Consider the following 144,179-nt stretch of genomic DNA (forward strand, 5'->3'; position numbering starts at 1 on the left):
ATCCATCCATCCATCCATCCATCCATCCATCCATCCATCCATCCATCCATCCATCCATCCATAGCTCAGAATGAGATATTCCATCCATCCATCCATCCATCCATCCATCCATCCACCATCCATCATCCATCCATCCATAGCTCAGAATGAGATATTCCATCCATCCATCCATCCATCCATCCATCCATCCATCCATCCATCCATCCATCCATCCATCCATAGCTCAGAATGAGATATTCCATCCATCCATCCATCCATCCATCCATCCATCCATCCATCCATCCATCCATCCATCCATCCATCCATCCATCCATCCATCCATCCATCCAACCATCCATCCATCCATCCATCCATCCATCCATCCATCCATAGCTCATTCTGACCTTTTTACATCTTTAAGCAGAATGATTTAATGATTTGAGGGAAACTGATAACTCTGGGATTAATTGGTCCCACCTCAGGACAGAATCGCTCAAAATCAGCGGCTATGTTTATAAAATACACCAACAGATGAACTTATGGTTGCTTTTCCATCCTGGAAGGTCTGGAGCAGAAGATGGACAGTTTGTCCCAGCTGAAGGTGAAAGGTTTGGTGGTTGGACCGATTCATGTCGCTCCTCCAGACGAAGCCATGAGTCTGAGGTTTGAGGAGATTTCAGATGATGCTGGAAACCTGGATCAGTTTAGAGGTGTCCTACAGGCTGCCCACAGCAAAGGTGAGAAAACGCTGCCAAATCTTAATTAGCCTTTCTACTGAACCCCCTTTAAATGATAAAAACATTCAAGTTTCAGTTTGTTTTTGTTTGTTTTTTTGGTTTGGTCTGTTTATCATTGATTCATAGATTATATATATGGGGCTAAATTGGTATCAAATAAAATTTATTAATTAAAGCTACAGTGTGTAATAATTACAGGGCTACACAGTCAGAAATGTAATATATTATACATAACTATGTTATTTATCATCATCTACGAGCTCAGCCTCTTAACCTTAATATTTGCGTTGCCTTAGAATTCGTTATTTATAATTACATAGGAGCGGGTCTCGCAGCCATGGAGGCAGACATCTTTGCGCTACGGCAGCGCAGAGCCAACAAACTAGCGATTGCGAGATCGCCAAAACGTCACAACGATGTAGAAAAAATAACGGGTATATTTATTATCTTAAGTCTACATGAAATCTATACCCTACACAGACTAATGAAATACTATCTGTAAAATTATCTATGTAAACAAACCTCATCACTTGAGAAGGTAGGTGATGCGGACGTCGTGGAAGACATTTTGTCCCGTAACGCTCGCCGTACTGTTGGGGGGAGAAGCGGTGGCGGGGAGATGTTCATGTTGCTGCAGTCTGACCGCTAGATGTCGCTAAAGGTTACACACTGTAGCTTTAAGAAATAAGGATTTATTAAAAAAACTTTACTTTTTCACAATGTCTTAATTTCATGTAATGATTTCAGTGAGATTCACTGATTTAAAAATTAAGACAATTTCAAAATACTTTACATTTATGCAGTTTCTGAATTTTTGTAGTAATTTCATTGAGATTTATTGATGCAGAAATAAATATATATATATATAAATATATTCAGGGAGTGGTGACCTAGTTCTTAGAGCAGTGCTCTGTGCTCTGAGAAGATTGCAAGTACCTGATTCGCTCCCCACAGCCTCCACTTTGGATCGCTGAGCAAGACCCTTAACCCCACACTGCTTCCTGGACCGCACGATGGCAGCCCACTGCTCCCCAAGGGGATCGTTTGAATGCAGAATGAATTTCTACATTGTGCGACAAAAAAGGGATTTGCATTACATTTACATTTATATTCAAAATACCTGACTTTTTCAAAATGTAAGATTCTTAAAAAAATTTGCACACAAATGCTTATTTTCAAATCTAGTCTTTATAAATTATTTACAGAATAAAATCAGATTTTGTGCTCAAATAATTAGTTTTTTTTAATCAGAATTGAATTCTGCATTTGTGCGTCACTCAGGGAGCGAGAATATTTTTGAGACTTTAGCTCTACATTTTGATACTCGCACACTCACAGACAGATCCTTGCTGATTAAAGTGCGTTTCCAATGTTCGCCACAATGGCAGACACTGCCCAGACAAAGTCCCAAAGACCGGAGAACAGGCCGGAGATCAGAACCCGAACAAATGAAGGAAGGCAGGATAATCCAGAAGGCAAAGCCAAAGCCAGTGTCAAGGAAGTTCTTAGGTCTCTGAGCCAGAAGATCAGAAGTCTGAAGAGGTACCGAAGGGGAATCCAAGACAATGATAGGAATTAGTTCCAGGTTCGGTAAACAGCAGAATCCAGTGAGAGTCCAAAGACAGGGCAGACAGACAGATCAGAACAGGGACAGTGAGGCTCAGAGGTCCAAAGGCAGAACTGGTAAAGATCAGGCAATCAGAAAACACTTTGATAAACTAGAAGACCCTCACCAAGGGCTCAAATAATCCGGCACCAATGACTGGTAGAAGGCAGGTTAATTAGGGGCTGGAGCAGGTGGAACAGATGAAGGATAACAAGAAACTGGGCACAGCTACTGTAGGCTGGTGAATGAGACAAGTAATCAGGCCAGTCATCAGTGCCAAGATCATGGCAGAAACTACTTAAACAACTTTTCAGTTTAAGAAATATGTTGAATGAGTTTTAAAATTTCTAGTTGAGCAACGTCTGTTAAACCAATCATCAATTTAAAAAAAAATAAAAATAACTAATGTTAATTACAATTATCTTGCTTATTTCATGGCGTCTATTTTTTGGTGTGTAAAGTTAAGGACTCTGCAGATGCTGGCAAAGCTCTCTATCCAAGGTGACACTAGTCCTTTAACGTCATGGGAAAGAGGCCCGTCTAAGAGGAAGAAAATATTCCTCCTAAAGGAGAATAAAAAGCTAGATTAGTGTTTTCTGTAACTACTTTCGTGGAAAGACATCTTTAAAGACATGTCCTGTGGTCTGATGGTTGTTTTTCCATTGAAGGTCAGGGTTTTGGAGCGGCCTCACAAAGCCCTGGGGTCCATTTGCCAAACCCGGTTTAACAAACTCAGATTCAAATCTGCAAACTTTAGATTGATTGAATTTTCAGTTTTACAATGGCTGCTATGAATTATTTCAATCAACTCCAAGTAGAACCACTCAGAGTTTAAAATGTACGAAACAAGTATGAAAAGCCATTATCAGTGGAGCACAACAGGTAACAAAAAGTGCCTATTTCACCGCACTGGAACTAGAGATTTTAATTTAGAAATAAAAAAATAAAAAAGGAGAATGTGTTTAAAAGACAGAGAAACAGCGCTAAAGCTGCAAAGGAGAGGAAGATGGTAAAGGAGAAGATTGTTGCTCAAGTTAATTAGAGAATGGATGCTGAACTTCTCACTACTGTTCTGGTTGCTAATAACATTTCTGAGGAGCTTCAGCAGCAGTACTGTCTCAGATATCTGATTTATAGTCCCCACCCTGCAGAGATGTTGGAATCTGAGCTTAAATATCAGTCATACCCATTTGCACAGGGACAGATAAAACCTTTCAATAAACCAAACAAAACCAATCACATAGCTGACTCAATAACCATTAAAAAAATGTTTTCATTCATTTCAGATGGAACTCGTCACAGACTGGATTATATTAAACTGCACTTCCAATATTCACCAGTGTTAGGCACCATTTCACTTTTTCCTCTGAGCATGGAGCAGCCAGCTTGCTTGGACTCGCAATGAATCATGGGATACCCAAGGCTACGGCAGATAAACCGGAACTGTCCTCCAAAAAAAAAAGCTGCATATGTCCGCTGCATAATGAGGAGTCCTCCAATCCGAACAGGCCTTGACGTAATCAAGGATTATGACGTAATCTGGAGACAAATCTGGCCTTCAGAGGAGATAGCTGCTGGATTAGAACTCTGCAACTGTTTGCAAAGCTGAGAAGGTTTCTGAAGAAAGAAAACACCAAATGTTTGACCCAAGACATAAGATGGATAGAAACAAAGATCTCTATATCTATCCATCTCTCATTATTTTGTATTGAGCCAATTGAAAAAGTTTTAATAATCTTATCTGTTACATAACAGTAAGATTTTAGCCTGATATAATGTCAGACTGTGGGAAAGAAGTAATTAATGCACCTTTTCAAACCTGACATGTATGTCTGGTTTCTCTCTTCTGCAGGCATTTCTGTGGTTTTGGATCTGACTCCAAACTACCGGGGATCATCTGGACCCTGGTTCTCCAGTAACAGCGTGACTAATGTAGCAGAGAGGCTGAAGGTAATCACTGACTCTAGGACGAGTTGGAAACCGGTATGAGCTCCATCTAAATAAAACAATGAGATAAAAATTAGCTCAGATGTACCGGGTAATCTAAAATCTAACATGAGTGTGGCAGCATTTGAATTAAACTCTGATACCTCTCAGATAAAGTCCTGTGCAGATAATTGCCTTCGCAATCTGTTTGGATCAGGACTTTAAAAGTATTTCATGGAGGTGTGACTAGAAGAAGCTGTTTGATGTAAGAGAGGAGCATAAGAACCTTGCATGCTGAAAACCACCTGATGAGAGTGAAATGCTCATAGTGGGATAAAGTGTTCAGAACATCCACCTGAAAACACTGCCTTCACACTGAAGCATGGTGGTGGCAGTGTCATGCTCTGCAGGAAGAACGGAGCTAAAAATAACAATCCTAGAAGAAACAGCCTGAAATCAGTCCAGACCTGAAAACAAAAAGGTAAAGGAAAAAAATGAAATCTAAGGAGGTTAATTTTTATTAAAATAGTGGAATTTTGTTTTCTTGAACTGAGCAGGTAGTTAAACACTTTGTATGTGGAATAACACAATTTACATTTAAAATAAAAAGCATAACATCTAATGATGTTATTTTAAAAGGTAAACATGCTGCATCCATTAGCAGATCATCTTATTTACCTGCTCAAATGAAGGAAAAATACACTTATTTTAAAATGTATTACTCATTTTAGATCCTTTATACTTACTAGATTCCATTATAGTTACCAGTTACTTCTGCAAAAAAGTAACTGAGAGTAACTTGGTAACTTCACAATCAGAGTGAGTGGTTACTAGACACAGTTACAATGTAGTTCCATTTTATGATGATATTATGAAAATGTTGATGAATACAGCACAGTTTTAAAATCCTTATTCTGGCTACATGTAGCTCTGAGAATAGACTTGAAAAAACTTGTAGTTTATAAATTGCTCGACAGTTTAGCATCACAATTCATTAGAGATCCTCCTTCCAGAACATTCAGGTCTTCTGGATCCTGTTTACTTTGTATCCCCAGAACCCAACATGAAAAAGCAGCTTTCAGTTTTTTTATGTACATTTAATGTGGAACAAAGTCCCAGAAAAGAACAGAAACACTGATTTCCTTTACCTCAAGGATGGAGACTGTTAAGAGCCTCCTTTGATTGGTTGTCTGGAAACGGTGGCTAAGGCACCCTTTGCTGCAGTAATATATTATATATTATTCCTGATGGCTGCTTTTTTAGTTAAACAATGTGTGTTATTGAGAGCCTGGAATAGGGATGAAGTTGGAAACTAAGCTCTGATGGACATATTTTTTGGAGTTAGGGGCATAGTTGATGACTAAATACCTACCAACATAACTGTTAGTGTCTCTGCTCTGCCTGCATAGTGTGTTTTAGTACCCGTCATTGTTGCAGATGACCCCCTGTCATGGCCGGTCAGTAGAGCCCAGCTTATAGGCGGTGAAATTAAAAACACTCGGAGCAGCTTCAGGCTGTAGCTGACTGTCCGATGGACCGCTAGAGGATTCAAAAGTCTTTTACTTTACCTAATCTCCACAGTGGTGTTCTGTGGGGTAGCAGGGATAGTCAGAACCCTGGTGTTCTGTCAGATGAGCATACCTCGTCAGACCAGCATACCCATAGTCAAACCTGTCATGATGTTACAAAGTTCAGACCCAAATGCGGAAAGCCGAACGGAGAGACCAGGGAAAAAGTTTTAAGGGGTTTTATTGAAAAAATTAATCAGTGGGAGAAGCTCAACCGGAACTGTAAAGTGAGGGGAAGACACAGCGTTTAGTTCAGGCTCAGTGGGGAATTTGACTCGTGAACTTGGAGAAGAGGATTTGGTTGCCGACTCACGTTTCCAGAGAAGTTGTTGAATCCTTAACTCCCGTTTGTCTGATTCGGTGGAGGGCGGAACAGAGTTTACCCAGAATAAGGTTGATAGTTGGTGAACTGAGAAACTGACTGCCACTCAGATTTCCTGCGGTACTTGAACGGGCTGTAGTGGAGAATTATCCCTTTCTCAGTGAGAAGCTCAAACGATCTCTTGGGGAAAGTGGATCCAAACCTCCTGTTTAAACCTCAGCTTGGTTTGAAGCTCAGTTGATCCTTCCAGGGAGAGAAGGTCCGAGAAATCCAGTTTGCAGGATGACTTCCTGCCGAGAGGCAAAGACAAAAAACAAAGTTAAACTCAGGTTGACAAAAAGCTCAGCTTGACTCGGCAAAACTCAGCTTGGCTAGAGTACCCTAAACTGGCAAACACTCTGGCATCGACGTAGTGGCAGTCAGCAGCTTAAGAACGCTCCGTTAACGAGGAAACCATCAGCAGGTGTGTGAGGAGGCGGATCAGAACCAGACGCCTCCTGGTGGATGAAGGGAGACAAACACAGAAACACAAACACAAAAAACAGGAGTCCTGACAAAACCTGTTTAAGCCTTTAATTCATCCCTTTAGTTTTGTATGAAAACTAAACTTTAAACTACCTCAACAGGCGTGTATCCCTCTAGTCATATACAAAAAACTTTTTCATTACTTACTTTTTGGTGTTTTTTGAAGCGTATAGCGATCTCACCTTAAATTGTTGTTGTTTTTTTTGTATATGACTGAAGTGATATACGCCTGTTGAGGTACTTTAAAGTCTCTCTTTCGCTAATCTGATGTCTTGCGCATGCGTATTTACTATGGGTATGCTGGACTGGCAGAACCCCGGCTACCAAACTGCCTCTTCTCTCCTTCTTACAGCTCGATGGGCTTCAGAAGCAATGTGATTTAGACGCTTTAGTGCCCTTCGTCTTTCATCAAACCAAATATTTTAAATGTTTTATGGTTGTGATCTATCTCCGGTCTATCCAGTGTATTCCATTCTTTTGCATTAATCAACCCCGTGACATCATCATTTGAGGTACTGCAACATGGCAGCACCCTTACCAAAAACAGTATAAAGCAAAGCTTTTTTTTTGTATTTTCCGTTTATGTTTTTCACATTTGATATATAATTAATGATAATAGTAAGACACGATCTGGTGAATTAAGTTAATTTGGTTGAAAACATATTCAAACTACTTTTTACCCTCTCTGGCATTGAACACAGGAGCAGCAGAAGCATCAGTAATGAAGCAGCAGGGTTTTTTTTATGCTGAAATTGCGTTCGGTGTGAACATAGCATCAGAATCGAGTCACTTCTAACCAGCATGGATAAAGTCCAGGAGAGAATCATTTTAGCTTGAAGCCTTTGGTGACTTCAATGGGCGTTTTTTCTTTAGGAACGCTGTCTCTGAATCATCGACTCTCATCTCAGACTGTGTTGAAGGCATGATGAGCACCCATCCATCATAGCTCCACATATGCCTCTGTCCCAGCTGCAGTAAAATCTCCCTTCATTGCAGACAGTGTGCAAATATATGAAAAGTAATTTGATTACTTTATTTATTGAAAAAGTCACATTTTTGTTATTTTAAAATAAGTGTTACTCCCATCACTGGTAGCAAGAAATAGAAGCTGATGTTCAGAGAGGAGCTTCATTGCTGACTGGGCCACAGTATGTGTCTGTGGAACAAAAACTGCTGGAGATTCAACCCAAAGACCTGCAGCCAAAAGTCATTCTGAAAAGTATAGAGTCAGGGGAGCTAAATATAAATGCAAGCCACACTCTTCAGATTTGTTTTTGGAGAAGGGACTTAAAAAACCACCTCACAACGATGCATCATTTCGACTTTCATGTTGAAGTCACCTGATGTCACTTCCTGATTTTATCTCATTACAGCATCCTGAAAATGAAAACTCAAAGTATTGAAATGTGAGGAAATGTGTCCATGTGCTTTCAGTCGGCCCTGGTGTTCTGGCTGAATGAAGGCGTGGATGGAGTCCAGCTCTCCGGAGTGGAGCAGCTGGCCAACGTGGTTCCGTCTCTCTGGGCCGACATCCGGGCCATCGTCCAAAACAGCACAGATATGGATCCCAAACGTGGGTCAAAAAGGTGCAAGATTCTTCTTTAAGCTGTGATCTCTGATTCTGAGACTTTTTCCCCCCAGAAACCTTTATAATCATAATGTTTCCTGCTCTCACTTTACATCTGTGGTTCAGACTGTTTTCATTGGCTTTCCAGATCATATAATGTCATTTTTTTTTTATATTTGCTCTGGTTTTACTGTCATAAAACGGGACAGATGGACCCAGTATTCAAGGCGACACTGTCAGTAGGAAAAGTAAAAAATGTTTACTAAGCACAAAACATAAACGAAACAGAAGCGAGGAGCTGTGGATCACAGCGGCTGCAGGGGGGCGGGACGAAACTTATCACTGGCACTCTGGATGTGGGAGAAACACAGGGAAGTGACCCTGATCATCTTATGGAAGATGATTATCTTTGTGAGTCACTTACTTGGTTTAACAGTTCAGTCCATCCTCTCCGAGGAAGGCAACAGGAACAAAGCTTTGTTTTTGTTTAGAAAACATGCAAATTGAACCTGAACACGTCCACCCCGTTAGAATGGGGGTCGTTTGGTATCTTTCTCAGCCTGTAATACCTGATATTGGCATTGTCTCTGAAATGGGGGTTGTTAAAGGGAAATGTTGGCCTGGCTTTCCTTCCTAAATTCCCTCTAATGACCCCCTTTCAGAGACATAGACAGGTATGGGGCATTGCAGGCTAACAAAGAAGCCAAACAACCCCCATTCCAAAGGGGTTTGACCCGTTTGTCAGTTTCTAGTTGCATGTTTTCCAAACAAAAACAAGGCTTTGTTGGGCTACTGAATAAAGCCTGGAACTCAACGCTATTTCTGACATTTTGAATTGAAAAAGCTTCCTGGATGGGAAAAGAAACGTCTTCAAACTTGGAAATAAATTCCAGTGGATTGTTTGTTTGTTTTTTTAGCTTTTTTTTGGCATGACTATGACCTGGATGACTGAGAATCTTCACCAGCTTATGCATGCGGGACACTTTAGTTGTGTGAATGCAGTTCAAACAGGAGATCCCATACAAGTCGCATTTATTTGGAAATGTGAACGACAACACAAAAGAATCGGATAAAGAAAAAAACAGAACTGAGCATCAGGGCCTGCAGTGAGGACGTAGCCTGAGTGAGCTTTTGATGGTGTTTTTCAGACTCCTGCTCGGCGTCACAGAAAGCTCCTCGGCTGAATACGTGTCCGCCCTTCTTTCCTCCACTGGAGTGGACCTTCTGATATCCAACGTGCTGACATCAGGTGACCCTGAGCCTTCCCGTTACGCTGACACGATCCAAACCCTGTACTCTAACGTCAGTCAGGAAAGGCTGACCTGGAACCTGGGGGGTCGAGTTGAGGGTCACCTGGCCTCCTTAGTGACCCAGGCTCATGTCAGACTCTACCAGCTGCTGCTGATGACCCTGCCAGGGACACCGGTCTTCAACTATGGAGATGAGGTTGGCCTGATGGACGGGGTGAGACAAGCTCTACCTGATTCAGTTTTTTTGACAGCAATAAATGCATGAAAGAAGAGTCTCTGGCTGATAAGTTTTCAGAAAAAAATAAATAAAAATGTTACTTGTTTTGGTTCTTATTTGCATTAGGACTCCAAGTTTCCCAAGATGCTTTGGGACTTTGAAGAGGAGCTGAATGGGACTCTGCAGGTAAACATCTGGAGGACAGCTGTGCTGCTCACACATCAAACCTCTGCTGAATTAAAAGTTTAATATAGGAATTTATTAACAATAATAATTCAACTACATTTCAGTTAAACACTCTTGACTACACCAGTAAAACTAAACTAAATCTAGTTAGCTTCTATGCACATATAGGGCACTTAATGAGAATGGCTAGAAATCATAAATAATAAAATGATACAAAGATATCACAGTTCACATGGTTTTTATGTGTGAGAACCAAAGTTTACCCTGAAGAGTTTGAAATGAGGTCAAAATTAGCTTTTATAATTTAAATCAATTGGAATGTGTTGAAACCAGTTCACGGTGCAAATCCAGGGAGGTACGGTAATAATAATATTATTGGATGAAATAACATTTTATTAAATGATTTGTCTAATCAGAAATCGATAACTGTTTAGAGAATTGATTCTTAAACATATGTCTTCATATGGGAGAAACGAAGGTCAGGAATCCTTATAGCAGAGGGTTTAGCTTTGTTTAGCTTCTGAACGTTTTGTTTATTAAGAAAGCGCTAACAGCTAGCAGACACAAGGGGCTAATTTAAAAAAAAATTCTGTCATAGTTTAGCAATCTAATGTATTAAGTTGATCAAAAAAAAAACATAACATTAATGTTTAAACTCTTATTGAAATTACATTGTCATAACCTTATAAAAACAACTCCAATGGTTAGCCTCTGCTACCGCTAAGCTGCACGCATTGTTAGCTTCTCTTGGTTTGCTTTCAGTACAATTAAATTCAATTTGGTTTATTTCTATAGCGCCAATTCATTCACTTTACAGAAACACTTCAACCTCATCATCGTCAGATTGATTCAAAGTGTTCTAAGTAAAAACCAGCTGATTGCATCCAGTCATTGACTCTTCAGCAATCCCTCACACTAAGCATGCTGCAATCAGCTGGTTTTCCTTAGATAAAAAACTTTGAATCAATCTGACTGGATGATCTGGTGAACTGGAAAGTGCCTTGAGATGACATGATGGGAATTGGTGCTATAGAAATAAACTTAATTGAAAATTTAAAATGTATGTGATGAATGGTTTGTACCAAAACTGAAATGTTGATTACAATGCAAATTGTAGTTGACAATAAAGACTGATTGATTGATTAATTGATTGATTGTTTGATTGATTGATTGAAATTAAGCTGCAGGCCAACTTAACTTCAAACAGAGTTTAAGAACATGGCCCATTTGCCTGCAGGGACAGACAAGGAAATACGTTCATCACTGGAACTAAGAGAAAAAGAGGACAGGCAGACAAATGTGTGCTTTGAAGCTCCTACTTTAAAATACTTTTGCAGATAGGTCTTGGTTTGTAGAGCAAGGTAAACCTGCATCCTGTTCCACCAATGTTCATAACTGATGGCATGGCTTTGGCTCTACAACTGCAGAGGAAGGGTGCTCCATTATTTCAAAGCATTCAAGTATAAAAACAAGTGTGCATGTATATTTAACCCATGAATATTCTCTGTCTTTTTCCAGGAGGATCAGAAAGAGAGGCTGTCGCTTCGCAACTTTTTCTGCTCTGTGAGCGAGCTTCGGGTTAAAGCGCGCTCCCTCCTTTATGGAGATTTTTCCCTCCTCTCTAATTCCTCCTCCTCTTTGGTATACCTGCGAGTCTGGGATCAGAACGATCGTTACCTGGCTGCCTTTAACTGGGGGACGGAGGAGGAGGCAGCATTGAGGATGAAGCATGCAGCCCTGCCTCTCCACGCTACTGTTGCCCTCAGCACCAACGTTAGCACCCTTCCTGTAGGCAGCTCTGTGGACCTGATGAGTCTGCGGCTCGGTCCAGGACAGGCTGCACTCCTCAAGCTCCCTTACTCTGGATAGAAGAAATGTTCACAAAGTTTACATGTTCTTAATGTTCATTGATTTTAGCGTTAAGTGTTTCTGAGCCCTAATGAGAAAAATAACCCATTTTCACATTTTCAAGATAATTTTGATCACTGCAGATCTCATTCAGTTTTCAAAGTTCAGGTGGAAAACCATGAGGTTTGAAAAAAATGGATTAGGCTCGAGTTATTGTGCTGCAAACATTGTGACTTCTGTTACCTGCTAGATCACCAGTTCTCCAGGGAAGAATATACTTTGGGTTTGATAATTCAGCTTGTTTAAAATGATCTGTGAAAGCAATGTTATCTGTAAACAGGAGCTACTGCCTCATGTTGTCAATGCCTGCAGAAGGTTGCAGAGGTTTAATGTAGAAAAAGGCCATTCGGAAGCAAGGGTCATGGCAAAACAAAGAGATAATTTACACATTTACCTATGTTTTGTTGAATTAGATACCAAACACAGGACAGATCAACTGGAACCAGCAATGTAAAGATAAACTAAGATGACAAGAAGAGGTCAGACTGATGGAAGATGAGGAGGGGGATGAAGGAAAAGTACAAGAAGAAGCATCCAAATGAGGATAAACTGTAGGAGAGGAGTGCAGAGAGGAAGGGATGAGGAAGAGATTAAAGGAAAATCTGGACAAGAGAAAGAGACAAACTGCTAAAGGAAAGCTGAGCAGAAAGGTGGAGATCCCTTCAGCTCTGAGATGCTGTTGATCCAACAGTAATAAGCCTTTTTTTCGTGCTCTTTGGTCGTATTGTCACAGCTGCTTTGTGTTATATATGAATCTTGTATCTGAAACACATATGTGTTGCATTCTGTGCAAATAAAAATAAGAATATACTGATATTAAGCAAACTAGACACAAATGTTGTTAATGGACTCTTTATTTACAGCATTAATTCGGATCAGTAATGGTTTTGATTTATGCACTGTGTCTTTATCAGATTGCAGATGCGTATTTTCTGTGAAAATAGTTTAAATCAATTATTACAGGTTTATTATTACTGGAGGTGCTTTGGTGGTTCAGGTCCAACTTTGCAAACATTTCTCTCAGGGTTAAATGTTTCTTACAGATTAACAAGGAAATGCATCTCACAGTAAAAAACATCTCAGGAAGAGTTTCTGCTCTTATCAGTTTGTCGTCATTTTATTTCTATCTTTAAGGTTTTATGTTAAAAGAAACCCTAAAAAATAATGTTTTATCTATTGGAAGTGGTTGATCTATTGGAATGGTTGACCAGTAACAGAAAGACCCACAATTCAACCAGAGGCAACAGCTGAAGTTTGAACAGTTAATTGAAAATGAAACTGTCCCAGGACCGGAGGGATTCACCAGTCAGCAACCAGAAGGAGGATTCCTGAATCCGTCCAGGGTGGTTTGCAGGTTTCCTTCTTTGACAGTTACTCGTTGGACCAAGGAAATGCAAAAAGTGAGATCTGCGAAAACAGAAGACAAGCAGAATGATTAAGCGGACAAACAAGAGTTTGGAACACGAGAGTCCGAGCCAGTTGATCCAAGATCCAGAGCCAATCCAGGGGAGAAACTGAGACCGAGGTCAGGGCACAGAAAACAGGTGGGAGATCCAAAAACACACATTGACAGGTCCAATAGGATTCAGGCAGGCTCAGAGAATCAGGAGGCAGAATCGGGCCAGAAACAGGCAGACAGGTAAGAGGAACGCTGGACTAAACTCACAGATGGCCTTTAATAATCTGACAAACTGCAAAAACAATCTAGAAATAATAAAATATTAGGTATATTTACCCTTATTTTGAGTAGATAGATACATAAGATGATTTACTAATAGAATTAGTATTTTTACTTTTAAAATAAGATGAGATGATAATCACCTGAAATAAGACAATGCAATTGTTAGCTTCAAAAAATTGTGAGTTAAAAAAAAAAATGAACCTGGATTTTCAAACACAGCTTCCTGCAGGAGGAGAAAGGCTGCCTGCTCACATTTCAGCACCGTTCTGCCCCCCACCAGAACAGCAGATTCTTTTATTAACAGATCACAAGCAAATGGGTGGGTCTTAGGACAGAAGACCCTGTAATGATTATCTAGCTGGATGCAGGTCATAAAACAGCGTGACCCTGCTTTATGACCAACTGGCTGGAGGCAGGTCATAAAGTGAAATGACCCTGAAATAAAAAAATTACCCCTCCTGACTGAATCACAGGACAGAATGTAGCATCTTATTTCTTCAATGTTTTATATGCACACATTAACTTTATAATCATCATTGAATAAACCTAACAGCAATCATTATTTTTTTTCCTGATCACTGATTTTTAGAAAAAAAGACTTTAGATCAGTGTATAATAAGGTGAGCAGGTGGATCTGATGGTGGCTGATTGGAAACGATGCGAAGCTGACAGGTGTGTTGAATTCTGAATCAAACCAGCACTGTTCTACCAAGAATCATGACAAAAATTAAACCGGAGGAGTAGGTGTGAGTAAGAATACTATCATTTTAATCTCCCCCTTTCCAGAACTGGTACTGGCTTTTTTCACCCATATTCACCTCTGATTGTTCTACTCCTGAGCAGGGCTGAAAACCCCCCCACCAGTACTGAAAAAGCAGTGATGGAAATGTTTAAAAATTGGTGGTGTGGTCAATTCAATCAAAATGAACATTCTTCCACGTTTCTCTTACCTATTTCAGTGCATCTCATTTTTTCTTTCATGGACCTTTTTTAGCAAACTCAATAGTACTCGTACTCATACTCGTCGTCTCCCGCTTTATCCGGGACCGGGTCGCGGGGGCAGCAGACTAAGTAGATTCCCAGACTTCCCTCTCCGCAGACACCTCTTCCAGCTCTGTTGGGTCCCCTGGGTCCCCTGGGCCTCCTCCCGGTGGGACGTGCCTGGAACACCTCCCGAGTGAGGCGTCCAGGGGGCACCCGAAGAAGATGTCCGACTCAATAGTAAACTCAATAGTATATTTACCAAATTTCTCTGGAATGTGAAAGCTCTCTGTATACGCACTCAACTCTTACAAAAGCCTAAAAATCTTGGAGGGGATGGCCTTACCAAACTTTAGATATTACTATTGGGCTTCAAATATTAGACTTTTTAGATTCTGGCTCCAGTCAGATAGCTATTCCTCTACAGTACCCAACTAAACCGTATACTTCTAATAAAATAGTCCATGCATCCTTAAAGCTGCAGTCTGTAACATTGAGGAGAGAGCAGACTTCAACTGAAAATTTGAAGAAAAACAGGTTTCACGCCACTCCCCCACCCTGTGAGCTGTGATTGACACTCCATCAGACGCTCCTCTGGCTGTGATTGGTTGTTTTGACTCGTCCCGAATTATTCTTTCCAGATTGAAATACAGGCAGTAGGCGATACCAATTGAAGCAGTTTTTTTCACAGGTTACATATCACATGTACTGCTCTCTGGGCATAGGGACAGTTTTAGCCAATATGACAAAAAAGTGATTTTTAAAAACTTACAGACTTCAGCTTTAAGGCTGTGGATGCAATTTAGGCGGCAGGTCTGCAATCTCTTTCTGTCTATGCCCCTATAGCTCTGAACCATACCTTCCCGCCGTCTCTCACAGATAATATTTTCCTGTCATGGTGGAGAAAAGGAATTTCAACCTTTTACGATATGTATATTGATAATACTTTTGCCTCATTCCAACAAATCTCTAAAAAGTTTTATATCCAGCAATGTCAATTTTTTTTAGATATTTGCAAGTGCGCAGTTTTGTCCGCTGTGCTTATACAAATTTTCCCAGCCTTCCCACGGATTCACCTTTAGACATTTTTCTAAAACCTACTGTCAAACTGAAGGGGGCCATTTTTTTATATATATACAATCAAATTATGCTTTTACGCCCACAAACCCTGAATTCCCTTAGATCACTTTGGGAGGAAGATCTCGGACAGGCCACCTCAGAGGATCTTTGGACGCTAATCTTGTCACTGGTGTACAAGTCTTCTATTTGTGCCAGAAATTATCTGATTCAAAGAAAACTTGTGTATCACACTTATTATACTAAAGCAGCGTTTCTCCTGCCTGTGATAGGTGCCAACATTCTCCAGTCAATTTGATCCACACTATCTAGCTCTGTCCTCAGCTCTCCAACTATTGGTCCACAGTTTTTGCTAATTTGTCGGACATTTTTGGCATGAAACTGGTACCCCCTCCTATACCAGCACATGTCAAGGCCCGTCTTCGGTTTGCCAATGACCATCTGGATGATCCAGAGGAGTCATGGGAGAAAGTCGTGTGATCAGATGAGACCAAAATAAAATGTTTTGTTCATAATTCCACTAACTGTGTTTGGAGGAAGAAGAATGATGAGAACCATCCCAAGAACACCATCCCTACTGTGAAGCATGGGGGTGGTAGCATCATGCTTTGGGGCTGTTTTTCTGCACATTGAACAGGGCGACTGCACTGCATAAAGAAGAGGATGACCGGGGCCATGTATTGCCATCTTCTGGGGAACAATCTCCTTCCCTCAGTTAGAGCAATGAAGATGGGTGGAGGCTGGGTCTTCCAGCATCACAATGAGCCGAAACACAGAGCCGAGATAACCAAGGAGCGGCTCTGGAAGAAGCAGATCAAGGTTCTGGTGTGGCCTAGCCAGTCTCCAGACCTAAACCCAATGGAAATCTTTGGAGGGAGCTCAAACTCTGTGTTTCTCAGCCCAGAAACCTGACTGATCTAGAGAAGATCTGTGTGGAGGAGTGGGCCAAAATCCCTCCTGCAGTGTAGGAAAATGTGGACATGCACCTGTAAGGAAAATTTCCCCTCCATGATTTCTAATTGGGAGAAATTGCAAAATAGCAGGATGTTAAAAACTTAATTCTCCTCACTGTGTGTGTGTGTGTGTACCAAGGCCAATACCAAAAAGCTACAATACAGAGATGGGAAATGTGGAGTCAACAAGTCATCTCCATGTCGTGTATTTAATCTACCCAGCCAATTAACCATGTGAGTCCAATCTGCACTGGTTGATTTACGGTGAAGATTGGACTCACCTGCTTCAGTGGGTGGCTAGAACAAATACATGACGTGGAGATGACTTGTTGACTCCACATTTCCCATCTCTGCTACAATAACATGATCCAACACTTTCTTTGGAATGGTGGTAAACCCAGTATTAACATTAGTCGGCTGTGCCAACTGAGAAAAGGGTGGTTGGCCCGGCCCAATATAGGACAGTATAGTATTTCTTTTGAATTGTCCAACCATTGGGTTGGGGAATCAACCTGGATTGGATTTTAATAGAACTTGCCTCATTATTCACACCAATAGATATTTTATAACAAGTGAAATAAAGGGAATAAAACACAAAATCCTATCTTGAAATTTTCTTAAATGGCTTGGCTGGAGGTACATAAAAAAATACAAGCTTGTAACATATGTGCACAAATGCGCCCCCATTGTGGCATAACCCAAAATATTAAATAGACCAGGGGTCACCAACCAAGGCACCAAGGGGCCCTCAAGGACCATATGGGGGGCCCTCTTCTTCTTCTGAAAACAGAAGAACTCACTCAGTGCGTTAAGTTATTTTTTTTTATTCTGTTGCTCTTCTTTTTAATCATTTATGTATTATATCATGTTTCAGTGGTTTCAAAATGACATTAAAAAGAAAATTAGAAATGAATAAAAGAATAAAATAAGAATAAAAATTAGTTTTTATGGATGAGATTTACTGTAGGTGAACACTGATCCCTCCAGTTCATAGGTCAGTATTGGTAGCCCTTCCTATGACTCGGTAGCCATGAAGTAGCCCTCAGCCTTTAAAAGGTTGGTGACCCCTGAAATAGACTATTTACTGGGCACAGCGGTTAAGAAAAGGTATTAGAACCATAGGTGATCGACATATTTATGTCATATGATATCAAAAGGAAATTTCAATTTGAAGGTCATGACCACTTTTAGAAGTATTTACAAATCAGAGACCGAAAGATAATGTTACTTTAATAAATGAAAAAACGCTAGACCTTTCTGCTATTACCCCCATAACTGCTCAAAGCCCCAAAATGGTATATCTGCCCCTGGGTTAAAAACAATACAAGAAAAAGTCTATGGGAAAGAGATTTAGGATGTAGAATAATATATGGGATTCAATTCCAACTGTTGGTTTCCCATTAGAGAAATCCATGACTGATATATCCCTTCTAGGCTGTATAAAATTAGTGTTGGCAGAAACGATTGGCTGGAAATGCCTGATTGCTAAAGGGACTTCATGCATTCCCTTTGGGCATGTCCAGTGGTTTCTCCTTTGTGGAACAGTGTTTTCATATACATGCAGGGTTGGTTATGCTTTAATCTGCCCAAATCACCTAAGCTTTGTTTACTTGGAGACAAAAGAGGTTCCAATGTTAATCATTATAGAGCGCTAAATACTTAACCTGACAACAGCCAGATTGCACGTCTCGCTCCGCCTAGCTCCACTCACATACATACACTATATTGCCAAAAGTATTTGCTCACCCATCCAAATTATTGGAATCAGGTGTTCCAATCACTTCCATGGCCACAGGTGTATAAATTCAAGCACCTAGGCATGCAGACTGTTTTTACAAACATTTGTGAAAGAATGGGTCGCTCTCAGGAGCTCAGTGAATTCCAGCGTGGAACTGTGATAGGATGCCACCTGTGCAACAAATCCAGTCGTGAAATTTCCTCGCTCCTAAATATTCCACAGTCAACTGTCAGCTGTATTATAAGAAAATGGAAGTGTTTGGGAACGACAGCAACTCAGCCACGAAGTGGTAGGCCACGTAAACTGACGGAGCGGGGTCAGCGGATGCTGACGCGCATAGTGCGAAGAGGTCGGCAACTTTCTGCAGAGTCAATCACTACAGACCTCCAAACTTCATGTGGCCTTCAGATTAGCTCAAGAACAGTGCGCAGAGAGCTTCATGGAATGGGTTTCCATGGTCGAGCAGCTGCATCCAAGCCATACATCACCAAGTGCAATGCAAAGCGTCGGATGCGGTGGTGTAAAGCACGCCGCCACTGGACTCTAGAGCAGTGGAGACGCGTTCTCTGGAGTGACGAATCGCGCTTCTCCATCTGGCAATCTGATGGACGGGTCTGGGTTTGGCGGTTGCCAGGAGAACGGTACTTGTCTGACTGCATTGTGCCAAGTGTAAAGTTTGGTGAAGGGGGGATTATGGTGTGAGGTTGTTTTTCAGGAGCTGGGCTTGGCCCCTTAGTTCCAGTGAAAGGAACTCTGAATGCTTCAGCATACCAAGACATTTTGGACAATTCCATGCTCCCAACTTTGTGGGAACAGTTTGGAGCTGGCCCCTTCCTCTTCCAACATGACTGTGCACCAGTGCACAAAGCAAGGTCCATAAAGACATGGATGACAGAGTCTGGTGTGGATGAACTTGACTGGCCTGCACAGAGTCCTGACCTCAACCCGATAGAACACCTTTGGGATGAATTAGAGCGGAGACTGAGAGCCAGGCCTTCTCGTCCAACATCAGTGTGCGACCTCACAAATGCGCTTCTGGAAGAATGGTCAAAAATTCCCATAAACACACTCCTAAACCTTGTGGACAGCCTTCCCAGAAGAGTTGAAGCTGTTCTAGCTGCAAAGGGTGGACCGACGTCATATTGAACCCTATGGATTAGGAACGGGATGTCACTTAAGCTCATATGTGAGTCAAGGCAGGTGAGCAAATACTTTTGGCAATATAGTGTATGTGAGTGGAGCTAGGTGGAGCTAGACATGCATCTGGCTGTTGTCAGGTTACTAAATACTGCATTGGTTACATGTTCCTGACTCATCTTAAAATTTTGGAAGAACTCTCAGGGCCCAAGATTTAGAATCTGGAAAAGAATGAATAACTCAAAATGTGGCGTGCGAAAAGATGCTGGGAAGACGACACTGCGTGAATGAAACCATGAAGGAAAAAATGGGAAAATTTCTGCACCTACATGTCTACAATGTAATGTTGACAGTCATTTACAGATTCACACTGAACCTCACCGTTTTAGGTTTATTTCTCTATTTTTGTTTCTTTGCTATGAAATACTAAAAATCAAATATTTGAATAAAAAAAAAATATATAAATGAATTGAATGTCCTGTCGTCTCTCACAGAGGCAACATCATTCCTCGTCTCCCTCTTTCGAACTTCTGATAGCTTGATAGCTTCCTTTTATACGGCTCCATCTTTAGCACCATGTAAAAACTCGCTCAAACAGTTGCGCGCTCGAGGGAGTGTACGCTGGAGCACCTGCAGGGGGGGCAGTGAGAGAATGTAGAAAGATGTGTGTGCGGTGGGAGCGTAAACTAATGTGCCTCTGCCATTTATATTTACTTACGCACAAAAGCAGTTATACAGAAAAAAAAAACTTTTGTGTGGATAATTGGTTGTTTTTCCCACTCATTGTGCTCCTAGTGCGCAGGAGCGGTGCGTGTGGGCATAAGCACGGAGGGGGATCTCATGCCGATGCCGCCCTATATGGCAGAGCCACCCTGGGCGTCTGCCCATGTCTGCTGAAAACGCCTTTAAATTCACCGACTTCTAAATGAAAACAGTGACCAACCTTCTACAAACCACAGGAGCTCAACTTTAATTCATACTTTGCAAACAATTTATTGATTATCTTTTTTGGAGCATACACATTTGAAAATATTTGTTTACCTGAAACTGCAACTTCAGTTAAATAAATGTTTACAATATACAAAGAAAATACAGGGAGCAGAGTTGTTTTTTTTAATAGATGTGCATCACACACAATCAGTGTTTTTTTTTCTCTTTAGCTTAATCAGAGAGGAAACACCAAAAAACTGAATTCTGACCTTTTTAGCAGGTCTGAAACAAACCAAAGTGCTGCACACATACACACCCACACTCACTCACCAGCTGAATGGAAAGGAGGGAAAAAAAACAAAAAGATGAGAACGAAAAACAAGCAGGAACTTCTAATGGAGGAACTGAAAACAAACCGGGTCAAAACCAGGCACTGAACTGAACGGACCGGTGCGTGAAGGCAAACAAACACACACACCAGCCTGCAGCATTCGACTGGAAACCTAAGCCCTGGATGCTCACATGGACGTCAGTAGGGAAGCGTGAGAGGTGTGAGGGCTGCAGATGTTCTCCAAGAGGCGTCCTCCTGCGGCAGGCAGGCCGTCGCTCCGCTGGATGTTCTGGCAACACGGACAGATGATTTCGGGGCATGCTCGGTGTGACGGTGGCCATCTTCAAAGGTCAGTTTAGGTGAAAGCCCTTTTCCATGGTGGCAGCTAACAAACGCTCCCTCATTATGTCCTCGGATGAATATTCAGGGAGCTTCAGGTAGTGAACGCAGGTATTTACTGATGGGTAACTGGAGTCTGTTGCATCCACCTGAGGAGGAGAACATCAGCCACTCAGCTTACAAAGTCAAGCTGGGAGATTTTAACAACTCAAAGAGCAAACAGACCTTCCGGACTACAGTGAGGCGTGGGTGTAGGTTGGCCAGGCCACCAGGGGGCAGGGTGGAGCAGCCGGTGGTGAACTGCAGGAAGGCCTTCCTCTCATCAGACGACATTCCACATAAAACTCGGACAAAACGCTGGAATCCCGGGCTGAGGGGAGCAAAGCAAACTCAGTCCTCCTGTCGGGTTCGTTTGGATTCTAGAATCAGAACTGTGTGTAACTCGGGCGGTACCTGTCTCTGGTGTAACCCAGCTTTGGTTCTGTGTAGTTGATGATGTCATCAGCGTTCCAGGAAGGCGACTGGTTGCCGCAGAGGACCATCTGCACCTCTTTATGGCTGAAGGAGCTCAGCTTCTCCATCGGGAACACTCGATTAAAACCCTCTGAAGGAGAGAGCAGAGTTCATGAGCATCAAAACAGAAACAGGCCATTTGCAGAACTCCAGACAATCTTCGATGGATTTGATTGGTGGAATATGCTGGAATACTTTGGATCAGGCCGAGATTCTTCATCCTGTGTCCTGAGTGGGGTAGAACGCAGTGCAACTGGCGGCCATTAGCCTCTCATGATCACCTGACCGGGAATCAAACGTTCACAAAAAAATGCTTGAAACACTAGTGCCTTGTTTTTTTTTGTACAGTGGGCTGACAGGAAAGGGGTATGAGACAGAAGGGGAGAGACATGTGGAAAATGACCAGAAGTGGGATTGGAACCCGGGTCAGCCACGTCGAGGACTAACCCCCGGCTCACACTGACTCCGGTCTTACCGTTGCGGTGCGGTGGGTGCGGCGCCGCAGTGATTCCAAGTCATTAAAAAGACATAAACCTCTTTCACCGGCTGCTGAGCTGTCCGGCTGCGGTTACCGAGACACTCCGGCGCTGCAGAAAATTCCGCAAAAAAGCTATCCTTGCGGCGTGCCGGAGCCCTCCGCAACAAGCTCTCGCAAATATCCTTATTTGGGCCGTGTTATCGCGTGAAGTTACGTGAACTCAAGTGAACTTCTGTTAAACTCCGGACCTGTTGCCGGAGCCGCAGAGCCGCACCGCACCGTAGTCAAAAGGGCGGTGTGAGAGGGGGTGTGCGGGAGTTGCGGTCTCCGTCGGCTCGGTAACCGCACCGGAGCCAGTGTGAGCAAGGGGTAAGGCCTCCGTACACAGGTTGTTCGTGCTAACCACTGCACCACTGAAGCATGCCTCTCTGATTTTTCCCGTGAGATTAACAGATTTTATTTTGTATTTTCCCCCAAAGCAGATGTGTTTTACTTTGTAACTGCATCTCTCTTCCTGTCAGAGCCATGAAATTGCAGCTGAATTGCTGCGTAGTCTGATTAAAATAGACCTGGGCTCTATCTCAGTCAGATCTATGCAGCCATCCTGCATAAGATTGTGTCGGATGTGATCATCATCACTGACTTAATGAGCGCTTAATGCCATGACCTCGTCCTGAACGATTTTCTGTCTGATCGGTCGCAAAATTGGATTTGTTGTCTTCAGGCCTTTAGATTTTAATCACTGGGCATCTGAAGTAACAATCATTGTAAAGTTTACTCTGAAAGGTATTGCTCCGCCTCCTTTTGTTCTGTTTTCTGGAGCCCTTAGATCAACCCAATGTTTTTAATTTAGTCTGTGAAGCAGACACCCCGTCTACCTTTAAGACTAGGCTTAAAACTTTCCTTATAGAGGCTCAGGTTATCCTGAGCTATCTCTATAGTTATGCTGCTATAGGCTTAGACTGCTGGAGGACATAGGGACCCCATTCTATCTCTATTCTCTCACTCTGCAGAATCTGTTAGTTCAATCTCTAACGTTCTGCTCTCTCTGCTTTTTCTCATAGTAGCTTCATCTGGTCTGTTCCTTTTTGGCTGTGACTCCATCCTGGAGAGAAATATCAGCTGTGCTGCTGCCATCAACACCTTTGTTTCTAGATGTTGGAGATCAGCCTGTTTTTCAGTGTAGTCCTGTTTCTCTGAATGTGACTAACTGGATGTGCTCTCTTCATCCTCTGACATGGGAGCTGGCTCGGAGCTCGTCTGCCTGGCTGTGTGTTTCCTGGACGGGGCCGCCTGTGGAGCTGGTTGACAGTTGCTTTTTGTATCTATGCTTCTTTTTCTATGTTTGCTTCTGTCTCCTTGAACCCCAGTGGGATTCAGCAGATGGCCGCTCACACTGAGTCTGGTTCTGCTGGAGGTTTCTTCCTGTTAAAAGGGAGTTTTTCCTCTCCACTGTCGCTACAAGCATGCTTAGAGTGAGGGATTGCTGAAGAGTCAATGAGTCGATGCAACCAGCTGGTTTTCCTTAGATAGAAAACTTTGAATTGATCGGACTGGATGATCTGGTGAACTGTAAAGTGCCTTAAGGTAACATGTGAATTGGTGCTATAGAAATAAACTGAATAGAATCACTGAAGAGTAGCTGCTGGGCTGCTTTGCCGTCACTCATTTAGACATTAGTTCAGGTAGAGGAGAGTTTATTCTGGCTGACTGAACTTCCCTCTGTGGGAAGTTAAAAGTGTGGAAACAGCAGAGAGAGGAGCAGACCTGCTGCATAAAGAAGGTACTGATCAGGTTCTGCGTTTACCTTTAAAGGCCTCCATTTGCTGTTGGATCCCTGTGTGCATGCAGAAGTCAAACATCAGCTCCACGTACTCCTCCGCGTTCTCCACCGTCACCATCTGCGCTCACACAATCACATCAGAGTCAGATTTAGCAGCCTGAGACAGGAAATCCGGATCATTCGGAGCCGTTACCTCGTCGTCTCCATTTGGTTTCAGGTCTACAGCGGAAAAGCCATGAACCTTGGATGATGGACAGAACTGAAAGTTTAACCTGAAAAAGGAGGAGAAACATGTTGTTCAGTTCCCACGGCAGCCTGGACCTGAGCTGCTGCGGTGTTGCACGCGTTTTACCCGAGGTCCTCGATGCTAAGAGGGGGTCCGGAGCCCATGGGGTTCCTCAGCATCAAGTCCTGCAGTCTAGTGTTCTTCTCGTCCTCCGACAAACTCTTACTGGCCAAAATCTGTCTCCTCTTCACAGCCAGATCTTTGACCTCCTTCAGGAAAGTTGCTCTAAAAAAAAAAAAGAAAAAAAAAAAAGAAAAACCATTTTAAATTTAAGGTTAGGAAGGGATTTCCATTTCAACTTAAACACAAAAGTTTCGACAGGAAGAATTTAGATTCAAATTATTTGAATCTAAAAGTTTCACGTTTTGTCTTCGTCTCCATAAATCCGACCTGAGAACAGTGGAAGAATTCAGCTAATCCAGCCACCCAATCTGAAATCAGATGGATTATAAAGGATATTTTGGGCCTAAAGGTTTTATAGAACAAAATTTTCCAGATCTTAATGAATGGAAAAGGTGGCTTATGGCTCATTGAGGTGATATTTTGGAGTCAGAAAGCTCAGCATTAAGAAAACGATGCTGGTAGATGACAGAATAGTGATGAGGTTTAACTCCACAGCAGTTAACATTCACAAACAAACATGTTCACAAACACTGATATGTTCGTCTCTAGATTTAGTGGTTTTTCATTAACTGTTACCATAACAACTGTTTATTTGACGCTTGGACGCGTTGATCTGTTTTACTCTCCCAGCAGCGAACCCATTTTAACCCATTTAGGCCGGGAAAGCATTACCGCATTTCTACCATTCAAGCCGGGGGCGCTGTTGCGTAATTCTACCATTGACGCCGGGAGAGCATATAAGTCAAGCAAGAAGAAAGAAGTTTTTTTCAAGCAAACATGGAGGAGTTTGACAGAGAAGAGATGTCGGAAGGCAGTGATTTTGAGGAGTGTGTCGGCTTTGATGACGGTATAGATGAAAATGATGACTTTGAACGCGCTGAACCAATCGAACTACCACCGCAATGCACGGAGTGTTTTCAACCGCACACCTGGAGTGAAAGTTGATTTGCCTGCAGACGCCACACCGCTGCAGGCATTTGAGCATATTTTTAATGAAGAACTTTGGATGCATCTTGTTACCGAGACGAATAGGTACAGTGACCAAACAAACCAAACTCCAACAAGAGCAAAGATGGCAAAGTGGTCACCCGTGACTGTGACGGAGATGAAGACATTTATTGGGCTGTGTATGGGCATGGGACTTCTTGTGTTGCCAGTACGAAGAGATTATTGGCGACAGAGTAAACCTCTCTTCAGGACGCAGTTCCCCCAAAATATGTCCCGGGACAGATTTGTGGCCATCTGGAGGTAAGTTGTATGCAATTTATAACACAGACATATGCATTATTATGCATAATAATACTGTTAATAAGTAATCATCAGATAGTTATTTATGTAATGTTTGTTCTTTATTTTAAAAACGTTTTATATTGCACATTCTCAATGAAGACATGATCACATATGGAAAAAATAAAGGTTGAATTTTTTATTTTTTTATTACTGCTTTTCACTTTTTTTTTTGGAAGAATTTCAAAGATAAAATATATTTTGAGTTCTATCTGCTACAGAAGCTGAGATATCAATAATTTACTAGGCGTTGACACAGTTGCTGAATTTACAGAAAAACTTCAGGTTTTAGGGGTATTTTTTAAAATCGGCCATAGGTTTTTAAGGTGTTTTTTCCAGGCGTTTTAGGCCTAAATGGGTTAAGGGCATTGCAGCCACCTAAGAGGCTGCAGGAAGAAACCGAGTGAGTCTTAAGCTACGTTCCTGCAAGTCTTAACGCTCAATGCTGTGAAATCCGATTCTTTTGCGTTGAAGTTCATTTGTAAATATATGCGACTTGCATGTGATCTTAAGTGTCCTGCATGTGCAGTAGAGAACGCAATGACATCACAAGTAGCGAGAGTGTTCTGTGTTTAGGGAAGAAAACATGGACGTTTGAGCTAGAGCGCATCCTTCAATTTTTCATTCCATTCCCAACCTCAGCCAGTGTATTAAAGCTGCAATATTTTCAAAAAAGTTGAAAATGAATACTGCTCTCCGCATTATAGTCTGCCATGGCGGTTGTTTTTCTTCCTGCTTCTGCGTAGCAAGACCCAGAGCAGTATTAATGGCCGGGAAGAAAAGCCGTGTTATTCACCATTATAGAGTTTGAATAATTCGGAGGTTCAAAAATATCAGTCAAAACATAAATGGGGGGGTCAGACATCTATTAGGTCCTTGTTTCTCTGACCTGTGAGGGTTGACCAGCTGGAAGTCGTCCCAGGTTAGGATGCCATGGTACCAGGCGGGGGGTTTTGGTTTGGGGGGGTCCATGATGAACTCTGACTTGGAGTCTTCATCAAAGCTGCCCACTGAGTAGGTCTCCTGGCTCTCCTCAGTGGACGCCTCCGACTGCACCTCTGACAGCAGGTGGGCTCGCTCAGAGACGTGACCCGGAGGAGAGCTGCGCGACTGGTACAGCAGCTTGCTCATGTTTGCCTTGATGTCTCCCATGCAGAGCAGCTTGAAGAAGGGCTGAGACACTGGAAGGTCCACCAGTCGGTTGTCCTGGATGCACTTGGCCAGAAAGATCCCCAGGAAGTGGAAGAGTTTGGTGATTCGCTCCAGCTCCTCGCTGTCCTGTGGGAAGGGGGCCGGGAACAGCCCGCAGGATCGCTGCACATAGAAACCAGGAGGCTTCAGACCCCCACCCAGGTCCACCTAAAGCCACCGAGACAGAAAGGTCAGAACTGAATCACATCAGAGATGCGTCTGCTGGGTTCAAACTGGTGCAAATCAAAGAACTGGACCTTTAACTGGCAGAAAGTAAAACTCCTACCTTTCTAGATCTAGTTGGCTCAAACCCAGGAACCAAATTCACTTTCATTTACAAATTTCACCAATTCAAACTAAATGTTCAATCTTTGTAGAACATTCTGGATCCCTGAACCGTTTGAAGTAATTTAGAGTAGTTTAGGGTGGTCTGACTTTCATGAATCAATCACAATCAATTTTTTTTTTAATCACACATTAAACTCAAAATCTCGTAGAGGATTTTCCCTCTGAGCCACTTTATGTTCTCACATGGGCTCCAAATAATGAGGATAAAGTAGAGCCAACAGAGATCATCTTAACCATCATTACATATTAACAGTTCAGAAGGTCAACAGCTCTATAATCAACTCATTTAAAGTGTCTGACCTGTCGTGACTCGTCGTCAGGGAAGTCGTCATCACACAGCCAGATACCCAGAGACGTCCTCTGGAACTCTGCCGCCACCAGAGCATAAAACTCCAACGTTGGACCAAGACCAGTTCCCTCCTCGCCCTGAAACTCCACCTGAATGCAATAAACATGAGTGTCACCTTCTAGAAACAGAGGAGTCAGACTCCAGAAACGTTAAAACGGAGTCAGGGTTCCCATCATGTGTTCTGAGCGTCTTCATCTCCTACCTCGAGCACAGACTTCCTGTCGGCGTGAATCTGCATGACTGATTCAGCCCATTCCATCATGGCGTCCCCTCGGGGGACCTTGACTCGCTCGTGTTTGAGCCGGCCCACCCTGAACTCTCCAGGGTCGTCCCTCCGCACTGTGGTGGACGGCCGTGAACGCTCCATGGTTGCCTCCCGTCGGTTCTGGAGCCAGACGATGGCCCTGTGGAGGCACAGAGGTCAGAGGTCAGGACACCAGCACCATAACAAGTATAGCCGCTTAAAGTTCACCAGATTGTGTCTTACTATCATTAATGATTATGTTACAAATGTAAAGAAAAAACAAAGCAATGTTTTATCATTTTTTTGGCAAGGGCACCGCCATGTTGCAGTACTCCAAGTGGTGACGTCACAGGATTGGTTGATATTTCAGCTGGCAGTTGAATCCATCGATAAAAGTCAAAAGCCTTCTGCTGTAAATAATCTCTGCAACCGGTGTTCTTTGAGGTAGCGCGGATAGTCGGCCCCCGGCGCCAAAACGGCCTCTTCCCTCCTTCCTACGGCTCGATTCAGACGCCGAATGGACTCAAAAGCATGAGCAAAAGGATTTAGACGATCCTGTACTTTCACCTTCATACCAAATTTTGTTCAAAGTGTTCTACGGTTGTGATGTATCACTGGTATATCCAATGTGTTCAACTGCTAGCTGAAGCATCAACGAATGCTGTGACATCACCGTTTAAAGTACTGCAACATGCTGGCGCCATGTCAAGAAATTATAAAACAAAGCTTTGTTTTTTTTATTTAACATTTATATTTTTCACATACTTAATATTGTTGAGAATAGTAAATTAAAGAATGAATTAAGTTTGATTAACTGTTTCATTTACACTTAAAAAAAAAACCCTGTTCAGACGGGATCCAGTGACATAAAAAACAAACAGAACAGAAAACAACTTAAACGTCTCCATAGGATCTGGGTCTTCTAGCATTAATTAAGGACAAAGTACCCTCCTATACTAAAGCATTTCACTTCAATGGAAAGGTTGTTACCATAGGAACAACCAAAGCAGAGCTGGGATTCTTTTAAGCAGGCCTGGTATGGCTGATACCCTTCCCCTCCGATAGCAGAGCTTCTACTTGTTATCGTGCTGCGTTGAGACTCACCTGGAAGCTCCGAAAGCTGTACAGGTGAAGTACAGCTGTCTGGTCTCAAAGGGGATCAGGAACGGACATTTAGACGTGAGCTGTTCACACCAGTCAGGCAGCGCTCCGCTGGCCACCGCCAGAGGCTCCTGGAGGAGATCAACCACAAAGCAAAGCATTCACACAGCTAGCTTAGCTGACGGTTTCTGTCTCTACAACAGAAAATGACCCTCACTAGCTCAAGAAATCGGAACCTTAAGCTCAGAGAAACTTACCGAATAAATATTTAACTTAAAACAGAATGAGAAAAATCAGAACAAAGGGTACAAAAAGAATTTTAAGAAGTCTAGTTTAAACTTCAGGTTCCTGACCAACCAATGCCTGATTGGCAGTAAACATAATATCGCAGATTCCAACAAAAAAAGAAGAGCCTGACCTCTATCTGCTGCAGGATCTTGGTAGTGATCTTCTTGCTGGTGAACTCCTCTGGTGATGCATTGAACTGCAGCTCCTCAACATCTGAACAGTTAAAGGAGAAAACAAATCAGGAAATGCAGAAAGGGATTTTACTACATCTTCCTCTTTATTCTGAGATCTGTTCCTGGTTCTTTTTTTTTTATATATATATAAAAACCTCCATGTTTAACCTTAAAAGGCTCTGAACTGAGTGTTTATAGAAGCAGTTCAATCACTTCAGGGATGTACAATAATGTGAAAAAAAGATTAATGGAAAGGATGTTTTCATAGATAATAATTTCCTACTTTCATAGATTTGGCCCCCCCAAAAAAACAACTCTATTCCTAAATCCAGTTTTTTCCGATATCTTCAGATATCGCTAAACCTTTAATTTATATAACTCAATTATGTCATTTAGAAGTAGCCTCGTGAGACCATCTTGATCTCGCGAGCTTTCAAGGTTTCACTCGCAAATCAGTCTGGAGACTCTCCGTTGAAGAAAATTTGGAGCAGTTCACCAAACGAACGTCCAATCAGCGTTGGCTTTGAGGCGGGTTGAGGTGTGACGCAACGAGAAGCGCGACAGTTCAGTCTAAAGAACATGGCGGCTTCAGCCGATGAAACTAGCGTTAGCGTGGCTATCGGGCAAGTTTTATCGGAATTACAGAGTATTTCTTCACTGAAAGAAGAGCAAAACACTGCTCTGGAGGCTTTTCTCAGAGGAAAAGATGTTTCTGCTCTTCTCCCGACTGGTTTCGGCAGTTTGATCTATCAATTGGCTCCTCTTTGTCGTCGCTCTGTTAGTACGTCATATGCTTCGTTTATCTGATTGGTTTATTTGGCCCGTCTATCACCAACATAGGCCAATCAGCTCACCAGTATTTTCGCCCCTTCCCAAAATTACTTCAACGGAAGGTTTCCAGATGGATATGCGGAGCAAATCCATCTGGCGGAGTCAGGTTAATTTAGAAGTGTATCAACAGACAAAAAGGGAAGAAGAATTAGGGACAGTCATTACAAACCGCTGTGGATTAGAGCACTCAACTGGGTGAATGGAACTTCTTGTCTACGTCTCAATCCGGCTCAATTTAAAGTTCACCATCGTACTCACTATAGGAAGGTCCGACTTGCTAAAATCTACCCTGAAATAGATCAGACATGTGATCCATGTGGAACCACCAACGCAGACTTGGCTCATATGTTCTGGTCCTGCTCTAAGCTGGGAGAGTTTTGGAAAACAATATTTGGGATTTTGAATGTGGCTTTTGGCCTAGATCTACAACCTAGCCCGATAATGGCTATATTTGGGGCAGACGCTGCAATGGTCAATAGCGAGAAAAATGTTATCGCTCTTGCAATACTTTTAGAATAGAAATACCGATTACCACCGAAGGCATCAATGCGGCTTCCTGTTATGATGATGTTGCTAAAACGTTAAACACTTTCTTAGAGAATCAACCAAAACATTCTTCAAAGTATAGGACCCTTTACTGGTTTATTTCAACTAACTTGCAACTCTTCCCACTCATTAGTAAACAAGCTTCAACATAAAGTCTTTTCTTATTAGAAATGTTTTTTTTATTATTATTATCATTCATTATTATTAATTTTATTTAATTATTTTTCTTTGCCGGCACAGGAAGGGTAGGATGGGGTTTCTGAAAATATACATTTTTAAAATGCTGCGTAGATGTTGTTACATTGTTCACCGTCACCAAAGGAATTGGAACAACTATAAAGCATGTACTGTACATGCCACTGTACATGTTTTAAAAAAAATTGTATATAAAAAAAAAAGAAAAAAAGAATTCCTTCAGTCTCAAATCTAAATGTATATATTTAGTGCCTCAGTATCAAAAAATTGTTTAGAGATTTATGTGAAAAAAGTCTGAGATCCTCCATATAATTCTTACTGTTTCTGACCCCCTTCCAAACCAGTCTTATTCCAGTCTCTAATCCCTACTAGGGCTGCAACTAACAATTATTTTAAAAATCAATGAATCAGCCGATTATGTTTTCGATTAATCGATGAATCGGACAAAAAGTATTTTTTATATTAACCTCTTTATTCTAAAACAAAAATTTTAGACAGAACAAACAAGCACACAAATACAGGTTGCTCATTAACTGTCCTGGTGCAATATGAAAAATAAATGTTTGTGTAAAAACTACGCAAACTTACATGAGAAATGTAGCTGTACATCCACAAAATATAGGGTACTTTGTTTCATAAAGTGCAAAAAAGACAGGCATTTTTGTTTTTAAAAGCCCCTACGGGGTTCAAACAATAGGCCCCCCATTTCAACAAATGAGTTTTTTTTAGACTAGAAGAGTTCTGCCTTTTAAGACAGGAAAGTATAGCAGTTAAAGTTGCTACTTGAGAAAATACTGAACCATAGAGATAAAAATAGCCCTGTGATTCAAATTATATTTGGAACAAAAATGAGAGAACTAGGGGTGTTAAAAAAACACATCCTCCAAAGACAGATATTTACATTGGAATGTGGCATATAATTAATTGACATATTACTGATCTTGCTGGATTTTATTCTGCTTTACTTCCATAAATTGCAGGATCTTCTTTACTTTATCTTTGCCAGAAGATTTAAACTTTAAAAGCCTTGCCCTCATAATTTGCAAGTTAATTTATTTATAAAGAAAATATAAACGCTGCTTAAGCTAATTCAAATGAAATTAAAAGTAAAATAAGTAGCCAACCTTATCACTGTCTGTAACCTACTAACACGGTAAGGAAAGCATCAGATGAGCTACCTGAGAAACTAACGTTACGTTTCCCCACTTTAAAACGAAACAAACATGGTGGTTCCGTGCCATGTTAATTTGTTTTGACAAAAGTTGCATGATACGACTTTTTTCACTTTACAAAGCGCAGGCTATTTTAATTATTGTGATCAATTTGCGCCATCAACCCCGGCGCATGCGCGCTTCATTTGCAGTCTGGACGATGAGGGTAAACATCCTGCGGCTCTGACTGCAGCGCTGAGAGGGACTCCTGCGGGAGAACGGGGTTGGGATGGGGGAGGCGCCCCACGGCAATGACGACGGCGGCGGATGACGCATTAATCGCGCGACACAACTAATCGATGATGAAATTCGTTGCCAACGCTTTTAAAAGTCGATTTTTATCGATTCGTTGTTGCAGCCCTAATCCCTACCAAACTGGGAGCTGCCGTTCTTCCGTATTATGCTGAGGTAGCCCTGCTTATGAAGTTTTTACAGTAAAGCTGAAGTGATAAACTGAGAGGACCAGCTGCATAAGAGCTTTGATGAAGTCTAACAAAGAGAAGATGTCTGCCGTACCCTCCTGCAACGTGCGTGCGTTAGATGCCGTGTCGCTTCCGATGATGTAGAGGATACGCAGCAGCTGCAGGACATCCTCCATCCCACAGGCGGTCTGGCTGCATCCAGCTTTAGCCTGGGCAGCCTCTCTGACCCAACCCAGGATCTCACTGCTCTGGCTGCCAATCAGAGAGCTCGGACTCAGACCGCCGGAGCGGCCCCCGACCCCTGAGCTGTGTTCAAAGGACTCCTGAGGACAGAAATGATCAGAGCTCAGCATTAAGGTGCCTCCAGAACCAAAATAGCTGCGATAAGGATGAACCTACCATCTTCCCGCTGTCCTTCTCTTTATCAGAGTCTTTCAGCTCTCTGTACATTATCCTGCAGGACAAAGCGGCCTCAGTAAACACGTGAACCCCAGCGCTGAGTCAGGTTGTGGTTGGCTGCTCTTACGTGTACGTGGGCTCCCAGATGCGCCGCAGCTTATCAGTCTTCACTGAGCCGCTGCAGGAGAGCTGCAGCAGCCGCTGAACGTAGTAGAAAATGGTCAGCTTGTAACTGGAGAGAGGAAGCTCCACCTCTCTAGTGGTACCCAAGCCAGGAACCTGGAGACACACATGGAGGTCAGAACATAAACAGCAGAAGCATTCTCTAACAGAACCTCTGATATCTGGGCCAACTTCCTGCAGCGTCGCTCCTTCTTAAGCAGTACAACTCATGATGGATTCTAAAATCCTGAACCGGGTCAGATCCCTGAACCATGGTGCAGTTGGCATCTAAGCTATTATTTCCTGGGATGTTAGATTTAGTTTAGAACAACTATGTCCTCTGCTCTGGAGGAAGAACAAAAAAAAGATCAATTGTCTTTTCTTTTGGAATGATATTTGAACCTTTCGGGGCTCTACCTTCTGTCCAGAACCCAGCTGTTACCCGTTTAATAAAAGATCCAGTAACCTAAAAAGGCAGTCTGAATTTCAGCATAGAAGGGACAGATGTTCCCTCCCTAGGATAGAACACCGTAAAAACGTGTCCAAAAACAGAGGATCTAGAATCGTCCTTTCTTACCTTGAGCGTCAGTGCAAGGTGAGGGGAAGGAGCGCACTCCACTTCCTCCCGGGCCTCGGATCGAGGAGTTCCTGAACCAGAGGAGACAGAATCTGCTTTATTACTCTACAATTTAAAAGAAGTAATCAAGACAACCCAAACCTTCCTGACTTTGCCCTTCAGTGTCATTTGGTATCAGTTTCATGGTCCCCAAATACAACAAAGACAGATCAAATCTAAAAGGATTTATAGGATCCAAACCTACAGATCAGTGGTAACCAATTAAAAATCACCGGGGTCCGAATGAAGAAAAAGAACAACCAGTACAGGTCTGGAGACATTTTTAAACATAATCCGTTACTTTAGGCAGAATTAACACTGAAATAAAACAAGGTTTTTATGCATCCATGTTATAAATTAACTTTTGAAATAAAAAAATAGAAGAAAAAAAAAAAAGATAGAAAATTTTTCCATTTTAAAATGTTGTGTTTTTGAAGTAGAGAACAACAATCTTTCAGTTTGGTATATAGACAATTTCCTGATTCCCATATTTTCTCAAACACCTGAACTGAGCATTAGTTATTTTTCTTTTTTCTGACTTAAAGGAAAATTCCGGTTTTTAACACTTTTAGCCCATTTTCTGTAGTGTCCAGGATGAAATCGAATGATCGACACCAAAATGTTGACAATTGGTCCTGTCTCTGCTATTTGGCTCATGCAGAATCCCCCCCTGGCTGCTTCAGAATGGCTTCCATTGTGCATGTCCGATAATGTCCTTAAAACAACCTTAAACATTCTTTTTTTTAAATATGCTACTCACCGGGTTGTCAGCGCTGTTCAATGACGTTCCAAAAAAAGTTTCGTGAAGAAAAACCGTTCCTGTCTTGTTTTATTTAGCATTTTGTAAATCCCAGAACTATTTTTTCCGATACATCACAACCGCTTATAAACTTCCGCTTCCCGTTCGAATCTGAAGCGTTGCACACTCCAGACCACTAGTTGGCGACGGTATCCTCTACCGTCAAACTCAAAGTCCAATATGTCCTCCTCAAGAATCCACCTTTCGTATTCCATTTTCAGAGTTTTTTTAAAGTGTTTAACAGAGACGTTAGCACCTCGACGTCGGAGTACACAGAGTGAAGCATAAACACTTGGGCCTTGCGAAAAGACTACAACTATGTGTAAACAGGCCCCATTTCCGTTTCCGGTGGCGGAGGGATATTGACTATTCCAACAGAACTCAATGGGATTTACAAAATGCTAAATAAAACAAGACAGGAACGGTTTTTCTTCACGAAACTTTTTTTGGAACGTCATCGAACAGCGCTGACGACCCGGTGAGTAGCATATTTAAAAAAAAAGAACGTTTAAGGTTGTTTTAAGGACATTATCTGACATGCACTATGGAAGCCATTCTGAAGCAGCCAGGGGGGGATTCTGCATGAGCCAAATAGCAGAAACAGGACCAATTGTCAACATTTTGGTGTCGATCATTCGATTTCATCCTGGACACTACAGAAAATGGGCTAAAAGTGTTAAAAACCGGAATTTTCCTTTAATGTTGGCAGTGGGCTTTAGGCTGCCCTGCAAGGCTTTAAACCTGGTTTGAATTGAGACTAAGCCATTCTAAAGCACATATCAAGGTGCTCATTTTGAGCCTTGATCCATATTTATTGTTGATTCTGTTCATGGTGGAGAATCCTGCTTCACAGCAGCAGGTTGAGCCAAACATCCTCTAAATGTGCAGGGTCATCTTTGAGCACCATTTCACTTTTCTTTCACCAGTTCACCATAGTTCTTCCACACTTTCTCTGCTGTTTTTCTCATCATCTTCTCCTTCTTTCCCATCGCCCATCTTGCCACAGGTTTGCCTGCTGTGTCTTAAAGTAGCAGCAGCAGCAACCCAGACTGATTGGCTAATTTGGATAATTTGGATCACATGCAGCCTGGTCCTGAAGGGCTTTACCGTATTAACAGGAGAAGCAGCACAAGTGAAATTAGACACTGTCGTCAGACAACGCGCAGTAATTTATAAATGTTTTAAATCAGGTTGGGTCCAGATTAACCAGCAGGTGGGTCCGGATCCAGACTGCGGTCTGGTAATCCATGACCTGAGCTTTAATCCACTGACTCCTTAGATCTGACTGTTCTATTTCTATATGCCAACAAAGTCTAATTTTTTTTTAACTAGAAGTGCCTGAAACATCGAAAAATGTGGTAGCCACATTTGCTCAGTCATGTCTTTGTCCAAAATAGTCTTTTCTTCTTAGGGCTTTCAGCACAAAATTGCACAATTTGCCAAGGCAGCGCGTTTCACTCTAGTGAGCTTCATATTCCTCTTCTTCTCGTTTGGCTTCTGGATAGACCAGTCCGAGTAGCGCCATCTCACTGCGGAGCTGAGTCCCACCTGGTTTTTAGACGTGCAGTGTGAGCAGGTAGATCGCATCAGAGCGTCGGGTCGCATAGTGTGAGAACAAACATTGTGAGCTGTGAACTCACACTGTAGGACGAAACCCTGTGGGTTCGTCCTACAGTGCGAGCTGTAGCTATGTGCAATGATTGAAAAGAAATCGTACAGTGTATGGCCGGCTTCAAGTGTCAGAATGTCAGAATTTTGCTGAAGAAAAAAAAAAAGTATATAAATAATTTTTCTAAATAAAATTTGATGGGTCTTAAATAAGACGCCACTTGGTGGTTCCAGCTTTTTTTCTGACCTTAAATGTTTGGCTAGCGTAAAGCTTGGTTTATGCTTGATGCTGGAAGTCACGGGGGTGCTAGCGGCCAGCTGGGTGTTAGCTACTGATTCCATGCAGTTAGACTTTCTGCACAGAGCACTTTGTAGCTACTGCGAGCGAAAAGCAGCTCCTGCTGGCAAGGGTTTGCAAATATAAACATCTAGAGGCATCCCGTAATATAGCCCAGAAATATCACCACTATCAACACATTGTGGGAAAATTCTAGGAAAGAAATGACTCTCAGACGTCATGAAGAGGCGACTGAGAGTGACAAGCGGCTGTGGTGGTGTGAGCTTGCCCTTTGTGCTGGAGGTCAAATGTCAAACCCATCATTTCCCTATAATGGTTCCCAACTTTGGACTGGTGGTTGTCCAGTTGGGGGTCGGCGGCCTACCAGGGGAGGGGATCTCCAGGTCGGTGGTCTGTTGGACATTAGTTCTTCCTGGACGGGGGTCGAAGGCTGGGACCAAGGCAGAAAACTGCCTCTTGAGGACAAAGTCATCGTCCCACGTCCTCCTGCGTCCTCCTTTGGTCTCGTACTCTTCCTCCTCCTAAAAACACAGAAAAGATGAAGATCAGAACCAAACTGACCAAAGCTAAACACGTCTGCACTGCAAACATACCAGGACCTCCTCGTACTCCTGATCCTCCTGATTGTCGTCTTCATTTTCGTCGTCATCGTCGTCGGGCTCAGGCAGGTCTTCTTCGTCGTCCAGCTCAGCCAGCAGCGTGTTAGCTCGGCAGCTGTCCAGGAAATCTGCAGAAACACATGAGGTGACTGCAGATGGCAGACAAAGGAAAGAGGACAGCCCGAACCGGTTTACCTTCCGTTTGTTCTGGTCGTAACGACTAGAGACACAGGCCTGAAATAGCCGAGAGCATCCATCTTGCCTTTATTCCATGTGGCCGATACAGACAGAAACCAAGTGTTTGGGACATTAAAGTCCATAAAAGCAGCGGTTCTCACTGCAACTCTGACAAATAAAATGAAAGATCAAGATGCAGTGAAGTTTATATTTAAATAAACTCAGCCGTTCATCCTAGCTGTGAATAGAGGAGATCACAGAGTGAAGACTGCTTTGATCGTTTCACCAATTTGAACCATAAAACCTAAAATGAATCTCAGCTGCTGATCCCAGAGATCCTTGGATCATCTAGTGTAGAAAAAGAAAACTTTCCAGAGCAGGAAGTCATTTGTGTCTTTGCTTAAAAGCTCAATAAACTAATTTCAGTATTTCGCTGCATCAATAAGCTGCCTCTGCTAGGTGTTACTCTAACCAGTTCCCTCTGTGCGGAGAGCCGCGGAGCAATCCCAGCCACCAATCAGGATTGGCGTAATGAGATAAATGCTTCTATGGAATAAGGCAAGGGATGTATCCCATTGTGAGACATCAAAACGAATGCTATGAATGAGGACCTAATTTTGGGGGCATGACCCGTATACGGGCTGCTGCAGGTTTGAGTCCCGGTCCTACTGACCTTTGCTGAATGTCTTTACCATCTCTCTAACCCACTTTCCTGTCTCCATACTTTCAAAAATGAAAAAATAAAGGCCACTGGAGCCTAAAAATTATCTTAAAAATAAAACCTAATATCCAAGAAATAATCGGCCATTTAATCCAGACTTTCTACTCTAAACATCCGGTCAAACCAACGTGATTCCTGGTGATAAATCCTCTGATGGACATCAACACTTTGCTCCTTCTTGTAAAGCTGTGCTTCATTTATTTGCAGTGGAAGTGAATCATTTCCATTCATAATCCCACTTTAAATCAAAGTGTAGCATAAAGAAGTTTTGCTTCCTGCTGAGTAAATTTGCAAAATAGAGGAAAATATCGATTTAGAACTCTACTCCAACGGCAATAAAATATAGGTAAACAGCTGAATTAACACAATCATTCTTATAACAAGAGTTTGATTCAAACTAGAATCAAAGGATGGATGCAGGTTACTGAGTGAAGTTAGACGGCCGAGCAGCTGAAGCAGGTCACATGTGCCTCTAGTGTGTGCGTGTATTTTCTTTTTTTGTTGGGTTGTACTAACCATAGAGTGAGAACTCTGCTTCCTGTCCCGTGTCACTTTCGCTGGATGTGGACGTCAGGCTCGTGGTCAGAGTGTTACTGAGCAACTGTCCCACTGACAGACCCGTTGTTGCTGTGGCTACGTTATTGCCGCTGGTTACTATGGAAGTTGACATGGTAACTGTGGAGGTGGTGCCAGTGGTGGTGAGATTAGGAAAGCTCTGAGCGCCCATGAGAGGAGAAGCTGCAAACAAACAAAAAAACAAGTTGCAGTTAGTCTGAAACCAACGAAAAAAAGCAGTAAAACAGTTTGTTATGATGGAGGCAGCTGACGGGACACAGGGTTTAATATGATGAGATTTCTGCACTGTGGGACCAGAGTTACAAACCTACAAAATAATTAAAAAAAAAGAGTAAGTTTTCTTGACAAGTTGATCTTAGAAACATTTCCAAGTGAACTCCTCAGACTGGAGCAGAGGTGAAGAAGAGCCAGTCCGGAAGACTAACTCAACTGAACTGAGACTGATCAAAAATGACAAATCCACACATCCTCACTGCCATGGATCCATCAGCTTTACTGTCTACAGCAGGGAGTCTGCTCTCAATGTTTGTGAACACAGCACTGTTTTTGGTAATATCAACACTACCCACAACGACATTTTAATATTTGTGATCTAATGTGGAGCACTAATCCTGATATCATATCCCACGGAGTAAGGATAAAGCAAAAATTGCTAAATTTTCCTTAAAGGTATAGAGGACAAATTTAGCAAAATTGTTACTTTAAGAATAACTGCTGTTCTTCTTGCCAAATGCGCGCCCGTTTGATTCGCCACTAAAACCTAACTGGATAAATAAAGACTAGAAGTAACAGGGAACGAGTGCGAGAACAGCATAAGGCGAGCGCAGTCCGAGAGAAAGGATGAGTGCTGTGGAACTGGGAGAAGGTCGTCCTCCATACCTTAATTTCTCCCCTACAAGCAGGAAACATTGCATCTTTTTCTGAACGGTGAAATACGGGTCATAAAGATTCACAGCTGGGATTAATATGAGAATAAAGTCGCAACATTAGGAGAGCAGAGTCGCAACAATAGGAGAGCGGAGTCAGTCGCAGCAGAGTCAGTCGCAACAATAGAAGAGGGGAGTCAGTCGCAACAATAGGAGAGCGGAGTCAGTCGCAACATTAGAAGAGCGGAGTCAGTCGCAACAATAGAAGAGCGGAGTCAGTCGCAACAATAGGAGAGCGGAGTCAGTCGCAACAATAGAAGAGCGGAGTCAGTCGCAACAATAGGAGAGCGGAGTCAGTCGCAACAATAGGAGAGCGGAGTCAGTCGCAACAATAGGAGAGCGGAGTCAATCGCAACAATAGGAGAGCGGAGTCAGTCGCAACAATAGGAGAACGGAGTCAGTCGCAACAATAGAATAGGGGAGTCAGTCGCAACATTAGAAGAGGGGAGTCGGTCGCAACAATAGGAGAGCGGAGTCGGTCGCAACATTAGGAGAACAGAGTCGGTCGCAACATTAGGAGAACAGAGTCAGTCGCAACATTAGGAGAACAGAGTGAGTCGCAACCATAGGAGAACAGAGTGAGTCGCAACCATAGGAGAACAGAGTGAGTCGCAACCATAGGAGAACAGAGTGAGTCGCAACCATAGGAGAACAGAGTGAGTCGCAACCATAGGAGAACAGAGTGAGTCGCAACCATAGGAGAACAGAGTGAGTCGCAACCATAGGAGAACAGAGTGAGTCGCAAACCATAGGAGAGCAGAGTCGCAAACCATAGGAGAGCAGAGTCGCAAACCAGAGTCAGTCGCAACATTAGGAGAACAGAGTGAGTCGCAACCATAGGAGAACAGAGTGAGTCGCAACCATAGGAGAACAGAGTGAGTCGCAACCATAGGAGAACAGAGTGAGTCGCAACCATAGGAGAACAGAGTGAGTCGCAACCATAGGAGAACAGAGTGAGTCGCAAACCATAGGAGAGCAGAGTCGCAAACCATAGGAGAGCAGAGTCGCAAACCATAGGAGAGCAGAGTCGCAAACCATAGGAGAGCAGAGTCGCAAACCATAGGAGAGCAGAGTCGCAAACCATAGGAGAGCAGAGTCGCAAACCATAGGAGAGCAGAGTCGCAAACCATAGGAGAGCAGAGTCGCAAACCATAGGAGAGCAGAGTCGCAAACCATAGGAGAGCAGAGTCGCAGACAATAGGAGAACAGAGTCGCGACAATAGGAGAGCAGAGTCGCGACAATAGGAGAGCAGAGTCAGTCGCAACATTAGGAGAACAGAGTCAGTCGCAACATTAGGAGAACAGAGTCAGTCGCAACATTAGGAGAACAGAGTCAGTCGCAACATTAGGAGAACAGAGTCAGTCGCAACAATAGGAGAACAGAGTCAGTCGCAACATTAGGAGAACAGAGTCAGTCGCAACATTAGGAGAACAGAGTCAGTCGCAACAATAGGAGAACAGAGTCAGTCGCAACAATAGGAGAACAGAGTCAGTCGCAACAATAGGAGAACAGAGTCAGTCGCAACAATAGGAGAACAGAGACAGTCGCAACAATAGGAGAACAGAGTCAGTCGCAACATTAGGAGAACAGAGTCAGTCGCAACAATAGGAGAACAGAGTGAGTCGCAACCATAGGAGAACAGAGTGAGTCGCAAACCATAGGAGAACAGAGTGAGTCGCAAACCATAGGAGAGCAGAGTCGCAAACCATAGGAGAGCAGAGTCGCAAACCATAGGAGAGCAGAGTCGCAAACCATAGGAGAGCAGAGTCGCATACCATAGGAGAGCAGAGTCGCAAACCATAGGAGAGCAGAGTCGCAAACCATAGGAGAGCAGAGTCGCAAACCATAGGAGAGCAGAGTCGCAAACCATAGGAGAGCAGAGTCGCAAACCATAGGAGAGCAGAGTCGCGAACCATAGGAGAGCAGAGTCGCGACAATAGGAGAACAGAGTCGCGACAATAGGAGAGCAGAGTCGCGACAATAGGGGAGCAGAGTCGCTACATTAGGAGAGCAGAGTCGCTACATTAGGAGAGCAGAGTCGCTACATTAGGAGAGCAGAGTCGCTACATTAGGAGAGCAGAGTCGCTACATTAGGAGAGCAGAGTCGCTACATTAGAAGAGCAGAGTCGCTACATTAGGAGAGCAGAGTCGCTACATTAGAAGAGCAGAGTCGCTACATTAGGAGAGCAGAGTCGCTACATTAGGAGAGCAGAGTCGCTACATTAGGAGAGCAGAGTTGCGACAATAGGAGAGCAGAGTCGCTACATTAGGAGAGCAGAGTCGTTACATTAGGAGAGCAGAGTCGTTACTTTAGAAAAAACAAAGTCCTCATACTACATACCGTTTCAGAAAGAAAGCTTTGAGCATCTGATGGCCAACCAGGAACACCAAACAGCAACCTGAATCCACTTTGTCTCAATATTTCCTTATTTGTCAAACCGATGCCAACGTATAACTTCACATATGGTAATATGCTCAACATTCCTCATTTTAGGGAAGACATTGCTTCTTGTAAGAGTTGTCATAAAATACAACATTATTCTCATAATGTTGGGACTTTATTCTCATATTAAAGAAAAAATCTCTAGGGTGGCCCTAATACTCTGTTGTACAATCAATATCCGTGAGCTAAAGACGTTATTGGACCTGCTGCTAGTCCCATTGTTCCGTCACCTTGGGCCCACAGCTGATGGGCTCCAGAGTTCAGCTGCTCCTTCTCTGCTATGAAATTTCACTTTCATGTGTGACCGTTAGCACCTGTGTCCATCCAAAAGTTTATTCGGTTTCCTCGTGGATAACTGAACCTAGTGGTTTGGCAACATGCAGCAACAAGTGATGAGATCTGACATCAACAACAAGACGAAACACTGATCTTCTCTGCCAAACCCCCCTAAGCCCCCCGACTGCCTCTAAGTGATGCTCTATTATTAGCGGAGCAGGAAGCTGTGCACACTGCAGCAGAGTTAGCATCCTAACGTGTCAGTACTCACTGGCAGCGCTCATGACGTTCCGGCCCAAGGTGTTGGTGTTGTTGTCGCTGCTGCTGCGGCTCAGGTTCATGTTGTTGGTGGCGTTGGTTCGGGACATGTTGGGCGCACGGCGAACAAAGGATTCCATGAGGCTGGCCTCGCGGGACGACAGGTTGGGTACACTGGCGCTGGAACTCATGGGGGCGCCGGCGGCCAGCAGGGAGCTGACGGACAGCCGGGTGTTTGCAGCCGAGCACAGAGGCCTCTGGGAGTGCGTGTCCTTGCTGGACGCCTCGGACACTGAGCTCACGTCCGGCGAGCTCACACTCACCAGTCCCATGGAGATGGCAGTCGCTGGGTCAGTGCTAGCCGTTGTCGTGGGGGACTGGTGCTCATCTCCAGCCACAGACATGTCCGCTGTGAGCGTCCCAGAGCTGGACCCCGATCCACATCCCGCCTCAGCCGAGGACAGAACCACAATAGGCTCCTGCTGATGTCCATCACAGCCTGGTCCTCCAGAAACTCCTCCTGAGCCCACCCCCTGGTCAAGGAGCAGCCCCTCCGCCTTTAGACTCCCTCCACTAAGCATCCCAGCAGAGGAGCTCAAACTGATGTCAGAGGATGAGGCCACGCTGCAGACAGAGCTGCTGCTTCCTTTCCTGCTAGAAGAGCTGGCCCCGCTTTTGTCAGGACAGTTATTTTTCACCAGGCTGCTCCAAGAAGGTTGTTGGGAGGAAGATGAGGTGGAAGACAACGATGCTGATGTGGTGCTGGTTCTGCCCATGGCCGCTGCTGTCACAGAGGGTCCCACCGTGGATGAGGCGGGACCTGAAACAGTGGATGAGACAGGTTTGGGTGTTGGCGCTGTGGCAGCCGACTCAGGGTCATACCCTGGAGCAAGCTTGAGGTCAAACTTCCCTTCAGCGCCCATACGGTAAGAGTTAGAGCATCCGCTAGCATCCCAGGTTACATCAATCCAGCCTGGATGGACAGAGAGATAGGAGGGAGACGGACAGATGGATGTCAGAGAGGCGGCAGAGGGAAACGGAACGACAGCGACAGAGGAAGGCAGACAGCAGACAAGCAGCTTACAGTCCCAACAGCTCCACACAAAGACTGACAGAAAACCATTAAATCAAACTTATCTGCAGAAATCTGTTCTATCCTCAAGGATCAATAAGGATTTTAGCTAGGAATAGTTCCTAAAGTGTACAGCTTGGTGTATCACATTTTTAGGCTTTGCGTGGCATAGGGGGGTTCCGAGGTATCCTCCCCTGGAAAATGTTGAAATGTAGACTCTTTGAAACACTATTTCCTGCATTTTGAGGTAGAATACAGCTAAAATCTCGTCTTTGGTCCAACACTAATCTTGTCCTGATTATGTATGTTTGCTTGGCTAGGAGTGGAAATTTCATAAGGAAGACATGGGATCATTTTCAGGTACAATTTTATGTTTCATAGTTTTTTTTTAAATGACCAGAAAGTGTAACTTTAACTTACTGCTAAAGATGAAACTTGATTGTTACATAAACAACAAGTTGAAGAACAATGACAAACTGAAGCAAATTCAACACCATCTGCAAACCAACAGAGGAGGAAGAAAAGCAGCCAGGACTGCTTGGATTTCTGTCCATCTGTTAAGAATACAGCCGACATTGAAACAGATGCTGAAACTTTTTCATGTATCTAAAGCCCCCATCACACCTTGACGATTTAGACCAGCCTGATGTAAAGAAAATTTGGCTAATAAACGCTGGCATACGTCAGATAAGTTATGGGTACGTTTTGGATAAGTTATGAGCACGCTGAAACACGCTGGCAAACGTCGACCTATGGCAGGTATGTCAAGGTTTTGAGCATGCTCAAAATTTCCCGATGTATTCCAGCGTATTCTCATACGTGGGGCATAAGTTACAGCTCTGATCGTTCTCATAGGTGTAAGTTACTCATAATTCATGGCATATAGCTTATCCTAAATTCCTCAGTAACTTCCCCAGACTTCATCCCCATCATAGGGTGAGTCAGAAGGTGAGTGTAATGGATCCTCCCAGCATTCACGCCTATGACCAACAAACTTCCTGGCAGAAATTACGCTGAATCTGCTGCAATCTGCTCTTTTCTTTTTATCCTTTTTTTTTCGGGTGGGCGGTATCATCGCTGCTGCCCTCAGGGCAGCGACGCGCCTGAGTGAAGCAGCTTTAACTGATGCACCGTAATGCCAATGAAATTATGCTTGTGGATCAGATATGCTTGTGTATAAGTTAGGCTGTCTATCACTACGCATTATCAATACGCTATGTAGAACACCAAAATTGAAATAAATCCATAGAAAGTTCAGCGTATTCCAGCTTTTTAGGAGATTCTGGGAAGTCGCGTATACGCTGGCTAAACCATCAAGGTGTGATGAGGCCCTTAGTACATTTTGTAAATGTAAGCTGATGTGTATTATGGGCAGTTATACCAGATCGGGAAATATTGAACATTTGAGCCAAGTTTCCGGGGGGAAAATTAGGGTGTCGCAAAGCCGTACATCCCAAAAAACACAGCGTACAATTCCTAATATGTTTACCAAAGGGCGTACAATGTACACCCGTACGCATTGCTAGCTAAAAGCCTGGGATTAATAGTGGCTGAGGTCATTATTTAGGAAGTGATACAGTAAACAGCATGATGGTAGGGGTCTCCATGGGAGCCTTTGTTCAAATTGAACATGTTGGTTCATAAAGGCAGTCTTGGGTACCTTTTAAAACGAGGAGGAAACATCCGTAAAACAGCAGGTTTTCTTTAAGATGTTCTCTTTAAATGTGACCCTGTTGTTAGATTCAGTCCATTAAACACCAGGCTGCTGTTTTTTGGTCACAGGAACAGATTTGCTGGCATAACTTCATTCTAGTGTCCGTTTTCTTTTTAAAAACGACAAGCACGAAAAGTGCACTGAGCTGCTTTACTTTAAAGCAGGATCTGAATTTATATAAACACGGCCTGAATAACTGACTGTTTGATTTAGGAGAGACGGTTCAGCCTCAATGCTCTAAAATACTTCTATTATTTTGAGACAGACCAAGTATTGGTAAGATTTAGTCTAATTTCTGTTCCAGTCATTCTGGCCTCTCATTAAAAGGGATTATGAGGAATGTAGTGAGTGTAGGAAGGACAGTAAACCGCTGGTGCACCGTGTCTGAAGCTCAATCAGTTAATATGTTTGAATTCATTCTTTTGTGTAGAGCCCAGTATGTAAAGCAGAGCAAATAAAATTTGTATCGATTCGAGTCGATTTCCCTTTGAATAATCCAACGATTCATAAAACCGTTAAATGAATCCTTTAAGGGAATCAAATGTCTTGAATGTCTGAAGCTGTTCTATTAACAAAGGCTGTGGTTTGAATTTATTTACATGATGGCATTTTGTTTGGGTCAGATCATGGTAAATAAAAGTACATTCATATAACTTAACTGGGTTCAGTTATTTTTTCAAAGAGTCTTTTTGCATCAGTGGCCTTAATTTTTGATGGTGGGCAGAAATCAAATGGGAGGAGAGAGAGGGAAGGCATTTAGTAACGATCAGCAGGCCGCTGTTCTGTCAGATGAGCATCAGAAACAGAATCAGACATACCCGGTCAGACCAGCATACCCATAATCAAAACCCTTTTATCCCTTTAGTTTATCCCTTCACTTTTGTACGAAAAATAAACTTTGAACTACCTCAATGGGCGTATATCCCTTTAGTCGTGTACCAAAAAAGTTTTAAATTTTAGTTTGAACCCAACCTCAGAATAATAAACCAGAGCACATTTGAAAACTATTCTTTATATAATTATGTGGATTATTCAGAAAGGGCTTTTAGTTCCAGAGGAGTGACTAGAAAATAATGTGACAGAAGAGAAAATAAAAGCAAAAGGAGAAAAAAAATTTCTGAGATAGAAAGAATCCAAACAGAGAAAATACGATCAGACTTTGATGATTGGATTTATGGGGCTAAAAACATGAAATGAGGACGAAGTGAAGGAGGAAGGAAAGTTTGTTGACTGCAGGTTCTGCCGTAGGAATCAGTTCTATTGTGTCGGGTTCCTGTCTGCTTTAGGCTGAAACAATCCCAACTATACGGTCAGCTTCTAGGGTTCACAGATCCAAGTTTTCACTGTTGTTTAAATTGTTCCTAGAAGGGCACGGTGGCTGTATTGTTCTCCTGATAATAGAATATGCTGGTGAAGATTCTCAGTCATCCAGGTCATAGTCATTCCCAAAACTCCACTGGACTTTGTTTCCAAGTTTGAAGATGTTGCTCTTCCCATTCAGGAAGATTTTTCAATTCAAAATTTTTTTTTTTTTTTTTTTTTGGAAAACATGCAAACTGAAACGGACGAATGGGGGTCGTTTGGCTTCTTAGCCTGCAATGCCCCATACCCATCCATGTCTCTGAAAGGGGGGTTGTTAAAGGGAATAGTTGGCCTGGATGAACAGGCGAGGTCTTCTGTTCCCCCTGTAGGGTGGAAAAAACTTCAAAGATGGGAAGCAAATCATCTTCAAACTTGGAAACAAAGTCCAGTGGATTTCTTTTTACTTTTTTGGAATGACTATGACCTGGATGACTGAGAATGTTCACCAGAATATTCTATTAAAGGGCAGCCCTAATGTGGATGTTTGAAACCCAACAAGTTACACTGAAGTTAACACTGTGGCCCTCTGAGACTAAAGCGCTGTGTTAGAAGTCTGACTCTAGAGGTCCCATTGAGACAAGGAACGGCTTCTCCTGCTAAGACCACAGAAATAATGGATTCTGCTCCAACCAGACCTCTAATAACTGTTGAAAAATTTAGATTTCCCTCATTTTATATATTAATTTATCCTATTTACTCAGTATAAAATTTTCACACAGTCTGTTTCACCTGCAAGGTCACCCAGTTCCCCTGTGTGAGGGTGTTTGTAGACCAGACAAACCAAAGTGTCTAATTTGTTTTGACAACTTTCCAATATTGTATGTAAGGCTAACACATTGCCCAGGCAGAACAGGGCTGATTACCAAGCAGTACGGGTTGTATGATGAACTGTTCTCTTTGCAAAGATATGAAAATAAAGTGCTAACTGAGTGAAATCCATCGATCTCTGTTTCTTTAACTGGGGTGAATAGCTGAATACTTTTTCCCCCACTACATAACAGAGGAGAAAATATCTACATCAGGGAATATCAGGAGATAAAATAAGCCAAACTCTGACATCAGATGTGTTAAAGGTTGTGCTGGTAAGGAACGAGGGGAAAACAACATGAAGGAATGTTTTTATGAAGATCACGGATTAAACTGGACTTTGGTTTGGGGGGATGTTGACAGAGAAAGCTGGAAGGGAACTGATGCAGGGAGGAAGAGAGTTTAAATGTTTGCTGCAGTGAATCTCTGCCCTCATTCGCTCCTGGAGGCAGGATTTAAATGCTGTCGCTAACAAAACTGCTCTCCAATAAAAATCTAATTTTTAGCAGTTTTATCAGAGGCTTAAGAAATGACAGGTTCCTCTAACTCTCAGGGGTTTGCATGAAATTGACTCCAACTTACCGTTGTGAGCCTCTCCAGTGACTGTTCCCTCTCCAGGGGGGTTTCCATCTTGCTCGCGCCACTTCCAGTCAATACCACGAACGACCCGCGCCCCTGGGACGATGTACTTCATGACCTGAGAACGGAAAAGTCTGCGCTGGCGGCGAAGGTTTGCCTCGGCCTCCTTCACAGCTTTACCTGCAGCAGGAAAGACAGACGATGAGACCCTCTGCTTAACATCCACATTCTTTCTGCACCTAGCAGTCAGGACATTAGGGGGGACTTTAAGCCCATTTTCCCTTCATGTTTTAGTTCCTTTGGAGCAGTGGAGAACTGAGACACAGACAATCTTGCAAGGAAGAACCCAGGTTTATTACCGTATTTTCACGACTATAAGGCGCACATAAGCGCCGCATCAACCAATCAGAGAAGCTGACAGCGAGACAGACACATCGCTCTGATGACATATGATATTAAGGCAAATGAAAGGGCTGGATGGATGAGGAGATGATGAAAGCGTGGCTGAGGCAGGTGTATGTGAGGAGACCAGGTGGTTTTTTCCACGCATCACCATTGCTTTTAATATGTGACTCCATGCGTGCCCATCTCACAGCTGATGTGGAAAAAAAAGGTGAATCAAATGGACGCTGTGCTCGCCGTTATCTCGGGGGTCTGACAAAGGAACTTCCACCGCTCGACATCGGTGTGAAGCGGCCGTTCAAAGTAAGGCTGCGAGCGGCGTGGGAGCGATGGATGACAGACGGAGACCACAGTTTCACGATAAGTGGAAGGCAGCGCCGGGCAAGTTACGCCACCGTTTGCGGATGGATTGTAGATGCTTGGACTAACGTGTCTGCTGGCTCTGTTGTTCGAGCTTTCGCAAAAGCCGGCATTATTTCCGAGGAGCCGCGCGGCACGGAAAGTGACTCTGACAGCGAAGAAGGGGAAATTGACATGTCTGATTTAGCGCAGCTGTTTAATTCAGAAACAGAGGATGATGACTTTGATGGGTTTGATTAATATTTTGTAATAAATACTTGAATAAAGCACAATCATATTCAGTTTTGCTCCCGCTGTATTTTTCTACCTGAAAACTTAATTCAACAGCAGCCTCTGGGCGGGTCTCCTCCCGCGGTGGCTGGCAGGTGTTTTTTCATCTAAATAATCTAAATCTTGCAGCTATATTTGCTGTGATCAGTGGGAATAAAGTAGTTTTAATATGTTTTAAGTGAGAAAGTCCACCTGAAAACTTAATAATTGCAGTCAGTTCATCCAGATTATCTATTTCTGTCGGAGGCGCTCAGACCCCCACATACCAGCGGTGCACCAACAGTAGAAATCCCTTCATCAGCAGCCTCTGGGCCGGGTAGCCTGCGGGTTCACCGCGGCGGCTGGCAGGTGTTTTTCATCTAAATAATTTAAACTGCAGGCACCAGGATACCGGCAATAAAAGTGAACATATTCCGTCGGCAGGTTTCAGGATTTTAAGTTAATTTAGGAGTGATCACAGCGCTGTGTCATCTGCGATGTGTCTGTCTCACGGCCAGCTGCCAGGTTTGATTAATACTTTGTGATAAATACATGAATAAAGCACAGTCTTACTCAGTTTTGCTCCCGCTCTATTTTTAAATACGCAGTAGAGCTATTTAAATGTAGTAGAGGACATGTACCTGTATATAAAGAATGCGCCCTATAGTCCGGTGCGCCTTATGTGTGTGTTAAATACAGAAATGGGACACATAACTGAGACTGCGCCTTTTAGTACGGTGCGCCTTATGGTCGTGAAAATACAGTAATACATCTGCAGATGGAGAGACAGCATCTTCAGTGTACAACTGTCAGTGAGCTCTGACTGGGGCAGCCCTGGCCCCTACAATTATAGAGCCTCTTGCTCACAAAGACGCGAGAAAAACAACTTCACCTCGCCAACAACATTTCCTGTTATTTTAATACATCTTTCACTAGACAGATGAAATGTTTCACAACAGCTGCCTTCCTTTCACTCTATGGCAGAGGCTGATTGAGCTCTAACCACTTATTTTTCTCTCTCAACCTCCCCTTGAACCCTGTGAGACTGAGAAAAGACACACTTCAATATTCTACTTCCCAATCCCCATCCAACCTGTGAGCGGACTGAGGTAGAGTTCTCACCTAGCTGGTCTTCACAGACGGCTGTGACCGTGCCGTACAGCTCCAGCCCAGACAGAGACAGGTAGTGAGTCTGACTGCTCGCATTCTTCCCCATCTGTTTGATTCTTATATGCCTCCAGCCCTGCTTCTCGTCTTTGGACAGGTCCAGAGGCCACGTGGCTGTTGACCTGTGGGAAAGCAGACCTTTAGTGTTCAGCAGGAAATGTTTTTACTTCCTAAAACATCGGAGTTGGAGCGAAAGCTGTACCCCGGCTCATTGAGGCTGCCGTCGTCTATGTGTGTGTACAGAGTGGACCAGTTCTGACCATCTTTTGAGACCTGAAAAACCCAGTTCCTCAGCGCTGAGCGACCATAACCTCTGCAGAGGGAGGAGGAAAGCACAGACAGAAACTGGTTTTGTTGATGCCTTTTTAAAGATAACTTCTTAGAAAACACTTCAGGCCTCTGGGGTTTCTGACCTGGCGTGTCTCAGAGTGTACGCTGATGGGATGACCCACAGGCCAAGGTCAATAGCAAACCAGGCGTTCTTGTCATCGTTGGTGTGGCAGTTGAGAGCAGAGCTATCCCGACTGAGGATGTCCTCCAGACGCCCATAAGGGAGGTTCCGCCCCTCTGAGGACGTCACCACCACCAGGCCGTAGGCGGCAGGATTGACCCATTCATACGCCGTCCTGAGGGCGACAAAGATTGGAAACATTGCTGAGGGTTAAAGCTCCTGCTAAGAGCGAAGCAAAGCATGACGCACCGACAGAGCTGCATTCAACTTCCTTGGGAGAAGAGTTAGTCAGCTAGAGATCTTCAACAATCAGTCTTTCTGTAACAAACATCTGCTTGGTGCTCCAGCTGTACGCCTCCGAGTGGTGGCTTTTCAATATTTTTATCCTTTGACAGATTTAAGGAAAAGCAGCAGCCTAGCACTGGAGCTGCGAGTAACGATTATTTTGCAAATCGATTAATGCGTTGATAATTTTTTCAATTAATGGATTAATAATAATTTTTTCAATTAATGGATTAAAAATCAGATTATCAGAGGTTCCTCACTGAAGATTTTTTACGAAATTAAACCAGTTGAAACTAAAACTTTTCCACTTGAGGTGTTCTGGATAGAGCAGATTGACAGATAAAAAATTCTTTTTTTTCATCTTAAATGCAAAATGTTTATATATTTTTCTACAATTTTGATATAATTACTGGTCTAAGTAGGTCGCTCTGTCAGCTACAGGCGTATTTTATAGTCTCTATACTCCAGTTTACGATTACAGATCTGTCTTGAGCTGCAAAAACTTAAAAGTGTTATATAAGCCTCCTAAGGGCTCTAAGTATAAATCAGATAAATAGGCTTAAATACACAATAATCATTCATGATTGAATGTTTATTTTCCCTGCAGCGCATCCTGGAGAAAATGACACCATGTGATCATTCTACAGTACGATGTTTGGTGCTTTCATACTCTAATGGAAGTTACACTTAAAGAGGATGGTCTTTTATTTCCAGGTGGATCATCTAGATAAGTGGTCCTCCTAACTGTAATTCATTCTGGTGATAAGTACATCTATGGTGAGCTACGGTTTCAGACAGTCATTGAAGCTCACCTTTCTCACCACTGTTCTTTGAAAATGGCAGAGGGTCGGAAGAGAAAAAGGGTCTACGAAGTGTATGAGAAGAAAAGAAAGGCCTCAGAAGAGGCAGATATATCCCAGAATGCTTTGCACCGAGAGCACTCCTCGCAAAGCATTATGGGATTTGCTTTTAGAGTGGCCCGCACAGATGGCACACTATGGAGGAGGAGCTACGTGACCAACGGAGCAACGATCAGTTTATCTATGAGAACTATGAGAACAGCACAAGAGAGGGAAGGTCTTTAAAAAAATCCTCCACAATACCTTTAATGTATTACAATTTTTTTCATCAATGGAATTATTAGAAATACAATAAAGAAATCAGAATTTTGTTTTATTTCTATTTTGAGGATTTGAAATAAATAGAAAATAAAAACATTGGAAAATGCGTAATAGGACTCCTGTAATTTCAAACCATGTGGAAATAAAATGCAATCCTCTTCAAACCACAGTAACAATAAATTCCTCTTTTCCCCCCTGAAAAGTGTCTCACAGGCAATGATACAACTCTTAGTTGTTTCCAATGCTGTACAAAATTTGTATAATAAAACATTTTAAACAATAAATGTTAACATTGCTATAAACAAATGTTTGTTAGTCCTTCTACACACTATATTAAAAACAAACAAAAATCCATCTTTTTCCTTTTTCATACGTTTTGAAAAAGCTCCATTGAGCTACGGGTTGCTGACTAGCAACCAAACAGAAAAGGGTTGAGGGAGAATTGCTGTTTTTCCCCCACAATTCTCTCTTTAAAGAGCAAATCATCTAACAGGCTTGTTTCCTGTGTAAATAAAGGCATTCAGGGCATCAGCTGATCTATCTAGCCATCCAAATATTTGAACTTCTTTGCGGTAGTGATTAAGGCCCAGCCTGACTCATCAGACAGCGCTTAACTCTTCAGATGAATCAGTCACACTGTGTGAATGATACTGATGGGAAGAAAGAGGACGACCACACTGAAAACTTTTCTAACTTATTCAGAGCTGAAAACTGTTGGTAAGACGTTTGCGGAGAGCAGAGCTAACTGCTGCTAGTGGACTTACTTTGCATTTGTTCCGACCCAGTAGATGATGCCGTTCTCATCAAAGTCATGCTGATGTCTGAAGGTAAAGGTCTGCCCTTCCCTCAGCTTCCTCACAAAAACAAACGACGAGCGCTCAAAGTCGTACCACTGCTTCGCCACCTGGACAACGAGGGAGGGTTAGGAGTCGATAACAAAGCCTTCCCACTGCTCAGAAAACGTGTGGAAAGAGTGACGTCACCATTTTTAGAAGGTACTGCTCCAGAGACTCCACGGTGGCCAGCGGCTCCATCTTCAGCATGCGACCCGTGCGGTCGATCAGAGCCGTCTCCCCTGGCGCTCGTTCCAGACGGAAGCGCAGCCTCCTTGTCAGGATCTGACAGAAATCACACCATGAGGAGCTGCGGATGGACCCGACTGACTACAAACAGAACAGACGGCAGAACGACTCACCTGCAGGTTATAGGAGGAGCCTGGAGAGTCGTAAAGGTAAAGAGGTAGACGCTCAATGGACTCCAGGACAGCTATCAGCTTTCTGATTAAGGCAACTGCTGGTCGGCTGCAAACACATTCAGAGGCACAGGATTAATGATCAAGTAGTCAGAGGTAAATCGCTCCTTAAACTACAGCAATACAAACCATATAAAAATATGTTAAATCATTTTTTTCAAACTTGGGTCGACCAGCTAACATTCCGCATTATGTTCCCTTCCCACTGGCAATAAAAGACATCAACATGCTGTGTTAGGGTTGCCGAAATCACCAGTGTGACAGAAATCAGGAAAGTAAACAACGGAGAGCAACATATCAGGAAGCCAGGGTGTAGTCAGTGTGCTTTGTTTCTCTCTATTATCTGTCTGAATCTCTCTCACCAGAGCTGCTCCATGTTTATTCAATGGAAACAGAGTCGTTTCTGCTCGTTAGATCAGAAGCGACTGGCGTGGCATGTTGACGTCTCTATGCTAGGTTCAATGGTATCACGTAAATCAGCATGCCGATCAGAGCCGAGCCAATTTTTAACGCAGGTCATTTGCCACGTACCCACATTTAAACCATTTTTCCCCCCAGTGGGAAAAGGGAACAAGTCATTCATTAGTTAATTAAAAAATTCCTTTCCTTTGTTCCCATCCTGATAGCACTGCTTTTCTATAGCTGGTAAAATAATGTCCCCATTTGTACCCAAACAGTTTGTCACATTTAATATGATGAATATATAATCCAGAAAATATGACTGGGGGAGTCATCGCTAACAGCTAACAGACAGACCTCAGCCCTCAGATGCAGCTAATCTCTAAAGCTACTCATCATTTCACTCCATATTAAGGCTGAACGAATTTACCAAAAATCTAAATTGCGATTATTTAAAAAAACATTGTGACTGCAATTTTATTTAGCACTAAACAGAAGCTTATAGATGTTTCACCCAAGCTTTCAGTTTCTGTTACGGGACTTTACTGTAGCAATTGTTTGAAAAAACTGTTTAGCTCTATATGTATTCATGGATCTGCCGCCAGCTGAAACTCGCTCTACCTTTCTGCGTGGCAACAAGCCCACTTAAAGTGTTTAATCACCACCTAAAGGGCTGGAGGGAGAAATTTAGTGTCTAAGCCTAGTTAATTATAGTGTGATTAAAAATCGGTGCCTCTGCAATTTGAAAATTGCGCTTTGTTAAATTGCAATTATATTGCAAGCACAATTAATTGCCCAGTCCTATTCCATATTAACTGAATCAAATGTTTTTTTCCTTTTGCAGATTTAAAGTTTAACAATTTTAACTTTTATATCATCAGTATCTTCAACATTCTAAAACACAAACCAGCAAACTATTCTAGTACCAAGTGAAAAGGTATATAAAGTTCATCCAAAGTGGCTCTATTCACCTTTCGTTATCTTCATTCTCACTGAAAGCCGCCTTAAAGACGTTGATCCTCTCCAATAAAGGCTTACAATCATGTTTCACGTCCAGCTCTGCACTCTGCATAAAACACAAAACAGCTTCAAGTTATCATGTCAACATCTGGAAAATTCTCCTCTAGAAATAAGCTTTTGGTTAAAACAGAAATAGGGAGGCAAATAGAAAAGAAACCAGGATTAAACTTTAAATAAAAGAAATAGAACCTTCAAAGCAAAGATGCAAGCTTAACAAGTTAGTCTAAAGTTGACTGATCTTATTAATCTATTAATGATTCATTGATAAGCGGAAATTTTCCTAAAAACATATTTCAGCAATATATTGTTCCAGCTGTATTAGATACTGATAGAAATAACAAAAACCTTTTCTTACACATTTTTATAGGAAAAGTCCAGTCACATTGAGAATTCAAACTTCTGAAAGTACTTTAAATATGAAATTATTTCATACTGTTCAATAAATTCTCTGGTTCGATGGCAAATCCTCCCTCTTCAACTTGGCAATCCAACGACTAACCCGTCCGTAGAGGATCAGGAATCAGGAAGGTGAAATAATTCTTTTCACTTTTACCCGATGTATTCCAACATCCAACTGCCATGCACGTGGGCATTGTCAGCTTCACTATAGCTCTGGTGAATTTCAAAGGTGAAGTCCTCTGGAAATCTTCAATAATTGTTGATTGCAGATGTGTCTAGTAGTTCCCATTGATTTTGCTTGTAAAGGAGAATGGCGCTAGGCTTACCGCACCGTGACGTCACTGCCGGAAGATGGCAGGAGGGAGGGGTTAATATATTTGGGCAAAAATGGCTGCTCCCAGACTCAGTGATCACAATGAAATTGTTTTTATTTTTTATTATGCCCAATTCATTAAATCGGCACTAATATATTAGTTTTAGGTAGGGTTGTCACGATACTAAACTTTTCAACTCGATACCAATACTAAGTAAAATATTCGATACTCGATACCCTTTTCGATACCACAAGAATAAAAACAAAGACTCTAAAATTCAACAGAAATATTTTCCTTACTAAAACAAATACAATAAATAAATGAAAAACAATAAGAATAATATTTTGAGGTTGTATGCTGTGCACAATATTAAGCAAGCTTGATAAAAAACGTAAAAAAATTAAAATTAAGTGTTTCTTCCTTGGCTATGTTTTGCAGACATAACAATGACACTAGCCAAACCAGTTAAACAAAAATAAAATAAAAAGTTTGAAAGTGAAAAATGCACAGAATTATTCAATCACACAGTGTTAAGAAAGTGCATTTTCTACTATTCTGCACTTTAGATGGCTGTATCGATACTTTTGAAAATGAGTATTGTATCCGGATACAACGTTTCAGTATCGATACTTTTTTGAGTATTGATACTTTTGACAACCCTAGTTTAAGGTATAAATAATAATCTATTGGTTATTCCTGGCTGAACGGACTTTTCCTTTAAAATGTGACTGAATGAAAGAAAACGGTCTAAAAAATGTAACAGATGTGATTTCCAATGAACAGATGTGAAACTGATTAAAAGCAGGAGATGTCACTCTGACACCTTTCCTTCATACTCACATTACTGAGAACAGTGAACAGAGCCTGGACCAGGCCACTGCTGCACATTTCATATGGAGAAATCGTGTTTTCATCCTTCAGCACCACAATCAGGTTCTCCAGAGCAGTTTTCATCAGGTCCCTCCATGTGTTCTCACTTTCCAGGCACTGCCAGAGCAAAAATACCAACGCAGGTCAGTCCCTATGATCTGGAATCCGCTTTATAGGTTAGAGCCCCCGGCACTCGGCGGTGTACCTGTCTGTTGACGTGCAGCTCCCAGGCAGACTCCAGCTGCGTGGCAATGTTCCTCAGAGTGACCACCACCCCTCGAGGCATGCTCTCTACAGCTTTGAAGTGGTCGTCATACAGCTCCCTCGCCATGCTCTTCACCTTCTGCTTCGTCTTCTCCAGTTTGGACTTCAGCTTCCTTCCCCGCTTCCCAGTCCAGCCAGTAACAAACTCAGAGCCTGCACACAAACCGAAGGGTTAAAGGCGGCTCTGGCTCAGGCCAATGCTACATTCAAACCGGGTGCGTCTGCGCGTCAAAACGTCTTATTTACAAGCAAAGTTTATGGGGGGTAGCGTCAGGAACATCTAAGTGTTTGACACTGAAGTGATGGACGCCAGAGCGTCAACCAATCAGAATCAGAAACAGAGAGCGAGCTCTGATCATTATTGCTGCACTAGAATATTTTTTATGAACTCTGGAGAAACAGTTTATAAAAACCCAAACTAACTAGAAATGTTAAAACATGACTAAAGGGATACACACACATTGAGGTAGTTTAAAGTCTATTTTTTGTACAAAACTAAAGGGATAAACAGGTATTGAATATGGGTTATGCTGGTCTGACGGGATCTGCTCATCTGACAGAACAACAGCGGTATGCTGGGGGTCTGGCACTCCGAACAAGAACTGCATATTTTAGTGGGATTATAATCCCGCACTGATGAACAGAGGATATTTTGAGGTGGACTTTCTAAATTAAAAATGTGTTAAAACATAAGACAGAAATCGGGTGGGATGCCTCTGTGGAAGTGAAATTTTTCTTCAGTGGAACAAAAATGTAAATAATTTCTACTCTATATCAAAAACTGATTATGAATAAAGATCCAACCAAGTATATAAAAGAAAAGTGGTAATCAGAGTTTAACACGACAATGTCAGATGAAGACTGGTTAGATATGTGGAAAACATCAGAAATCCACCAATTCACAGATATGGAGGGAGTTCACTAGCCTCGTGAGACCATCCTGATCTCGCGAGCTTTCAAGCTTTCACTCGCAGATCAGTCTGGAGACTCTCCGTTAAAGAAAATTTGGAGCCGTTCACCAAACGAACGTCCAATCAGCGTTGGCTTTGAGGCGGGTTGAGGTGTGACGCAACGAGAAGCGTGACAGATCAGTCTAAAAAACATGGCGGCTTCAGCCGGTGAAACTAGCATTAGCGTGGCTATCGAGCAATTTTTATCGGAATTACAGAGTATTTCTACACTGAAAGAAGAGCAAAACACTGCTCTGGAGGCGTTGCTGAGCTAACGAGCCTTTACCTGCAGCAGCAAGAGTAGCCTGGCTTTTGGTTGTGTTTTCGTCATCGCTCTGTTAGTACGTCATATGCTTCGTTGATCTGATTGGTTTATTTGGCCCGTCTATCACCAACATAGGCCAATCAGCTAACCAGTATTTTCGCCCCTTCCCAAAATTACTTCAACGGAAGGTTTCCAGATGGATATGCGAAGCAAATCCATCTGGCGGAGTCAGGTCAGGAGTTCACATGGAAAAAAATCTAATACGATTTTTCATCACGCCTAAAGTCAAGAATAAATATAAGGACACAAACACGGGGTGTTGGCAAAATTGTGGATCAATGAATGCCGACCACTCACATGTTTTGGAACTGTCCTAAAATTGTTCAATTTTGGAAAAATGTAGATGAAACTGAAGAAGATTCTGGGATGTGATATTCCTATGAGTAGTGTGATACCATATCTTTACAATTTGAACAATATCAAAGCATGGGTAAAAGACATGTATCTGATTAAGATATTGTTAATAGCAACGAAAAGGGTAAATAACGAGGAAATAGGGACAGGCTGACCCCATGCTTCAAGAACAATGGACTGGAATAATAGAAGAAATCTACATCATGGAAAAACTGACACATCGTCTAAGTCTTCAACAAAATCAAATGGAAGTAAAATAGTAGAAATGGACGACATTCAGGACAAAAGACAACGACAAAGATAAAGAACTAGATAAGTTAGATGGGACAAAGGTCAAATAGAGGAATAGCTCCCAAGTGAAAGTTTAATGTGAAATGTTCATCTGCACTGTATATGTAAAAAAAAAGTAAAAGATACTAATAAAAAGTTAAATGGTAAAAAAAATATGTTAAAACTATTTTCCAACTCAAAGTAAATAAAGCCAAGCTGCTCTCTAGCTTGAAGCTACAGAACAGAGCAGATAAACATCCATAGCGTCCAGATTCTGTTTTTATGCATTTTTGACGCCCCTAATGCCTTTGGTGTGAACGCAGCCTAAGAACCAGTGGTCTATTTGCTACCATCACCACAAACTGAGGTAAAGGTTCCTGGACCCCGATCTGCCCAGATGCCTTTTTTCTCCATCTTTTAGCTCTGAACACTGACCCCTGAATGTTGACCCACCCAGAGACGTCTCTGCAGTGAATGAGTGTTTGGTTCCTCTGTTGGACTCGAACACAAAGCCAGGAAGGTCCTCCTTCAGGATAGTAGCCTGCTGTCCATCCGAGTTATGGATGGCGATTTCTCCTTCTTTCAGGCAAGTTAGAGACCAGTTCCCAACCGTCAGCTTAGTGGGACCGACGACGGAGAGGATGGGCTGGCTGGCTGTTACAGGTTTGACCTGACTCCTGGCCCGCTGGAGCTTCTCCAAGAACTCGCTTCGAGACTCTGCAGGATGTGGGACACAAGCAAGTCAGCGAAGCACAAAACACAGGAGATAACAAGTGGAATAAAAGCACGTCCAACGTACCGGAGCTGTCAGAACCCCCCTCTGGGCTCCCACTGGAGTACATGGTGGCGAGCTTCCCATCCAAGATAAATCGGAACCACCCATTGGAACCATTGGAGAGCTCCAGGGCAGCGGCGTCTGACCAGATGTAGAGACAGTCTCTGCCCCGAATGATGGACCAGTCCCTCCAGTGGTACGGCTTCCCCTGCTGGACTTCCTTGGCGTCTTCCTGAACCTCGTCCTCCTGCAGGAAAACCTGGGGGTTATTCTTAAGGTCTAAGGAGTTTCATTCAAAGTTTAATCAGTCAGCACTTTTCAACAAACCAGATGCCGCATCTGAAGAAATAGTGAAGAGAAAACTTGGTATGAAAAGTTTTAATGTTTGAACAATTAATACCTACATATATGTCAACTGGAAATCGATAAATCTGTCAATAATTTTTTCAATCGATCGATTAATAAACTGGATAGCAAAAAGTTCCTTAAAGACGACATTTTCCACTTGAGGCGTTCTGGATAGAGCAGATTGACAAACAAAACATTTTCTCTTGTCTTAATAGTAAAAGGTTTATGCTTTTTACAAATTTGGCATAATTTCTGCTCTAAGTGGGTCGCTCTATCAGTTAAAGGCACGTTTTAGTCTCTATACTTCAGTTAACAATCAATGACTAAATTAGTGGAGGATTATTTCAATAATCGATTAATCTGATTAATTGTTTCTGCTCTTGAAATAAAATAGAAAGGCTTTCTTATTTGAATGAGCTGATTGTCTCAGCTGCTCAGATCCAGGTTAAAAGCTTATATCTCCACTGTAGTAGTGTAATGCTGTAGTATTTGCAGTGACATGTCTAACCTGACTGAAACTTTTCACAATATAAAGAGAGACTTTGTTCCAGCTGTGATGTTTTGACTAATTTCCCTTTTTCTTCACTGGGGGAACTCACTAACAGTATAATGCTAGCAGAACATTGGTTGTTGGTCTAAACCAACCAGAATGAGTGTTGCTTTATTAAGTTAGTGCAGCTAGCATCAGGGCTTATCAGCAACTTTCTGCTTTTCTTGGTTATCTGACATTTAGATTCTCAGCACTGATGGTTCATTAGAGGCACTGAGTTGCTACTCTGTTAAGTCAACCGCTGGAGGAGGTGAAACTGTCTTCTTTAAAACTTTCCTTTTTGATAAAGCTTATAGTTAGAGTGGCTCAGGTCATCTTGAGCTATCTCTATAGTTATGCTGCTATAGGCTTAGACTGCTGGAGGACATAGGGATCTCTTTCCATCATATCTCTATTCTCCCATTCTGCAGTGTTTGTTTACAATTTATGCTCTTTTTTCTCATAGTAGCTTCATCTGGTCTGTTCCTGTTTGGCTGTGACTCCATCCTGGAGAGAAATATCCGCTGTGCTGCTGCCATCAATACCTTCATTTATAGATGTTGGAGATCGGCTTGTTTTCCAGTGTAGTCCTGTTTCTCTGACTGTGACTAACTGGATGTGCTCTCTTCATCCTCTGACATGGGAGCTGGCTCTTAGCTCGTCTGCCTGGCTGTGTGTTTCCTGGACGGGGCCGCCTGTGGAGCTGGTTGACAGTTGCCTTTTGTATATCTGCTTCTTTTTCCATGTCTGCTTCTGTCTCCTTGAAACCCCTTGACCTCAGCCGATGGCCGCTCACACCGTGCCCGGTAATGCTGGAGGTTTCTTTCTGTTCAAAGGGAGTTTTTTTTTCTCTCCACTGTCACTACAAGCATGCCTGGTTTGAGGGATTGCTCAAAAGTCGATATAATCAGCTGGTTTTACTTAGATTAAAAACTTTAAACTAATTGGACTGGATGATCAGGTTAAATTATCTCTGTAAAGTGCCTTGAGATGACATGATGTGACTTGACAAATAAACTAAAAATGTTGCTTATGACTTAATTATGACTTAAATACGTATCTTGGAAAAGATCGGGTCAACTTGTGACTTCCAAGTTCAACATCAGTGGAAAATATCTGCATTAACCCTTCATAGACTTTCCTTGCTCTTAGCAGCATGTTCTTTATTTAACATTAAATTACATCCCTTTCTTTTTTTCCAAAACTTTTAAGCCCAGTTTGAGAATCGCTGCATCTCATCCAGAGAAATCAGTCTTCCTCAAATTCATTCATTCATACATTTGTTTACTCCCTGAATAGTATAAGCTATCATATTCACCAACTTAGGAACACACAAAGGTTTATTGAGGCTTTTTAAAAATGTTTGTTAATTTTTGAACTTCAATAAACTGTTGGTCTTTGCAGGTCCACTGGTGCCTTTCCAAAGAGGTTATTCTCTGGCTGCTTCCTGTTTGGACCTGTTCACTTCCTGTTTGGATTAACTGAGTGTGCAGCTGTTCAGAGGAACTCCATCTGAAGTTAAGTTATTTTCTCTGTGATATCTCTGTATCTAAGTAACTCTAACTGACTACTTTAAAACATAGCACCTTCTGCTGCACTTTTCTACTGAGCACTTGTCAGTTTCACACGGTTTTATTTCTGATAGCAAGGAGTAGCTAGCCTAGGCTAGCGCTAGCTTAGCATTGCTATGGCTTCTCTCTCTCCCTCCCTTGACTCTTTTCCAACTCTTCATTCTTCCTCTCCTCTCTCCTGCTCTCTGTGTCAGATGTTCAGTTATTCCTCTGCCTCCTTTAGTGATAATGGGATGTGTAATAAGTGTAGTATTTTTGTAGCTTTGGAGGCGAGGGTGTCAGAGTTAGAATCCAGGCTTCAGGCTGTTGAACATCCAGGAGTTAAAGTAGGCCCCCCACGTAGCTGTCCTCCAAAAGTGCCTGAGCAGCCAGGCGATTGGGTAACTGTACGCAGAAAGCGTAGTCGTGGATCTCTGCCCACTGGTCACCACCAACCCGTTCACGTTTCTAACCGGTTTTCCCCACTCAGTGACACACCCACTGAGAAGCCCAATCTGGTGATTGGCAGCTCCATAGTCAGAAACGTGGCATTAGAGACACCAGGGACCATAGTCAAATGTTTGCCGGGGGCCAGAACGGGCGACATCAAATCCTACCTGAAACTACTGGCTAAGGATAAGGTTAAATACAGTAAGATTGTTATTCACGCTGGTGGTAATGACACCCGGTTACGCCGATCGGAGGTCACTAAAATTAGTGTTGCTTCGGTGTGTAAGTTTGCCAAAAAAATGTCGGACTCCGTAATTTTCTCTGGTCCCCTCCCTGATCTGACCAGTGATGACATGTTTAGCCGCATGTCGTCATTCAACCGCTGGTTGTCTAGGTGGTGTCCTGAAAACAACGTGGGCTACATTAATAATTGGCAATCCTTTTGGGGAAAGCCTGGTCTGATTCGGAGAGACGGCATCCATCCCACTTTGGATGGTGCAGCTCTTCTTTCTAGGAATCTGGCCACATTTATTAGTCCCCCAAAACCCTGACCACCCAGGGTGCAGACCAGGAAGCAGAGTTGTAGTTTAACACACATCTCTGCAGCTTCTCTACTGTTACCCACTCTTTACTCCATCCAGACAGTGTCTTGCCCACGACCAAAATCTAATAAATTAGCAAAGATTCCCAAAGGAGTAAATCATGATAATCTAATTAAAATCAAAATAACTCCAATTGGGGAAAAAGTTAAAACAATTAAATGCGGTCTGTTTAACATAAGATCGCTTTCCTCTAAAAGTCTACTAGTTAATGACTTGATTTGTGATAATCACATTGACTTGTTTTGCCTTACAGAAACCTGGCTGCAGCAAGAGGATTATGTGAGCATAAATGAGGCAACTCCTTCAAGCTATTTAAATTTTCACATACCCAGAAGTTCTGGGCGAGGAGGAGGAGTAGCAGCAATCTTCCAGTCTGACTTACTGATTACTCCCAAAACAATTAATACCTACAACTCTTTTGAACATTTAACCCTTAATTTCCCTGATCCAAATTTCAAGGCAAGAAAACCTCTTCTTTTTGTAACTTTGTATCGTCCACCAGGTCCTTACTCTGAATTTTTAGATGAGTTTTCAGAGTTCCTTTCTGATTTGGTATTAAATACTGACAGGGTCATCATAGTGGGAGATTTTAACATCCATGCTGACATTGAAGACGATAGCTTAAGAGCAGCCTTTAATGCTATCTTAGACACTATTGGCTTTGTTCAGAGTGTGAGTGGTCCCACGCATTATCATCTTCATACTTTGGATCTTGTGCTGATATACGGCATAGAATGTGAAGAAATAACAGTATTTCCTCACAACCCTGTCCTCTCTGACCACTTTCTAATAACCTTCAGGATTACTTTAACAGAGTTCTCCTCCCCCAAAAGAAGGTTCAATTGTAGTAGATCTTTATCAGATAGTGCAGTTATAAATTTTAAAGAATCTGCTTCACTTTCCCTCTCCTCTGTGTCGCTGAACAGTGCTGCAGAGTGCAAAAGCTTAGCTTATTCCCCTTCACAGGTTGATGATTTTGTTGATGGGGTTGCTAGTTCTCTGCGTATTGCCTTAGACAACGCAGCTCCTTTGAAAATGAAAACCGTTAAAAATAGAAAGCTTGCTCCTTGGTTTAATGCAGAGCTGCGTACTTTGAAGCAAAATGCTAGGAAACTGGAGAGAAAATATCGCTCCACAGGCCTGCGAGAGTCCTTCCTAGTCTGGAAAAATGGTTTACTGCTGTATAAGAGGACCCTTTGTAAAGCAAGAGCAGCATACTTCTCCTCATTAATAGAGGAGAATAAGAATAATCCTAGATTTCTTTTTAATACAGTTGCCAAACTCACCCAGAGCCATAGCTCTGTCGAACCGTCCATTCCACCTGCTCTTAGCAGCAATGATTTTATGGGATTCTTTATAAATAAGATTGATCTTATTAAAAATAAGATCATAAGCACTCCTCTATCCGTGATTGTACCTGAGGTAGTCATGGAATCTGAACCGGGTTTAGACTGCTTTGATCCAGTTGAACTTTCTGAATTAGCAAAATTATTGTCTTCATCTAAGCGTTCAACTTGTATGTTAGATCCAGTTCCAACCAGGTTATTTAAGGAGGTATTCCCTTTGATCTCCTCCTCCATTTTAGATGTGATTAATCTATCTCTGTTACAGGGATATGTACCTAAAGCTTTTAAGGTTGCTGTAATTAAACCTCTGCTTAAGAAACCGTCTCTTGACCCAGATGACTTGGTCAATTATAGACCTATATCCAATCTTCCTTTCTTATCCAAAATTCTTGAGAAAGTAGTTGCCAAACAAGTGTGCGGTCACTTACACCATAATGAACTTTTTGAAGAGTTTCAGTCTGGCTTTAGAGCTCATCATAGCACTGAAACAGCTCTGGTGAAAGTCACTAATGATATTCTCATGGCCTCAGATAATGGACTTGTATCTGTGCTCGTCCTGTTGGATCTTAGTGCTGCATTTGATACAGTTGACCAGAATATTCTTTTAGAAAGACTTGAATATTTTGTTGGAATTAAAGGAACAGCACTGGACTGGTTTAAATCTTATCTATCTGATCGAATTCAGTTTGTTCATGTTAATGATAGATCTTCAACACGCTCAAAGGTTATCTGTGGAGTACCACAGGGATCAGTGCTAGGACCAATTCTCTTTACTTTATACATGCTCCCAATTGGTAGAATTATTAGACAGCATGGGATTAATTTCCACTGTTATGCTGATGATACCCAGCTATATCTGTCTATAAATCCAGATGAAGCTAACCCATTACATAGATTACAGGCATGTCTTGAAGACATAAAAACCTGGATGACTCTTAACTTTCTGCTTCTGAATGCAGACAAAACAGAAGTTATAGTCTTTGGACCAGAGTCTCTGAAAAAGAAACTGATTAGCCAGTCACTTCATTTGGATGGGATTAAACTGATTTCAGATAATAAAGTAAAAAATCTTGGTGAATTGAATTGGTCCATTTTGAAAGGTGAACCTTTTTTTGTACCAACCTTCTCAGGCTTTGCTTCGTCTTCATTCTCATCATCAGATGCGGGTCCAGCCAGAGTTGACACCTTATTGATGACCCCCAGTCGAGCAAGTTGGTCAAGGAAAACATCTCCACCTTTATCAACAAGATCCCTGATGATCTGCAGAGCCAGGAGGTGACCATCATCATCGTCCTAACAGACAGTAACAAGACAGGCCCAAATGGTTAGCATGAATCCAGCATCAAATGTCTGAGTTACACATGGCTCATATATCAGAGCGTCATCTAAGGGACTGTTTTACGTTAAGGGGGAAAACCAATGATACTATGATCAGGTATAAATGTAGGAATCAACACCAGAGTATTATGAGAAGAATCAGAGCTAAAATCCAAACCTAACAGGAAAAAATAGAGACGTACTGATGCCTTTTTTTCCCTTGTTTACTTCCTAAAGGCGTCACCTTTCATGTTAAAAAGAGTGTTGGTCTCCATAAATCCTAATTCTGGTCCTCCTTGACTTACATCAACCCTAGAAGGAAGCTAACATTAGCCTCAAATCCTTAGACTCAAATGCAGGCCATCACTAAAGCCCATTCCACCCTGGGGGAAAAACCCATTTAAACCCTCAGCTTTTAGTGGCAGTGAGAACAGCTTATGTATGTCTACCCGGTTCAAATGAACCGGCAAGCGACCCGCGTTAAAAATCGCCTCGGCTTTAATCGGCATGCTGTGGGAACACAGAGCCGCTAAATTACATGATACCATTGAACGCAACGCACGGACGTCAACACACCGCGGCAGTCGCTTCTGATCCAACAAGCTGAAACAACTCCTGTTCCATTCGATAAACATGGAGCAGCTCTGGTAAGAGGGATTCAGACAGATAATAGAAACAATAAAGCACACCGACTACACCCTGGCTTCCTTCTATGCTGTTCTCCATTGTTTACTTTCCTGATTTTTGTCACTCTGGTGACATCATCTACGCTAACCCAGCGTGATGGTGTCAAACATGCATGATTGTTAGCAGGTCGATCCATATTTGAAAAACACGCGTTAACCTGCTATTTTCAGTGGGATAGAAAATTAAGTGTTGCTGATGTTTACGTTTATTCTGTGATGTTAGAGAGGAAACAATGAGAAATGAACCATGGCTACCTGCTAATGTTACCGACACTACAAGTCAAATTGTAATGAGTACCTCAGCGAAAATAAAAGGGGTCAGAATGAGCTTTATTTACTTCCTCATAAAAAAATATTAAACACGAATTTTAAGGATTTTTCAGGACTGTATATGTATATACCAGGAAATTACTTCTTTTAAACTTTAAACATTTTTGAGCTAACTCCACATCTTGTCTTTTCCTCAGCTCATGTAAATAAACACCTGAAATTTCAGGTGAAGTTTTTTTTAAAACTTTTTTAGCAGAGATTTCAGCTTCAGCGGCCGGGCAAACAAAAGGGATCTTTAAAAACATAGACCTGTAAGTTACAGTGCAACTTTTTCTCTTTCTCTCTAAAAAAAAAACAAGAAAAAAACTAATCATTTCATATTCCTCTCCATTCTTGTTGTTTAAAGGAATAGTGCACCCAAAACATGATTAGCCTTCATTTTTCAGGTCCATAAAAGTTCACAAAAAACGTGTCAATATTCCTCCATACTGGTCGTCCAATGTATTCCAAGTGTCCTGAGTGCGTAGCATCCAGAATTTACTCGAAACAAAGTCATTTAGAATGTTTTTAGAGCATAAACAGTAGAGTATAGGATTTCCTGAAAGCGCGCGCCTGCACGTTCACGACGCTACGGAAGCCGGCAGACCAAACCAGATGAAAGTGCGCATTCAGCGTCTGCTCTGCCGATAATGCAAGCGTAGAAGAAGAAATGTGCTGTTTACCTGTGCAAAGAAAGAAACAACGAAAGAAAAATGTTTGAGGACTACAGTGTTGAGGAAGAGCATGAGGTCTTTGCTGAGCTGAATGCGCACTTTCGTCTGGTTTGGTCTGCCGTGGTTTTCGTAGCGTCGGGAACGCGCTGGCGCGCGCTTTTAGGAAATTCTATACACTACTGTTTATGCTCTAAAAACATTCTAAATGACTTTGTTTCGAGTAAATTCTGGACGCTACCCACTCAGGACACTTGGAATACATTGGACGACCAGTATGGAGGAATATTGACACGTTTTTTGTGGACTTTTATGGACCTGTCTCGGACACCATAGACCTCCATTATTTGAATGTCAGCAGACAGCAAGAAGCCTCCCAGATCTCCAGATGCATTTGAGATATCAAAAAAGTACTTCAGAGTGTTGTTCAGCATGGGGGTGAGTAGAAAATGGAAGGCTAATCATGTTTTTTGGTGCACTATTCCTTTAAGGAAAATACATTGCCTACGGTCAATGCAACATGCTACCAGTTGAATGCATGGATTACAACTATTTAAATAATCATTTCCATGACTGAGAGGCTTTAGAGCTAGATTTCCATCGTTATTTACTGGGTCTCTGGTTCAGAAAGAGTCTCAGTGGAGTTTAGGCAGGCTGAGGCGCTTTAATCCCAGCTCTTCCATGGCTCACCTCCTGGTCGAGGACAGTGGCAGTGATCTCCACCAGGACTGTGGGCAGGTTATGTCCCGTCTCGCTCTCACACACCTCCCTCAGCAGCACTTCACCGCTGTAGTGAACCATCTTCCGGATCAGAGCCAGACTTGCTTTCCTAAAAAAAAAACAAAGTCATTATTTTTACTCTCTGCTTTATACTGACGTTTCACATGGATTTAGACTGTGAAGAGTTTACCTGATAGAAGGCAGCATGGTTTGCTGAAAGGTTTGTGCAAAAACAGGCAGAAGTCTCTTAAGGTAGTATGGAGCCATTTCTGGATCTCCTTTAGGTTCAGTGCCCTCCTCCTCCTCCTTACTAGCATCCTTCTTCCTCTTATCGTCAGCCTTATTCATCGGACACATCCAGTCTCCTGGAAGTCAAACATTGGTCACTTCTAATACGGCTCAGGAAAACTGATTCAATTTGAAAATGTTCCTTAAAAATGAAGCCTACCAGGCGACTGCAGTATAGCCACCACTTCGCTGTGTCCCCTCTCTCTGGCTTTATCAAGGGGGGTCTTTCCATCTTCATCTCTCAGGTCTGGGTTGGCTCCGTGCCGCAGCAAAGTCTGACAGAAGAAAAACATGGAAACAAAACTATGACTGTGGTCCAAGGAAGGGAAGAAGAAAGAGAGCGTCACCAGCTGATGAGATGCGCCTCCATGCTTCAACCCCACTGAACAGAGCCTCCACTTTACCTTGGCTACCTGCGGGCGCCCGAAGCATGCAGCGTAGTGTAGAGAAGATGACCTCTGACCTCTGTTGACATCTGCACCCCTTTCACATAAAAACTCAACCTGGAACAACAGCCGGGATTTGAGTTAATCTCTGCAAAGGTTTTAAAGCCTTTCAGACTGAATCAGCATCATGAAGGAAAATCTCTCTGATGAAGAACTTCCCCATAACTTCCACCCAGCTCTACAGTTATCCAAAAGATTCATCAGATTCTGCTCCAGGAACCCTTTGCTTCCATTTCTTTACCATTTCCTGTGTGCCGAAAGCTGAAGCCCAGTTGAGCAGCGTCTGTCCAACGTCGTCCATGAAGTTTACTTCAAAGGCTGAAAGAGACGACATTCGAGGGAAAAAAACAGTGGAAAAATTTTACAAACATTTCCATCAGGGTATGATAGTTTTCCATTCATCAGCAGAAGTCAGAATTAGCAGTCAGAAAGTCTGAGGAACCAGATGGTACCAGACTGCTGCGTTCAGGATGGATGCTGCTCAGATCAAAAACAGATAACCCCTCCTTCTTTAACGCTTTATAGGGCACCCAGTGAAATACTTTGAAAAATAAACATTTTTAAGCCAATAGTGTTGTTGGAATCCAGGAAAATAACTTATTTTTGTTGCAACATTAAAAAATATGGATATTTTGACGGCAAAAATGAATGTCAATGTAATAACAAGGAACGCCACCTTGCCCGGATACATTAGGAAAAATAGCAATGACCGGGTATGCTCATCTGACAGAACAGCGCAAGTTTATTCTGGACGTTTTATTTAAAGCATTCAGGACTAGCATGTAGAATGTATGTGCTACCGGATTTATATATGCCTTTTCCACACTTAAAGGAATAGTACACCCAAAACATGATTAGCCTTCATTTTCTACTCACCCCCATGCTGAACAACACTCTGGAAATCCTATACACTACTGTTTATGCTCTAAAAACATTCTAAATGACTTCGTTTCGAGTAAATTCTGGATGCTACCCACTCAGGACACTTGGAATACATTGGACGAGCAGTATGGAGGAATATTGACACGTTTTTTGTGGACTTTTATGGACCTTTCTGTCTCGGGCGCCATAGACCTCCATTATTTGAATGTCAGCAGACAGCAAGAAGCCTCCCAGATCACCAGATGCATTTGAGATATCAAAAAAGTACTCCAGAGTGTTGTTCAGCATGGGGGTGAGTAGAAAATGAAGGCTAATCATGTTTTGGGTGTACTATTCCTTTAAAGACCAAGAAAATCATGTTTTCTTATAATTTTTGGGTGCTTTTCTTTCACTTATTCCAACATGATCTGTCTCTTACAGACGGATGCTTCTCCTGCTGGAGCTTCATCTAAAGAACAACATTGCATCATGCTGAGAAATCTGCTGCTCCCACAATAAAAACACTTCCAAGAAAAATAAAATAGACATTTGAAAGTTTGTTTTCTGTCTCTTTTCTCAGGCGTCATGGAAAAGTAAACTGAAGTTATTGTCTATTGTGGTTATTATCGAGGTATTCAGTAATTAACTGAGAACCCAAAGCTTAGTCCATTGGTAAATCTATGTGGTCCAACAGCACAAACAATACTAAAAGAATAAAGAACATAATACTGGCAAACACATATTAGAGACGACTTTATAATAGAACTGAGTTCATTGTCATGTTCTTACATTTTTTCTTTATCCAGTTAAACTGGAAATAGATTATATATATATATAAATCATTAAACACATGCATAGATAAAAATTATTTCTATTATGAAGACCCAGGAAATGAACACAGAACGTAAAATATTTCTGATATACTGGCTTTTATTGTACTTTGCTTTTACTTTGAAAGGCTTGGGATAAACTTCCTGTTCTGAAAGAACAGGTCTGCAGCTAGACTATTGGTTACTTCTGCTGATGGAAGCTAATCCCTTGTCTAATCCAGCTGTTCTGGAAGATTTGTTAAAGAAAGTCTTTAGAGTGGTTTAATGCAGAACAGGGCTCTGGAAGAGAACTAGCCCCACAATCTAAGTATTATTTTGAGCTGTAATCTGGCCGTTACGGAGGCGCAACAGAACCACAGAAAACATGGAAGGTGTTTGGGTCAGAGAAACTCTGACTCAAACACCAAACACTTTCCTCAAAAAATGAAAGCTGCACAAGTCCCTGAACGCAGCAGCTGTCAGAAGGGCCAGTCTCGGTTCGGTGCACTGCAGGGGACCGCCTGCTCACCTCCTGTATCGATGGCGTCGATCAGAGCATCTGTGTCCTTGCTGCGAATACAGTCGATGAGCTGTCGGTGGGACCGCTCCCCAGAGCTGTCCAGGCGGCGCAGTCCGGGGATTCGGCCCGCTGCGCCGGCGGTGGACTTCGGCAACGCCTTCCGTCCCTCGAACAGCAGCACCAGCAGCAGGTCCACCAGCCGCATGGTATCGAGCACGCATCTCTCATCTCCACCCAGGGCGGACTCCATGGAGTCCGGCAGCGCTGACCGCAGCAGGTCCTGACCACAGGATGAAGGTTAACATCGAGGCTGACACACAAACCCCGCCTCCTTTTCCAACACTTACATGTGTGACCAGCGGCGAGCCTCTACACAGCGTGGACAGCAGGCTGACGATGGTCGACACCTGGTTACTTAGTTTGGAGTCTGCGGCAGACGGGGTGGCGCCCGTGGAAGGCCGGCCTGGTTTACAGGACGAGGACGAGCCCGACACGTTGCCGCCAGCAGCCGCCATGCGGGACAGCAGCTCCTCCGTCAGGCCGTGCTTGGCCAGGGGGGCGGGGTCAACTCCTCTACGGGTGAACCGATCGGCCAACGAGGCAAAGCAGCGCAGAGCTCCATCTGAAACCTGAGGAACAGACGTCACGTTAGACACAGGTGAGAGAAAAACCTTTTTCAGACGAGCCAGTGTTTCGTTACCTGGTGGTCCTCATGTTTGAGGAGACTGGATAAAGACTCCACACACGTCTCCAGGGACGAGTCTTGAGGCTCCATCTTGCTGCAGAGGCGGGACACGACAGCCATGGCGGAGTGAAGCGTGTCCTTGTGGACAAGGTGTCCGCTGTCTCTAATGAAGCTCAGCACGCAGTTCAGACCTCCGGCCTCGAAGACGGCGCCGGACTCCCTGGTGCAGATCAACTCGAGCACCTGCACACAGCAGGGTTTCAGAAAATGAACCCCGAAACCAGCTTCTCCCCTTAGGACCCAACTGCTTAAAGCGACCAAACAGTCCCAGTCAACCGTCCAGTAGTGGTGGGTCCAGCAACACCGATGCATCGGCGCATTAGGGGTAAGTATTGGCATGTGTGTTGTGATACATGTCACGATACTTGGGTCACAATATGATATTATCACGATAAGGGGTGTGGAAAATAATCGTTTTGGCGATATATCGTGATATTCGGCTGCCCAATATAATATCGATCTTTCACGTCTTAGAATCGATTTTCAAAAAAAAAATGGTTACATAAAAAGTTGATGGGAAAATGGGCTACCTCTGGACCACCACTCTAGCAGAAAGCGCTGTGGAGCCCTTTAACTGTGCGTGCAGCACCAAATCTGTATTTGAGGCAGTCACAGTGGAAGAAAACCCCAAACAACATGGATAATAGTACCTAAGCAATATTTTCTGATGAAAATATACAGCACTTGCTGTTTTATCTCATCGTTTGATTTTGATAGCTGGGGAAAATATGGCAATATATAGTGATACTGCAATATCGTGATAATATCGTATCGTGACCCAAGTATCGCGACATGTATCGAATCGCAACAATCATGCCAATACTCACCTCTAATCACGATACTGCAATGTATTGCAAAATCAGGTATTCGCGTATCGCAATATTTCCCTCAACTATAAAATTAAATGTATAGAGAAAAAGTTCTGTATATGTTCATCAGAAGATATTGATCATTTAGTTATTTTGGCATCCATGATGTTTGGGGTTTAGGTCAGTCCACTGTGACTGCCTCATCTATTGAGGCAGGGGCTCCACAGCGCCATCTGCCAGAGTGGCGGTCAGAGGGAGCCCATTTTCCCCTCATTGTTTTAGGTAAAATGTTTTGTTTTTTAAAAAGATCGATATTAGGAACTGAAAGATCAATATTATATTGGACAGCTGAAAATCAAGACATATCGCCGAATCGATCTGTTCCTCATAACCCTAAACGGACCTGTCGAGCTCCAACAAAAAAAATAGGTGCTCGTACCATTTCAAGAATGTCAAGTGACCGATAAGGAGCCGTTTGGAAAGCTGTGTTTATCAGCACATCTGTCAGCCGAGTGGAAACAATCGGATGAGTTGTAATTAAATGACTTAAATAATCGCCATCTAATTCAGTATAATTCAGCATTGATTGTTAACTGGAGTATAGAGACTCTAAAACATTCCTTTAGCTGACAGAGCAACTCGCAGGAATGATATCAAAATTTTAAAAAATTTTAATTTTGCATTTACGAAAAAGACAAAACAAAACATTTTCTTCTGTCAATTTGCTCTATGCAGAACTCCTGGACAGAAAAGCTTTGGTTTCACCTAGTTTAATTTCGTTAGAACTCTTCTTTAATTGAAAAAAATAATGGACACATTAATCGATTTGCAAAATAATCGTTAGTTGCAGCCCTACTGTCAACGCAATGCATCTGACAAAATCTGATCTTTTGCAGTTTATTATAAAATTCATGAAAAAAGTGGATCCATTTTGATCTCATTTGTTTTGTGTCATCCTGTTCCTCTCAATTATCACCCAAGTTATCCAAATTAAAATTGATCTTACTTTAGCTAAAATGTTAACAAAATAAATTAATCCTAGTCCACAAACTACTTATTCACATGTACACTTTAATCTGTTATATCATCACAATTATGGAATGCATCTAAACATATCAAATTTAGCTTGTCAAAAACTGATAAACCAGATTGGCCTGGACTGTGTTCTGGACTGGGATGTATCGAAATGGATGTGGACCCATCCAGACCACTGGATTTCTCCGCCCATTTAATGGAAGCTTTGGTCTCGTCTGTCCGGATTTGGTGCCTTTTAAATAAACTGAAGTGAAAACAGAATAAAGATTTGAACAACAAACTGTTTTAGTTCAGCATGCCGGCCGCTAGCCACCAGCACCTGTCTGTTCTTGCTCCCTTCTATACCGGGGTTTAAACAGGAATGAGCAACTCTAATTTAATGCTTTTTAATACTTATTTTAATGCCATCAACAAGTACCCATGGCTCTCATATATACTAGGAGTGTAAATAATAATCGTTTTGTATCGATGCATCGATCCAACAGCCGACGATCCGATGCATCGATACGTCCGCAAGAGTATTGATTCATGTTTTTTTTCCTCTGGTCTATTTTTATCCATTTGCTCCTGGGTGTAATTCTCCCTCCCGTGCTGCGGTGGCGCTAAACCTATTTTGCCCTCCTACCTCGCTTCCTGGTTATACTCTTACAGCAGTGTGTTGCAGCAAGCTTGACACAGACATTTTTAAATTAGGCTCAATATTGAAGCGTGGTCTGTGCTACACACTGTGGGTCTAGATACGGCCGAGGCAGCGAGGAAGTGGGGGCGAGTTTAGTACGACGACGGAGGGACATGAGGGCCAAAAAGAGCGGAGATCCAGGTGGAAAAAAGGTCCCAGCCTTCTCACGCACCTCGCTCTTCTAGGGGGTCAAACTTCACGAGTTGTTTTCCCGAAATTTCGGTCATAAAAACAACACAAGCCGGCCTCCTGTCTGCGGCACTGTTTGTGGTCAGCTACAATTTGGGAGAGGAGCAGCGGAGCGTCTGTGGAGGGGGCGGGACGTCTGGAGCCGAGGTATTGAATTGCACTCATTGCACAGATTATGTGCAGTATTTTTGCAGTATTTTTTTATGCAACTTTTGTACTTCTGTTATTTGCTGTTGTTTCTAAAAAAAAATGCATAACAATATTACAGCTTTCATTGATTTATTTCAAACTTGAAACTTTGTTAACCCTGTAAGGTGTAAAAAAAAAAAAAAAAAAAAAAAATTTACCGATTGGAATCGTGGTGTATTCTTGAGTATCGAAAATAATCGAATCGTTGGGTCAGGAAATCGATACTGAATCAAATCGCCATGATGGATGTGATTTACACCCCTAATATATACATGCCAAAATCCTTCATTATCTTTACCGTCGAGATGCTGCAGCCATGTCCCCAATTCCTCGATTTCCAGCCACTTTTCTTGAAATTAGCATTTCTCCCCCCATTCTCTGCCTCAAGCTTCTTTTTCTGAACATACAGCTTTAGGATCAATCGGAAGCAGCTCTGCGCAAATATATTGCAATATATCTGACAAAATAGTTTTTTGCAACTTTTTTTTTAAATGCCACAATAATCACATTTAATAAATTCAGGGCTTAATCAAATAAAATAATTTAATGACTTAATCATTTTCAATGACCCACGGAAAACCTGTCAACAAGCTGTCAGACATAACGCTTAATTAGCCTGACTTAAGCTCACAACAGCCAATCAGGAATTACGCTCCTTCTCAGGTCAAATCACATCTTCAAATTCAGATCCTAGAAAAGTTGACTAACTCAACCAGAAAGAAGTCTGGGTGAACAAACGGGCTAATCTTTCACATGTTGCCGAATTCTTAACCCTTTTTCACATACCTTCACACACTGCTCTGCCAGGTCTCTGCTCGTCCTGTTGTTGAGCTCAACCACCACCAGGCGGTTGCACAGCGCCTTGATGGCTCCGTCCACCCCCACAATCCTTCGGGTACACTCTGCCGACACATCCAGGTAGTACGTGATGGCTCGGGCCGTTACCTCCAGCACATTATCAGGCGCGCTCTCGTCCAGGAAGATCTTACAGAGCGCTGGCAGGAACGTCCGAGGAGGACATCTGAGGGACAGAGAGAGAGGGCGCTCTGAGTGAGGGTGTCTCACACACAGACGTTCACGTTCGAGGCCTGGACCAAACAACCAAGTCTTACGTCTCAAAGCAGCGGTCCACATTGTCAGACATAAGCAGCAGCATGCACAGCTGTTCCAGAGCGATGAGCTGCATGTCCCGCTCATCACCCTGACCCATCTGCAGCCACTCCAGCAAGGTGTCTGGGTCCACGTCCGCCATGATGGTAGCCTGGAGAAAAAGGAAATAAATATATTCAGCCCACTTCGAGTCCTTTTTGACTTAGAGAATTAAAACAATTCAACACAGAACCCCTAATAAATTATCATTTTCTAAGTATTATTTTACAAAAAGTTCTTAAAATAGAAATAAAATGGTTCAGAGGAATCAAATCCATGTTGATGAACTTTCCTTCAACCATTATTAGCAATAAAATGAGATCCAGGTCTGACCTGCCGTCCCTGTTGGCCGCGCCGTCCGGCTCAGTGCCTGATCGCTGCTCTCAGGTCTGATGCTGTCTGCAACTCATTCAACCACCTGAATGGAAGGAGACCGGCTCATGTGAGTGTAGATGCTTCCTGGTTCTAAATGAGGTTTCTGGAACCGGATTTCTGCAAATAGAGAGCAGGTTAAGACTGACATCAGTAAAGATAATCCGTGTAAAAAAATCATTCCTTCTTTCAGTTTTCGAATTAAAACCAAAAATTAAAAATGCAAAAATAAACTCGTTTTCTCACTGTTTCCAAAACAAAAAGGAAAAACGGATAATGAGCCGTTATCCGTTATCTGATTTTTTTTTTTTTGCACAAAATAAAAAATGGAAGAAACGGATAACGCTCATTATCCTTTTTTTTTCTTCTTTTTTTTTGAGCTCAAGCAAATTGAATGAACCAGATATGATCTGGTTTGAGGTAAAGTTTGATGGAGACGCCGCAGGCAGCTCCTAGCATCCACTGACCATATGGTAGTGCAGGGTTAAAGTGAAGCCACCGGCCGACATATTGGTACTCCCTAGTTAGAGCGGTCGCAATGTAAACAATTTGTGCACTACAGCATCGAACGACAATTATTTTCTCATTTTCAGGGGGCTTTTGAAATAAAGATAAATTCATCACTTTGACACACACTCATTATGAAGTCAATGAAGGCTCCAAACCATGTAATATAACATATCATACAAATCCATCACAATAAAATGAATGTGTTAATGGAGCAGAATAATACAGATGTGCCAAATTGATGATGTACATGGATTGCTTACATTGTTATGGTAATTACATCTTACATGTCTGATAATGCATGCAATATATATACATATATTTTTACACACACACACACACACACACACACACACACACACACACACACACACACACACACACACACACACACACACATATAACATGCAGCATATTTCAGCTCATGACTTTTTCAAACGAGAAATGGAACAAAAACAACAGCATCATCAGCTTAATAAAGAATTACTACATTGACAATTCACAGTGAATTACTTTCTATTTCCTCTACTTTCTAACGTTAGACCCAATGTCAAAGGCTAACTCAGTCAATGTCTTCCAGTCAGTCTCAGCCAGACTAATGTTACGCTACAGATTATACTATAGGATCCATCGGCGTATAGATGGATTTATTGGTTAGTTCATCCACTGACTGGGAAATTACCTATGGAACGTCTTCCTGCAGCCAGAAAACTGCTGGTTTCTGCAGCCAAACGCTGCACAGGGAGGCATTTTAACTGTCTCTGTGGGAGTGGGGAGTACCAACATGGCAGCTGGTGTCTTCACTTTTTTCTCGCCAATCAGCGATCCAGTGAATAATTACGAGATCAGTGCTAGCAACGCTCACCGTGAGCTGCATTTAGCGACATGCCTGGCCCAGAAACTAGTTTCTGGTAAGGAATATTTTTATATTCAAGTCAATCACGTGATAAATACCCTGACCTGAAAAAAAGGATAATGAGCGTTATTCCTTTTTTCCATTTTCGATTTTATGCACAAAATCAGATAACGGCTCATTATCTGCATTTCATGAAATAAATGAAAGAACGAATGTTACATGGATTAAAGACGTAGGACATAATTCTCCTTTTTCAGCTGAATTTAAGCCTCAGCAGGTGCTTGTGTGAAGCTGATAGTAAAGACATTTTAGATGCAAATGAGACATTTGGTTATAAAAATAGCTCTGGGTGTCTATGTGCATTTTAACAACCTTAGCAAAACAAAGGGCAGAAAGTGATGTAGAAAAGAAACAGTTTGCTTCTATAGCGACTGTAAACACTGGGCTGTCCAGCAGCCCACAGGAAACACAGGAAACATGCACTAAGCCAGTGGTTCCAAACCTTTTTTGACTCGTCTACCCCTTTGAGCATTTGTCTGACCATGAATTCCCCCAGTCAAAAGTACTGATGACACTATAGTGGAACATACAATAACTATAAAATAAAACTTATTTTATCTAATGGTTTTCACCAAAGCATTTAATTATTTTATATGTTATTCTTTCCAACTCTAATAAGGTCAATCAATATAAATAAAAAATAAAATCATACCATAAATCTGCCTTCATAAAACCGCAGCTCCTCTGAGTAACTTCACTATATCAATGCTCTGAGTGACCAAAATCAACGACTAACCCGTCCGTAGAGGATCAGGAATCAGAAAGGTGAAATAATTCTTTTCACTTTTACCCGATGTATTCCAACATCGAGCTGCCATGCATGTGGGCATCGTCAGTTTCACTATAGCTCTGGTGAATTTCAATGGTGAAGTCCTCTGGAAATCTTCAATAATAGTTGTTGATTGCAGATGTGTCTAGTAGTTCCCATTGATTCTGCTTGTAAAGTGGGGAGAATGGCGCTAGGCTTACCGCACCGTGACATCACTGCCGGAAGATGGCAGGAGGGAGGGGTTACTATATTTGGGCAAAAATGTTCAATCACAACGAAAATTCTCGTTTTTTTTTTTTTTATTGATTAACGATAAATTGATTGAACGCATTAGTTTTAGGTATACAGGTGCTGGTCATAAAATTAGAATATCATGAAAAAGTAGATTGATTTCAGTAATTCCATTTAAAAAGTGAAACTTGTATATTATATTCATACATTACATACAAACTCATATATTTCAGATGTTTATTTTGTTTAATTTTGATGATTACAAATGACAACAAATGAAAATCTCAAATTCATCATATCAGAAAATTAGAATATTACTGAAGACCAATAAAAACAAAGGATTTATAGAAATGTTGGCCAACTGAAAAGTATGAACATGAAAAGTATGAGCATGTACAGCACTCAGTATTTAGTTGGGCCTCCTTTGGCCTGTATTACTGCAGCAATGCGGCGTGGCATGGAGTCGATCAGTCTGTGGCACTGCTCAGGTGTTATGATAGCCCAGGTTGCTCTAATAGTGGCTTTTAGCTCTTCTGAATTGTTGGGTCTGGTGTATTGCATCTTCTTCTTCACAATACCCCATAGATTTTCTATGGGGTTAAGGTCAGGAGAGTTTGCTGGCCAATTAAGAACAGGGATACCATGGTCCTTCAACCAGGTACTGGTAGCTTTGGCACTGTGTGCAGGTGCCAAGTCCTGTTGGAAAATGAAATCTGCATCTCCAAAAAGTTGGTCAGCTGCAGGAAGCATGAAGTGCTCTAAAACTTCCTGGTATGTGGCTGCGTTGACCCTGGACCTCAGAAAACACAATGGACCAACACCAGCAGATGACATGGCACCCCAAACCATCACTGACTGTGGAAACTTTACACTGGACTTCAAGCAACGTGGATGAAGTGCCTCTCTTCTTTTCCTCCAGACTCTGGGACCTTGATTTCCAAAGGAAATGCAAAATTTACTTTCATCAGAGAACATGACTTTGGACCACTCACCAGCAGTCCAGTCCTGTTTCTCTTTAGCCCAGGCAAGACGCTTCTGACGCTGTCTGTGGTTCAAGAGTGGCTTGACACAAGGAATGCGACAGCAGAAACCCATGTCTTTCATACGTCTGTGTGTGGTGGTTCTTGAAGCACTCACTCCAGCTGCAGTCCACTCTTTGTGAATCTCCCCCACATTTTTGAATGGGTTTTGTTTCACAATCCTCTCCAGGGTGCGGTTATCTCTCTTGCTTGTACACTTTTTTCGACCACATCTTTTCCTTCCCTTCGCCTCTCTATTAATGTGCTTGGACACTGAGCTCTGTGAACAGCCAGCCTCTTTAGCGATGACCTTTTGTGTCTTGCCCTCCTTGTGCAAGGTGTCGATGGTCGTCTTTTGGACAACTGTCAAGTCAGCAGTCTTCCCCATGATTGTGTAGCCTATAGAACTAGACTGAAAGACCATTTAAAGGCTTTTGCAGGTGGTTTGAGTTAATTAGCTGATTAGAGTGTGGCACCAGGGGCCATCAATTTTGAACCTTTTCACAATATTCTAATTTTCTGATATGATGAATTTGAGATTTTCATTTGTTGTCATTTGTAATCATCAAAATTAAACAAAATAAACATCTGAAATATATGAGTTTGTATGTAATGTATGAATATAATATACAAGTTTCACTTTTTAAATGGAATTACTGAAATCAATCTACTTTTTCATGATATTCTAATTTTATGACCAGCACCTGTAGATAATGATCCATTGATCATTTCTTGCTGACCAGACTTTTCCTTTAAATTCAGAGGCAAATTTCTCCAAATTGAGATCAATAAAGTACAATTATTATTATTACTACTAAAACATGGCTGTAGTGAGATCCGAAGTCAGAAGGTCCTGATTTCACACGAGATCTTCTGTTTACAGACAAAAAGATCCATTAGCTAAACCCCAACAGCTGGAGGCCTGATAAAAAATGTAAAGTAAGATCACATTTCTCGAATTCCAGCTTTCCTTCGTTAGCATCTAATTAAATACAGCAACATTTAAAGTGATACCACTGTATATGAGCAGGTTCTGCTTTATTGCATTATTTATTAGGATCCTAGCAGTAATTTATCTCTCAGTCTGCAGCTTTACTTTCCCACAGTTTCTGAATGAGCAAAGAGGAATACTTTCAGTTTCCAGGTTCCTCTGCAGAAATCATGTTTTATTTCAAAACTTCCAGTGACTGAAGTGACCTTGGAGCAGGGGTCTGTAACCTGCAGCTCCAGAGCCAGGTGTGGCCTACAGCCTCCGCTGTTCCTCCCGTCCTACCTCCCCCCCAAAGGAAGACGTTACTTGGATGTAACCTAACGTGTAATAATGTAAAATCAAAGGCCCAATGTAAAAAAACACAAAACGGCATTCCCCTTTAAGTTTGATACACCACACTTAAAAATGTGCACACATGAAAACCCCCCCGAGGTCAGAGACTCTCCCACCACAGTCTCCTGAAATCCTGTGGGAAACACCGAGTTTGCATCCAATCTTTTACATAAACAGTGTTGTTTTTTTTGGAATATATAAGAATTATGCTCTAATTTCTAGTTACTGATCTGTCATTACCTTATATTAATTTGACAAACCGGATCTTCTCCAAGTTCTTTTTCCTGTTTGTTGTGATTGCAACTGCGGATCTTTACCTGGCCAGACCTGAACAGAGCAATGAATAGCGCAGCTCCGTTTTTTTACGGTGACGGATAGAGAAAACGTACGTGGACGGTGACGTGCAAAGGAGTAGTGGTGAATGTGGAACAGCTCTCAGTAGCTACGTTTACATGGACACAACTAATCGGATTGAAGGCCCGATCAGATCAAAAATGTTTCATGTAAACATGTCAGACTGAAGATTCTAATCCGATTCGGTCCGATCGGATCTAAATTTAATTCCGAAAGAGAGAGGTGGTTTTTGCCGATCGCCATTCCGATTGGCGTCCATGTAAACACCCATTCGGATCTTAAGAGTAAAATAATCTTCACTGCGCATGTGTGCGACGTCAGCGTGACATTTTTCCGCCTTGTCAACAACAGGAAACCACCGGTCGCTCTCGCTCTTGTTGTGAACAACATGGCGGGAGGAGTCTAGGAACGCCGACTTATAGACTCAAGTTCATTTAAAGCAGCAGGAAGCAGGAATTTATCCTCCTCCTCTTCCTCTTTTCTCTCTCCACAGCCCACTCGCTCTCCCACGCCGGTTCAATCGCTCATTCTCTACATTTTCTCTCGGACATTTCGCTGCCAAGCGCTTTTTTCCTCCTCTCTCCTTTTTTCTTTCCGCTCGCTCCGAGCGCATCGTTTGTCAGGCCTCCCAAAAACCAGACGCAGACAGAACTGCCAAGTTTGGCAGGAAGTTCTGCGCATGCTTAAAAGATTTAATCTGATCCAACGCTTGGTACATGTATACACACGTCATGATCGGATCATTTCATTTAGTGTCCATGTAAACGGAGATTTTGAATTTCCGATCAACCAAGGTTTGGATCGGATCGGTTAAATTTTGCGCATGTAAACGTAGCTATTGATTTAGATGGAAGAAAAGAACTCCGCTCGACATACGCGAGTGGAGCGGAGCGCTGACAGAGTATGTGGAATCTGAGGGTTAGACAAACTTTGTCATTTTGTACACAAAATGAAATAACATTGCTTACAGTGAAATTAACATCACTATTTATAAAGTGGAGCAGTAATCAGAATGTAAACAATGTAAGGGAAAAGGAAACCACTTTGAAAATAATGGTGAAAACGGGCATTAATATGGAAAGGGTCGGCGCAGTGCAATATAGCCATGGTGCAAAATGCAATAGAACATCGAGGTATGTCTTATTTAAAAGGATTTTAAAAGTTTCAGTGACGTTGGTAGTGGAAAACATTGCTGCGAGTGTGACGCAGATTCAAGTTTAGAGTTCTAACAGTTCAACAGTCTGATGGCGGCGGGTAAAAGCTGATGCAGAACCTGCTAGACCTCCAGCAGATGCTGCAAAGCCCTTTCCCAGAGGGAAACGGCGTTCCAATGAAACCAAAAAAGAAATTCATTATTAGATTAATACAAAAGGGGGTTTTCTATATCTTTTTTTATGCAGCATCAACAACAGCACAGCACCAGACTTTAAACCTAAATTAACGTTCACCAGAATGTGTTAGCTTACGCTATGATGCTTGGCGTAATCTTATTTAAATATGCATTTTCTGCACACCCAGTTGGCTCCTCTTCCTGAGTCTGGACCTGCTATTCGGTTTGTCATGTTAAAACAAAGTGGTTCCTCTCCACCGTCTCCCTGTGCTTGCTGAGGAGCTGCAACTGCATCAAGCAGAGAAATCATGCCATCTCCTGTCTTCATTTTTTGAAAAACAGATGTTTTGCTAACTGGAAAAACACAATCTACTACACCCAATCATCACAAAGATACATTACATTTAATTGGATTTAAACCTCAATGTATCCCACTGAACCAGATCTGATAGAATATACAGCCTTTTGATCAGGATAATGTTTCTCTCTTCTTCACTGTTGCCTAATAAAGGATTTTTTTCCTGTTTTTTTTTTTTTAACCAAATCTTATTAATAGATTATTTCCCTAAAACATAATTTCACAATAAAAATGAAAAAGGACACATTCCTTTCAAAAACTAGCTCTGATTTCAACCCTCCCCTTCAGGTAGTGACCTTAATTCAAAGAGGAATGTAATTTAAGCTGTAAGCTTGTAAGATAACAATATTTCATAACAAACATTGTAAATATATATTTAAATTTTTTTTTAAAAACTACGGATTTGCAGCTTTGGTATCATTGAGCTAGTTTGTCAGCTTTAAGTTTATATTTAGGAACAAAGTGATGAACTGATGCCACTCTGGCTCAGGCTATAGGAGCCCTAAGAGGGGATTGGAGAAAAAAAAAAATCTTCCAAAACAAAAAATCAATTAATTGATTAATTGCCCAACCTGCAAAAATCAATTATTCATCAATGATAGCAAGAAGTGTTTAAAGGGAGAATTTGAACCAGATAAGGTAAAACTTTACCACTTGTTTAGGAAGGAGCATTTTTTGCTGGCTACGTTTTACAGTTTAGTCACTGCAGGAAGATGGAGGCTTATTTCAGATATGATGATTGGAAAGTAAGATGGATTACAGTCAGTTCTTTAATCCCAGACTCCCTGATCTGACCACTTTAGCTCTGATTGTCAGTAAGACACACAGCCACAACAAAAAGCCAAAAAAACTTCATTGTTTGCGACACAGACACCAAAAAAAAAAAAACTTTTTGTCTTTAAATATGGTGTGAGAGTCCTCGGTGCATAAGTTGAGAACACAAACACTTTATGCGGATTTAACAGGCAGGCAGGCGCAGCCATATTTGACAAAGCTAACGGAGGTTTTTACCTTGATTATTTCTCAGGACACAAAGGTTTTTAAACTAACCCCTGCATTTTAGCTTTACACGTGGCTCCTTTGTTAACCTGTCGGTTTGTCGGGTTGTTGTTACAAACAGGTGTTCTAAAAAATATATCTTTAACATGTATTTAAAAGCCCAGAGCTGCCTGTACAGCGGCTTGTTAGCCAACCTTATCCGGTTAGCGTCTTTAGCGAAACGCTGGCTAATCTGGATAACGGTGGAGTGATTGCGCCCTTTAATTTCACCTTCGTCCAAAGTGAATCCCACCGGTGTGTCACAAAAAAGACACGAAGCTCTGTGGTTTTCAGGTCGTTTGGGTTCAGCGGTTTCTCTCCCCTCTAACAGGCCAGTCACGGCCGCGGCCTAACATTTCATTTTCAAGCCGCGGGTCTCGAGTTCTAAGAGAGCCCGAAGGCCGTTACGCTGAAGCGGACACTCACCATAAGCGACACGGGCCCGGGCTCCTCCTCAGCTTAGGGGAGAAGTTAACTTCGTTAAAAGAAGCGATGTCCAACGGCGTGAAAAAATAAATATTCGCACCCAGGTAACGACGTTCTAATCTCCGATGTTATGGGAGGGGGATCAAGGAGCCATTACCCCTCAGCAGGTCACAGGGTGTAGTGACAGCAGGGTCGGCGGCTGGTAAACAGCGCTTAGCTGAGCCGACTGAACGCAGAAGCCCAGTTAGGTCTGTGGCGTTCAGGGCCACCACAGAGCTCGGAAATATCAGTTTCCAAAGCCGCCTACGGAAAGAATGAATAGATTTTTGATTAGAAACATATTATTAATCCGCCTTTCCAGAGAGCATGTTTTGAAAAGAAAATTTTCACATTTAGGTTCAACATTTTAAACAAAATTGTCGAAAAAAATGAGCCGGCAATGTATTAAATCATTTTAATAAGACCAGAAAAAGAGAAAACTATAAAAAAATAAAAAAATGTAACAAACACAGACTGTTTAGTGTTGAACTCCACAACATATATTCATGCATACATTTATAAAAATAGAAACTAGTACTACAAACAACATTGAAAATACAAGCAAAAAATAATCATATAAACAGGAAAATACAAATAAGAAATAAAAATATACTAATTTACAGATCAGCAAATCCATCTGTTTAGCAGCCAGATACCCCAGCTGAGTGTCTGTGGATAGGCCAAGCCTTTAATTCCCAGTCAGCCTCAGCAGATGGCCGCTCACTGAGCCTGGTTCTGAAAGAGGTCTCTTCCTGTTCAAAGGGAGTTTTTCCTCTCCACTGTCGCTACAAGCATGCTTAGTGTGAGGGATTGCATTCGAGTTAATGAGTTGATGCAATCAGCTGGTTTTCCTTAGATAGAAAGCAATCTGACTGGATGATCTGATGAACTGTAAAGTGCCTTGAGATTACATGATGTGAATTGGCGCCATAGAAATAAACTGAATTGAATTAATAATCTGTAAACATAGAAACCGTTTGCTTAATTATAGGTTTGAACGGCCGACCTGCAGCTCTATATGTTTGGTGTCCATGTTTTCCAAATTTGAGACATTTTTATTAAAACAAAAATACTTGTGAGTATTTATATGAGATATAAGAAAATTTATTTAAAATTAATCTGAGACGGCAAAAGACTGAGAACAGAAGCCTCAAGTTGCTTTCTGAATGCTACAAAGTTGGAGAACTGCTTTGTTTCCCTGTGTGGAACCAATCATCTGATCCTGAAGGGGGGAGATTGATCCCAACGACAGCATTTCATGAATAGCTGCCATTAGATTTTTCATTTATCTATGATTTTTGGTGCCACGGATGGGCCTCCATAACAGAGATACTTCTTTTCCCGCTTCATGTTGAACATGATGGCAGGGTGTACTTTGTTAGAGCAGCAGCTTATCGACAGCTGATAGGAGGATTAGCGTAGATGAGTTCCTCAGGAAGGCCAGCTCTGTCCTAGGATGCCCCCCACTACCCAGTGCTGGTGATAGGGAAGATGGACACAACAATGCATGAAGCTGTTCCTAATCTAGATTCAATTCAATTCAGTTTATTTCTATAGCGCCAATTCACATGATGTCATCTCAGGTCACTTTGCAGTTCACCAGATCATCCAGTAAGATTGATTCAAAGTTTTCTATCTAAGGAAAACCAGCTGATTGCATCGACTCATTGACTCTTCAGCAATTCCTCACACTAAACATGCTTGTAGCGACAGTGGAGAGGAAAAACTCCCTTTGAACAGGAAGAAACCTCCGGCAGAACAGCGGCTATCTGCCGAGAAGCAGACATAGAAAAAGAAGCATAGATACAAAAGGAAATTGTCAACTAGCTCCACAGGGGGCCCCGTCCAGGAAACACACAGCCAGGCAGACGAGCTCCGAGCCAGCTCCCATGTTTTCTTGGGTGACAGATCGCTGCATCCACCATCTACTAAGGAACGTTATCCTTCATCCTTTCTTCTAGCAGCTGTTGACCTTTATCTACCTTCAGTAAACTTAACATCCCTGCTTTTTCCCCCCCAATTTTTTCATTTAATCATACTCTGCTGTTGTTTTGATGCATAATTCTTAGGGATGCACAATATTGGGATTTTGGCCGATATCCGATATGCCGATATTTTAAAACTCATGTAGCCGATAACCGATATCGATACCGATGTTAAAGCTGGACAAAAATAAGCAGTCATTGAAAATAGCAGTTTTGTTATCCATTTCTGACACTTTGAAAAATAATATACTCAAATATATTTTCATATGCTGATATCAAATAGATTTTTAAAAACGCGGTATCGATCTATTTTACTTTCAAAATCTCGTGACATTTCATCGTTCTGTTACAAACTCTCGTGATATTTTGCAAATTCTTGTGAGATTTTGTTAGTAAAATAGATCGATACCGCGTCAATATATCAACATATAAAAATATGGCAACATTTCGTGAATTTTCGGGGGATTTCGTAGCATAACGATGACATATAGCAATATTTCATTAGTAAAAGAGATTGATATGGTGTTTTTAAATGGCAATATATCAGCATATGAAGATATTGTGATATCTTAATGTATCAATATTTTTTCCCTCATCTTTAGAAGTTTTTAAGTCTGTAAAAAAAGACGTTTGTGAGGAAGAAGAAGAAGTAGTATTTTTTTTTTTTAGACTTTAGAAACTCAGAAGCTGATCAAATATCGGGTTAAATATCGGTGGGGGGGCCGAGGTCCGATATTCAGTTTTAAGGCCGATACAGGCCGATACCGATAGGGGGCCGATTATATCGTGCATCCCTAATAATTCTAAATATAAAGTTTCAGATAGTTATTTGTTGTTGAGTTTACTGTTATTTAAGATGTTGAAGATGATTCATGAAAGAGCTCTTACCAACAAGCAGAGAAAAAACAGTGGTGTACCAGAAAATGAGGGAAGGCAGGCAACTTGACGTCCTCAGTCTCTTTTCTCCAAAAATCAAAGAGCAAAAATTCCATTTTCACAATCAAGGAGGCAGAACACAAAAGTTTCCTAGCAGCAGCTAACCCCATGTAAAGGAACTGAATGCCTTTTAAAGGGCTCAAACCTAATTAGGCCAAACTATTAAAAGAAACTATTAAAATAACCTAGCAGCCACATAGAAAACCTTAAAACCAAACACAATAACTATGAATAATTCCCCAAACTTTTAATAACAAACTACATTTCAAGGAAGCTTAAAATGTTAAATAAACTGATTAAACCAATCATGTCCAGTTCCTCAATTTCAGTTGTGCAAATAAGCTAATAACTTAAAAGTGTAGCGTACTATAAAAAGTGTCATGTACATGTTTCAAAGTTAAAGTGCAGGTGTGATGTTTTCCATTAACGAACTGGGCCTTCGTTAGAAGGGGCCAGGTGTCTATCTCTAGGCAGTCCATCACTGGGCAACACAAAGACCCAGCAGACAAACAACCAACCATGCACACACCGTCACACCTAAAAGCAGCCATACACTGGGAGAACAAGGCTAATTCCACAAAGAAAGACCCCAAGCCAGAGTTCAAGCCCAGGACTTTCATGTTGCTAGGCAACATTGATACAGGTGCTGGTCATAAAATTAGAATATCATGAAAAAGTAGATTGATTTCAGTAATTCCATTTAAAAAGTGAAACTTGTATATTATATTCATACATTACATACAAACTCATATATTTCAGTTGTTTATTTTGTTTAATTTTGATGATTACAAATGACAACAAATGAAAATCTCAAATTCATCATATCAGAAAATTAGAATATTACTGAAGACCAATAAAAACAAAGGATTTATAGAAATGTTGGCCAACTGAAAAGTATGAACATGAAAAGTATGAGCATGTACAGCACTCAGTATTTAGTTGGGCCTCCTTTGGCCTGTATTACTGCAGCAATGCGGCGTGGCATGGAGTCGATCAGTCTGTGGCACTGCTCAGGTGTTATGATAGCCCAGGTTGCTCTAATAGTGGCTTTTAGCTCTTCTGAATTGTTGGGTCTGGTGTATTACATCTTCTTCTTCACAATACCCCATAGATTTTCTATGGGGTTAAGGTCAGGAGAGTTTGCTGGCCAATTAAGAACAGGGATACCATGGTCCTTCAACCAGGTACTGGTAGCTTTGGCACTGTGTGCAGGTGCCAAGTCCTGTTGGAAAATGAAATCTGCATCTCCAAAAAGTTGGTCAGCTGCAGGAAGCATGAAGTGCTCTAAAACTTCCTGGTATGTGGCTGCGTTGACCCTGGACCTCAGAAAACACAATGGACCAACACCAGCAGATGACATGGCACCCCAAACCATCACTGACTGTGGAAACTTTACACTGGACTTCAAGCAACGTGGATGAAGTGCCTCTCTTCTTTTCCTCCAGACTCTGGGACCTTGATTTCCAAAGGAAATGCAAAATTTACTTTCATCAGAGAACATGACTTTGGACCACTCACCAGCAGTCCAGTCCTGTTTCTCTTTAGCCCAGGCAAGACGCTTCTGACGCTGTCTGTGGTTCAAGAGTGGCTTGACACAAGGAATGCGACAGCAGAAACCCATGTCTTTCATACGTCTGTGTGTGGTGGTTCTTGAAGCACTCACTCCAGCTGCAGTCCACTCTTTGTGAATCTCCCCCACATTTTTGAATGGGTTTTGTTTCACAATCCTCTCCAGGGTGCGGTTATCTCTCTTGCTTGTACACTTTTTTCGACCACATCTTTTCCTTCCCTTCGCCTCTCTATTAATGTGCTTGGACACTGAGCTCTGGGAACAGCCAGCCTCTTTAGCGATGACCTTTTGTGTCTTGCCCTCCTTGTGCAAGGTGTCGATGGTCGTCTTTTGGACAACTGTCAAGTCAGCAGTCTTCCCCATGATTGTGTAGCCTATAGAACTAGACTGAAAGACCATTTAAAGGCTTTTGCAGGTGGTTTGAGTTAATTAGCTGATTAGAGTGTGGCACCAGGGGCCATCAATTTTGAACCTTTTCACAATATTCTAATTTTCTGATATGATGAATTTGAGATTTTCATTTGTTGTCATTTGTAATCATCAAAATTAAACAAAATAAACATCTGAAATATATGAGTTTGTATGTAATGTATGAATATAATATACAAGTTTCACTTTTTAAATGGAATTACTGAAATCAATCTACTTTTTCATGATATTCTAATTTTATGACCAGCACCTGTATATATAATTTCTGTATACACATATCATATCCAACCCCAAAATCCAGAAAATAGAGCCTCAGTCAGTTAAATTGCAGCAGTTCCTTTTAAGGAGCAGCAATCCAGGTAAAGTTCAGGAGTTAATTCAATTCAGTTTATTTCTATAGCACCAATTCACAACTCATCAAGGCACTTTCCAGTTCACTAGATCATCCATTCAGATTGATTCAAAATTTTCTATCTAAGGAAAACCAGCTGATTGCATCGACTCATTGACTCATAGGCAATCCCTCCCACTAAGCATGCTGGTAGTGTGCAGCTGAACAGCAGCTGAAGCAAAGTTCTGGTCAAATGACACAAGTCAGCCAGGATTTAAATCTAAATAAGTCATTTTTTATTGAACTGAGGTAAGTGATACTCTTTGCCAATGGAACAAGACAATTTAAAATAAGAAAAAAAAAAAAAATATTGCATATTATATAATTATCTTATTTTAAGAGTAAAAATACTAATTCCATTGGCAGATCATCTTATTTACCTGCTTAAATTAAGGCTAAAGACACTTAATTTAGGAAATGTTTACTTATTTGTAGATTGTTTTTGCAGTGTGGTTATAAAACCCCCAGCGTCTCCTCTATGCTTTTTCTGCTGCTTCGCCCAGAAGGCCTCCTTCCCTTCCACGGCCCCTCACCCACTGGCTGTCTGTATCACCATGGGAAAACCAGATAAACAAGAATTGACCTGCGTGTCACTGTTTTAAGCCCCCTTGCAGCCTTTCAGGACTCCGCCACATGTGAGATAACAGGTGATGTTTGGTTTGAACCTCGGTGACCTCCGTACATGGAAAGATACCAGCAGAAAAATAGACATTTAACAGGCTTCAAAGACGGGTTTTAAGTCTTAAACTTTTAAGCAGATGCATTAGAAACAGGTGTGATATTTCTCTCCAGGATGGAGTCACAGCCAAACAGGAACAGACCAGATGAAGCTACTATGAGAAAAGAGAGCAGAACGTTAGAGATTGAACTAATAGATTCTGCAGAGCGGGAGAATAGAGATAGAACGAAGCAGAATGATGAAAAACGTGGTCCCTATGTCCAAAGGCGTACAAAACAACAATAGGCCCGTAAGCAACATTATCTGGGTGGGCCCATATGAAGTACAACACCCCATGTCCTTTTAAGATCTTTATTGTGGTTTGAAACATATTATATGAGTGTATTTTTACCAACCGTCTAATGAACTATACACAGTTACTAACATAGTAATTAACCCTGTAATGCCAAATGTTTCATATTTGATACATACGGTTTCTGAAATTTTTTGCGTCTGACACCTTTTGCATAATTTAATGGTAAAAACTTTGCTCAAAATCCTATTGTACACAATCAGATATACCTGATAACAGAGGGCACAAGAACTACACAAAAAATAATCTTGACTTATCGCATAGTAATAAATTTTTAATATCAAAAATGTATTTCTGTTTTTGCTTTTTACATATTTTGTTAAAAGGCCAAATAAGGACTTCAAACCAAAAAAAAGTAATTTTCTGTTTTGTTTTATTCTTGGATCAGGCTTTAAAGGGTTAAAAGTCCCACTGTCTGCTTTGCCATTGGTGTCGTGTTTAAACGGCTCACCATAATGTTGAAATCTGCCATGTGATGGGGTATAAATACAGTCCTGTCAGTCAACCTTGTATCAGGTGGGTTTAAGAGGAATTATGATAGTTATGCAATTACCTATGTCCTCCAGCAGTCTAAGCCTATAGCAGCATAACTATAGAGATAGCTCAGGATAACCTGAGCCACTCTAACTATAAGCTTTATCAAAAAGGAAAGTTTTAAGCCTAAACTTAAAAGTAGCATTCAGTAGCCATTGTGTGTTTAACATCATAATTTCAGAATATTTAAAAACATTTAGCCTGTTTTATCGAACCATCAAAATAGTTTCATAAACTGAAACCTTAATAAAGACCTGCATGTTTCCATTGCTGCCTTCTGAATTCATGTTTTTATTTTATTTCAGCTTTTAGTTTTCACACCGACAATGAACAATGACTATAGCGAAGCGTAATGTGTACAGAGGACTGCTTAGAACCGGCCCTGACAACGGTTACGAAACAAAACTGGTCCTAATAACCAGTTATGGTTACAGTCTGAGCTCAAATCATCATAAGAAACTTGATTTAGTGTAACACCTTCAGTACAGGGGCCATAGCAGGGGCCATAAGCAGCTCTGCAGGGGCCCCCCGACTAATAGGACCCATGGAGGCTCTGCTTAGACTCTTGTACCCGCTACCTTGTTCCAGATAAGCAGATGGTAAATTGTGAACGTGTGGTCCTTTTATATTCTGATGGGTTTAATTAATAATGGATTGCACTGTGGAGTAGTACAGGTGCTGGTCATAAAATTAGAATATCATGAAAAAGTAGATTGATTTCAGTAATTCCATTTAAAAAGTGAAACTTGTATATTATATTCATACATTACATACAAACTCATATATTTCAGATGTTTATTTTGTTTAATTTTGATGATTACAAATGACAACAAATGAAAATCTCAAATTCATCATATCAGAAAATTAGAATATTGTGAAAAGGTTCAAAATTGATGGCCCCTGGTGCCACACTCTAATCAGCTAATTAACTCAAACCACCTGCAAAAGCCTTTAAATGGTCTTTCAGTCTAGTTCTATAGGCTACACAATCATGGGGAAGACTGCTGACTTGACAGTTGTCCAAAAGACGACCATCGACACCTTGCACAAGGAGGGCAAGACACTAAAGGTCATCGCTAAAGAGGCTGGCTGTTCACAGAGCTCAGTGTCCAAGCACATTAATAGAGAGGCGAAGGGAAGGAAAAGATGTGGTCGAAAAAAGTGTACAAGCAAGAGAGATAACCGCACCCTGGAGAGGATTGTGAAACAAAACCCATTCAAAAATGTGGGGGAGATTCACAAAGAGTGGACTGCAGCTGGGGTGAGTGCTTCAAGAACCACCACACACAGACGTATGAAAGACATGGGTTTCTGCTGTCGCATTCCTTGTGTCAAGCCACTCTTGAACCACAGACAGCGTCAGAAGCGTCTTGCCTGGGCTAAAGAGAAACAGGACTGGACTGCTGGTGAGTGGTCCAAAGTCATGTTCTCTGATGAAAGTAAATTTTGCATTTCCTTTGGAAATCAAGGTCCCAGAGTCTGGAGGAAAAGAAGAGAGGCACTTCATCCACGTTGCTTGAAGTCCAGTGTAAAGTTTCCACAGTCAGTGATGGTTTGGGGTGCCATGTCATCTGCTGGTGTTGGTCCATTGTGTTTTCTGAGGTCCAGGGTCAACGCAGCCACATACCAGGAAGTTTTAGAGCACTTCATGCTTCCTGCAGCTGACCAACTTTTTGGAGATGCAGATTTCATTTTCCAACAGGACTTGGCACCTGCACACAGTGCCAAAGCTACCAGTACCTGGTTGAAGGACCATGGTATCCCTGTTCTTAATTGGCCAGCAAACTCTCCTGACCTTAACCCCATAGAAAATCTATGGGGTATTGTGAAGAAGAAGATGCAATACACCAGACCCAACAATTCAGAAGAGCTAAAAGCCACTATTAGAGCAACCTGGGCTATCATAACACCTGAGCAGTGCCACAGACTGATCGACTCCATGCCACGCCGCATTGCTGCAGTAATACAGGCCAAAGGAGGCCCAACTAAATACTGAGTGCTGTACATGCTCATACTTTTCATGTTCATACTTTTCAGTTGGCCAACATTTCTATAAATCCTTTGTTTTTATTGGTCTTCAGTAATATTCTAATTTTCTGATATGATGAATTTGAGATTTTCATTTGTTGTCATTTGTAATCATCAAAATTAAACAAAATAAACATCTGAAATATATGAGTTTGTATGTAATGTATGAATATAATATACAAGTTTCACTTTTTAAATGGAATTACTGAAATCAATCTACTTTTTCATGATATTCTAATTTTATGACCAGCACCTGTACTTATCAGGGCCGTGCAGAGACCGCTAAAGGGGCAGGTGCTCAAAAAAAAAAAGGGCACATCTTATCGCATTTTAGGACAGAATATTAACAAAGTCACATCGCTTTCAGAGTTTAATGAACAATGATAAATTACAAAATTGTGAGACATACAATCAAAGCTAAGGGAAATCTCTACATATAACATAGAACTATGCATATGTAAAATATTTTATTAGTAATTTCTTTCTGCAGGTCTATTTTGTTATAGGAAAGTATTACAATATTCAAACCTGCAATTTAGCCAAAGATGTAAATCAGAGCTGGACCACCAGACATATTTTGTCTTTACAGAATTAAACTGTTAAAAATGCATACAAGGGCACAATGCAACCTTTTAGTGTACTGTAATCTATAAAAAGAATGTATGCCTGGTTTGCTGTACTGACAGTGGAGATGGAGACGGTCCATTCAGAAAAGCAGAGCTGCTGCATCAAACTTTAACGTGGAACTGCAGAAAAAAAAGAACAAAAGCAAACATTTTATTAATGCATGTCACCATGAGAAAAGCCTACTCTGTTTGTGTCTTAGTGTATTTTGCAAGTACCTATATACATTTTCTTCAATCTTTCCTCTTCATTTTTTCTTGTCAGTTTCTCTTTTCTTTTTTTCCTCATTGTCTCATCTTTTCTGTGTTGAGTGAAGGTCAATGTCTTATTTATTTCAGTCTCTTGCCTTTCTTTTTCCCCCAAACTAAATCCAAGATTATAATCCAAAAACTTATTTTCCGTCATGGTGATTTAACTGTTTAAAAACAAATTTCCAACTTTTAAGCATTTTTGCTATTTTTGTTCTCTTTTGTTCACAGCAGCAGTTTTCTGTTAGCCATGTCTTTAAAAATGTTAATAACCTCACTGTGATTAATTGGCACATCTTTCTCGATTGCCAACAAAATAAGGTCTGACAACCGATCCTCCTTGCATAAGCTGCGCAGTTTTGTTTTCACCAGCTTCATACATTATATCTATCATATATCTATCATGGTAGTTCTGGATGAGTTCTCCTTCTAGATACATTTACCTAACGCTAGAATAAATGAAATGTACATCATGCAGCAAAGGAAATTAGAAAATCAGACATATATCCATTATGGAGATGATAGGTTTTTGACGGGCGATGTGCCCCTATTGCATAAGTAATACTGAAGAATGTCCTACTATCATTAACGACACAGGGAAGCTTTTTAGTTATCTTGCTTTGCTAGCAAAGTCATTAGCTAGCAGCTAGCTCATAGCACAAGAACAACAGCCAGTCTGTATGATAAAAATACTGAATCGATAGATAAGAACAGCTTTTCCTCACCTGGCTGTCTCCTCCCGCTCAGTAGTTCTTCAGAGAAAGAACTACTTTCCTCCGTTTAAACCGCTACTCTTTGCTAAAGTAGAGAAATTATACAACGTTCAAAGTTTTCCGTTGTCTGACAAGTAGGAAGCCTACTCCAGTATTTTCACCAAAAATTATGTTTTTTAATTCACAAAAAAACTGTTCTGTAATCATTACAGAACAGTTTTTTGTGAATTAAAAAAACATAATTTTCAATGTAAAAGACTAAAAGCACAGAGTAAACAGTGTTTTAGATCAAACAATACTGCATCATCCATGGGGCTCATTTGGTTTCACTTACATCTCTATTCAGGTTGACATTGGAGAGCCGGTGCAGACTGAAGACATAGCCATCTGTCCGATCATGGTTGATCTTGCTTAGGGCCAAATGAGCAGCGGCCACAGTGTAATGTGGAATATTCGCTACCTTTAGCTCCTCAGTTAGCTGCCTTATCTGACTGTGCGAGAGGGGTCAAAGGTAACAATGTGACCGGAGGGCTTATTGTATTGTTTTTCTTGCCAAAAAAAAAAAATATTATAACAATAATTTCAGTACATGTGTCAAAAAAAAAAAAAAAAAAAAAAAAAAAAAAAAAGGGACCAAAAGGGCACATTGGGATCATGGAGCAAAAGGGGCAGGTGCTCAAGCCCCCTTAGCCCCCCCCCCTCTGCACGTGCCTGATACTTAAGAAGGGGGAATAATGTGTTACCATTAAAGCTGCAATGCCCTTCTTGAATAAGTGTACAAACCCTTAGACACTTAAAAACAATCCACTGGACCTTGTTTCAAAGTTTAAAGACGTTTCTCTTCCCATCCAGGAAGCTTTTTTTTTTTTCAAAATGTCAGAAAAAGTGTTGAGTTCCAGGCTTTATAGAGTAGCCCAACAAACACTTGTTTTTACAAAAACAAGGCTTTGTTGACTTTTTTGAAATGACTATGATCCTGGATGATGGAGAACCTTCACCAGCACATCATGATTAAGTTTCCTCCGTTCCTCCTGCATATCCCACATCTCGACTTGCTCACATTAAAGGAATAGTACACCCAAAACATGATTAGCCTTCATTTTCTACTCACCCCCATGCTGAACAACACTCTGGAGTACTTTTTTGATATCTCAAATGCATCTGGAGATCTGGGAGGCTTCTTGCTGTCTGCTGACATTCAAATAATGGAGGTCTACGGTGCCCGAGACAGAAAGGTCCATAAAAGTCCACAAAAACGTGTCAATATTCCTCCATACTGCTCCTCCAATGTATTCCAAGTGTCCTGAGTGGGTAGCATCCAGAATTTACTCGAAACGAAGTCATTTAGAATGTTTTTAGAGCATAAACAGTAGTGTATAGGATTTCCTGAAAGCGCGCGCCAGCGCGTTCAGGACGCTACGGAAGCCGGCAGACCAAACCAGATGAAAGTGCGCATTCAGCGTCTGCTCTGCCGATAATGCAAGCGTAGAAGAAGAAATGTGCTGTTTACCTGTGCAAAGAAAGAAACAACGAATGAAAAATGTCTGAGGACTTCAGTGTTGAGGAAGAGCAGGAGTTCTTTGCCGAGCTGAATGCGCTGGTTTGGTCTGCCGGCTTCCGTAGCGTCGTGAACGCGCATGTGCGCGCTTTCAGGAAATCCTATACACTACTGTTTATGCTCTAAAAACATTCTAAATGACTTCGTTTCGTGTAAATTCTGGATGCTACCCACTCAGGACACTTGGAATACATTGGACGAGCAGTATGGAGGAATATTGACACGTTTTTGTGGACTTTTATGGACCTTTCTGCCTCGGGCGCCATAGACCTCCATTATTTGAATGTCAGCAGACAGCAAGAAGCCTCCCAGATCTCCAGATGCATTTGAGATATCAAAAAAGTACTCCAGAGTGTTGTTCAGCATGGGGGTGAGTAGAAAATGAAGGCTAATCATGTTTTGGGTGTACTATTCCTTTAAGCCGTGCTTAAAATACACGGTTGTTCCAAAGCTGTGTAACTCTAAAGACTTCTCTTCTCCAAAATTCTATTCAGATGACACAAAAGGTTTTTCCACCATATTGGATCAGTCCATTTGCTGCACATGTTCAGAAAGGTCCAAACAGACAGCAGCAAACCATTTGAAAACAAAGGATGCAAAGAGCAGTGTTGCCAACTTAGCGCTTTAGTCGCTATATTTAGCGCCTAGCACCAAATCTAGAGACTTTTTTCTACTACTGGAGACTTTGGAGACAACATCTAAAAGCAGTGAACTCTGCTCTCCAGAGCAAGTAGATTGGTAACCCCGCCTCCTGCTCTCCTCTATCTTGTCTGCTGTCATGATTCATGCAGCTATTATTTCATCCAAATGAAAAATGGAGAACAGATAAGCAGATCATGGCTTGTCTACAGTGAAAAGAAGGACTGAGTTATTTACTTTTGCCTTTTTGGAAACACAGGAAGGAGCAATCAGCTAAGTGAGCTTAGTGCTTGGAAAAAATCTTTCATTCCAACCAGGAGTACAAAACATAGAGAGGAAAACAAAAGGAAAAGGGAGAAGAAGAGAGGGACAAAACCTAGAACAAATAATGGCTGTCTATTCTATTAACATTTCTCTATCTGTATAATGGGTCTGTTCTATGTGTTGTCTTCTTAGTTCAGAGGGCCCCCTGTCTGTCTTTGCCTAGGGCCCCAAATGTCCTATATCCGCCCCTGACCCTAACCATCCACTGATCCGCCTATCGATGTTATAATGCCTGCATTTGTAAATGTCACCGCTTAGGCACACATATACAGCCATTATTTTATATTTTCATTTTCTTTCTGCAAATAGAATTTTTTAGGTTTCAGTGAACTCATGCTTGAGCAATATTAAAATAATTTGAAGGATTATGGACAAATTTCTCACAGTTTAAACCACCGTAAGCATTTAACAGCATTTTTATTTATTTATTTATTTTTAAACTGCTTTTGTTCCTACAATTTTGAGTTCTAAGTTGCCATTAAGGGGAAAAAAAGTAGCTGGAAATTATATATATATATATATATATATATATATATATATATATATATATATATAAGCTTACTATGAATGAGAATATGGTTGGGATTTTATAATGTTTTCTTCTTCCCACTCCCTTTCAGACCTTTTTTATTTATTTATTTTTTTATAATGACTCATGCGTTTGAATTGATAAACTGGCATTAACTTGTATGTTTCAATGCATTGTGTGTGTAGACCGATATGACACGAGGTTTTAGACAGCAGGGGGCAGCAGTGCGCCGGCGTCACCTGTGCTCTGTGTGACAAATGAAGAAGAAGAAGTTTCCAGAGCTCCGTTGGAGCTGCAGGCTAAGGTAAGCTAACAGGGTAGCTGCTGTCCGCAGACATGTTCGGCTGTCTGGTGGCCGGTAGGCTGGTTCAGACCGACTCGGTCCAGGTCGCCTCTGATAAATTCGTCTTTAATCTGGCAGATTATGAGAATGTGAACCATGTGGTGGTGTTCATGCTGGGCACCGTCCCGTTCCCCGCCGGAATGGGAGGAGCCGTATACTTCTCGTTCCCCGACCCGCTGAGCGGCGCTCCGGTGTGGCAGCTCCTCGGCTTCATCACTAACGAGAAGCCCAGCGCCATCTTCAAGATCTCCGGGCTCAAGGCAGGGGAGGGCGGGGCGCACCCCTTCGGCGTGATGGCTTCAGCCGCCCCATCTGTGGCTCAGGTCGGCGTGTCCGTGGAAAGTCTGGATCAACTGGCCCAGCAGATCCCCGTGTCCAGCGCCGCCGTGTCCTCCGTGGACACGTTCATGCAGTTCACCCAGAAGATGCTGGACAGCCTCTACAACTTCGCCTCATCGTTCGCTGTGTCGCAGGCGCAGATGACGCCGAACCCCACGGAGACCTTCATCCCCTCCAGCTGCATCCTCAAGTGGTATGAGAACTTCCAGAGAAGGATGGCGCAGAACCCGAACTTCTGGAAGAGCTGAACCTTTCTGTCCCACGGTGGACAGAAGAGACCAGTGCAGGGGCCCCACGAAGGGTCCCTCAGGAGCCCGTTTCACAAATTCACCAAAACTTCCTTCCCCAATAAAAGCCGATCTGCCATAAAACTGTTGAGGTTTTCAGCTCCAATCGGCGTTTAGTGGGACAGAAACAGCTGTGCCTTTCCTAGGTCCATTAGCTCCTCGTGCAGAACACGTGCTCCAGCCTCTGAGCTGGGAAACATCAGGCTTCCTGGGATGTTTGAATAAACACTGAAATACACTTTTTCTATTAAAACATATCTGAGCTTTTCTCTGACCTTCTGTACCAAACAACCTTTGGCAACATTAAATACAGATAAAATCCCAAATATTTAATCATCTGAAAGAATCTAGTCTCTGATCAGGAGAATCCATGGGTGCTGAAGCAATCCTAGTTGTTTTTTTTTTAATATTGTATGCACTTTTTACAATAAAAAAGGACACCGTAAAGGCTATATAGTATTTGGTTATTTAACCCCTTCAATTATGTTCTGGTCCATCAGAAAAAACAAAACAAACAAGTAAACAAGCCTGATGCAGCTCCCTAAATATAATGCTGAGCAATGCTTTGAGGGAAATGCTGATGCTCAGTCAGATTTCTGCACCTATTGATGGTGTGATTGGTGAAATGTTCACCTGCGAGGTGCTCTAATGTGTCTGAGACTGCTTTGTTTGACCGAATCATTAGTAAATAGTTGTTTTTTCCAGTTTATAGTTATTTGAATTTATAATCTATTTTATGATTGCTAGTCTAAAGAGGGAGAGGTGTAAAGGGGGGTGGGGGCAGAGGAGCAAAGTGAAAGATCAGGAAAAACCAGGTAGGAAAACAAACAGAATAACAGCAGTAGTTAAACCAGCCAAGAAAAACATTTCATTCAGTAGATTATTTTATATTTCATGGAAGTAATTTTGGCACACCAAAGAGAAAACTAATTTCATAAAAACTGATTGAAAGGTTTCCATGAAATGAGTTGATTTAAAAACTTTAATTGGCTGGAATATTCTAAACAAATGCTGCTTTTTGCTTTGCTTGTGTTTTTGGCGCACGTCCCAGATACGAAAAAAAACACTGAATAAGTTAAAAAAAATATGTGTAGAAAACAGTTAAATTAATCTTGCCTGTGCAGACAGCTCTCTGGGTTCTCAGCCCCCCTGAACCTCTGATCCTATAATCGCCCCTGGGAAAATCAAATGTTTTTCTTATTTTGAGATGAAATTTTTTCAGTTCTTCTTTTTCTTTATTTTTTTCCACTCTCAGCCATGATGTTTTCCCTCAAAGAATGATGTAGACATCATCATTTAGTGATTATTGAGTTAAATAAATCGGATTCTTTTGTCTGATGGTTAATGAGGCATCTTGAAGCTAAACTGTATTGATGCTGCGTTGATCCTGTCCCACAGAATACTGACACCTGCTGGACATTTAGAGACACTACAGGCAGCTGATTGGACAGACTAAACTGAATTGATTTGATGACCTAGAACAATGATATAATTTAAAACATTTATCGTAACGTGAAAATTTCGGTGAAAATGTGAATGAGGATGGTTTTGCATTAGGATTTTAATTCATATTTTTAAAACAATAAGTGCAGTAGAAACAGAAAATAAACTAAGAGTCAATTTGAAATTAACTTTAATTCAGATAAGTTGAGTGATAACAGAGGAAAATGATGACACAACAAGAAAATTTAAGGCAAAAAAATTCTGGATCATTTTAATGATAAACTGCAAAACATTAGAATTTTTTTAGCACATGCATCATGTTGACAGATACGCTTTTAAACACAGTTTAGTGAGTCAGTCAGTTAGAAACAACTCCTTGATTGGTCACATGACTTTCTGGAAATGACTTTCCAAAAGGTTAAAAAAAAATCCAGTCATCCAGGTCATTGTCATTTCAAAATAGTAAAAAAAAAAAAAAATCCAATGGGTTTTGTTTCCAAGTTTGAAGACGTTTTGGTTTCCATCCAGGAACATTTTTCAATTCAAAATGCCAAAAAAAAGCTTCTTGGATGGGAAACGAAACGTCTTCTAATTTGGAAACAAAGTGCAGTGGATTTTTTTTTCTTTACTATTTTGGAATGACTATAATCTGGATTACTGAGAATCTGACCAGCTTCTTAAAATGACACACGCACCAATACAGAGTTCTGCTCTTTGGGCTCCATGCATGCACCGACGCCTCTGTGTTGCTGGATTCATCACTAGCCTTTCTTGTGAGTTGTGCACCGCAAAAATGATCTAAAAATAAGTAAAAATGTCTTAGATTAATTAGGTGAACATACCCTTAATTTGAGAAGGTAAATAAGATCATTTGCCAGTGGAATGATATTTTTTACTTTTAAAGTAAAATAATTGGATAATATGCACTTGAAATGAGTCAATAAAATTGTTTTTTCTTATTTAAAATGTAAATTGTCTTGTTCCATTGGCAAAGTGTCTCACTTTCCTCATTAATTCAAGAACAAACATGCACTTAATTTAGGAAATAATTACTTATTTAGATTTCCACCTGTTTGCAGTGTGGACGTAGGTCAGAGGTTATAAGACGGATCTCATTTAGAATATCAATACAAAATGACCTCAATTATTCAGCTCCAAAACAGGAAGTCCTTAATGTTATAGATTCAAAAGACAGAGTGATGTATTTTAACTTGGGAACATTAATGATTCCGACTTCCAGCTGAATTGCAAATCCTAAATCCATGCCTAGAGAAAGATGACGGATGATCATGGCAAAGACTGCTGACATGGCAGCTCTCTAGCAGACAGTCATTGTCTAAACACAAACAGTGGTTGCTAAGGCAGCTGGTGGTGCACAAAGGGCTCCATCCACTTAGGCTCATTTTATTTGAAAAATGTGCACAAGCAACATGTGTCATGATCTGGCCTGTTTGCTCTCCCTAATTAGTAATTCCTTTCACCTGCCGTTTTCCCTCCCTGCCTCAATTATAATTTATTCCCCTCACCTGTTTCCTCTGGTTTATATTCAGTTCAGCCTGAGCATTCAGTGCGATCATTGCTTGTCTTTCTGTCAGTCTTTCTGTTCAGTTCTATTTTATGGTTCATGTCCTGGATCCTAGCTGCCAGTGGAAAGAGGGTTTTAGTGTTTGTTTCGTCTCCTGGTCGTCCACTGTTCCTCCCCCACGGAGTCCTCTGGGTTTTTGGTTAATTATGGGGGGAGGTTCAGTTTTTATCCAGTAAGCCTGGCTCCAGGGAGGAGACCAGTTTAAAGTCCTGCTTCAAGTTCCGGTTCCTACGTCCTGTCTCGGCTACCCTCTTCTACTGTACCTGCCTGTCTGCACCTGATCCTGTCTGCTCCTATGCGTGACCTCCTGGTCATGCTTCTGGTCCCAGTCAGACTCTGAACCCTCCTGGAAGCCTGTGGATGCCTGGAAATCTGGATCCTGCCACCTGTTTCTGTTCCTGCCTGATCTGGATCCTGCCTTTTTCTGTCTGTTCCTGTCTGTTCTGGATCCCTCACCAGGATCGGCTTCCAGCATAACCTCTGGGACTGCAGCACTGGGGACATTCGTGGTCTGGACTGTTAAACCAGAATGTCTGAGATTGGGCGGTGCCCCGCCCCCCCGCCTGCAGTGTCCGCGAGCCACACCTCCGCTTTTTTTGTTTTGTTTATTCAATAAACGTTTTGAACTTTCCTACTGACTGTCTCTCCTTGAATACTGGGTCCCTCTGTCTTCGGCTCATGACAACATGGAGACCTGAGGACTGGGAAGTGAAGCCTATACTATGTTTGGGCAGATCTAGAAGCTTCCAGAACCACCTAATGTATCCGAAGAGCTCAGACATGTTAGAGAATACAACTGGAGCCTAAGCTGTTTACTGGGAACATTTAATAATGCATGCTGCTAAGGGACCAAAGGTTGGAAACCAAACCGGTTCTTCTCATTTGAAAGAAATCCCTCCACAGATCATGGTTTGTGTAGAGATTCACAGAGCTGCACTTTTCACCCTGAAAACGGACGCCATCACTAGCAAACCTAGATAATGTTGGAAGCTGGAGAGGTGCCTCTTTCATGCAGTCAACCATCTTTACGTGCCTCCTTGGGATGATCGTCTCCTCGGACGATGCAGACCAGGGATTGAAACCAAACCCCAAAGTCATGCTGAGAGGCGTTCAGGCTCTGGTTTAGATTCGGTTGAGATGTTCTTAATGTGAGGAAATAAGGAAGACGTAAATAGTTTCACCCTAAATATACATTTATAAATTAAAGGAGAAATCTGGTCATTAATGTATAGAGATATAAATAATTGCACATGCAAAATTTCAGCTGAATCAAACAACTGGAAGAAGATCAGGGGCATTACTTATTGAAAGCTCCTCATACAATAAAGCCTTTTATTTGAAGGAAATGCATCTAACAGCAGGAAGCATCTGATTGACGGGAACAACATTTGGAGAACTGATTCATCAGACTCAACTGATCAGATCAACTGGAAACCTCAGCGCTTCTGACCTTTAACCTTCAGTAAGCTGCTCATATGATGGCATTGGCTCATTTCCTTCCATCTACAGTGATTGCCATCCATCCCAACGCTGATGAAAAAAACAAAAACAAAGCTTTTCCTGCAGAATAATCTTGTTTTTTTGGGGCGGGAGAAGAGATTCTCCTAACATTCTTCTTCCTCATTCCAATAGTCAATGAAGATGCCTGATCACTCATCCATATTCTAATCAAACGGCCTGATTTCAAAAAGCTGAACTATTTATCTCTATTCTCCAACTCTGCAGAATCTTTTAATTCAATTTAATCAAATTCAGCTTAAGTGTCTTTTTTTCAATTGAATTAGATCCATTAATGTTTCTCTATATGCAATTTCTATTCATTTATCTATGAAATTCAATATTGCCATACAGACATATTTTTTTTCTCAAAGTACAAAAACTGAATTAGTTTATTAGATGTTTAATTTAATTCCACAAAAGATTTATGAAACATAACCTGGTCAAGCTATTTGGATTTAAAAGCAGGTTTTCAAATATGGATGGCTGCTCTGCCTCCTACAGCAGCTCTACATAGAAGCTGTTCAAATGTTTGTAAAGCTCTACATGTGTAATAATCTGATCACCATGTCTTGATTCAACAGAAACCACATAAAGAGGTTTTATAAACAAAGGTATTAAAGTCGGTAGAAAATAAATCTTTGAAATGAATTTGGTTTTTATTTATCATCACTGACATTTATGAATATTTTGAAGTCAGTTTCTGCTGACTTGCTCTGAAAAGTTGATCTGCTTGTTATTGATTGGAATCTTGGAAATTAAAATGTGGTTGGGGAGTGTTGGCCTAGAGCAGGGGTCTGCAACCTGCGGCTCCGGAGCCACATATGGCTCTTTGGACCCTCTCCAGCGGCTCTTAATAGTGGCTAAAATGTATATAAAGAGCTAAATAATTTACTATAATATATACCGGTAACAATAGCTTTAGCGTTTTTTATAAGATGGAAAAGAATGAGTTTAAAAGAACCAGAAATATATTTTCAGAGACATTTTTCTATGAATTAGCTTGAAAATTATATGTTTTAACTTTAAAAATATATGAATTGATTGTTTGAGATGACAACAACTAATTTCCTATACAAGCTTTTAAAAAAAAAGGTTTTCTAGAAAAAGTCATGGTATTATTTGCGGCTCTAAACAACTTTTATTTGGTCGTACTCTGGGCAAAACGGCTCTTTGGATATGAAAGGTTGCAGACCCCTGGCCTAGAGAGAAATATCAGCTGTGCTGTTGCCATCAACACCTTTGTTTTTTGGCACCAGTGGCTCATTTTTTCGACAGTAGGCTGACAGGAAAGGGGGTATGAGAGAGGGGGAGAGACATGCGGCAAAGGACCACAGGTCGGATTCAACCCTAGGTCGGCTGCGTGAGGACTAAGGCTTTCGAACATGGGTCGTGCGCGCTAACCGCTGCATCACCTGCATGCCCCATCAACACCTTTGTTTGTAGATGTTGGAGATCAGCCTGTTTTCCAGTGTAGTCCTGTTTCTCTGACTGTGACGGGCTGGATGGGCTCTCTTCATCCTCTGACATGGGAGCTTACTCTGAGCTCGTCTGCCTGGCTGTGTGTTTCCTGGACGGGGCCGCCTGTGGAGCTGGTTGACAGTTGCCTTTTGTATCTATGTTTCTTTTTCTATGTCTGCTTCTGTCTCCTTGAACCCCAGTCGGCCTCAGCAGATGGACGCTCACACTGAGCCTGGTTCTGCTGGAGGTTTCTTCCTGTTCAAAGGGAGTTTTTCCTCTCCACTGTCGCTACAAGCATGCTTAGTGTGAGGGATTGCTGAAGAGTCAATGAGTCGATGCAATCAGCTGGTTTTCCTTAGATAGAAAACTTTGAATCAATCTGACTGGATGATCTGGTGAACTGGAAAGTGCCTTGAGATGACATGTGTTGTAATAAACTGAACTGAACTATCTGCTGGAAGAAAGAACCTCTGCTTGTTTGGGTTTCTTGGCTCTTAAATCTCATCCTTTCCAGACACAATGTTCTAGATGTTTTCTGTATGTTCTCTAAGACAGTACTGTGAACATTTGATAGAGAGCAGATGGCTGATTAGCTGTGAAGGAAGGCCAGAGACTGAACCGAGGAAATGGGAGGAAATGGCCAAGGTGGCAGAGTAGGAACCAGTGAAACCAGAAAAAAAAGTCCAAATACCAACAAGAAACACAACAAACCGAAAGGAATGACCATCAGTTCAGCTCATTTATACTCTGAGAGCTAAAGCAGGAAGAAAACTGATAATACACATTAAAAACATGTAACCCTGTGAATGTTGAGGAAGTGTCTTGTTGGGGTTTTATGGGATGTAAACTGTCCACATTAATTCCAGGCCTGTTTACATGCTTCATTCTCAGTAGCACAAATAAAGCAACAACTTTATTATTATCATCATTATTAATATGTTTATTATGTAATTTTTAGTTCCAACATTCAAGTGAAATGATGCAGACATTTTTTTAGGGGCACACCCAGTTTGGTGTCAGGCTTGTGTGAGTCACAGAGTTAGGCTCTGAACCACAGGGATTATTTACTGGCAGGGTGTGTTTGTTTTCTCCATCTGGGCTGCAGGATCACCCAGTGAAAGAGTGAGAAACCCTGACTAAGGCTGCACTGGGTTTAAGCTGCACAAAGATGGTCAGATCGGAGCACTGCTGTGGCTCTAACAGGCTGGGTTAGATAATTACCACGTAACGCCATGAATGCGTTCAAGCAAAGAAATTAATGGTTTAAACCAGAAATGTAAAAAAGCAAAAAGAACAAAACAAATTTACAAATAATCTAAGATGAAAAGCTCAGCGAATAGGAATCAGGTTAGAGCAAATAAGAAAAGAGAGGATATGGTGAGACATGTTGAGACACTGTGAGAAAAAGAACTTAAACCCAAAAGGAGACAACTCAACAGAACTACATAATACTGCCCTATTCCTTATTTGTACACATTAATTATGTTTTTTGATAAAAATCCTTCGGTTAAAATACCATCAGAACGCATGTTCATGTATAATAATCTGATCACCATGTCTTGATTAAACAGAAACCACATAAAGAGGTTTTATAAACAAAGGTATTAAAGTCGGTAGAAAATAAATCTTCTTTGAAATTAATCTTGTTTTTTGTCATCACTGACATTCATGAATATTTTGAAGTCAGTTTCTACTGACTTGCTCTGGAAAGTCGATCTGCTTGTTATTGATTGGATTCTTGGAAATTAAAATGTGGTTGGGGAGTGTTGGCCTAGAGAGAAATATCAGCTGTGCTGCTGCCATCAACCCCTTTGTTTCTACATGTTGGAGCTTGGCCTGTTCAAAGGGAGTTTTTCCTCCACTGTCGCTACAAGCATGCTTTGAGTCAATCTGACTGGATGATCTGGTGAACTGGAAAGTGCCTTGAGATGACATGATGTGAATTGGCGCTATAGAAATAAACTGAATTGAATTGGTTAGAGCAGGACACTTGTGCTCTGAGAAGGTTGCAAGTATCTGGTCGGATTCCCCACAGCCTCCATTCTAGTTCTCTGAGCAAAACCCTTAACCCCCAATTGCTCCCTGTGTGCTGCACAATGGCAGCCCACTGGGTGGGTTAAATGCAGAGAGTGGATTTTGTCGCTCTGTCCTTTTGACAGTGTAATGACAATACAAAAGCTGAAAAAAAAATCAATTCAGAGCACAGGACTTAGTTCATATTTAACTTTCAAACAGGCCAGTTTGGAACCCCCCACCTCGACCCAGTGAAGCAGACTGGCATGGCTTTGGGGATCTACTGCGGGGGAAGAGGAAGTGAGTCACTGACAGTGTGGAGGGTGGTTTTGATGCCCTGTTCTCCGATTGTTCTTGGGTTCATATGGCAACGCAGCAAAGCATGCATACCAACAGCTTCTAACAAAACCAGCTGAAATTCCAGTCAGAACAAAGCCTGACTCTTCAAACAAAAGCTGAGAAAAACTGAAGTTTGCACAGCAGCATTGAGCAACACACCCAAGACCAGGATGTGTCTGTTCCAACTATTATATACTATTACATGTGTGAAGGGAAATCTATTTAAATTCATCTACATATTGGGATCTAATTTCCTGATCTGAAATTTTAGTGACGAATCAAACTTTCTTCAGGTTTGGGTTTGCTGTAGATGAAACAAACGGTTAAGCTGTAGTTAGAGGAACCTGTCTAAGCAGGAAAACAGGGTGTGTCTCTGCACTTCATAAAGGCACTCATGTTTCACAACCTGACAGTCTGCAGTTCTCCTACTAACAGGTACGTCTCTTTTTCTGTTTCTCACATCTAACTACCAGATCCACAAACAGACCAGCTAGTTCAGAGAAAACTTTAGTTTTTCTGATTTATAGAAAGACAAAATGAATAGTTTTACTGAGATGATGTGGAGCAACTTTACCGTTTACAGCAGAAGGGAAAACAGAAAAGAGAAGGCGCTTGATGGGTTAAGCTTTAAAAGAAGATGGGTAACCAATAAAACCCAGTGTTCTAAAATAATTAAAATGGTGTGCAATGATACCTACGCGAATGAAAGTTGAAATGGAATAAAACACACAGAACCAGAACAACTAAAAGCTTGAATCTGGTTCTCTAAACATATAAGTTTAACCTGAACAGTCTGAGAAAGCTGGACAGGCTTCAGAGTGACTGTAGCTGCTGCTGCATGAACATGTTTATATTTAACAACTGTTTGCTCTGTTTCACGTAGAGACAGACTGCTCTATACTTCATGTTTCCGAGCTGTGTTTGAACGCACCATGATCAGATGGAAATGTGTTCGGCTTAATATATATATCATTTAGACATACATGTATATCATTTAATATGGCCTGAAAAAGCAAAAGGGTGTTTTTATCTCAGGCATGTCCAAAGTGGGACCTCGAGGGCCCCCGTCCTGCAGGTTTTGGAGGTTTCTCTGCTTCAGCACAGCTGGTTTCCACTGACAGCTGATTAACAAGCTTCAGCTGCTGAATCAGAGAAACACTGAAACCCTGCAGGATACTGACCCTATCTGGCTGCTTTAGCTAAAGCAGGCGTAGTTATTTTCCTCCACACCGACCACAGGGGTGGCATTACTTCCGCTTTTGCCCCAAAACACAACAAAACAACAAAACACCGAAGTGTTCTGATTGTTCTGAGGGTCCAGAACGGATCCTCATCAGGTTGAGCTTGATTATGATTTTTTTTCCAATCATAATTAATGAAAACTAATTTTTAAATGAATAACTAGAAAAATGTTTTCTTCTCAGCTGTTGGATTTTTTTCACTTCCTGCTTCTAGTTGGACTTCAGTTCACAGCAGAAGCACAATGGATGTAAGTCTGATTAATTCATTTATTTTGATTGTTTTGGATTTTGTTGTTTTCTCCCAGCATCAGGGGAATGACCCCACCCCCACCCCCCATACCATCCCCTGTGACATTTCATTTCTGAATGTGTAAAATTTCTTCTATATATTAACAGTAATGGTAATAATATTGCTCTTTCAACATTTGGCGGGCTGTGCACTTATAAGTAGCCTGAGCAAAATAAATAAACTCAAAGAATGTCCTACCATGACTATGAAGCTGATCCCAGTGGGAAATGAGTCCCTAACTCTGTAGGGGCATGCATGGTATGGTAACAACCATACCATGCATATTGCTTTAGGTTAATAGACTATATTAATTAGAAGATGTATGCTTCCAAAAAATGCTTTTTTGTTTACAACTAGACTACTGAACATGGTGGTGGTAATTGGCTGCACAGATTATTTAACAATCATGTTTGTGTTCAACTTGCCCTCTATGTTCAGAAAAAGGAAATTGGGAGGAAAATAAAAGGTTTGTGGCTTAAGAAAGTTTGCAGCTGATTATACAGCTATGTGGAAATTACTGAAATATTGGGAATTAAACATTAAGAGTCCAAAATGACATGTGGTTGTCAACTTTTCACGATGTGAAACGGACAGGATGGAGGATGTGAACTCACCCAAGTAAAGGACAAAGCAAGCAGAAAACTCAGAAAATCTTCAAACCACCTGATCAAGCATGAAATAAAAGTTTTAGAAAAGTATCAAACCAAAGCTGCATGTTTAATTGATCACTGGTTCAGCTCAACGTTTAGCAAATGTAATTTATTAGCGGTGTGCCGTACTGTTGTTCCAAGCTTCATGCTCATCAACAAAGCAATTTATGCTGACATCTATTGTTTTAGGTATTTTAATTTGTTGAAATAAATAATTATAAAACCATCTAATCTCATCTATGTAGGCATAGTATTCTGAAGATTCTTTGTTTCATATTATTTGCATTTATAGCAGTTAAAATATGCATGAGGGGTGTGATGAAAATCTGCAAACCGATGAATATTCTCTTCTTCCTTTAAATGGGAGGTTCCACATGCTAAACTGGTTTCACTGTAAACTCCCACAGCTTGCTAAGCACATGCTTCAGATTAAAGCACTGGGCATAGGACAACAAAAAAAACAAGACAACAAAAAACTTCAAGTCACTGAGTTCCTAGTTTAGGTGTTTTGACCAGATTACTCTGATTACACCTCCCTGGATCGATCCATAGTGCCAGCATGCTTCAAGTCTTTATCTCCCAATGAAGCCTCAGGTCAGCTCACTCAATGATTACCGGCCTGTCGCACTGACTCCCATTATAATGAAGTGCTTTGAAAGGCTGGTTAAAGAACACATCGTCTCCAGTCTGCCGCAAACATTCGACCCGTTTCAGTTTTCCTACTGATGAAACCGCTCCACTGAGGACACCATCTCCTCTGCTCTCCACCTGAGGCTGGCACACCTGGAGGAGAAGAAAATAAATGTTCTTGGGATTTGAACAGGCCAATGCAAATGATCAGATGACAACTGGGAATATGAGAGGTTGAGGACAAGTCCTCTTTAAAAACTATCTAACGGTACTATGTATAAAGAAACATTTTACAAGATCAAATTAGATTAAGTTTATGTATATAGCAAACTTTCAGAATAACATAATTCATTCATGTTGGATTACATGAAAAATTCTTTCAAATCAAACTTGGACACTGTCGGAGAAATATAGAAACCGCAAGCAATTGACCTGTTTTAATACCTTAATAGCTTTATATATTAACAGATGCTCCACATGTCTTTACAGCTCGCAGATGCTCTGGGTGATAATCAGTCAGCAGGTCCTTGGCCCAGCAATCCAGCCTGGCCAGGTAAAGGCATTGCACTTTTCCTTGTTTGTATTCATGTCTAAGATTATACTTCCTCCACTAAATGGATGTCGGATGCTCCAGCAATGGCTTGTTGTACCATCATCCTAATGGACGGCATCTTGATGAAGAAAACCTAAAACTGGTCTCTATGCAATCTCAGAAATGTTAACTGTATTAAGAAGTGAATGCAGCGGGATGCAGTAATAATGTGACTAATTGCTGGGAAAAAAATGCCATTTACCAAACTCGATTCCTCAACCCTCTCCAAATATTTTAGACTTGGTCCAGATTATTCCAGCCTTTAATCATTTTTACTCCGTATGTAAGACAATGAGTTCTTTAGGAACCAGGAGGTAAAATGAAGTAGGTTGGTCCTTGAAGTACCTGACAGACCTTTATGACATCCCTGGACAGTACCTCCGGATGATGGAGTCCGGACCATGTCCACTACTTCTACTGGACCCAGTCACTTATTAGTCCCACTTCCCAGAATGCCTCTGTAGTGGAAAAAATGTATTCAACTATTCATCCTAGTTAATTAAACGGAGATCGATGGATTTCACTCAGTCGGCACATTTATTCATATCTTTGCAAAGAGATAACAGTTCATCATACAGCCCTAATGGCATGGTTATCAGCCCTGTTCTGATCTGGGCAGCGTTCGTTCCCCCTAACTTACAACAATGGAAAAGTAGTCGGAGTCGAAACAAATAACAGACACTTTGGTTAAACAGTAACATGTTATGAATAAACCTTGAGAAAGGATCTGATTTATTATGAGAAGAAGCTATGTCTGGTCTACAAACACCAGCCTGCACAGAATAGTGTGGCCTTGAGAGAGAAACAGACTGAGTGAAAACTTTTATAGTGAGTAAATTGGATAAATTAATATATAATAGAAGAGAAATAAAAATTTCCAACAACAGCCTCACGCTATGATTTGACTGTTGACTGGAGCCATCTTTGAATTCCTGCCAGTCAGTGGTAGCAACCCCACAGACACCATGCTTCACCAAGGAAATCTCCCATGGATTAGTTTATCACATCTTACAGGATTTTCAAGTTTTTATTAAATTTCAGTGTTGATATCTTGGAATTTTTTTTATTATTCATTTATTATTTTTTTTTTGTGAGAGAAAAAATATAATTATGGTTTAATATTTTGAATATATCTGGACGGTGGTCAAAATTCAGTTTTCATATTAAGAATAATGGGGATTTTTCTTCTTCTTTTGTTAGCTGCATTTTCTTGTGAAATTGTTCCAAAAAAGTTAAAAAAACTCAACACCCTTTGGAACGCGTCCACCCCTTTGGAATGGGGGTCGATTTCAAACAACCCCCATTCCAAAGGGGTGGACCCGTTCGTCTGTTTCAATTTGCATGTTTTCTAAACAAAAACAAGGCTTTGTTGGGCTACTGTATAAAACCAGGAACTCAACGCTATTTCTGATATTTTGAATTGAAAAAACTTCCTGCATGGGAAGAGAAACGTCTTCAAACTTGAAAACAAGTCCAGTGGATGTCTTTCAACTTTGTTGGAATGACTATGACCTGGATGACTGAGAATTTTCACCAGTACTTGTGAAATTCGTTTCATAGATTGAAGTAAATTGACTATTCAAGATGAATGATGGAATTATGACACAGGTCAGCCTGCATCCAACTCTGCCTGGCCCGGCGGTCAGCCTGCTTCCAACCCCGCCTGGCCCGGCGGTCAGCCTGCTTCCAACCCCGCCTGGCCCGGCGGTCAGCCTGCTTCCAACCCCGCCTGGCCCGGCGGTCAGCCTGCTTCCAACCCCGCCTGGCCCGGAGGTCAATCCGGAGGTAATAGTATGTGGCCAGGGAACCCCAGTCAACCCAGTGGACCTGGTGGATATGGACCAGGACCTGCACCTGTACCTGGACCAGCTATGCCATCCCAGCCCAAAAAGAAATTGGTGAGAAATCCAAAAACCAATTAAAAGGAGTACTGTATCAGAGAAATACGCAACGAAAGAGAAATCTCTTAACTGAAGAAGCCTCTTGGATGAGAGGCGAAACATCTTCTAGAAAACTTTGTGTCCAGTTGCCTAAACTGAACTTTTCAAGCATCTTTTAATTGCTTTTAATCTTGTTTACCTTTTATCAGGTGGTTCCCTATGAAGAGTTGCTGCCGCAGGGAGTCTACGACAAACTACTGATCACAATCACTGGGACCGTAAAACCCAATGCTGATAGGTCAGTAGATATCAACATTCTTCTCATCAGCAGACATGTTTTTTACTTGAAAATGAAGTCAAATAAATAATGTCATATCAAGAAAACAATTTTCAACTCTTTGCATCTTTGTTGTTGTGCAGGTTTACTGTGAACTTGTCAACATCCAAGGACATTGCCTTTCACTTCAATCCTCGCTTTAATGACTACGGCCAAAAAGTTCTTGTCAGGAATACATGCGTCAACAATATTTGGGGCAAAGAGGAGAGGGAAGTTCAGAAGTTTCCCTTTGTTCCGGGTCAGCCGTTCCAGGTCAGCCATAACAAGTTTTACCTTTCTAATATTTTGGAGACTAAAGGGCCTGAGAAGGCTGTGTCTTTAGGGCAACGGTCTAGCTCATTAACCTGTTGTAATTTTTCTTTTTGCAGATGAAGATAATGTGCACCAACAAAGAGTTCATGGTGGCTGTTAACAACAGCCATCTTTTGGCTTTCCAACACCGGGTAAAGGAACTGCATTCCATCAATAAACTCTCCATCCTTTATGACGTCACCTTGTCAGGTGTTGATGTTGAGAAAATGCCTTGACACCTTTGCTATTGATCTACGAAACACCTACTAAGAGATTGGAAAAACTAAAACAGTTCATGACAACTAAGATTTTAAGAAGGATTTGCTTAGACCTAAAGTTCAACAAGCTTCTTTAGCAGATCTAAATCAGTTATCAGTCAATCTACAGTTGAGGATGAAAGAATATTACTAGAAAGTCAGATGAATGTTGTTCCCAGATATCTGCTTTTGATCCCTTAGAAAGTCATTGGTAGGCATTCAGTGGTAATCTCCAATAAGATCCAGAGGGGGGTATTTCTGTTTATTCCAGATGATTGCTTTAAGTATAATCTATAATCGATGAACAGGTCATATTTTCTGTTTCTTTGCATGTAGTTTGACATTATAACACCTTACTTCTATTACTGATGACATCAGATGTAATTTGTCTTGTACTGAATAAATGGAAGCTCCCAAACTGCTGCTGTTCAGTGTCTAATTTTAGATGTTCCCTTTTGACCTTGTGTCCCATATGTGTGGTTTCACATTTTTGTGAAAAATAAGAGAGCATCACAAGCTTCCAAATAAAGAAGAAGAATCGACTTTGTCATTACATTGTCACAAGTACCAAGCAATGTAACTCACTCTGCATTTAACCCATTCCTTTTGGGAGCAGTGTGGGGATTAAATGTGCGGTAGGAAATCTTTTCTAACGTATTTTTTACCATGTGGCTTAAAGATCTCTCCACAGCCACTTAGCAAGCAGTGAAATAGAAGGTCTGTGTCATGATGGGTATCAGGGAGGCCCAATATGCAGAACACTGACGACACGGATGGAAAGTTTTAACAGAGTTTATTGGCAAATTCACACATATAATAAAGACTGATGCAATGGTTCTGGGCTGGGATCGGTTCACTGGCGTCTGTGAGAAAGACAGTTTGGTTAGCGAAGGCTTGGTTGAGACTTGACTGATTGTGTTCAGGTTTGTACCTTGATGAACGTAGAGGAGGCTTTGGGAGCGGAACTGTTGGGTCCGGAGAAAGCTTGAGTTGGCAGAGTCCTTAAGCTGTTTCAGCGTCTTACTTCTAAAGGCTGTTTTGACCTTGGCTTGTGTTTCCAGCTCGGTATCCAGAGCTGCTAGGAAATCCAGAGAGTGAGTCTTCAGGTTTGGCTCGGAGGGCAGGCTCGGCAGGTTAAGCTCTTCCAGAGCTTCACAGGAGAAAGAACAGGAAACCTGGAAGCAGAGACAAAAGGGTTAGAATCCAGGTTGGACTCAAAGGAGACTTGGTTCACTAGGGATCTATGGCTTAAGTGCTAACCAACTGATTAAGACACTGCGGCGTCGAGGCAAGGTCTGAAGGCAGCTTAAGTAGTCCAGGTGCTCCAGATGAGATCATCAGCTGCAGGTGTGCCGAGCAGCTCAGCAGGGAGGATCCAGGGCGGACTCTGCTGGAGAAAAGGTGTATTTCTCCAGCTCCCAACAGTACCCCCCCCTCAACGACCGCCCCTTGGCGGTGCGGAAGAGGTAGACGGGAGGGAACGCTCATACTCCTCGATGAGAGAAGGGTCGAGGATGTATGAACCAGGAACCCATTGTCGGTCCTCCGGACCGTAGCCCTCCCAGTCGACGAGGTACTGCCAACCGCGACCTCGCCGACGGGAGTCCATGATCCGGCGAACGGTGAAGGCCGGATGTCCATCGACTTCCAGGGCGGGTGGAGGGGAGTCGGATGGAGGGCAAATGGGACTAGAGATGACTGGTTTAACCTGGGAGACGTGGAACGTAGGGTGAATCCTGAGTGTCGGGGGAAGTTGAAGACGGACGGCGGAGGGGTTGATGACTCGAGTGATCTTGTATGGGCCGATGAATCTTGTGGATAATTTGCGGGACATCCCCTTGAGGGGGATGTCCCGGGTGGACAGCCAGACCTCCTGGCCGACCTTGTACTCGGGGGCTGGACGTCTCTTGGGGTCAGTGAACCTCTTAGAGGACTCAGAGGAACAGTTGAGTGCTTGGATGGTCTCTCTCCAAACACGCTGGCAACGACGGATGTGGTGATTGACAGTCTTCACCGATATCTCTCTCTCGTCAGCAGGGAAGAGAGGTGGTTGGTAGCCGAGGCTGACTTGGAAGGGAGACTGACCGGTAGATGCAGACTTGAGTGAGTTATGGGTGTATTCTATCCAGGTGAGATATTGACTCCAATCGGTGGGATTATTGGAGGTGAGACAGCGGAGGGTGGATTCGAGGTGTTGGTTCATCCTCTCAGTTTGACCATTTGACTGGGGATGATAGCCAGAAGTTAGTGACACTTTACAATTTAGAGCAGAACAGAAAGCCTTCCAAACCTGTGACACAAATTGGGGACCACGATCTGAGAGGATGTCCTGGGGAATACCATGGAGGCGAAAGACGTGCTTGATCAGCAACTGGGCGGTTTGATAGGCCGTAGGAAGCTTTCTGAGAGGGATCAGATTACAAGATTTGGAGAAACGATCTACGATGGTTAAAATAGTTGACATACCTCGAGACTCTGGGAGACCAGTGACGAAATCGATGGCAATATGGGACCAAGGACGTGAGGGCACAGGGAGCGGTTGCAGCAAACCGGAGGGTGGCTGATGAAAGGCTTTGTTCCGTGCACAGGTGGAGCAGGCAGACACATATTCCTTTACATCTCGATGCAAAGTGGGCCACCAAATCCGTCTTGAGATCAGTGAAACTGTTCGGCTCACTCCCGGATGAGCAGAGAATTTTGCCGAGTGCATCCAATGAATGAGACGAGACCTAACAGACGAGGGGACATAGGTACGGTTAGGTGGTCCATTACCTGGGTCAGGTTCTGTGGCCAGGGCAGCGTTGATTAAATCTGTTATCTCCCAAGTGACCATTCCAACGGTACATGAGGCAGGGAGGACAGGTTGGGGTGACTCAGGTTGATCCACAGCGTAGAGACGAGAGAGAGAATCGGGCTTGGTGTTCTTAGATCCAGGTCTGTAGGAGATAATGAGATTAAAACGTGAAAAGAAGAGAGACCACCTTGACTGTCGAGGAGTAGCTTGTTTAGCGGACTGGATGTAGGCGAGATTCTTGTGGTCAGTCCACACCAGGACTGGATGCTCTGCTCCTTCGAGCCAGTGTCTCCACTCTTCCAAAGCCAACTTAATGGCCAAAAGTTCTCGGTCCCCAACGTCGTAGTTGTGTTCTGCGGGAGAGAGTTTACGGGAAAAGAAGGCACAGGGATGGATTCGTTGATCAGAGTCGAGTTTCTGAGACAAAACTGCCCCTACACCGGAGTCAGAAGCATCAACCTCTAGGATGAATTGCTTAGATGGATCTGGTTGGATTAGGACTGGAGCTCTGGAAAACAAGGTTTTGAGTTTGTCAAAAGCTGCTTGTGCCTCGGGGGACCATCGAAAAACTCTCTTGGAAGAAGTTAATGCAGTTAATGGGAGGGCGGTTTGGCTATAATTTCTGATGAACCTCCGGTAGAAATTAGCGAAGCCCAAAAATCTTTGTAGCTGCTTACGGCTTTCTGGAACGGGCCATTCTAAAACAGCTTTTATCTTCTCTTCAGAAGGCTTAACCTGCCCGCCCTCGAGCTCAAACCCCAAAAAGGTAACTGAAGATTGGTAAAACTCACATTTTTCAGCCTTTACAAAAAGTTTATTCTCTAGAAGTCTCTGAAGAACCAGGCGGACATGTCTCTTATGTTCAGATAGATTCTTGGAGTAGATTAGGATATCATCAATGTATACGAATACAAACACATTGAGAAAGTCTCTGCGGACGTCGTTCACTAGGGCCTTAAAACATGCGGGGGCATTTGTTAAGCCGAAAGGCATGACCAAATACTCGAACTGGCCCAAAGGAGTCTTAAATGCCGTTTTCCATTCATCTCCTTCACGTATCCTAAGGAGATGATAGGCATTTCTTAAATCGAGCTTTGTGAAAACGGTAGCTCCTTGTACAGGCTCAAAGGCTGAGGCGAGAAGAGGAAGAGGATATTTGTTTTTGATAGTGATTTGGTTCAGGCCTCTATAATCTATACAGGGTCTCAAAGAACCATCCTTTTTTCCAACAAAGAAAAATCCTGCGCCCAATGGGGATGAAGAAGGGCGAATAATTCCTGCAGCTAGCGACTCGTTAATGTATTTTTCCATTGTTTCACGTTCTGGTTTGGAAATGTTATAAAGTCTACTGCTGGGTAACAGAGCACCGGGTAATAACTCGATGGCACAGTCGTATGGTCTGTGTGGTGGAAGGGACGAAGCACTGACCTTACTGAAAACAGGAGCCAAATCATGGTAATCAGGGGGTACCGGAGTAAGGTCAGGGACGTCCATCTCCCCCCCACCTCTAGGGGACCCCAAAGCGGGAGCTGCAGAATGGAGGCAGGTCTCGTGACACAATGTGGACCAGGACTCCACATGACGATCGGCCCAATTAATATGGGGATTATGCTTCTCCAGCCATTCATAACCCAGTACCAGTGGGGAACATGCGGATGAAAAAACAAAGAAGGTTATGGACTCTCGATGGTTACCTGAGATTAGAAGTTCAAGGGGTTGAGTTTGGTGGGTGACTTGATGAAGTTTTTTCCCATCAATCGCAGAGACTCTGAGAGGCTGGGTTAAAGGAACCGTAGCAATTTGGAGCTGTTGGACGAGATCAGAGTCTATTAAATTACGTTCACATCCAGAATCAATGAAGGCTGAAAGAGAGAGGCTCTGGTCGAGGAAAAACAACGTGGCAGGAAGCAAAAGACGAGGAGGTTTTTCATTTTCTTCATGGCCCGTCAGACTCCTCAAAACCTCTGACGGGCCCCGGCTTTTGATCTTTCTGGACAGGAAGCAATGAAGTGTCCACTCTCATCACAATAAATGCAAAGTCTGCCCAAAAATCTCATTTGCCTTTCCTCAGGAGACAACCTTGTGTGTCCAACCTGCATCGGCTCCATTTCAGTTTCTCCAGGATGAGTAGCCTGAACAGGCAAAGGGAGAGGCTGGCTCTTTGGCCTTGGTCTGGATAACTGTTCTGTGGGGGCAGAAACAACAGTCACGTTATTAGAGGCGGGGGCAGAGGAAAATAACGCCAAACTCTTATGTTTGCGGCTGTTTCTGGCCTGAATCCGGTTGTCCAGTTTTATAGTTAATTGGATTAGTTCTTCGAGTGTAGCCGGTTCATCGCGGGTAGCCAACTCATCTTTGATATTTTCGTTTAATGCCTCGAAATAAGCACTCTTTAATGCACCCTGGTTCCATCCGGAAGCAGCTGCTTTAACCTGGAAATTTATAGAAAATTCGGCCACAGAAGAATTTCCCTGTTTTAAATGAAGCAGAGCTCGAGAATCAAGGGTTTGGTCAGTGTCTTGGTTGAATACCTGGGAAAATTCAGAAACGAAATCTGAATAGTGACAGCTTAAGCTTTCATCTGAGGCAAATCTGGCTTGAGCCCAAGCCAGAGCTCTTCCTGTTAACTGGGAAAGGATAAACGTTATTTTCTTGTGGTCCGTGGGAAAACTGGCAGGAGAGTTCTGAAAAATGAGACGACATTGAAATAAAAATCCCTTACAATCAGTTACGTTGCCAGAAAACTTCTCTGGGAGACTTGGGCGGAACTCGGATGACGTCACAGCCGGTGACCTCGGCGGAGGAACTGGACCCGGAAATGGTTGGGTTACTGGAGCGGGATTAGCATTACCCACGTAATTAGCGTAGTTTTGAAGCATATGATTATGCATATCAACCAGACGGTACAACTCACGGAGGGTGTGAGTTTGTCCTTGTATTTGGACATCTTGTTCTTGCAATCGGCGGAGGAGATCATCTGCTGGGCCTTGTGTTTGGCCGCAGTGTTCTGTCATGATGGGTATCAGGGAGGCCCAATATGCAGAACACTGACGACACGGATGGAAAGTTTAACAGAGTTTATTGGCAAATTCACACTTATAATAAAGACTGATGCAATGGTTCTGGGCTGGGATCGGTTCACTGGCGTCTGTGAGAAAGACAGTTTGGTTAGCGAAGGCTTGGTTGAGACTTGACTGATTGTGTTCAGGTTTGTACCTTGATGAACGTAGAGGAGGCTTTGGGAGCGGAACTGTTGGGTCCGGAGAAAGCTTGGGTTGGCAGAGTCCTTAAGCTGTTTCAGCGTCTTACTTCTAAAGGCTGTTTTGACCTTGGCTTGTGTTTCCAGCTCGGTATCCAGAGCTGCTAGGAAATCCAGAGAGTGAGTCTTCAAGTTTGGCTCGGAGGGCTGGCTCGGCAGGTTAAGCTCTTCCAGAGCTTCACAGGAGAAAGAACAGGAAACCTGGAAGCAGAGACAAAAGGGTTAGAATCCAGGTTGGACTCAAAGGAGACTTGGTTCACTAGGGATCTATGGCTTAAGTGCTAACCAACTGATTAAGACACTGCGGCGTCGAGGCAAGGTCTGAAGGCAGCTTAAGTAGTCCAAGTGCTCCAGATGAGATCATCAGCTGCAGGTGTGCCGAGCAGCTCAGCAGGGAGGATCCAGGGCGGACTCTGCTGGAGAAAAGGTGTATTTCTCCAGCTCCCAACAGTCTGGAAGTGAAACTGAAATAAATGGTCCCCACTACAGTGAGAAATGGTGAATAACCTCAACCAATCACAAAAGACGGTCCCTCGTACACTATAGGTTCCTGACACGTCAATCACTTCCAGGGTCAGGTTCGGTCGCTCCATCCCCAGCCCCGGAGCTCACGGATTGGTTCTACTGCACTGTATTCGACCAAAATCCCAGAAGATTTCTGTATTTTTTTAGGTATGAAAAGTAGGACATGTCCGGAAAACGGAGATCGTCTGGTCACCCTACTCACACCCAAGGCAACAAGAGCAACAAAAACGCTGCTACTTCATTTTTGATGCCAGTAAGTTAACTTCTGACACGTGGCTGAAGCATCTTTGCTGCTCTAGCTGCGCGGTGGAAAAAAGTGGGTCTGATGCGTGTTGGGCGGAGCTACCCTATCCTTTCTTTGCCTGGAACAATGGCAGATATATTAGCTGTGATCAGCGGGTAAAAAGTAGTTTGAATCTATTTTGAAGTGAAAAAGTCCACCTGAAAACATGGTCTGTGCAGTTAGTTCATCCAGATTACCATCCTGCCTTCAAATATTATTTCTGTCGAAGCCGCTCAGATCCCGGTACACGGGCGGTGCACTGTTACTGGGAATCCCATTTAACAGCGTTGTGGACAGCACTACAGCCAGAGTTTCTGCCATTAGGTACAAGAAATACGCATAGTGTAGAGCGGATGCAGAGTTGACCAATGGGCGACACAGTCTGTGATCACCTACAATTTTGGGGAGGTGCACCAGAGTGTCTGCGGAAGGGGGGGGGCATATCTGCATTAACTGCGACACTCAAGAGGGTTGCGCTTTGATCGCAGAGGATCGAAGCTCAATGCCCTAACCACTAGGCCACCACTCCAAGCTAACGTTCATCTAGATCAGGGGTCTCAAACCGGTTCCAGAAAGGTTTTCTTTCCAACATAGCAGTGGAACACCAGATTCCAGTCATCTCATCAACTGAGTGCAGTCTGAACATGATGACTTGATGAGATGACTGGAATCTGGTGTGCCATTGCTTGGTTGGAAAGAAAACCTTTCTGGAACCGGTTTGAGAACCCTGATCTGGGTGAAATATTAAACAGGTTGTTAGTTCAACCTTCTTTAGATGCTGAAAAAATTTCAAAAAACTTTTCAAACTAACCAGGGGCGGATCTAGAAAAATATTTATGGGGTCGCGAGAGGGGGGCAGGAATTTTTGAGGGGTGGCAACATATGGCATTTGTTTACACTGAATTTAATCACAGTTATCACAGTTTGGTGAGAATAGATTGTACAGTAAGTGTTTCATGTGAAACGGTTCATGTTAGTAATACATCGTACAATGTGATCTCACTTAATAGGAGATAGAAGAATGATAACACTACTTCTAGAGGGGCATTATCACAGGAAAGGTATTAAGGTAAGACACAGGTGCTGAGTCGCAGATGTGTGAGATTGACTGTCAGAGAGGCAGCTTTGCAGCATTTGCACAAGAAGAAACTATAGAAAGAAAAATGTACCCATCAGAGATATATGGACTGAGCTGTTCTAAAGCGAGCATAACTACACAGTAGAAACAAATGTGTTGTTTACTCTGAACACATCTTTACCCCATTTGTGCCTGAGTAACTTGACATACAGCAGTTAAGGCATCATGAAAGGGACATTTCATGCATGTAAATATGCTGTAGATAGAGCTGCTGTATCAACAAATTAACAAAAAGGCAGGTACTGTATGTTACATTAAAATCTCCACAAATCTGAAAAAAAGCAACATAAAAATGCATTTTGCTTCCAGTCTGAAGTACAAAACATTTTGTGAGTAGGTTCATACAGGTCATTTCTGGATAGGTTCATACTATATATACAAAAAAAGAAACAACAATGCTTCATATTAAGCAGGATTTACACCAGTATCACATTTTTAACTTTACTTTTAACACTTTTGGTTTTATTAAAGGAAATATCAGATTTTCTCAGGTGCCAAAACAAAATGTAACATCTCTGTATAGGCTCACCAGAGAGCATAGCATAAAGTTGACATGACTATAACAGCTGAATGCAGTGATTTCCATGTTGCTCAGCAAAACGCTTCACAGATTTATTTAGATCCAATGCCTTTGTGCGTTTTGATTTGAGTACTGTACAACCAAACTTGATAGTCTCTGTTCTGTCATAGTTAACCGCAAATATGTCTTTATGAGCCTTAGACGTCAGGCCTAACTAACATAATAGTTAGAGAAATAACGTTCTGCAACCTGATTTTTATCATCTCAAAATCAGCATTGCAGCTATTCTAGCAACATTGTGCTTTCATTATGATTTAATTTCTCAATAGATAGTTAATACGTTTTTACCAGTTTCATCCTGTGTCTCCTCTCCCCATGGCCCCTGGCTCCCTCGCTTTGCCCCATTCGGTTTTCAAAATAAATCAGTCTCAGTCCCTCTCGCGTCATCTCGTGCTCCATTCACTGCAGTCCGACATTGGAAATTAGCAGTCTTGATTATCAAATTATCCATAATTTATAAGCCTCGCCACCCCTACTGCCAACCGAGGTGGCAGCAGGGGTGGCAAGGCTGTCATTTAGGGTGGCATTTGCCACCCTATGCCACCCCAGTAGATCCACCTATGAAACTAACATTGATATATTTTAGATTTATTGCACATTAATTGAAATATTTCAGGTCTTTGTCTTCATATGGATGATTTTGGCATACAGCTCTTGAAAACCCAAAATTCCTATCTCACAAAATTAGTATATTTCATCCGACCAATAAATGAAAAGTGTTCTTAATACAAAAAAAAAGTCAACCTTCAAATAATTATGTATAGTTATGCACTCAATACTTCGTTGGGAATCCTTTTGCAGAAATGATTGCTTCAATGCGGTGTGGCATGGAGGCAATCAGCCTGTGGCACTGTTGAGGTGTTATGGAAGCCCAGGATGCTTCCATAGCGGCCTTTAGCTCATCCAGAGTGTTTGATCTTGCGTCCCTCAACTTTCTCTTCACAATATCCACAGATTCTCTATGGGGTTCAGGTCAGGAGAGTTGGCAGGGCTATTGAGCACAGGGATACCAGGGTCAGTAAACCATTTACCAGGGGTTTTTGCGCTGTGAGCAGGTTCCAGGTCTTGCTGAAAAATGAAATCTTCAATCTTCATGATAGCTAGCTGCATTGACCCTGCCCTTGATAAAACACATTGGACCAACACCATTTGCTGAAATGGCACCCCAGACCATCATTGACTTGACACTGGACTTCTGGCATTTTGGCATTTCCTTCTCCTCAGTCTTCCTCCAGACTCTGGCAACTTGATTTCCGAATTACATGCAAAAATGAGCAACAGTCCAGTGCTGCTTCTCTGCAGCCTAGGTCAGGCACCTTTGCCGCTGTTTCTGGTTCTAAAGTGGTTTTGTCAGGGTTTGGAGGACCCAAATGCAGAGGCAGAGGCTGAGGAGATTTCTGGGAGTTTTAATGGGGCAAAACAGTAAACGAAGGCAGGAATCCAAAAATCCAAATAATAATGAAAGGCAAACCAGAACTGAGAAGACATCTGGGGAAAACCAAACACGAGGAGCCAGGGAGAGACGAGGAACGTGGACAACAGCATGGGAGGACAGCAAAGACAAGGAACCAACAAAGAGTGAGAGCAGAGGGTGAACATATATAGGAGAGAGAGACAAAGGGAGGGCTAATTAGCAGACAAGGAACAGGTGTGAGAGGAGCCAAGGGGAAAGGAACATACACACACAAGAGGGCAAAAGAGGACAACAGAAAAACATAGAAATACAACAAAACTGGAATTAGGCCAATAAATCTAGAAAACAAGAAGCAAAGAAAAGAACAGCAGAACCAAGACCATGACAGGTTTGACCTGGGGAATGCGGCACCTGTAGCCCATTTCCTGCACACACCCGTGCACGGTGGCTCTCGATGTTTCCACTCCAGACTCAGTCCACTGCTTCTGCAGGTCCCCCGAGGTCTGGAATCGGCCCTTCTCCACAATCTTTCTCAGGGTGTGGTCACTTCTTCTTGTTGTGCAGCATTTTCTGCCACACTTTTTCCTTCCTACAGACGTCCCACTGAGGTGCCTTGATACAGCGCTCTGGGAACATCCTATACATTCAGAAATATCTTTCTGTGTCACACCCTCTTGCTTGAGGATGTCAATGATGGCCTTCTGGACTGCAGTCAGGTCGGCAGTCTGATCCATGATTGGGGTTTTGAGCGATGAGCCAGGCTAGGAGTGTTAAAGGCCTAAGGAATCTTTTGCAGGTGTTAAGAGTTAATTTGTTGAATCAGATGATTAGGTAGATAGCTTGTTTTTTCATGATATGTTAATTTTGTGAGCTAGGAATTTGGGTTTTTCCTGAAATATTTCAGTTAGTTTTCAATGAATATAAAATATGATGGAAAATAATGAACTTTTTCACAATATGCAAATATTTTGCCAAGGACCTGTACTTTGCCACACCTCCAGCTTTCTGTCAATTGACAGGGGGGAAAATACATCCCTGTCTTTTCTATTAAAAGGCTCAAAGTGGCTGTTTCTGCTGACGCAGTGCTCAGTGAAACCATCAGGATAGGCCACTCACTGTCAGGATGTGTGTATCTGGGCCCTCCCTCAGTCATTCATGGGGGACTCAGACTAGAGCTGCTGCTTCGCCACATCAAGTGGAGAAAGTGGAGCTGGCTCTGGTGTAGGTACCAGATCTGTTGGGGCCCTGCGCATGCTAGTGACGTTAAACTATACGAGTGGCTGAATGTTACCCCAATGACATAAAACATTGTGGTTGCCCAGACATAACGCAGCACCTGTGGGCCGAGTCAGGAGCATCTGTAGTGTTTGCATGTCTGACCGCAGTTTTACCTGATTGATAAAAAAAATGAAAAAATATGTTTATGGTGAAGAAATAACTGCAAGACCCATGATGTAAAGGGTGAGAGCTGGGAATTGCTGTGGCTAGCTGTGCTCAGTAGCAAATAGATTAGCCTATTTTAGCGCAGACAGTTACCTGTATGAAGATATACAACTTTTAACTGTCTGTCAACAACCGTTAATTTTCTACAAGTAGAATAACTTTTGTTTCTTTGTCTAAAATCTGTACGAAAGTCATTTTTAAAGATGTTCTAATTGTCCTCCTCTGCCCACAGATCTTAAAAAGAAGAAGCACTGAAACTTACTGCATTACCTGCGTCCAGAGCTCAGTCTGGACGCAATCATGCTTAGTCTTGCGTTCAAGACTAAGCATGATTGTTTTTTACTTTAGGTCGCAAGAAGTACAATATAGAAATATAAAATAAAAGAAGAAATATAGAATAAAAGCAATAATAGGTAATAATAATTTAAGAATCCAGAAGAGATTTGATTCTTAAAAAACTGGTGGAATATAGTTTGTCTGAGTGTGTTGCCATATGATGATGTCATCACCAGCAAGGCCCCAAGGAGATCTGGTACCTACACCGTCATCTGGTAAAGATTTCTCCTGGACGCTTACTTCATGAGGTGTGCAAGTCAAATCCGACCGGGAGGAGACCCAGAGGAAGACCCAGAATGCGCTGGAGGGCATTGTGCTGAGTTCAATTTCAGGGGCTGCATGCTCTAAAGGCCAAATCGTAGGGGCGCCAAGGTATGTTGGGATGGCAAGACTCCTATAAATTCAATTCAGTTTATTTATATAGCGCCAAATTCACAACACATGTCATCTCAAGGCACTTTACAGTTCAACCAGATCATACAGTCAAATGGATTCAAAGTTTTCTATCTAAGGAAAACCAGTTGATTGCATTGACTCATTGACTCTTCAGGAATCCCTCACACTAAGCATGCTTGTAGCGACAGTGGAGAGGAAAATCTCCCTTTTAACAGGAAGACACCTCCAGCAGAACCAGGCTCAGTGTGAGCGGCCATCTGCCGAGGCCGACTGGGGTTCAAGGAGACAGAAGCAGAGACACAAAAAGCAGCTGTAAAAGGCATCCAGGAAACACACAGCCAGGCAGATGAGCTCCGAGTCAGCTCCCATGCCAGAGGACGAAGAGAGCACATCCACTCAGTCACGGTCAGAGAAACAGGACCACACTGGAAAACAGGCCGATCTCCAGCATCTATAAACAAGGGTGTTGATGGAAGTAGCACAGCTGATGTTTCTTTCCAGGATGGAGTCACAGCCAAACAGGAACAGACGAGGCAAAGCTACTCTGAGGAAAAGCAGAGAGAGCAGAACGTTAGAGATTGAACTAACAGATCCTGCAGAGTGGGAGAATAAAGATAGAATGAAGCAGAATGATGAAATAGGGGTCCCTATGTCCTCCAGAAATCTAAGCCTATAGCAGCATAACTATAGAGATAGCTCAGGATAACTTGAGCCACCCTAACTACTTTCCTGATAGTAAAGAATTACAATAGTCCAGCCTTGAAGTAACAAATGCATGGGCTAGTTTCTCAGCATCACCCCTGGACAGGAGATTTCTAATTTTTGCAATGTTCCTCAGATCAAAGAAGGAAATTCTAGAAATGTGGCCGACAAATGCATCCTTCTTTTTGCTCGTTTTCAAGGAGGGGACCCGGTGTATCCTACGTATCCTTGGGTATCCCATGATTCTTTGCAAGTCCAAGCAAGCTGGTTGCTCCATGATCAGAGGAAAAAGGTACTTGGCATCAAACAGTGGTGAATATTGGAAGTGCAGTTTAATATAATACAAGTCTGTGAATAGTTTCGTCTGAAATGAATGACAATAATTGTTTTAATAGTTATGGCGTCAGATATGTGGCGGGTAATGTTTGATTTATCAAAAGGTTTCTATCTGTCCCTGTGTAAATGGGTCTGGCTGACATTTAAGGACAGATTCTAATATCTTTGTAATGTGGGGACTATAAATATGATAGGGTGCTCTTGTTGAAGCTCCTCAGAAATGTTATTATCACCCAGAACAGTAGTGGGAAGTAATGGAGAGTTATCGACACTGGATGATTTAAATTATGAATATGATGCCTAATTCTCATCCCAGGAATCCATCCATCCATTTTCTGGCACACTTATCCTAAGCAGTGTCATGGGGGTGCAGGTGCCTATCTTCTGTCTACAGATGAGAGGCAGGGTTCACCCTGGACAGGTCGCCAGTCCATCGCAGGGCAACATAGAGACAAACAGCCATTCACACACACACACACCTAAGGAAGATGTAGAGAAGCCATCTTTTTGGACTGTTGGAGGAAGCCGGAGTACCCCGAGAGAACCCACGCATACTCAGGGCGAACATGCAAACTGCATGCAGAAAGACCCTGTGCTGGGAATTGAACCTAAAACCTTCTTACTGCAAGGCAGCAGTGCGACCCACTGTTCCACTGAGCAGCCCCCATCTCAGGGATATGGACAAATTATAAATTACAACCCAAAATCAGTGATCTATTTAGTTCAAGGTTGCCTCAGTAAAATTCCATCTCCTAAACTTAATTTATTGAAGAATTGATAATATACCAAAAATGTAAAATATCTTATGAAAAGTATCACAAATATATACTTTCCTAATCCAATTAAACAACTTTCGCTTTTAAAAGAATCCTTCAAATATTATATCCATGCATTGAGAACCAAATATCTTAAATATGCTATTCTGCCTAAATATTAATTTCAGAACTTTAAATGACATTTATCCGTCAGACCAATTCATATGCTCCAGATTTAAATTCACTGTAGACAAATGATGGCTCTGTTCAAAATCCTGGGCTGCATCCTCCAAGGACGCGGTCTACCTAGACTGGATCCTTCGAAGTCCGTGAAAATAAGGAGAGTTCTGGCTGTGAATTCGAACAGGTCTACCCTTCGGCGGGTTTTACCGCCGTATGCTCTGTTGCTTAGCAACCGTGAAAGTTGACACACAAAGCAGGAAAAGAATTATAAAGTGAACAAAGACTACACTCACAAGAATCCAGAGTGGAATAAAGGTTCCAATCACCGGGAGCAGGAACAAATAAAATCAAATGTAATGATAGAAACCTTAGTCAGTTAAATAACCTGCTGCTGTCATTCTGCACATCTCTGATGTTGCTGCTATTTTCAAATATCCATTACTGTAAAAATGTCCATAGCTGCATATTGGTTATTTATTCTCCAGTTTTATATTGTTAAAACACTTTAATGAATTGTATTGTTTATATTTTAACTCTTCCCTATTATGTTATTCTTAGACATTTTTCTAAGGTCCACATTTGTGTGACCATTTTCAATAATCTTTCTGCTGCTGTAAGTTTGCCCATTGTGGGACAATAAATGGATTTTCTATTCTATAAAAGGGGTAGAAAGATATAAGTAAATCTATACAATGTATGTATAAAAAATATATCTGCAAAATCTCTAATATTCAACAACAAAATATACTTAGTTAAGCATATTGTGCAAAACAGCAATAAAAAAAAATTAAACTCCTATCAGATTTATAGTCCCCACGCTGCAGATATATTAGAATCTGTCCTTAAATTACAGCCAAACCCATTTATACAGTAACAGATTAAAACCTTTAGATAAATCAAACATTACAGCCACATATCTGACTCAATAACCATTACAACAACTATTTTCTTTAATCTCAGACGGAACTATTAACAGACTTGTATTATATTAAACTGAACTTCCAATTTTCACCAGTGTTCAGCGCCAAGTAACCTTTCCTCTGATCGCGGTTCAAATCCCAGCTTGCTTGTTCTTGCAATGAATCCTGGGTAAACCAAGGATACCGAGGATACATCGGACCCGTCCTTTAAATCTGGCAAAACGAAAGAAGCATTTTAAGGCCGCATAACGAGGACTCTTGGAATCCGACCAGACCTCGGCGCCGCACTATGACGTAATCGTCCTTCGAATCTGGCCTTCTAAGGACGCGTCCTAGGTTTTCGAACAGAGCAGTTGTCTATGTGAGCAAGAAGACAAATGAACTGAATATTTTTTTATCGTAGTAAAACCCAACATTTTTATCCTCAGTTCATAACTGGTTACTCTATAAATCCTAAAACATAACTTTTCTCTCCCTTTCCACAATGAAATTTAAAATTATTGCCCAAGATAAATGAATACAATTTATAATTAATAATATAATTATTATGGTCAACATTTTCATACACTAATATCTGCATGCTTCATACATTTCTTTTAAATCTATTATATTAAACATTTCCTTAATCTTCTTAAATTCTTTCCTCGTGTAATGTATTTCTATTTGACACTTTTGAAAATCTAATATAACATGTTCTATTTAGTTTTCCTCACACTGATCACATTTTCATTTAGTATGTTTTTGCATCTTAAAAGGTGAACTCTTTGGTGTGTCCAAATCTTAACCTTGTTATCACCCTTTCTTCCTTACTGTTCCTTCTCCCATCTTTTATTTCCCTTACTGACTTTTTGATTCTATAAAACCATTTCCCTTTACTCTCTCTATCCGTTCGTTTCTGCCATTCGTTCTTCAATTTGTTTGATAATACTCTTTAATCTCGATTTACAGATATGCACTATCAAATCTATAGGGAACTGAATTGCAATTTTAACCATCCTATCTGCCTTTTTGTTTCCTTTCAATCCAGTATGGGCTGGTATCCATATAAATACCACTGTTAAACCAATCTTTTGTAATTTGAATTATGTCAGCCAAATTTCTTATAGCATATCTGGTCTGCTGTCTGAATGATTGAGTTTCAAAATCTTCAATACGGCGTTTGAATCTTAGCAAAATATTGTTTTTAAGTGTTGTTGTGTTCTCATCAACAAAATAGACGGGGAAAGTAGCGTGCCATTTAGGGAACTTTTAATGGCTACTTGAAAAGATTCACAACTGATACAGCCTTCATTCCTAACTATACATTGTATCAATACGCGCAGTGCGCGACTAATTACTGCCGTATTACTACACAGAAAATAGTTCCTTTTAAACACAACAACTCCTCCCTTCTAGCTTTGAAGTACACTAGAAAAGCTATAATCTATGCTACATATTCTTTTTCTGTGTTCCTCTTTACTTAATAAAACTAAGTTTCAAATTACAGTCTCTTTGGGATAACTCTAAATCAACACTTTCAATTAACTCATTTATCCTTCAAGTACTTAACCTAAGCTGTATCTTTTCAACTAACTAAACTAGACTATGACTCTAATCTCTGTGGAGGATGTCGCTCTCGTTCAGGATATCGCCTTTCTGGTACATCCGGAACAGGTCTAGAAGAAGCAGCTGGGCTATCCGTTGCTGGAGCAGTCTCTGCATTCGGTTCATCTGGTGGTTCTTCCAGGGGTTCGTCCGGTGGGTCACCAGGTGTGAAGTCCTCAGAACTGTCTGCACAGTCTGCATCACGGCATTGATCATTACTGGTGGAGTGACGGGTTCTAGCGTCCAGTAACTGATCCACATGTCTGCGCCAGATCAGTCCAGGTGGTACTCTCACCGTGTAAGTAAGTGGGCCCGTTTTGGAAACTATCTCACCAGTTTGCCACTTCTGATTCCCATGACGATAATCTCTGGCAAGCACAGGCTGGCCCTCATGGAAGGTTCTCAAGGGAAATTGCTTTTTCATCAGACTGCTTTGTTTCTTTGACACGTCCCGGTGCAGGTCTGGCTTTAGGAGGTCCAGACGGGATCTTAAGGATCTTCCCATGAACAGCACATATGGTGTCTGACCTGTGGTGGAATGTTCTGTGTTGCGGTACGACAACAGGAAGTTGGCCAGTTTCTCTGATATGGACAATTTGGTGTTCGCCATGGCTTTCATGGATTGTTTGAAGGTTTGGACGAATCTCTCTGCAAGTCCATTTGTTGCAGGGTGAAATGGCACGGTGTTAATGTGCTTAATTCCATTTCCCTTCATGAACATCTGAAATTCCTCTGAAGTAAACTGGCTACCGTTGTCACTAACTAGCTGCTGTGGCAGTCCAGCACCAGCAAACAGAGTACGAAGAGCTTCAATCGTCGCTGCTGATGTGGCATTCTTCACAGGGAACACTTCAGGCCATTTCGAGTATGCATCGACGACCACTAGAAACATTCTGTCCAGAAAGGGACCTGCGTAGTCGATGTGAACTCTCTGCCACACAGTTGAAGGCCACTCCCAGGTGTGTGGTGGAGCTACCTGCGGTTGACGCTGAGTTTGCAGGCATCCCGAGCATGACTTTGTGATGTCTTCAATCACGTGGTCAATGCCAGGCCACCAGACATGGCTTCTGGCCAGGCTTTTCATTTTAACCACACCTTGATGTCCATCGTGAAGAGACTCTAGCACTCTGTTTCGAAGCTTTGGTGGTATGATAACTCTGGTGCCCCACATCACACAGCCTTGGCATACGGACAACTGTTCACGTCGGTTTGCGTACTCAGGTAGGTCGGCATTACCCTTCCGGGGCCACCCCTTCACCGTCAAGTCGTAGACTCTCACCATTGTGGGGTCACGACCCGTTTCCCTCTTCACCTCCAGAAAAGTGACAAGTAAATTGTCCATCTGCGTCATGTGAAAAAGGTCAGCTGGATCTGAAAACACAGACGTGCCACCTGACTCGAGGGGAAGGCGAGAAAGGCCATCTGCATTTCCATGAAGCTTGGTGCCTTTGAACTCAATCGTGTAATCATGAGCTCCTAGAAACAATGACCATCTCTGCAGACGTGCCGCCATCATAATAGGAACGGACTTGCTGGGATTGAAAATAGCCACTAGAGGCTGATGGTCAGTGATCAGTGTGAAGTGTTTACCATACAGGTATTTGTTAAACTTCTTAACCCCCCAGACTAAGCTCAAACCCTCACGGTCAATTTGGGCATAGTTCTGCTCAGCTTTGTTCAAAGACCTGGAGGCGAAGGCAATAGGCCGTTCAGAGCCGTCCTTCATCTTGTGGGAAAGCACAGCGCCAATCCCGTATGGTGATGCATCACAGGCTAAACGCAGTGGCAAATTGGGGTTGTAGTGCGTCAGCACTTTCTCTGACGTTATCAGTTGCTTTGCTGCCATGAACGCCTGTTCGCAGGACTTCGACCATCTCCATACAGTTTTCACTTGTAACAGACTGTTCAATGGATGTAACACCGTCGCGATGTTTGGCAAAAAATTTGGCGTAATAATTGACAAGGCCCAAAAAGGAGCGTAACTGACTGACATTCTCGGGCCTGGGTGCCTTCAAGACTGCATCCACCTTATCTTGTGCCTTGTGAAGACCATCTTTGTCGATCTTGTGACCGCAGTACTCAATTGAGTCCTTGAAAAACTCACATTTTTCTTTGTTCACTCTGAGTCCAAAGTCTGATAGCCTCTTTAAGACTGTCTCAAGGTTGGTCAGATGTGTGTTTTCATCACTGCCTGTCACAAGAATATCGTCTAAATAGCACTGAGTGCCAGGGATGTCTTGAAAAACTTGGTATATTGCTCTTTGCCATACAGCAGGGGCTGACGCTATCCCAAAAACCAGACGGTTATATTGAAACAACCCCTTATGGGTGTTAATGGTTAGATATTTCTTTGATGAGTCTTCCAACTCCATTTGGAGGTAGGCCTGCGCTAAGTCAATCTTAGAGAAATGCTGGCCACCAGCCAATGAGGCAAAGATATCCTCTATCCGGGGTAGCGGATACTGGTCTGCTTGGAGCACTGGATTTATGCTGACTTTAAAGTCGCCACAGATGCGTAAAGCACCACTCTTCTTTACGACCGGCACAATGGGTGTGGCCCACTCTGACCACTCCACCTTTGACAAGATACCTTGGTCCTCAAGGCGCTTGAGCTCTGCTTCCACCTTTGGGCGTAATGCATAAGGCAGGTTACGGGCTTTGTGGAATTTTGGTTGAGCATTTTCAGTTAAAACTATTTTGGCTTTGATCTGTGCCAGCGTTCCAATTCCATCTTGAAAAACTGGGGCGTAGCGATCCAGTACGTTCCTCAGTCGTTCTGGGGTAGACTGAGTGCTTTCGCTGGACATCTCAATCACTTTGATTGATTTCCAGTTAAGCTGGATGCTACGCAGCCACTCTCGTCCAAATAATGGCACATTGTCACTTTGCACCACATACAGATCCAGTACTCGCTTTGTTTTCTCATATTTGACTTTCACCTTTAATTTCCCCATTGGGGAGACTTTTTCTCCTGTATAAGTCTTAAGTGTGACTGGGGTATGTTTCAGTTTCAATTTGCCAAATTTGTTCTTGTAATCTTTGTAGGATATGATTGACAAGGCTGACCCAGTGTCTAACTCCATTTTGAGTTTCTGTCCCTCAATTTCAGGTGTCACCCAAAAAACATTTTGTCTGTTTCCTTTTACTGAGTGAAGCTCGAGGCAAGCCAATTCCTGCTCATACTCATCTGAATTAGACTCATTCAATTCATTGACACTTTTATTTCTCCATTTTACATTTGTTTTTCTCTCTTTTTGTTTCGTTTTGCACACTTTTTGGATATGCCCTCTTCTGTTGCACTGGTTACAGTCTTTGTCTTTGAACCAACATTCATCGGGGCTGTGGGATTTCTTTCCACATCGGAAACAAGCTGTCATCTTTTCAGCACGTTTTGTTGTCATTTTGTTTACTGTACATTCGCTAGACGAAGCTGTCTTCTTTTGTAATTCAACTGCATCCTTAGCAGCGGTCTCCACTGAGATGGCTATCTCCAGAGCGCGCGCAAGCGTCAGATCCTTCTCCGTAAGGAGCCGCTTCTGTGTGCCCTTGTGCACGAGACCACCCACCAAACGATCACGCAGCGCGTCTGACAGTCCCTCCTTGAACTCGCAATGCTCTGATAGCCTGCGTAATTCAGCCATGTAGTCCGTGACTGACTCATTTTTCTTTTGATTTCTATTGTGAAATCTAAATCTTTCTGCAATGATCAGCGGTTTGGGGTTTAAATGCTCTTGCAGCACTTTCACAATTTCTTCGTATGATTTACTTGCTGGCTTATTTGGTGACATCAAATTCCGAAGTAAATTGTGGGTCTTTGGACCCATTACGCTGAGAAGCACGGCCACTTTCCGATCATTTTCGATTTTATTAGCCACAATGTACTGTTCCACTAACACAACACAACAAGTGTTTAATGTCCTCCACCCACTAAACTACAACAAAACTGCCAAAAATTATCCTGTGTAAACAGACAAACCATAATGGATTTGTTTTCCACTCTATACTTGAAATCCTAGTACTACTATAATGCCACTCCTACTATTTCATTTGCTGTTGATGCATCTGTACAGAATTAACTGATGATAACTCTCTATATAATCTTTAATAAAGAAGTTTGTTGATGTTTTTTTTGCCTTTTGGTGAATGGAGGATCGAATAGAATAAAAGTATTGCTTAAGTTCAAATAAGTAAACATTAAAGTGTGGCTTTTTATTTTACATTTGTATGGAAGCCCGTTTCCGCCGCATTAAAGTAAAGAAATACCAAATAGAAATTCTTAAGTATGAGATTTAAACTCATATTTATGAGATTCAAAGTCATCATTTCGACTTTGAACGTCATAATTATGAGATAGCAAATTTGAAAGTCGAATATCATGATTTTGACTTTGTAACACATAATTATGACTTTAAATGTCGAAATGATGACTTTGTAACTTCAAATAATAACTTTAAATCTCATAATTAAGACTTTCTATTTTCCATTTTTTACTTCCATGTGGCGGAAATGGGCTTCCATACTTATCAATCTCTTAAGTGCCTCTTATCAAAATTTCCCTTGCATAAATTCAAATGTATGGAAGCCTGTGTCGAATCCTGTTTACTCCACATGAAAGTAAAACATGCCAAATGCTGAATATCATAATTGTGACTTTATATCTCATAATCATGACTTTGAAAGTCAAAATTATGTCTTTGTATCTCATAAATATGACTTTCTATCAGGCATTTTTACTGTCATGTGGCGGAAACGGGATTCCATACCTTACATTTGAATTTATGCAACAAAACTTTTTGATAAGATAGTTAAGAGATTTAAAGTATGGAACCCTGTTTCTGCGACATGAAAGTAAAAAATGCCAAGTAGAGAGTCATCATTATGAGATCTTAAGTCATAATTTTGAGTTACAAAGTCATAATTACGTCTTTGAAAGTCATAATTAGTGTTGCCCTGATGCCATTTTTTGGCCCTGATACCGATACCTGGCTGTGCAGTATCGGCCGATACCGATACCATCTGTTTGAAATTGATGCGTGTGTGTATATATGAAGAACTGCATACTACTTGGATGTAAAATAATTGCCATCATGGCTTCGTCAAGCTGCTGCCTACCTTTGTGAAGCAGGAAAAAGACTAATACAAAGTGAATCCGGTAGAACTTTTTATTGCCTACCTGGCATAGGTGACAATAGTTGAATAAACTTTTGGCTCTCAAAATGGTATCGGTGCCCTATTTGTTGTTACTTTCCGATAACGATACCACCATTTTAGTGCTGGATCGGGCCCCGCTCGATACTGGTATTGGTATCGGTGCAACACTTGTCATAATTATAACATTCGATTATAATATTTGATTTTCAATTTTTTTTTAAATCTCATAATTATGACTTTGTATCTCATGATTATGACTTTCTATTAGGCATTTATTTACTTTCATGTAGTAGAAATGGGCTTCCATAGAAAAGATGCATTTCAGGTTACATTTCACTTTGCAGAGGAAAACCAAATTGAATGTTTCCGCATAGAAGTTGAACATATTTTAAAATATTTGAATCCACGTAGTTATTCGTAGAAATTCATATCTACAGGTAAATTTTCAGTTTAACGTAATTTTTGTTTTTCCTTACGCTGCCTTTCCCGTTGGTGACGTAATGACGCTGGGCTGCAGGTTTACGTGCTTTGCTCGTTTACGGTAGTGGTAGAAAGCTTCGAAGGGCGAGCTTTTAAACAGCCTAGCTGGTTTGGAAAGTTTAAAGACTTGTTAAAAACCAAGCAGCTAAGTTATCTGTCTGCAGATCTAGGGTTTTACCATCACACCGACTAGCTGGGACAGTGGAGTTTAGCTGCTTTGCCAGCTAGTAGCCATATATATTTTTTTATTTCCTGGAGCAGAGACGGAGTATTTATCTTCTCCAGGTTAGTGTGACCCTTAGACGTGAAAATTGTTTGCGTTTGTGTGTCTTTTAACTTATTGCTGTATATAACGGCTCTGTTTTCCTGCTCCACCGGTCTGCCGTAGTTAGCCCCAGAGCTAGCCAGGCTGCTAGCCTGGTTTCCACCAGTCGCTGCTAACCAACTTGACCTGTTTAAGAAGTTGTTTGCTAACCGTGTCTGTGACCAGCTGCTGAGTGTTTCATTCTTTAGTTGTAAGATGGGGACTTTGTCTGTTAACCTTGTGAATCTGGACAGCAGTCAGATTCACAGACTAGTCTGACTTGAGGTTGGAGGTGATGAGGAGGCCCGAACAGTCCAGTTGTTTCCTCCTTACTGCAAACGCAGCAGTTGTCAATCAGAGGATCTCATGTTCTGAGTCCACAAACCAGGACTGCTAACCAGCTTTTCTAACGCAGGCTAGAATCGGACTTTAGTTACTGGGAATTTCTGTGGTTTATATCAACATGGTGACAGAAATAAAGTATTTAAAACACTCTGGATCTCCCCAAACCCCCATTTGCATCTCTAGAAAAAAATGAAGCTAATTTAAAAATAATCAGAGGTGTCAAGGTACTATCAATATTTATTACTCAACTAGAAATAGAAATCCTACTGTTGAAAAACACTTTTTTAGAAGTTAGAGGATCAACTTAAGGTTTTTACTTCAGTAAAAGTGTAAAAGTTGCATTTTTAAAACTAAAAGTATAAAAGTAGTGCATGAAAAATGTTAAATACAGAAGCTTTACTGCACTATCCTATTAAAGGAACATTTTCCTACTGGATGATAAATTCCTTAGACCTAATTTTCTGAGTTTTATAACTAATGGCGTCAAATTTTACTTTACATCATCTTGAAAAACTGTTTATTTTGCTATGTGGTGAGCAACAAGTTGGGGCAGCACCGAGTCCAACCACAAAGAAATTACTTGTCTGGATGAATTTTGAAGGTTTTTATTTTTTAAAAATACCAACAGACAATAATGAAAATGAGCTTAAATGGAACAAAACTGAGTGTATTTTTAAAATGTTGAAGGAAAAAGTTTGTCTAATGCTACGTTCAGACTGCAGGCAGCAGAAGCAGCTGGCTTACATACACAGTTAATGGTTGACATGCATCAAGGTGCAGGAAATTGTCCTGCAGCACTTTTTTCAGCAGCAGAAGCAGCGCGTCATGAGCTCCTGAAGCTCGGGACGCGATACGAGACCAGCAGCTGCTGGAGTTGCAAAGATGGAACTTTAGCTGCTGGATGTGCCACATCAACCAATGAGAGAAGCGGATCTGGGAGCTGGCAGGGAGTCAGACACAGCACTGCTGATACAGAGTGCTACGATCACTCCTCTGAAACAGTTTATTAACGCCGAAATTTACTTAAAATGTAGAAACCTGCCGGCAGAATATGTTTGCTTTTATTATCCTGGTGCCTGCAGTTTGTAGCACATACTTAGAAAAACGCTAACATCTACTTCCAGCTGCTACGAATATTAGCAGAAACCCGCATGGAGGTGAGCGGGCCTGAGGCAGCTGCTGCTGGGGATTCCCAGTGACGGCGCTCCGCCGGTATGTAGGGGTCTGAGTGGCTCCCAAAGAGAAATAATCTTTGAAGGCAGGATGGTAATCTGGATGAACTGACTGCACAGACCATGTTTTCAGGAGGACTTTCTCACTTCAAAATGGATTCAAACTACTTTTTACCCACTGATCATAGCAAATACAGCAAATCCGCTCTCTGGCATTGAACACAGGAGCAGCAGAAGTATCAGACGCAACTGGCGTCTGACCTTAATGTGGACAAGCAGCAGAAATGAAGCAGTAGAAGCTTTTTGCTGTTTTCAGTGCTTGCGGTTTGAACGTAGCATATAAAACAATTACTCCAGTAAAGTATAGATAGTCAACATTTCTTAAGTAAGGTAACAAAGTAGGTAAGTATTTGTACTTTGTTTCTTGACACCTCTGACAATAATCACCTAATGGATGACATAGTTGGGGATTTCATGTATAATTTGAATTATCAGGTTAAAGGTTTTTAAGGAGAAGGAGAAGTTTTTTTTCCTGTGCTAGATATTTAAATGCCACCAGGCGAGAACAGGCATGGGCTAGTATGAAGGTCTTTAAGGATATTAAGTTACTTTTAAAAGATAATATAGTGCTTAGACGTAAATGGATCATTCTCTTTTAGGCTCAGAAATAATTAGCCATTGTGTCTAGTGGAAAATTTATTCAGCCATGTTTGATTAGAGCTTTTCTTTAATTTCTGCTGATCCATCAGCAGTGTGCTGCTGGGTGGATGGAGGCGGCAGCACATAAAGGCACCGAGCCAGCCTGCTCCCTCCTCAGTGCATTCTGAGGTGCATCTAATGCTACAGGCGACTTCGCCCTGCCTCTCACTGACCAGCAGGGATCTCTGGAAGCCAGAGGCAGATCATGTCGGGGAAATAACACGGATCCATATTCCCTCATCATGTACGCAGGGGAACCGGCCCAGTTTAACTCCAGGCACTCCATCCCAAAGTTTAATACCAAGTTTGAATGTTTTTAATAAACTAGTAGCTTAAAGGAGAATTCCAGTCATATTCAGAATTCAAACTTCTGAAAGTGCTTTAAACATGAAATCATTCCATCCTGTTCAATAAATGATAAAGGTTTTTAATTCAGAGTAATTTTCATTTGAATGTCCTTCACTGGAGGCATCCATGTTTGTCAAAGAACACTACTGCCACCTACTGGTTTGTGACGTCACGGTGCGGTATCGGCTGTTGATCAAGTTTGTCACAACGCGCTATTATCCAAGTCATCTTGAAATGTTTGCTATATATTACGTGTTTTATCTCTGGCCAGAAGTTTGATGGCAAATCCTCCCTCTTCAAGTTGGCAATCCAACGACGAACCCGTCTGTGGAGGATCAGGAATCAGAAAGGTGAAATAACTTTTTTTTTTTTTTCTCACTTTTACCCGATGTATCCCAACATCCAGCTGCCATGCACGTGGGCATTGTCAGTTTCACTATAGCTCTGGTGAATTTCAATGGTGAAGTCCTCTGGAAATCTTCAATAATTGTTGTTGATGGCAGGTGTGTCTAGTAGTTCCCATTGATTTTGCTTGTAAAGCGGGGAGAATGGCGCTAGGCTTACCGCACCGTGACGTCACTGCTGGAAGATGGCAGGAGGGAGGGGTAACTATATTTGGGTAAAAATGGCCGCTCCCAGACTATGTGATCACGACAAATTATTATTTGTATTTTTTTACTGACTAACACTAAATTCATTAAATCTCCACGAACGTATTAGTTTAAGGTATAAATAATGATCCATTGATTATTCCTTGCTGACTGCACTTCTCCTTTAATTGATGAATCGTTAAATGGAGTGTAGAAACTCTTAAGACATGCCTTTAGCTGAGAGATCGACCCTCTTAGAGCAGGAATTATACCAAACTTGGAAAAAGAAAATGCATAAATATTTTGAATTTAAGATTAAAAGAAATGTCTGTTTGAATCTTAAGTGGAAAAGTTTTAGTTTCACCTGTTTTGATTCTGTAAAAAATCTCCTTTAAGAAACCTTTTGATATCTGATAATTAATCGAAAAAATTATCGACAGATTAATCGACTTGTAAAATAATCGTAAGTTGCAGCCCGAGCTGGTTAGCATTCAATCTAGCCCTATTAATGCTAATAAACCCCATTTAAACACAAACCTCTAAGAATTATTCAGCTGCACGGCCGACCTCGCTTAGTTTAACCATAAGAGGTCAGAAGGGTTAGATCCTTTTCTCTGCCTACATCTCCCGTAATACCAACTGTTTTCTGATCACAGTACAATGAAATTATTGAATTAATCTAAAATATTTTCTATTCTTCCATCACGTAGCTATCGCGATAAATACTGATATTGATATACTGTCCAGCCAACCCTGCAGTGAAACATTCCCATGGTTGTGGTTAATCCAAAGGAAAATCCAAATATTGGCTTTTCGAAAAAAAAAAAAGCACAACCATAATTGTAATATCATATTGACTAAAGGAAACATTTTTCTTTTTAATCACTGCTAATAAAAACAATGTCTATGTTAGCACAACCTAAACGACCACATCTGGCACTTTTCAAAAACCTACACTTTTATTCCCACTTTCTACATCTGGCCGACCTTTATTTTATTTGTGATCTTTATCAATATATTTACTTGGATCTGCATGGTTGCACTGGGACTTGATCAACAGCCGACACCGCACCGTGACGTCACAAACCGGTAGGTGTCAGTAGTGTTCTTTGACAAACATGGATGCCTCCAGTAAAGCACATTCAAATGAAAATTACTCTGAATTAAAAACACTGATCATTTATTAAACAAAATGGAATCATTTCAGATTTAAAGAACTTTCAGAAGTTTGAATTCTGAACATGGCTGGACTTCTCCTTTAATTGTTCCACCCCTATAACCAGCCCTTAATTACATGTAATATCATCTGTAGTTTGATGCTAACTGGAAGAGGAAGGTTTAGTGCAGCGTTTAACAAAGTGCTACATCGACTCTATATTGCTTTGAAAACAATAAAGTTGTATATCAGTGGGACACTAATCTACAGAGCAAAATAGCAGCTTTGAGTGACCCATACTAAGCTGATATATCAGCATGAATCATACGGTACACACTTTTATCAGTTATGTTGTAGTGTGGTGTATTACTGAAGCGTTTATCAAGTGATATTATTCAGAGACCAGTAGTTCATATCAGTAGGTACAGTAGCAGCCATTCAAAATGGCCCTTCCCTGTCAAGGGCCAGCCCAGTGGCAGCAAAATCCCCTCCAACTTCCAGCCACTGGTCTTCTCCTGGGCGTGCATATTTTTTACTCTGACTCCACCCTTTCACTGAATTACAGGGTCTGACCAGGAGACGATGCTTCTCTTTAGATCTTAATGTCCACAAATCATGACAGAATATTTTAGTTGTTTAAAAGGGAATTGTAGGGGAACAGCCAAGGGCCCATCAAGGGAAGTGGGGAATTTTTTTATGGCTACTACTGTATGAGACCCACTGAGCCACTGCTATTAGGGGTGCACCGATTGCAGTTTTCCGGCCGATTTCCAATCACCGATCTTTAAAAAGTCTGACCTGCCGATTCCGATTTTTGGTTAATACTGATTTTATCATTTTTTTTTTTGCTATAAACACTGTGTTACAAGATCGCAATTCACTGTCAATGTTACAATCTTTTCTTGGAAAACATGCCCTTGAACAATAGCCTTGAACCATTATAAACTTGTTTTAACTGCCCATGAGGTAGAGCCTTGACATAGAAATGAATTAAATAATAAATATGAAATAAAACAAACTTAAGACTACAACATTGGTCTTTTGATTTTTTTACATTTCAAAAAACAAAACTTCAACAAAAGATTAGAAAAAATATGGAATGGCAACTGATTTTAAGACACTCGCGGAGGTAAATAGATTGGTGGTTAAGATCGGTTTCATATGTAAATATCGGCCGATCACCAATCACCCTAAATTAAGGAAATCGGGGCCGATCGGCCGGCCGATTTATCGGTGCACCCCTAACTGTTATCCACTAGTGGGCTGCAGAAGCTGATCGCTTCTCAGCTGGCCTGTCAGAGATTATAATCCCTATGCATGTTTATATATATTATATATATGTTTATTCCTCCCCCAGACGTGTTCTTTTATCTCATTTTTTGTTGTTTTTTTTTTTCACCAACAGCTTCAAGGTAAAACCTGGGTGATATCAAAGGTGACAAGAACATTGAGGCAAATCCTTTCTAAGTCTGTCCACACGTTCATAGTTTAATCCCTCATTAATCAGACTTGTACATTAATGCAGGGATCATCTTCCAGTATCTCGTGTAGTTTGAACTCCAGAACATGATTTTTTTAAATGACGTGTTTTATTGATCCTGGCTGTTTGTCCTGTAAGGCGCTCCGAGGCATCTGCTGAACCGATCAGGGCAAACAGCAGCTACAATCACTTTAATACATCAGAACAGATGAAATATACATCAGGTGTGTGAATCGAGATGTTTTGTCGGCTGTTTGTTTAAAAATCTTTCAAATTGAAATAGTTTTCAAGTAATTCAAAGCAGATATTCTTTTTCAGTCAACCAAACTACCTTTTCTGAGTTGTGGCCTTTTTTTAAACAACTGGTGTATTGAAGTTAGATTCAAGTCTTCATAGTTCTGCAGAGTTACTGCTTTTATAAAGCTGTTGGCTTCTAAAATAGTTTCCAGAAATGAACCGTGGGTCATGTGGTGTTCTGAGTGAGAGGACATAACATCAATCTGAGGGCGTATTTGACCTGATTTGACCCGATCACGCTGCAGTAGAGCAGCATCAGTCAGACGGATTCACACACTAAAGGTTTTGTCCTCTAAGCTTGAACAATAATCTAGTTTTTTTTCCCCCCAGTCAGCAACCATCTGAAAAAGGACCTGAATATCTGCATTCTCTAAAGGCTCTCAGAGGTGTGAGGACAGCAGCCATAACCCTCCTGATCTGATCTCTATCCACCTGTAGACAACAGTCAAAAGTGGAAAATTCCATATTGAAACACAAAAGGACGTAAACAAGGATTGCGAAAGCATCAAACCTGATTGGCCATTGTTTCTCCCTGTTATCTAACACAGGAATGCTTTATCATGTTCTGATCATTACAAAGCAGATCATTACAACCACAGACCCTGAACACATCTGATAGGTATGAAACTTTCTGCAGAACGTTTCTGATGGGATCCAAATGGAGCACCACAGCCGTAGGAACGGCTGAATGGGCGAACAGGCAGGAGGTCTCTCATGTGGCACGAAGCACGGTGTGGGCGTCAGGGGAACACCAGCTCTGCGCCTCAAAATGTGATAACCAACTGATGTCAGACCTAAAATGGTTCCGCCGGAGGAGCGGTCCAAAAACGTTCTAAAGTTTGTTCCAGTTGAAGGCAAAGAGACGGGAATGACCAGTGATATAAGAGGAGTAAAGCTGCAGCGGGAGGGAAGCTGCTCTCTAACATTATCTCTGCACGTCAGGATGAATCGCCTTTAATCATCTAACCCTTTGATCTGCATTACTAAGGTTTGTTCTGTGTATTTGTTGTTGTTTTTCTGCAGGCTTTATGCAGAGGAAGCTTTTCCACTTCAGTCTGCTTTCCTAAAGTTTAGAGTTGAGAGGCAGCATACCGATTAGAGAAGCTTACTGGTAACCCTGGATCACGGCTCTGAGACCGCCGCCGCTCAATATGTGCTGTCAAGGTAATTATGCTGCATTAATAATCACTATATCAATAATTATTAGTATTCTTTGTAGCTTTGTCATGATGGTGTTATTGTAGATGAGCCATTAGCTTTACTCAGTTTTCTACAGGGTTCCTGCAGATCCTTAAGTCTTCAAATCAGTCTTTCATAGTTCTTAAAATTGCTTCCATGTCATAAATAGGATTTTATTTTTGTAAACCATATCCAACATTAAAATAATAATTAAAAATTTACCCAGCTGGAACTGTTATTGGTTCCGTCCCGATAGAGCAGGGATGTCAAAGTCAAAAACACTGAGGGCCAAAAAAACACATTTGCTTCTAGCCGAGGGCTGGACGGGTTAAATGTTTATTAAAACATATTGAAATGAACAAAGCCTATTGAGCCAAGACTTAAAAATATTAATATCAATATTATGAAACTTTTATATTAATAAACAAAAGATAAATACATAAATGAAAGTGCATGCATATTTAATCCCGAAAATGCATTACTGTGCTGCTCTATGATCCTACCGATCACTGCTTTTAAATAGTAAAATAAGTAAAAAAAAATCAAATCAGTTGTATTCTCTCTCATGGCTCTTATCTGCATTTGTCCCTGACTGTATTCAACTGAAAAATATGAATAAATAAAATAAAATACAAAAATCTAAGTCACACAGACAAAACAATACTTGAATCCCAGCAGCAGACCCAGAGTTCAGCCAGAGAAATATAAGGAATAAAAAGAAATAATAAAAGGAATTCATTAAACAAAAAGCAGAGCAATACCAAAAAGGACAGAAGAATCAAAAAGACCACAGACTACAGGTGTCAGCAGAGGCTGATTGAACCCAAAATAAAAGGAGCCTGGATGGAAGGAGAGGTGATGGAGACGGACACACTGCTGAGCGAGGGCCAGAGGTCCGTCTTTAAGTAGAGCTCCGTCTCCATCAGAGTAAGGGTGTGCAAAATAATCGTCATGACGATGCATCGCGATTCTAATTTTTTTTCTACTGCATCGATTCTTGAAGGCAAGAATTGATTATAAAAAAAAAAAAAAAAAAAAAAAAAAAAAAGAACAAATAAAATACATGAATGGTTGGCGCACATCAGCCAAACCAAGTGGAATACAACTTCCAGTCCAGCAGATGTCGCTGCGGATGTGTTGACGCCCGCTGCCTTGTGCCCCCCGGCTCAATCACATTTCAAGTCAGATGCTAGGATGCATTTTGGCTTTAAAAACAAAGAAGGTAAAAACAAAATTGATATGACGCACGTAATTTGCAAAAGGGGAAATGTCATCCATTTGAATGTTTTCGTTTCATTGGTTTAAAGGACCACTGAGGCCATGTAAACGGCACTGATTATCCTTATTTTGTTAGTTTAAGTTTGATGAATCCTAGGATCTTTTTGTCAGTGTGTCCACACCAGTAATAGTAACATTTGTGTCCAGCATTTGTTTTCATGG

General features: G+C 41.8%; 5 protein-coding genes across 7 annotated transcripts in view; 4 read left to right on the forward strand and 1 right to left on the reverse strand.

Moving 5' to 3' along the window:
* The window catches only part of LOC119787813 (4F2 cell-surface antigen heavy chain-like), a 14,433-nt gene extending 2,601 nt beyond the window's left edge, over positions 1-11,832 (forward strand). The window contains exons 3-8 of the mRNA XM_038291856.1: positions 543-716; positions 4,175-4,272; positions 8,098-8,249; positions 9,379-9,694; positions 9,824-9,883; positions 11,402-11,832. Coding sequence (XP_038147784.1) covers positions 543-716; positions 4,175-4,272; positions 8,098-8,249; positions 9,379-9,694; positions 9,824-9,883; positions 11,402-11,752 — 1,151 coding nt within the window. The 3' untranslated portion in view covers positions 11,753-11,832. The remainder of the gene's footprint in view (positions 1-542; positions 717-4,174; positions 4,273-8,097; positions 8,250-9,378; positions 9,695-9,823; positions 9,884-11,401) is intronic.
* An 8,590-nt stretch (positions 11,833-20,422) lies between these two features.
* hectd1 (HECT domain containing 1) lies at positions 20,423-84,082 on the reverse strand. Of its 2 annotated transcripts, XM_038291862.1 has the most exons (43): positions 83,839-84,082; positions 75,528-75,686; positions 75,158-75,306; positions 74,832-75,066; positions 71,100-71,327; positions 70,747-71,028; positions 70,409-70,679; positions 68,451-68,527; positions 68,168-68,266; positions 67,924-68,038; positions 67,666-67,840; positions 67,446-67,584; positions 64,895-65,065; positions 58,972-59,194; positions 58,626-58,889; positions 56,215-56,426; positions 55,980-56,126; positions 54,378-54,472; positions 52,951-53,056; positions 52,739-52,873; positions 52,520-52,659; positions 50,312-50,524; positions 50,101-50,211; positions 49,854-50,020; positions 47,724-47,900; positions 38,223-38,444; positions 36,803-36,936; positions 36,574-36,730; positions 33,466-33,536; positions 32,854-33,005; positions 32,727-32,781; positions 32,422-32,650; positions 29,080-29,162; positions 28,665-28,792; positions 27,519-27,720; positions 27,268-27,405; positions 26,318-26,787; positions 24,085-24,243; positions 23,926-24,004; positions 23,757-23,850; positions 21,412-21,562; positions 21,184-21,328; positions 20,423-21,107 (listed from the first exon to the last, which is right to left on the reverse strand). In XM_038291862.1, the coding sequence occupies exons 3-43, from the start codon at positions 75,295-75,297 to the stop codon at positions 20,970-20,972; spliced, it is 6,729 nt and encodes a 2,242-aa protein (XP_038147790.1). In that variant the 5' UTR covers positions 75,298-75,306; positions 75,528-75,686; positions 83,839-84,082; the 3' UTR covers positions 20,423-20,969. The 2 variants fall into 2 exon arrangements, with proteins under 2 accessions (XP_038147790.1, XP_038147789.1); XM_038291861.1 differs by lacking the exons at positions 75,528-75,686; positions 83,839-84,082 and adding an exon at positions 42,200-43,159 and having other exon boundaries at positions 20,970-21,107; positions 75,158-75,297.
* A 13,601-nt stretch (positions 84,083-97,683) lies between these two features.
* Positions 97,684-98,832, forward strand: hikeshi (heat shock protein nuclear import factor hikeshi). Its single transcript, XM_038291858.1, has one exon. The coding sequence runs from the start codon at positions 97,753-97,755 to the stop codon at positions 98,344-98,346; it is 594 nt and encodes a 197-aa protein (XP_038147786.1). The 5' UTR covers positions 97,684-97,752; the 3' UTR covers positions 98,347-98,832.
* Positions 98,833-107,065: 8,233 nt separating this feature from the next.
* lgals3b (lectin, galactoside binding soluble 3b) lies at positions 107,066-113,308 on the forward strand. 2 transcript variants are annotated; one of them, XM_038291868.1, is made up of 7 exons: positions 107,066-107,158; positions 108,148-108,212; positions 110,023-110,086; positions 111,734-112,023; positions 112,215-112,303; positions 112,426-112,594; positions 112,711-113,308. In XM_038291868.1, the coding sequence occupies exons 2-7, from the start codon at positions 108,207-108,209 to the stop codon at positions 112,867-112,869; spliced, it is 777 nt and encodes a 258-aa protein (XP_038147796.1). In that variant the 5' UTR covers positions 107,066-107,158; positions 108,148-108,206; the 3' UTR covers positions 112,870-113,308. The 2 variants fall into 2 exon arrangements, with proteins under 2 accessions (XP_038147796.1, XP_038147797.1); XM_038291869.1 differs by having other exon boundaries at positions 107,067-107,158; positions 110,023-110,085; positions 111,766-112,023.
* A 21,881-nt stretch (positions 113,309-135,189) lies between these two features.
* Positions 135,190-144,179, forward strand: part of fbxo34 (F-box protein 34) — a 15,022-nt gene continuing 6,032 nt past the window's right edge. The window contains exons 1-2 of the mRNA XM_038291864.1: positions 135,190-135,454; positions 142,584-142,724. The gene's annotated coding sequence lies outside the window, so the exon portion shown is untranslated. The remainder of the gene's footprint in view (positions 135,455-142,583; positions 142,725-144,179) is intronic.

The sequence above is a fragment of the Cyprinodon tularosa genome, unplaced genomic scaffold, assembly GCF_016077235.1.
Source record: "Cyprinodon tularosa strain WSP-4 unplaced genomic scaffold, ASM1607723v1 ctg302, whole genome shotgun sequence".
NCBI lineage: Eukaryota > Metazoa > Chordata > Actinopteri > Cyprinodontiformes > Cyprinodontidae > Cyprinodon > Cyprinodon tularosa.

Coding starts and splice junctions, on each gene's coding strand:
- hectd1 (XM_038291861.1), bottom strand. CDS start 75,297: ATGGCGGACGTGGACCCAGACACCTTGCTGGAGTGGCTGCAGATGGGT. Junction 68,267..68,450: donor CTTTCGGCACACAGGAAATG/GTAAAGAAATGG, acceptor CTGTTGTTCCAG/GTTGAGTTTTTATGTGAAAG. Junction 26,788..27,267: donor CTGACGACGAGTCACGACAG/GTCAGACACTTT, acceptor CGGTGGCTTTAG/GTGGACCTGGGTGGGGGTCT.
- hikeshi (XM_038291858.1), top strand. CDS start 97,753: ATGTTCGGCTGTCTGGTGGCCGGTAGGCTGGTTCAGACCGACTCGGTC.
- lgals3b (XM_038291868.1), top strand. Junction 110,087..111,733: donor CAGCAATCCAGCCTGGCCAG/GTAAAGGCATTG, acceptor ATTATGACACAG/GTCAGCCTGCATCCAACTCT. Junction 112,304..112,425: donor GTAAAACCCAATGCTGATAG/GTCAGTAGATAT, acceptor GTTGTTGTGCAG/GTTTACTGTGAACTTGTCAA.